General features: G+C 44.1%; 2 protein-coding genes across 7 annotated transcripts; one reads left to right on the top strand and one right to left on the bottom strand.

Moving 5' to 3' along the window:
* The first annotated feature begins 4,917 nt into the window (after nt 1-4,917).
* On the top strand, nt 4,918-95,195 carry Cyth3 (cytohesin 3). Of its 5 annotated transcripts, XM_027413587.2 has the most exons (14): nt 4,918-5,114; nt 70,747-70,829; nt 72,630-72,694; nt 73,136-73,202; nt 78,089-78,207; nt 80,753-80,833; nt 83,736-83,848; nt 84,026-84,174; nt 85,223-85,334; nt 89,427-89,503; nt 89,581-89,652; nt 89,747-89,901; nt 90,115-90,187; nt 94,269-95,195. In XM_027413587.2, exons 1-13 carry the CDS (start codon nt 5,081-5,083, stop codon nt 90,185-90,187), a joined length of 1,200 nt encoding a protein of 399 aa, XP_027269388.1. In that variant the 5' UTR covers nt 4,918-5,080; the 3' UTR covers nt 94,269-95,195. The 5 variants fall into 5 exon arrangements, with proteins under 5 accessions (XP_027269388.1, XP_035299039.1, XP_027269387.1 ...); XM_027413586.2 differs by lacking the exon at nt 94,269-95,195 and having other exon boundaries at nt 4,919-5,114; nt 90,115-92,580; XM_035443149.1 differs by lacking the exon at nt 94,269-95,195 and having other exon boundaries at nt 4,993-5,127; nt 90,115-92,580.
* Nucleotides 92,654-114,459, bottom strand: Usp42 (ubiquitin specific peptidase 42). Of its 2 annotated transcripts, XM_027413585.2 has the most exons (18): nt 114,405-114,459; nt 110,083-110,329; nt 108,787-108,987; nt 107,467-107,577; nt 106,401-106,503; nt 105,707-105,774; nt 105,116-105,186; nt 104,072-104,154; nt 103,161-103,272; nt 102,623-102,763; nt 102,343-102,443; nt 100,675-100,828; nt 99,298-100,029; nt 99,124-99,218; nt 96,931-98,394; nt 95,681-95,982; nt 94,242-94,285; nt 92,654-93,662 (listed from the first exon to the last, which is right to left on the bottom strand). In XM_027413585.2, the coding sequence occupies exons 2-17, from the start codon at nt 110,318-110,320 to the stop codon at nt 94,278-94,280; spliced, it is 3,984 nt and encodes a 1,327-aa protein (XP_027269386.1). In that variant the 5' UTR covers nt 110,321-110,329; nt 114,405-114,459; the 3' UTR covers nt 92,654-93,662; nt 94,242-94,277. The 2 variants fall into 2 exon arrangements, with proteins under 2 accessions (XP_027269386.1, XP_035299038.1); XM_035443147.1 differs by lacking the exons at nt 92,654-93,662; nt 94,242-94,285 and having other exon boundaries at nt 95,307-95,982.
* Nucleotides 114,460-116,124: the final 1,665 nt, after the last annotated feature.

Genomic DNA, 116,124 nt, shown 5'->3' on the forward strand with positions numbered 1-116,124 from the left:
GGTTGTACCCTTAGTTCCAGGACAAGAGATTTCTGTCTGTTTCTACAGACTTCCTTGGGCCAGAGAAAGATGAACATATAAAAATAATGTCCCAACCTCAATGGAATGCACACATTCTTGATTTCATCAACTATTTCCTCCATGGCCAAGAGACTGATAAATGTGTTTCAACATGTTTGCAGAATGTCTTCCACTTTTCACACTGCCTGTCACTCCAGCAATTACTGTTGTTTTCTCCCCTTTTTACATGGCCACACCCTAAAGGAGATAGTATAGACAGATGGCAATCTCTGTAAGGCTGCAAAGCCAGTAAGACATGCAACAGCAAACACAAGAATGACTATAAATAGGAGGGAGCATCAAAATTATAAGGGGTAGAATGGGTATACCTGCCCTGGGTTCCATTCCCAGAACTGGGCTGTGTGTGTTTGTGTGTGTGTGTGTGGGTGCAGCTAGGGTTGGTAACTATTTTTATAATTACTTTCTTCTAGACTCTATTCCTTCTAGTCCATCAGTCCAAGGAAGACTAGAGGTGAATCTCTTCCTTCCTTCCTTCCTTCCTTCCTTCCTTCCTTCCTTCCTTCCTTCCTTCCTCCCCTCCTCTCCCTCCAGTTTTTCAAGACAGGGTTTCTCTGTGTAGCCCTTACCGTCCTGGAACTCACTCTGTAGACCAGTCCAGCCTCTAACTCAGAGATCCACCTGCCTCTGCCTCCCTAGTGCTGGGATTAAAGATATGTGCCATCACTGCCTGGTTGAGCTGAAACATTTTCATCTTTGTATTCTGAGCACCTAGACCAGAGACTGGAATGTAAGAGGTGCCTAAGGGGCCTGTAAGGTAACTCAGTGGGTAAAAGTGCCTGCTGTTAAGGCTGAGGACCCGTGTTCTATCCCCAGGATGAGCCTAAGGGCTTGAGATTGATTCCCTAGGATCCACAGGATGGAAATTGAAAAAAAAATCAATTCTTGAAAGTTATCGTCTGACCTTCATACATGTGCCACACAAGTGCCCCACAATTACACAATTGTAATTTAAACAACAAGCGGCACCTATTTCTGTTTTCTGACCCAGTAATTGCAAAAATGTAATAATTTTGTTTGATACAAATATCTCTGAGCATGCCTTTTTTAAATAAGAGCCCCTTTCCTTACAAATGTATTTAGAACAATTTCAGTAGCTCAGCTGGCTCAGTATTGAAGGCACCTGCCACCAAGCCTGACAGCTTGAGTTTAATGCCAGGTCTCACGTGGTAGAAGCAGAGAGCTGGCTCCTGTAAGCTGTCCTTTGATCTCCACACCTGTGCCATGGCATGCACTCGCTGTCCCCTACAAACAAATAAATGTAATAAAAACATTTTTTAAAATCTGAGAAAAGCACTCAAAACTAGCCATAACTGAGTGTCTTAGTGGCTAATGACAGCTCTAAACATCCCTATGTCAAGGCACAACAGATATCTTTGTGGGATTTATGAAATACCAGAAAACACCACTTTTCAAAAAAAAAAAAAAAACCTGATTTTTTTCCCCTGATATGAACCCCTATGAATTTTGCAGGACCTAAAGTCTTGGATTTCTTCAATAAAGGGCAGAAATGACACCCTTAAGCCTTTTTTCCTCCTATTGTTCTTTAAATTTTTTTTTTTTTTTTGGTTTTTCAAGACAGGGTTTCTCTCTGTAGATTTGGATAAAAGTTTTTATTTTTAAGATTTATTTTATTTTATGTGAATTAGTGTTTTGTCTGCATGTATGTATGTATGTATGTATGTATGCACACCTATGTGTGTTTGCCTTTTGCCTGAGGAGATCAGAAGATGTTGGCTCTCCTAAAACTGGAGTTAGGGATGGTTAAGAGTTACTTCGTGGTGCTGAACTGGCCCTTTACAATAACAAGTGCTCTTAACAGCAGAGCAATCTCTCCAGCCCATCTCCCAACATCCTTGTGTAGTGCTCATAAGGAGGCCGGAAAGAATGTTAGATGCTTTTTTTAAATCCGAGACAGGGTTTCTCTGGGTAGTCCTGGAACTTGCTCTGTAGATCAGGCTGGCTTTTAACTCAGAGATTTGCCTGCCTCTGCCTCCTGAGTGTGGGTATTAAAAGAGTGTGCCACCACTGCCTGGCTAGGTGCCTTTCTTTTATCACTCTTCTCCTTAATCCCTTGAGAAGGGGTCTCTCACTGAACTGGAAGCTTGTCAGTTTGGCTAGGCTTGAGGCCAATGAGTTCTTGGGATCAACCTGTCTTTACTACACAGTGCTGAGGTTACAAGTTTTCATAAGGCATGCCTGGCTTTTCACATGGGTGCTGGGTTTGAGTTCACGTCTTCCTGCTTGCAGAACAAACACTTTTACCTATCAAGATATCTTTTCTCCTAACCTTCTTTCAGGCTTTGTCAAAATGGGGGTTTAGGTCAGGTCAGGCTAATTCCCGGGGATAATACACATAGCTTACAAATACCTTCTGTGTGCTTTATGCTAATAGAATTGGACTTGATGGATATCAGAAACAGTTTTTTTAGATTCAGACTCTGAGAGGAGTGCCTAAGACCATGCTCTAAGAAAATGGAAGCATTATTATTCCATGTGCATATGTATTTGTGAGAGTGGGTGTGTTATGGAGCATGTGTATAGGTCAGAGGTCAGCTTGCTGGAGTCAGTGCTCTTCTTTTACCATGTGGGTCCTGGGGATTAACTCAGGTGGCCAGGTTTGGCAGCAAGTGCCTTTACTCACTGAGCCATTCCACCAACCCAGGGATTAATATTGAAAAGCATTTATAATTGATGATATCTGAGTTCAAAGCTCCACCCTAGCACATTATCGTGTTCAAAGAGTGCTGTTGTTTTTCCCCCCCTCAGATATGAAGCTGTTATCTTGAGATAACAAACTGACAGGAATAGGATCAGGAAGTCACACTTTCATTCATTAGAACTTAAACATACATCTCTTGACTCCCAGATCGCTTCTCTATGTATCTCTGCCACAAGCTGCTCAACATCTTATCAACTCCCAGAAGCATACCTTATGGTCTAGGAAGCACCAGGACATCCGGGGTTATAATTCTTGAGGTTATCAGGAAATTGGAGTCTTTGAAATCATCCTATAACCTTGAGCAAAAAGGTGAAGGCTGTCTGCTTTGATAGATAGATGATGGGGGACGTATCCTTTGATTCAATGGGCAATTTGTAAATATAAAACAGTTGCTGGAAAATTTTATTACAGATGAACTATCTCCTCCCCTTACAATGTTTGCTTTTCTTTAATGCAATTGTATTTAAGCAGAAAGGCTCGGGAGGGTCCACATTCAATGCTAAGGAGAGGTTACTGGAAATGAGACACACAGAATGAGAAAAGCAAGCTGTAGATTTGGAACAGGAGTGAACTGAGGCCGTCTGCTCAGCCCTGGGCTGTGCCCACGGGAAATTGAATTCAGAGCTCCACTGCATCATAAATCCAGGGCAGCTGGCAGCAATCCAAGGGAGACTAAAGCTCAACTCCAAGGGCATCTGACGCCAGACTGGCCAACCCCTATAATAATGCTTTCTGAGAGCCGGGTCCCAGCTGTGCTGGACAGGGATTAGGGTTCAACATCATGGCTACATTTATTTACAAGCCTTAGTTTGTTAATGTTAAAATGCAACCAATCCACAGGAAAAATGAGACTCCGTTGTTATTATACATCCGAGGGATAAAAGGCTGGAATTATCCTAACATTCCGAGGATGAAGAAGGGTGGAGGTGGGGGTGGGGAGAGGCTGACTTCTCAGTGGGCTCATTTTCAGATTATTATTATTGACAGGTCTCTCTAGGTAGGTCGCTGTGGCTGACCTGGAACTCACTATGTAAACTAGCCCACTTTGAATTCATAGAGATCTGCCTGCTGGAATCAAAGGTATTCACCACCACACCCAACTTTTATTATTTTTTAAAATAAGCACTTAAAATTTTTTGTTTAGCTGGGCTTCATGGCGCACCCTTTTAATCTCAGCATTTGGGAGGCAGAGGCTGGTGGCTCTCTAAGTTCGAGGCCAACCAGCGTGAGTTCCAGGATAGCCAGGGCTACACAGAGAAACCTGTCTCAAATTTTTTATTTTATTCTATGTGTATCTGTGTTTTTCTTGTATGCATACATGTGCACGGCAAGCGTGCCTGGTGCTTGTGGAGGCAAGAAAGCATGTCGGATACCCTGAAACGAGTTATAGATGTTTGTGTGCCCCCATGTAGGTGCTAGGATGGAACTGAAGTGATCCAGACAAGCAACCGGTGCTCTTAATTGCTGAGCCAAGCCATCTCTCCAGCTCCTTATTCTTTTTTAAACTTTTATTTTCTTTTTAATTAGGTGTATGTCTGTATGTGGATATGTGCATATGAGTGCAGGTGCCCTTGGAAGCCTGGGTATTGAATCCTTTTTGGAGATGGAGTTACAGGGAGTTTTGAGCTTCCCCGTGTGGGTGCTGGGAACCAAACTATGGTCCCCCTGCAAGAGCAGCAAGTACCTTTTACAGCAAAACGATGTTCCCACACAATTACTATGTGTATGTAATGTGTGGACGCCCACTCATGCCGAGGTCACAGTAAAACTTTATAGTCCGTTCTCTCCTTCTACCTTTATGTGGGGGACCAGCCTTCACTCTAGATCTTTTCCCACTCCCCTACTCCGTGCGCGCGCGGCTCGCAACCCTAGCCGCCTGGATTTGTATAGTGGGGCGTCCACGTGCCCCTGATTGACAGGGCTTCTTCTCCAGGATGCCCAAGAGTGTGAGAATGGAGGTTTGAAGGAGTGTGCTACTCGGCAGGATCCAGGTCTCTGGGTTAGCAGCTACTGCAAGACCGGGCGGGGTTTGGAGGGCGGGACCGCCCGGCGTCGAGTCTCCGCCCACACCGACAAGATGGGCGTGGCTTTTGGCGTCACGTGACCGCGCCCGAGCAGGGAGGCCCCGCCCGGCCCTCCGAGGAGGCCCGGCTGCGACCCGGGCCGCGCGCACTGAGGAGCTCCTCGGTTCTGCTCGCGGCTGCTTCTCCTAGTCCCGGCTTTCAGCTCAGTCGCTCCCGCCGGCTCCGGGCTCGCCGGCTGGCGGGGAGTGGCCTCAAGATGGACGAAGGCGGTGGCGGTGAGGGCGGCAGCGGTGAGTGATGGAGGTGTGGCCCTCTCTCTGGGCGGCCCTGAGGCCGGGGGGTCGCGCTGTGGAGAGCCCAGGCTTGAGGCGTGGGGCCGGGTGTGGGGTGGGGTGTCGGCGACCGTGGGGAGGTGCGCGGGGTGAGGCCGGGGCTTAGGCTTCGCAGCCCTGGTGAGAGGACATGTCGGAGACCGCGGGGTCGTCTCCCAGAACGGTCGCGGGTCGCGGGTTCGAGGCCGGGGTCTCCGCGGCGCAGCTCCAGGTGGCCTTTCCGAGATAGGCGCACATTTCAGGGCGACCTTTCCAGTGTCTCTTCGCCAAGGGCGTCCACGCCCTCCCGAGCACAGCTGTTTCGGACGGGCCCCGCTCCCTTTCAGCTCTCCTCAGGTGTCTGGAGCCAGGGAGCTTGTGGGAAATAATGGGGAGGGGAAAGTTTTCAATTTGGATGTCTCAGGGGTCCAGCGAGGGAGGGGTGGGGAGGTTGGAGATCACGACCGCATCTCTGGTTTTTAGATCTGAAGTGTTCGCTGCAAAAGGTTTAAACGACAAGAGGGACAGGCACCTCGAGTCCGGGTCTGAGCATACATTTTTATCAAATTGAAAAAAATATGCTACCGGGTAGTATAAAAATTTTAAGAGGGAGGATAAATAGCTCTGTAATAGGATCCATATCTGGCATGCCCAAGGCCCTGGGTTTGATCCCCAACGCTTCCAAAAGGAAAATATAATTAAGAAATTAAAGTGATCAGGTGGGATCCCTTTAAGGGTGGGACTCAGGAGCCGTGGCCAGAAGCATGACTCTGACTCCAGGACAGGTGCGTGGTGGCAGCCACCTTCCCAGAAGTGGGCTCTCAGTTCCCGGTGTTGCTCAAGCTGTTTGTGCCTTGAGTTCCATCCTGCTGCAAATGTGCTGCTGGTCGTAAACTACTCAGTGGAATACGAATTATTGTTGTGTCATCTTGTGAATTTGGTTTTCCAAAAACAGTAAGAGTCGCCGTATGTGGAGTGCATCGCTGATTGAAGGGTTAAGTACCCCTCACTTTTACCCCAACACCCCGACCCCAAGTTGAAGCTGTCTGGACTTTTTGCTGACAGAATGATCAGAATCCCGTGTAATAAGGGAGTGTTTAGGGAAAAAAAAGAGTCTTAATTACAGGCTGTTGGAGCAGCTGCCTGTAAGAATCAGCAGTATTGAAGTCTTCCCGGTGAAGTGGTTAATCAAGGTGCCTTCTAGAATTCCAGAGCTTCCCTGAAAGAGACGAGGTGGCTAGGCTGGTAGGAAGTTGGCACCCCTCGTGGCATTTGCCAAGTTCAATTCTCATAGTAAAAGCCAGGGGTAGCACAGTGGCAGTGAGTGGGTGTTTTGTTTATGAAAAGAAGAAACCCAGTTACAAACCCTCCTCCATACCGGCTGCTGGTCTGGAGACACTAGATCCCTGTGGGTGCCTTGTCTTTCGCCTATATCATCACACTTGGACATGGTATCTTAGAAAAGACAGTGGGCAATATTTAAACGTTTGACTTAGGAAACTAGCTGGTTTGGCGATTGCTTTGCAGGTGCTCCAGATTCCCTGAGTCAATAAATTCGAAAGATTTGAAGGGAAAAGCCACACAGAGGGAAAAAACTTAGAAGCCAATGTGTTTCAGCAGTTTGAGAATTACAATAATTCTAATAATTACAATAATATTATCAAAAGGGTTTAAAACTATCTCTGGGCTATTAATATCTCTTCTGGGACTATATCCCAGAGAAACAATCTTAAAATTAAAAAAAGATGTTACATTCAATGATACCTCATTCCATGGTAAAATGTGAAAAATCAAGGAACAGGTAAGATTACTTTGAAGAGACATTAAAAATAAGCAATTAAGGGGCCTGCTGTCAAGACAGCCTGACAGCCTTAATTCAGTCTCCAGGAGCCACATGGTGGAAGGAGAGAACCAACGCCCACAAGTTGTCTTCTGACCTCCATAGGCAAGCAGCAACAAGCTTGCACGAATACGGACAATTTAAAAAAGTTACCAAGAATATGTAGTTATTTTATACATTCTGGTCTAGACAGTGTAAACACTGGTAGCGGTCTGGATTTTTCTTTATATTTCCCAGGTTTCTTGAATAAAAATACATGCATTACTTTCAAATTTGAAAAAAAGAACCTCAGCTTATAAAAGATGTGGATATTTTAAATGTACAGTGTCATTTAATTCACCTTTTTGGAACATTTGACAATGAAGAGATTTAATTGATTTTTCTACTCAACTGCCAGACAGCATGCTAGGTGATAGAAAACAACTTTTAACTTTCATTGATTTTTTTTAATTACTTATCAAAATCTTTCCTCTTACAGTGTGGAAAGACACTTGCAGGTACTTTTGGCAATCCTAGAGTATTTAATTTTGAACCATTGAAAATCTTCCATAATTTTGAAATGTGAGTCATTATATACTTATTTATGAACTTGATGGATTTCTATATAACTCTTTACCTATGGAGGTTTGAAGTTAGCATATAGTTCCTTGTAGTAATCCCATTTCCATTTTCAAAAACTGCTTCACTTTAAAAAATTGTCTCTCTCTCTCTTTCTCTCTCTCTCTCTCTCTCTCTCTCTCTTTAAATCAGCCCTTTGATAAAGCTGTTTCAGTTACCAGGGAGTTACAAAGCATAGCATTATTTGGCATATCATCAGAGTATAGGAGAGACCTTTAATCTGCCCCTGGGAACTCTGTTTCAGCTTGCTTAGAAGATAAAAGTTAAATTTACTCAAATAGTTATAGCAGAGGCTGAGGATAATTTAAAAGCTCTTTTTTTTTATGGTTCATGTGTTGGTCAGGTAAAAAGGACTTCAGGAATTGATTCTTACTTGAGTTTTTATAATTGAACTTTTTGTTCAGGCTTTAATTATTTGTTCTTTGCAATGCAAGATAAGGAAAGGATGGCGTATGAATGGCTGGAAGGCGGTTACAAGGAGGAGCAAGTGGGGGTACAAGATTACAAGAACACATTGTTCCATGTAATGTGTGCAGAGTGTAGTTAAGGTATTTTTACTTCCTTTGGCACTTGGTGCCTTTCAGATTTTCTAGAACAGTTCTTGAACTCAGCCTCTACTTAGAAAGTAACAGGCTAGTTTGGCTCCTTGCCAAACTGACCCATGTTTCTGAATGTGCTATTGGACAGATGAAGTGATGGGCGAAAATTGTACCCCTTGCTTTCCCATCTGTGGATGCTGATGCAGTTTGTGCTCAAGCATTCTGAAGCTCAGGATACTCAAATAGGAAAGTAAAGCTAGATGGAGATCCCAACTTTCACCTGTTTGAAACTGTGTATTGGTAAGGCCATTTTAGCCTTTGCTGGCGGCAGTGCAAATTAGTCACTGCTCTCAAGAAGGCTTAATGTCCTGGTGGCTCAGGTCTGTTTCTTGCCCTTCCCTTGGGAAGGGTCTCCCTCCTGCAGGTGCATTTCCTAGACTCTTGGTGAGTGGTCTTACAGGGCTGGGTTTGGCTGGTGGGAGCTTTTGGGGATGATTGGGGGCAGAAAGAAAGGAGAAACCAGGTTAGGCTCTCTTGTAACCGTTCTGCCTCAGGCAGTTTCTCTGCAGCTGCTCTTCCTTTAGGCTTCTGCTCCTGCCATCAGGTATCTGCTCTTCCAGCTCCTGTCTTTCCCACCCCTAAGCTCTGGAAGTGCCTTCTGCCTTCAACTTTCCAACAGAAGGGAGAGCTTGTGGCTCCTCCTGGTCTCTGGGTTGTCTTAGTGTTTCCTGTTTTTCTGTCACATGTGTAACCAATTCCCTACACCAATTTCCCTCTGCTTTAGAGCCTTAAAGAGATGGTCAGTTCCCTGTTTAGACCCTAATGTCAACGGGAGTAATGGGCAATAACTTTTAGAATCACATCTCAAGTCCTCAGATTCAATAATGCAGTTTTAGGATTTAACATGGAGACACATTACATTTGAACTTTTTTGCTTTGGAGACAGGGTTTTTCTGTGTAGCTTTGGAGCCTGTCCTGGAACTGGCTCTGTAGACCAGACTGGCCTCAGACTCAGAGACCCACCTACCTCTGCCTCTCTAATGTTGGGACTAAAGGTGTGCACTACCAGCAGCAGCAGCTTTATTTATTTGTACATGTTTAACAATGGGGATACATTTGCACTTGTGTGGGGCAATAAAGGCAAAAGATTATTCATTGCGTTAAATGTCCATCAGCAGGAGGCTTGGGAGAATAAACCTTAGCATAGGGGATGGTGACTGAAGTTACAAAGTTGAGGAAAGAGGCAAATGGATTGATACGGAAAGACTTCCATGCGTTTTGTGAAGTTACAAAAGCAAAGTAGGAAAATATGCATTGTGTGCTAGTTTCTGTTTTTTGTTTTTTTTGTTTTGTTTTTTTTTTTTTTGGAAGTGTTTGAAAATGAACGAACATTCTGGAAGGTTAAACAAGGAACTAAGAACAATGATCACCTGTTCAGAGAGGCTGATGAATTTAAGTGGGGAGGAAATGTTTCATTCTCTGCCTTTTTATTTCTTGAAATTGGATAAAGTTGAAATAAGCCTGTCTTCATGTTTGCTAAAATTAGAAAACAAGTTTCAGGGAAAAATAATACTCTGTGCTGGTCAGAAAACACCCTTTTTTGTTTGGCACAGTGGATGCCTGTAATCCCTGAGCTTGAAGGCTGAGTTGGAAGTAGGGGTTTTGCAGTGAGTTTTATGTCCAACCTAAACTACACAGTGGGTTCTAAGGACAGCCTGGGCTACAGAATAAAGCCGTCTTAAAATAAAAACAAACTAGTACTACAAAGGCAGGTGTGATAGGGCACACCTTTAATCCCAGTACAGAAGGCAGAGGTAAGTGGATTTCTGTGAGTTTGAGGTCAGCCTCATTTATATAATGAGTTCTAAGATAACCAGGGCTATGTAGAGAGACCTTGTCTCAAAAACGGAACAAACAAAAAATCCCAAAAAGCTAAATGCCAAAAACAAAACAAAACACAAACCTACCCGTACAAGAGAAAGGAAAACACCCCCTCCCCCTTACAAGGAGATCCATATCTCAAAATCACCTTTTTGAGGAAATTTATGTAAGACAAAATATTTATTAAGCACAGTACAATATGCTTCCTATGTGCATTCATTGTATTTGTAGGAAACTAGTAACTGCTCTACTTCTGCGGGCTTAAAGCAGGGCATTGGTGGCGCATGCCTTTAATTCCAGCACTGGGGGGGGGGCAGAGGCAGGAGGATCTCTGTGAGTTCGAGACCAGCCTGGTCTAAAAGAGCTAATTCCAAGACAGCCTCCAAAGCCAGAGAAAGCCTGTCTCCAAAAACCAAAAAAAAAAAAAAAAAAAAAAAAAAAAAAAAAAAAAAAAAAAAGTGACAAGGAGGAGGCTGGAGATTGGGCGTCGAAGAAAGCCCTTGGACAGCCTTTTGGAGCAAGGACTCCTTCAGGTACAGCCTGTAGGGATGGTGATCCAGGGACAGCCTTGTATGTGGCTTGGAGCAACCAGAAGCAGATTTCACTTACAGTGCAAGGGAGCACATTTCAGACAGGGCAATGGTATTAGATTTATCTTTCAGTAATTGTAGCTAATGTCTATATAATGCTCTTTGTCAGGTCCTGTCTCCTGTGCCTTACATATCTTATTTACTCTCCCAAAAATTACCAGTTACAGATAGAAAAATGGAGGGAGAGGGGAAGCTAACTAGTTTGCTTCAAATTCCATAGCTGGTGAGTGGTGGAGCCATGACTTGTATCTATGTTCTTATTTGAGTCTATATTCTTAGTTTACTTAGTTTTCTGAGACAAGCTCTCCCCATGTAGCATTAGCTAGCTTAGCATTCCCAGTGTAGACCATGCTGATCTTGATCCTCCTGCCTCTGTCCCTCAACTGCTGGGATTAAAGACATGTGCCTTGAGTCTATGTTCTTAGCCATTTCCCACCTTGCCTTTTTAAGAAACGTATTCCTGGGTCCCTAGTGAAGAATGAGTTGGAGGAAGAGTAGAAGGTGTGGGACAACAATGAGGAAGTTGTAGTGGTCCAGGTGATTGTTGTAGGAGCTTGCTGGATTGGGAAGTAGTGGTAAAAGGGGATGAAAAGACATATGAGTTGTCTGCATAAAAACTACCAGTGTAGTGGTGCTCTGGAGGCAGAGGCAAGCAGACCTTTGTGAGTTCCAAGCCAGCCTGGTCCATACTGTGAGACTGACTCAAAACAGACAAACAAACCAGAAGCACTATGCATACTGCCCCACTGCTCAGAATTACTGAAATAGCTATTAATCGTATGTGGTGATTTTAGGTATTATTGCAAGTTAGTCCTTTCACCTTAGTATATAGCAGAGATTTGTCCCTCCATCTCAGTATACAACAGTGTCATTCTTGTAGTTGCCCCAGCCAAACATGTGGTGCTATCTTTAGGTTCTCTGCCTTGGCCATCTAACATCCTTCTCCACCCAGCTCCTCATCATCCTTGTTTACAGCGCAGCCAGAGTATGTCCCAGCATTCAGAGTCTTCCCTGCCCTCATCTTAATGGGAGTCCTGCTCTCAGACCTTGCTGTGGCCCACATCTCTCAGTGGGCTACAAAGGTCTGTCAAAGGTTCAGATTCAGGAAGAATGCTCTGTAAGGTTTTGTGGACCACATGCAGCCTGTCAGAAATCTTCCGTCTCCCCCACTTTTACTAATCCTTTAGTATATACTAAATATATATTAACTTATATACTTTAATATATGCTAAATAAAAAATCCATTTGTTCTCCTTGACCTCTTTGTAGGTTTTTTTTTTCTTTGTTTTTCAAGACAATGTTTCTTTGTGTTGCCCTGGCTGTCCTGGAACTTGCTCTGTAGATCAGGCTGACCTCAAATTCACAGAGATCCACCTGAGTGCTGGCACTAAAGGCGTGCTCTACTACTGCTTGGCCTGTTTGTTTCTGAGACAGGTTCTTACTATATATATATCCCTGGCTATCTTGGAACTCATGGGGCCCCTCCTGTCTCTGCCTCCTGGGATTAAAGGCATTTGGCACCATATCTGGCCCTTGTATAGTCCATTGCCTTAATTTTTTTAAAATCTCTCTCTCTCTCTCTCTCTCTCTCTCTCTCTCTGTGTGTGTGTGTGTGTCTGTCTGTCTGTCTGTGTGTCTGTCTGTGTGTCTGTGTCTGTGTGTGTCTATAGAGGCCAGAAGAGCGTTAGATCGCTTGGAAGTGGAGTTGTGAGCCCTCTGACATGGGTGCGGGGAGCTGAACTGGGGTCTTCTACAAGAGCAGCAAGTGCTCCTAGCTGCTGTGCCAGCTCCCTGGTCCCAGTTCTTGCTATCTCAACACCTGAACCATCTTTTCATTTCACTACAGTTACACTTATGGTTACCCCTGCCTCAGGACCTCTGCCCTAGCTGCCCCAAGGCCTTATCCCCTAGCTGCACCTGGTGCCTTCCTTCCTGATTTCATTCAGGGTTTTGTGACTGCAGTGTCTCCCTACTACTGAGGCTTCCCTTAGACAGCCTGTTCAAAACAGCACGCCAATGTTACTCTTCCCATTTTCTCAGCTTACTTTTTCTAGTTTGATTTCTCTTAGCACTTAACACCCCTTGCCCACTGTGTATCTGTTTGTTGTATACTTCTTCTCTTAGAGAATGTTAGTTCTAGCCAGGCATGGTGGCATATATGCCTTTAATCTGAGCACTTGGGAGTTTGAGGCAGGAAGATTGCTGTCAATTTGATAACAGTCAAGGCTACATAGTGACATCCTGTCTCAAAAAAAAAAAAAAAGTTGTGTGACTGCAGAAATACTATCTGCTGCTATACCTTTAAGATCTAAAATATAGCTTTCTGCATCTGTGCACAACAGGTCCTTGGTAAAATTATTTTGGAATGGTCTGTATGTCTATATGCATGTCTGTATTAGAAGCCAGAAGTTGATGTCTGTTTCTCGCACACAAACACATAGACCAACACATGTACATTAAAAAAAAAGAACTAGGGCTGGAGAAATGGCTCAGAGGTTAAGAGCATTGACTGGCTGCTCTTTCAGAGGTCCTGAGTTCAACTCCCAGCAACCACATGGTGGCTCACAACTATCTGTAATGAGATCTGGTGCCCTCTTCTGATATGGATGAAAACAAAGCACCCATATACATAAAATAAACAAATATTTAAAAAAAGATAGAACTATTCAAGAACTCTCCACTTTTTAAAAAAATTATTTTTATTTTATGTTTGTGCTTGCCTGAATGTTTATCTGTGTAACGTATACATGCAATTTCCACAGAGGCCAGAAGAGGGCACAACTTTACCTGGGATTGGAGTTACAGATGGTTGTGAGACACCATGTGAGTGCTGGGAATGGAAACCAGGTTTTCTGGAAAATCAGCTGGTGTTTTTAACTGTTGAGCCACCTCTTCAGCTCCTCACATTTTCTTTTGAGAAAGTTGCTCACTGAACCCAGGGTTGTTGAGCTCCTGTGATTTGCCTGTCTCCAACACCCCAGCCCTAGGCCTGCAGATGTGCAGGTCATGCCCAGTTTTTATGTGGGGGCCTGGGATCTGAACTGGAGGTCTTCAGTCTTCTGCAGCAGGCATTTCACTGCTGAGCCATCCCCAGGTCTCAGTAAATACTTTCAAGTCAGTTGTGTCTAGATATGTAGAAGCTTTGGCCCTATTCTCTGTCATTTTCTGTGGGTTAGAGGCAGCTGTTAAAATCTGCTGTGGGGCCCCGTGGTGCATTTTTCATGCTAGACATAGGTGTGTATTTATGTAAGTCTCCCCTTTTAAATGATAAAACTGCTGTCAACTGTGTGGATGTTTGGCAGCTTACATGTAAATGTGAGAGGACCCACATAATGGTATATGGACTCACAGATCTTGTTTCTTTTAACTTCTCTCACATTTCTGCCTTTGTCCTGGGTTGAACTCTGACGTGTTGCTTCTCTATTGATGTGGTTAAGACAATATGAGATGAGCTCTGCAGGCTTGTCTCTCCATAACTGTGTGAGGTTTTCTGGGTCTGTTGTTGGTGTGGCTGTCACAGGTGATAGGCTTGCTTTCGGTTTTCCTAGATCCAACAGATTACCTTCTCCTTAGGAGTTGGTGAGTACTACTCTAATTTCCCAGTGGCCTCAGCATTTTCTTTTTCTTTCTTTCTTTCTTTCTTTCTTTCTTTCTTTCTTTCTTTCTTTCTTTTTTTTTTTTTTCGAGACAGGGTTTCTCTGTGTAGCTTTGGAGCCTATCCTGGCACTTGCTCTGGAGACCAGGCTGGCCTCGAGCTCACAGAGATCTGTCTGCCTCTGCCTCCCGAGTGCTGGGATTAAAGGCATGAGCCACTAAAGCCGGGTTGGCCTCAGCATTTTGATTCACATTCGTGTTCAGGCTGTTAATGTCTACCTGTTTCGAGGAGTAAGATGCATCGCTGTACCTTTTAAAATTCTTTTTAAGTATGTGGGTGTTTGTCTGGATGTACATCTGTACACCAGAAGAGTGAATTGGGTCCCATTATAGATGGTTGTGAGCCTCTGTGTGGGAGCTGGGATTGAACTCAGGTCCTCTGGAAGTGCAGCTGGTGCTCCCAACCTCTGAGCCATCTCTTCAGCCCCAGTTAAATGTGTTTTTGAGGCTCACACAGACACTGACGGCTTGGAGGGGTTAGCAGTGAAGACCCTCAGAGTTGAAGATGACTTCAGGTGTTTGGCTTATTGTGAGTAGGCTTAGAGAGCAGGACAGGGTTCCTGTGTGTGTTTTGTCAGAAACGTCTTTGCCTTCTCCATCTTCAAAGGCTGCTGTGAGTGTGCAGTTGTAGGTTAACACGTTCATTCCCAAGATATTGGAAGGGACCATTTCACCCATTGCCATGGGCTGCCAGTGCCTCTGTGGAGGATCCTGCTGAGTTTTATGGCTCCTTTGAAGCTAGTATGCCTCTCTCTCCAGCTCCTTTGGTCATCTTCTTGTTCACTTTTCAGCTGTGCAGGGCCCAGAGGTGGTTTTCCTCTGATCTGTCCTGCCTGGAATAAGTTGCTGTGGTTGTTTTCCTTTTCAGTAGGACCATGCCAAGGCTTAATCTTAAATGAGATGTGCAGAATTCCTGGTCATTATCTCTTCATTGATTCCTTCCCCTGGAACTCTGATTACATGTATTTAGATGTGTCTTCTCTGTTGTCATGTGTGAATCTGAGACTAGTGTCTGTACTTTTCAATATTTAAAATCCCCCCTCTCTCTCTCTCTCTCTTTCTCTCTCTCTCTCTCTGTGTGTGTGTGTGTGTGTAGGGGGTCATTGGTAGGTAGGTCTCTTTCCATCATGTGTGTCTTGGAAATCAACTCAGGTTTTCAGGCAGACAGCTTTTGGCTGTTTAGATCTGTTGCTGAAATGGAAGCCTGGCCCGTGATGAGTAGGATGGAGAGGGAACCAGAGATGTCAGAACTCAGGGAGGGAAAGGTAGGGGTGTCTGTGTGTGTGTGTAGGAAAAAATCAGTTTGCACGGGGACCAACAGTGATTCCTTATGCTGAGAGTGTAGGTGTGTACACTTCTGTTGCTTCATCAAAACTGGTAGAAGTCACCCCTTGGCAAGGGGTGGATGAGTTTAAGAAATTAATGGGAGTTCTTATAGGAAGTGGGCTTATCAGTTTGTAATGCAGGACTATTGTAATGTAGGGCAATTTTAAAGTGCCTCCCCCACATTTTTGAGACATTTCTTACTGTGTAGTTTTGTTTTGCCTGGAGCTTGCTATGTAGACCAGGGTGGCCTCAGACTCATAGAGTCTGTCTCTGTTTCTGGAATGCTGGGATTAAAGGCATGCATCACCACATCGGATAGAGATTTTTTTAAATTAAAAAAAAATTGTGGCCAGGCAGTGGTGGCCTATACCTTTAATCTCAGCACTCAGAAGACAGTGGCAGGTAGGTCTCTAAGTTCGAGACCATCCTGGTTTATAGAGTTCCAGGACTATACAGAGAAACCCTGTCTCGAAAAACAACAACAAAATTGTGAGTGTGTATGTGTTTTGGCATAGGCCAAAAGAGGGTTTTAGCTATCTAGGAGCTAGAGTTACAAGGCAACTGTGAGCCACCCATAGATATTAGGAAATGAACTCTGGTCCTTTGCAAGAGCAGTAAGTGTACTTAACTGCTGTGCCGTCTCTTTAGCTCTTTAAAGTGATTTTTTTAAAAAGTAGTTTTAGCTACCCTAAAAACTGATGAAGATACATTAAATATTTTGACCTTTTGGGAAAACAGTAAATGATTTAAGTAAGGGTGGCAAATACCTCTTATCTCTATCTGACTTTGGAAATTACTGTGCTCATAAACTTTAAAGTTGATGTCTGGCTCTGAAATGGCTTGATAGGATAGACTCTGGGATTCAGAAATGGTGTATGCTCTGCCCAGAGACAGTCTAGTAAGCTTTTTTATTTAGGATATGTGTCTTTCAGCCCTATGTAAATATTAGGAGAGACTCACTTGAGTCAACCCAGTTGACTAAGATGATTTTGTAATTTACTTTCACAGAGAAAATTGACTTTATCTGCTGTCTCAGTTCTAGTAAGTCACCAGGAGCACTGTTCACATAGGGGATGGTAAAGTCCTGCAGGAGCTGTCAGCAGGTCTGTTGTCAGTGGCTGGGTGCCCCCTCCAACAAACTTATTTCTGTAATTGAAAAATAAAACCAGCAATTTACTATAAAACTAAGCATTTTGATGATTACTGGAAGGTAATTACTGATCACCCCCCCCCATTTTCATCCAGATGTTTGGCAACACGGGGAAAACAGACTTACTGTAGTTTCTAATTCACTTTCATGGGAACGTATAATATTCACGTTTACTTTGGACAGCGGCGTTTCCTATTTCTGTGGACAGATGCATATGAAACACATGCTCTTGGAGTGGCGCTTGTGGTCCCCGGAGGATTCTCGGAAGGAGGAAATGGGTTGACCTATTTGGTTGCTATGAAGTAAAAACAATCTTGTTTTCTTTCTTCTTCTTCTTCTTTTTTTTTTTTTTTTGTGAACATCTGGGTTGCATTTATTATTTTCACATTCCGGAGGTTCTTTAAAAACCACAATTTGATAATATGAGAGTTCATAGAAGCAGTAACTCTGTAGCTATTTCTAGAATTGTTTTAAATAATAGGCTGGCTGATGGAATTAAATAATTTATTTTCTTTTCTATAAAGCAATATTTAATGCTTTGTGGTTTGGAACCATAGTTATTTGGTGGGGAGGGGGCATGAGAGAAAAGTTGGTCTACCTGTTCATTACTCTGTTCCCTATTTCTGTGTAGTTTGTGATTATTACTGTGTTTCGTCCCCTATCACAAGTCCACCCTGTTTTCTTTCTTGTGTACAGAGCCATGTACAGAAGATATCTCCCCCGGCAGGACTGGGTCCTGGCCACTCAGTCTGAGTACTCTGAGTAATCCCACTTTCCTGTCACCAGTCTGAGGAGGGCCAGCATTGACCGATTGTAGAGGGGTTTCTTGGGGAGGGGGGTGTTTCTTGTCTTAAACATACAGAGGGTACGGTTTTTTTCCTTACATTGAACTTTATTGATCTTTGATGGCTAGTCCATTGAGTTCTAAGCCCACACACTCAAGAGATTTTTGCTGAATTAATCCCCCTTGTAGCATCATTGTCTCTATACTTCCTGTCACATAGGGCAATAAAACCCTTCTTATTAGAATGACCAGGAAGAGGTGTTGTCACTTAGAACCAGAGGCGACTGGCCTGAAGCTATGAGGCAGCAGGTACATTTCCTTTTCCCTCACTCAGCAAGGATCACATTGCTGTAGAAGACAAGGGGGGAAAGCATTTTCTTTTTCTGTATTAATATATATATATTTTTTTAAGAACTGAGGTAGGTTATATTTTCTTTTTGAAATTAACACTTTGTTCTTCTGCATAAGATGTATAAACAAAATGATATTTTCTTATGCCTATGATATTTTTATAGCTGCATTTGGCAGACTTTTATGATTATAATTATTTCAGCATCAATATTTTTTTAAGCACAGTAAGGAAGAGTGGTGCAGGCATTGGCAACTTAACATTCTATTAGAAGACAGGACTCCCTTTTAGTTCTCAGCAGAGAGGAAATAAAAGAAAATGCTCACGAATGCCCTTTGCCAAGTTTCACTAATTATATTAAAATTTTTTTGAGTTGAGAAAAGATCAGACAAATGAATTCATTTTTGTTTGTGTTAGAGTATGGGAAAATAGAGGATTTTAGAGTCTTTTAAATGTTTGGTCTGTTCACATGACAAGGCTGTATATCCCAAGTGTGGGAGGTTGAGTGATTGCAGATTTTAATTCAGTACATGACTGCATTTCTGAGAGCATGAATGATTTGAGAAGAAAATGATGCCTTTCATTGCCACATGGCAAGAGAATCTTCATATGGGACAAACCCATATGAAGCACTGCATTTTCTCAGGAACCATAGGCTGTCTGTGATTCCCAAAGTAGCACGATTCTGAAGCTTTGCTTTCTTCTTTTTTAAAGACTGGCTATTGACATATTGCCTTGGCTGAACCTTAGCTTTTTCTTATCTAAAACAGAGGCTAAGCTCTCTGCTGGGCAAGTGGGTATTAGTGTCTGTGCTTTCACCTTTGCTTCAGACCGGTGTTTGCATGCTCTGCCTCTTGTTCCCCAGACCTTGTCCCATGACCTTCACTCCTGATGACAGCAGTTAGAGGAGCAGAGTTCTAAGTAGGACATCTGTGTCCCACCCTCATTTGGCTTCTGGGGTGGTAGTTGTGTTTCATAAATGCCTATAATGTGGCTGGACATGCCGAACATGACTAATTTTTCTTTTTCAATCTGGAAAGAACATAAGCTCTTTCCCCTGGGACTCTGCCTCTGTTAATGCTTTGACATTTAGTTTTTAGATCTTAAATCTCTGTTAACCTTCACATGGCCTCTACCTTTCTTCTTCACAGTAAAGGACAATTGGGCTTGCTTGTCTTCTGTCAGTTATTATGGGTTATTTTGGTCTTGGGTTTGATGAGAGGTGGACACCATCTATTTTAGAAGTGTTTCATCAAAACTTTTATTTATTTGACTTTCCTCAGTTACTTATAAAGGTTTTTTGTTATTTTGGTTTTTTGTTTTGTTTTGTTTTTCAAGACAGGGTTTCTTTATGTAGCTCCTGGCTGTCCTTGAACTCATTCTGTAGACCAGGCTGGCTTCAAATTCAGAGATCTGCTTGCTTCTGCCTCCTGAGTGATGGGATTAAAGACATGCGCCACCATGACCATGCAGCCAAGGTTTCTGGTAGGGTTACAAGAATTTAGTCTGGCTAGGAGTGTAGATCAGTGGTGTGAGACTCTGGGTTCTATCCTCAGTGCTGCCCCAGTGAGGGTTGGTACAGGCTGCCCGGGAGTTGAGAATTCAAGAGTTTGCTCTTGGTGTTGCTGCTTTAGCAGAACATTTCCCACAGGAGCTCCTCAGTTTCAGGTATGGTGCGGCTGGTTTTTAGGTCAAGAAACATAGCTGGTTAGATTAGTGACTGGAGATTTCAAGAACAGATTTTTACAGTTGTACCTTTTCCTTAAAGAAAGAGTTGTAAAGTTGTTAGTGGCAGGGCTATTCCACCTAGCACTGATTAAAAGGGAAGAAAGGAGGCTGACTGGCTTGGGCTGCAACACTAACCTGAGCATTATCCCACATGGAAGCTAGAGAGGGTGGTCTTTAGCTTAGGAGAATTGAACTTGATGTTCTTAGTTCCTGATGTTCCAAACATGCCTCTCTCTTATCTCCATGTAGAGTTAGTTACTTCCATACAACAATTGGATTTTGGAATTGTAGGATTGCCACAGCACTTGGTAGGCAGCCTGTTCCATCACCAGCCCTCATTTTGGCTAACATGATTGGAATCATGTTGCTGGAGATAGCCTTGCAGCCATTTCTTCCTAACTAGGGTCTGGAGAGGCACCTATCACTTCTTGTTGTTTGTGACTTCACAGTTTTTGCCTGTTTCAGAAATTTTGTTCTGAGTCTTTGTACTCTTCTGTGTGCTTAGATACATAGAGACATTTTGAACCTAGTTGTTAAACTTGGCATTGGCATATATATTGTTTCTAGCTTCCTGACTTGTGTAAGTTATGCTCCCTGAGCTTCAAGTTTCTTATATGTGAAACGAATGTTTAAAAATCTAAGTGAAATTGTTCAATAGCAGACACTCATGTCTTCTAGCCCTTGGCTGCCCCAGTTCACAGGTCCAGTAGAGTGAGTTGTAATAGCTTCTGTTTTGGGCCTGCAGGAACAGCTTGTAATTGGCAGTATAATTAGCATGATTTTTCTCTCCAAACTTTTTATTTTGAAAATATTCAAATATACACTTTGTGAAGGAATGATAAAACAAATAGTCCTATACATTTACCATTGAGCTGTTAAGTGCGTAATTAGCAGTTCAAATTTCATCCTAATAACTGTAAACCCATTGTCTTTTTACATTCATGAATTGCTAAAATTTTGTTTGTTTTCAACCTCTTAATACAATTTAAGTGGGGGAAGTGAGAGAGAGAGAGAGAGAGAGAGAAAGAGAGAGAGAGAGAGAGAGAGAGAGAGAGAGGTATTTGAAAATAAGTTGCAAGTATTGTATTTTCTTCTTAAATAATTTAGTGTCTGGTTTGCTGTGGACAGTCTTCTGTAGAACCACAACTATGGTTCCACTTAAAGAGTAACAGCAGTTCCTATCCAATGTGGGGGCTCACATTTGTGGTCTCAGCACTTGGGAGGCTGAAGTGGGATGCTGCTCATGTTACTCCAGTGAGTTTTCAGGCCAGCCCAGGCAGGGAGACAGAATTGGACCTTGTCTTAAACAGACAGACAGACAGATATGGGGGGGTGGGGACGACACGGAGGGAATTCCACAGTATTTCACATAGAGTCTGAAGTCTTTTCAAACTATTTTTCTTTTGAAACATTAATTTATTTTATGTATGGGTGTTGTGCCTGAATGTTCATCTGGATACTACATGTGTATCTGGGATCCTTGGAGGCCAGAAAAGGATGTCAGATCCCCTGTGACTGGTGCTACAAAAGTTGTGAGTTGCCATGTGGGTGCTGGGACTCTAACCTTGGTCCTCTGGAAGAGAGAGTCAATGCTCTTAACTGCAGAGCCATCTCTCCAGCCTCACTATTTTCTTACATATTTAACCTCTAAGATACAGATCATATAGCTAGTATCTTTCACTTTTCTACTTTTTTTTTGATGAGTATAGTCTTGGTTTCCAATATTCTTTGCAAACTATAGACTAGATTATGCCCATGAGCAAGAGAGATGTGTTTTAGTTTCCTTCTTTAATGCTACTTTCATTATAAATACTTAAAATCATCTTCATAATTCAAGGTCAAAGCTGTGTTCATTTCCTGTGTTTTTTTTGGTAAATGTGGCCTAAGTTGGTAGCCAAAAGAAGTAACTAAATGGCTCAGATGTCAATGGACTGTGTGTGTGGGTGAATTAGGAGCCAGCGTGCACAATGCTTTGTTAGACTCATACCATATGGAGGTGATCAGTTGTCTGGCTTAACATAGTAAAGATTTTATTGGAATATTTGGCCGGGGTTTTATAATAAAATGAACTTTAAGATTGGAGAATTTGGAAAAACTGTAGTTACATAACACAAAAAAGATGCTTTGCTGCCACATCCTTGGATATAGAGCAAACTTGAACTCTTGGGAATGAGTCTGTCTGTCTTCCCTCCCTCAGTGCTTTCCTGCAGGCTTTTAAAAAGAAATTAACTGTAGCTGCAGCTGAAGCCAATACAGGATCCAGCTGTAACTTTTTGTTGTTGTTCTTATATCCGGTGATGGTCATAGCAAACTCATTGTATGAAAATTCAATAAAGGAAAAGGGCAGGGTGGGAAAAAAATGACACCCTATAAAAGCATTCAAGAAATAGCAACAGGATCTAGGAGTCTCCTGTTCAGATGACTGATTTAAATTCCATTCTGAAGTATTAATGCTGTTTGTGACTAGTCTTGTAGGCGTTTTGGGTTTTTTCCCTTTTAATATTATGCACACACCATGTAACCAGAGAGTGTACGTGAGGCTGACACATTTTCAGTGGGAGGCAGAAAATAGTAACGTGTGAGAACCCAGAGGACCCAACCCGCTCCTCATCTAAAATAGAGTGAGAATTCTTCAAAATAATGTATTTGCTCAGGGTGGGATAGAGACAGCATCACTCCATTGAAGAAAGCCAGGTTCTGTAATTTTTTCTGGAATGCTACTATGTATGCATTTGAACCATTAAGTTTCCGAGTCTATTTTAGTTTACTTATTAGAAAGCTGCTGCATTTTGGCATCTTTTAAGGACCATCTATATATAATCACCCTGTAATTGAAGGTGAGTTTCATCTTTTAAAATAGTTTTCGTGATTAGTGGACTGACTGTAAGGCTAGTGGTTTTCACACACTTGTTTTCACACACATCTCAGATATTTTGTTTTTTTTTTTTTTTTGTGTGTGTGTGTGGGCGTCACATTTCTCATGTTTCTTCTAATTGTAGCCAGACATCCTGTTTGGGGGCTATTTGAGACCAGTTCTGCCTGTGAAGAAATCATGCAGTCTGTGGAAGCCTTCTTGGTTATTCTTCTTAGATTTGATTTTATAGGCAGGTTTCCTTGAAAACCCTCGAGCACTATTTTTAAATCTACATTTCTGTGGTTGGGGCATTAGTAATATATACATATTAACCCAGAAATGTTCACTTTCTAAAGGTTATTTAGACCTTACAGAAAAACAAGCTATCGGTGCTTTCATGGAAGTAAAGGACTAGCTAGCAATGCTATACAAATTTAAGGGAAGAGTATCTACTTCATAGAGTGTTGATGGGGCCTGTGCCAGCTTGGACGAAATTTTGAAGTACCCTATTTTAGAGTAAGAAAGATGCTGTCTCCTTGGTCCTCATTAGTTCATTTTCTGCCTCCCACCGAAAAACATTTCCTGCATGACTTCCCCACGTCTTTCCCAATTAATGCTGCCTACCTTTTTGTTGTTGTTTTGTTTTAAATTAGAATGGTCTGGTAGCCTACTTTTCATATTTATAAATGATTGATTTACTGTTTTTTCTTAATTTTATAATTTATTCTTATTTTAATGTGTATTGGTGTTTTGCCTGCATGTGGGTCTGTGTGAGTGTCAGATCCTCTGGAACTGGAGTTACAGACAGTTGTGAGCTGCCATGGGGGGGCTGGGATTTGAACTCGGGTCCTCTGGAAGAGCAGTCCTCTGAGCCATCTCTCCAGCCCTGCTGTTTTTTAATAGCATCAAAGATCTGTTAGACGTTTTAGATCTTAAAAACTAACAGGAATTGGGATTGTAACCCTTCAGTATCTTTGGCAATAAAATGCCTTTTTTTTTAAAGCACTAAAATTCATGTCATAGCAGTCACATTTGGTGGGGGACACAGTGTTAGAATTGACCCAGGGCCTAGCCTTGCACTTATTAGGCACACCACCACTGAACTAGATCCACAAACCATAAATGTCCCTTCCTCCCTTTTTGTTTTTGTAGTTTTGAGACAGTTTCTCTGTGTAGCCCTGGCTGTCCTGAAACTCTTTTTGTAGACTGGCCTTGAACACAAAGATCAGCCTGCCTCAGCCCCCTAAATCCTGGGATTAAAGATATGCACCACCACCGATAGGCAAATGTTACCCTTTTAAAGTGTGCAGATGAGGGCAGGGCTGTAGCTCAATTGGTGCAGAATGCTTGTATAGCATGAGTGAATTCCTGTATTCCACCCCTAGTACTACATAAATGGGTGTGGTGGTGCAGGCCTATAATCCCAGTATGGGGCAGGAGTGGGGAGGTGCCAAGGTAGAGGTCAGAAGATTGGAAGTTTAAGGTCATTCTCATTTATACAGAGAGGCCAAAGCTAGTCTGGGTTATATGAGACAGGTGTCTTAATTTTTGAAAAAGTTGAACAGATTTTAGTATATTCACTAAACTGTGTAACTATCACCACTGTCCCATTTTTGAATATTTTTATTACCTCACAAATCCTGTCCTTGTTTCCAGTCTCCCCACCTGTTAACCACTTAGCTATGTTTTGTCTGAACATTTCATATTAGTGTGATTATAGACCACAGGACCTTTTGCTCCTGGCTCCTTTCACCTAGTTTGTTGATTCATGTTGTGGCATGTTCAGTGTTCCAGGCTCATGTATGTTGTAGACTTAACATCCATACATTTCCTGTGAGTGGAACTGATTGGTTCAAATGTTGGGAGTGGTAGGAGATTTTGCTCCCTTGTGTCCTCATGCGTGTTAAGTGGTTGAATTTGTGGCTGGTATATTATCCGAAGGTTTTTAGATTTGCTTGAATTTTTGTCACATTGAGAAATGTCGAAGTATAGGGCTGGGGGGATGGCTCAACTTTTAAAGTGTTTTCTGCACAACATGAGGTCCTGAATTTGATCCCCAGAACCCAAATAAAAGCTGGACATGAATCTGCAATTTCAGGACTCAGGAATGGAGACAGGGGGGATCCCTGGGAACTTGATGTCTATCCAGTCTAGTGAAAAGGCAAGCTCTAGGTTCAGTCAGAACTCGTGTTGAAAAATAAGGAAGGGGACTGGTGAGAGGGCTGACATTATGGCTTAGCGAGTAGAAGTGCTTGCTGCTGAAACCTGAGAACCTGAGTTTGGTTTCTGGAACCTGTATAAGAAAGCTGATGTGGTATGAAGAAGCATCTTTAATTCCAGCACTGTGATGGTGAGATGGGAAGTAGAAATGAGTATTGCCTAGAAATTCTCTAGCCAGCTAACATGAAGAAACAAGAGAGAGCCTACCTCGACAAGAGATAGCAATTCTCAAAAGTTATCCTCTGACCTCCACAGACAGGTCATGGTGCCCACTTTCCTTCCCCCCCCAATAATATAAAAAACAAGGCAGAGAGTGATAGAGGAAGACGGACTGGACCCCAGAACACATGTGGACAAATGAGAGAGCACGTTCACATCCCCACCCCCACCACACACAAAAGGAAAAGATGGAGTTGCGTTTTAAGCACCTCTCCATGGAACAGGAATCTTGTATGGTCTCTTAGTGTATATGAACAGTTGCATGTGAGACAGAAGTGTATTGTCTGGAAGATGTTTACTCTGAAGACTACTGCATTGGTAAAGGAGCTGTGATAAATTCTTAACTTCTGAGAGACTCTAGCATGATCACAGTAGAGGACATAGGACGCCAAACTTTCATTCCCCATTCACTCTGAAATCCCGATGGACAGGAAAGTTAGAAACTGCTCACAGCAAAAAAGAGTAGGAAAAGGGAGTGGGGCTGGTAGGGAGATGGTGGCACTACAAGTTCTAGATGCCTAATGTGTAGCATGGTGACTGTAGTTAATGCTATATTATATATCTGAAATTTGCCAGTTTTAGCTTTTATCACATTTGGTAACTGTTTGAGGTGGCTATGTTAATCAGCTTGAATGACAATCAACTCAATATATATCAGTTTTTTTTGAAACGGTATTTTGTAGACTAGGATGCACTTACAATGTTATTTAAATGGAGATAGACAAATACAAGGAAAGACCCTTTTGTAGAGGGGAGAGAGGTAAGTTGTTTGAAGGAACAAGAAATTACGTGCAAATAGAATGAGAGTTGTTTTTTGAAATAGTTCTTTTGTAGCCAAGATGGGCTTTGAATTGATCCTCCTGCCTCCACCTCCAGAGTGGACAAGGTGACAAGCTTGTGCCACCATCATGGGTGTGAGAATAGGGGTTCAGAAGAAGCAGGAAAGGCTCTTGGCGGCCCCTTGCAAGGCTATGCTTGGGCAAGGGTGGTAAGTGTGGGAATTGTGTCACATACAAACTGCATTCAAAAGGCCATCTGGAAGCCATTATGCCAGAATAAACCCCACACTCTCCCGTCTGTTCCTTTTCCTCCTTAGTAAGGGCATAGTTGGTAGATATTTATTTTTAAGCAAACATTTCTCTATAAAAATCAAATTCCCTGTCTGGAGGGAAACTGGGACTTTCTGGGCATATACCAACAACCCAAATAAAGTTGTTTGTTTTTATTTTTGCCTTCTGAGCCTATCAGCCCTTTATTTGACCTTTTACCTTGATGGAAGGTAGTGGCTTCCTTATGAACCCCAAAGGTAATATACTTCCTCACTTAAAATTCAAAATCAAGAGGGAGACCTACTGAGAGAATACACTTGACTACAACACTGAAGGATGCCACACATTTTCATCTCACTTTTAAATGTGTGCAGGCAGCAAGGATATCCAGATGGGTGGAAGACTCAACAGCATGAAAGAGAATTTAATCCAAAATATTTTTAGAAAGAATAGCTGACTCCAAAAGAAAGAATTGAGAAGATGGAAGAACACTTTGAAAGAATGATCATTGGCAGCTTGCAGGGAGCATGTGAATAGGTACTAGAATTCCCCTAACTTCCTATCTTCCTTCCTCTTGAATCAGCAGCTTCTGATAGAAGTGACTGAGGGGGGAAAAAAAAGTGAAAAGCTGAATCATGGGATCAGGGTGAAGAAATATCAGGGCCTGACTCATTCACTGTTTCCTAAGAATTCAGTTCAGGGCTGCAAGAATCAATGTAAACTTTGATATGGGTTCTGCTCATTGGGGAAGTAGGGGGAAAAGGCTGGATGATGGATCCCAAGTGACTCCAGGCAGCCAGGGGTGGATTTGTTCCTGCTCAGCAATTAGATTCAGGAGTTGCTGGGACGGGAGGCCATAGAACACATGTGGGCTCCATATGCTCAGGACTATCAAGGCTGCTGCCTTCATGCTGCAGACTTTCCCTGGAGCAATGGGCAGCATTCCAGCCACCTGGAGTGGAAACCAGGTCAGTTATATACAAATGCCAGGATCCAGAGAGACAAAGCGTCTGAGGGATGAAGCTGGACTATACAGCAGTGCTTGTGTGGCTTAGGTGTGCACAGCCCTCCTGATTACATGTAAGAGGTAGAAAAGCAAAACAAATCAAACCTCTTCATTCTGTTTGGGAATAAACTTGGGCATGAACACCATTGTTCAATAATGATAGAATCAGCATGCTGCCAAAATAATATGAAGGGGGGTAGAGATTTTGTGATGTGATTCTGAAAAAAAAGAATTATAGAAACTTGAAGTAAATTTTAGGTAAAATATACTCTCTGTTGATTTTAATAAAATAGAGAGTGAAATAAGTGGTTTAAAAGATACGAATTGGAGGGCTGGGGAGATGGTTTGGTAGTTGAGAGTGCTTGCTGCTCTTGCAGGGTTCCTAGCACCCACTTCTGGTGACTCACAACTGCCTGTAACTCCAGCTCTAGGGGATCCAGTGCCCTCTTCTGGCCTCTGTGGACATCTACACACATGCCACACAGTTATGCTTGTGTGCACTCACATACACACACTTTGAAATATTTTTTTTAAAGATGAAAAAGGCCATAGGCCAAGTTGCAGACTAGTTAATTGAGAGGCAGCACTATAAAGTGAAATGAGTAAGCCAAGCGAAAGAAAATAATACTACTAAATGCACTTGCAGAATTTTAAACTCTTAGGATCCGAGAGAAAGAAATTTGGCCATGTGGGAAGTTAAATGAGTGCTGTGATCCAAATAAGTATTGTTCCCAAGAAGATACCAAAACAAAGCAGAAACTATAACCAGAGGTACAATGGAAAAAGTATCTTTGAGTTTAAAGAGAAACACCAGATGCTTTTGTATATTCAATGGGCTTATTCTTCACTAGTTGAAATTAGTGGAGAGAAAGATATATCCTGATGAAAAATTTAAGTTTTAAGGCTAAAGTACTCTAAAGTAGCCTTAATGAAACAAGTGTGTGGGTAGTTACTTAGGAAGGGGACATCAGGATGCTTTTAGATTTGCTACAACATTGTTGAATGGAGTAAGGCTGAGAGTTGTGAGTAGAAAAGGTTGTATTTAACAATCACCCTAATTGTTAATGTGGAGGCAGCAGAAAAGGACTCTCTGAAAATGCAGAGGAGATTGAGCCAGTGCAGTGGGGATATGGCTCAGCCCATAAAGCACGTGCTTTGTAAACATGAGGACATGGATTGGATCCCCAGCACTGATGCAGAAAGCCAGGTGTGGAGTTGTGCATCAGTGGTCCAGGGCTGGGGTAGAGATAAGCCCAGAGCTCATTGGTTAACCAGTCTAGTCTGTGAGAGCCTGTCTCAAAAGCAAGATGGAAAAGTGAGAAGAAAGCCCCTACATTGCCCTCTGGCTTCCCAGTGCATGCACACCTGCACACGTGTACATGCAAAGGGTAGAGCTAGCATGTGGGCTCCAGTGGTAGCTCACCTATCCTTGGACTGAAGAGTTATGGGCACCAGCATGTCCTTTATGTTCAAGGACAGGAGGAAGGGGATCTTCCCTGCAATCTTTCTGATGCCATCTGTGAGTTTTCCTGTAAAAAGAAACAACTTTTTCCATAGATACAGACACTTAACTAAAGACTTAATTGGTGTGCCTGAAATTGGCTCCCAAAAAGCCTGAGACAGGAGGAGTACTTGTATCCAGCATTCAAGGTCAACCCAGGAACATAGTAAGAGACTGCTTATTAAGGGCAGAAAAGCCATTAATAACTTAAAAATGAGAAATAAGTTAAAAATGAGAAAGTTGTGATGTTAAAAATATAAAACCCAAACACTGTCATTGAAATTTAAATATAAATTTGTGTAATTATAAACTTAGCCATTAGAATGGATTTAATGAGAAGGTAAAACAATTTAAGGGGGAGCTGGTGATCTAATAGCAATTCTATAAAGAGAATCTGGGAACCAGAGAAGGTGATAGAAGCTGGCCAGTTGGTGGTCTGGTGGGTCAGGAAATATTGGAAGAAGGAAAGGACCCAGACTTTTTTTTTTTTTTACTTTTGACATTGATAATTACAAAAATGTAGGTGGCTCATACCTTTAATTCCAGCACTCGGGAGTCAGAGGCAGGTGGATCTCTATATGTCCAGGCTGATCTACAGAGTGAGTTCCAGGACAGCCAGGGCTATACAGAAAAACCCTGTCTCGAAAAAGCAATATAAAGGTAACTACTAGAAGACTGAAAGTAAGATGAAGGCATTTTACACCAGAGGAGGAAAAAACAATTTTGGCTATGGAATCAGGTCATACCAGGCAAAAGTGCTGTGGTCTTGCTGCTTCCCCCGCCACATTGGTTTGGAGTATAGTTAGATACTTTGGCTATGTTTTAGAAATTTTGTGTGTGTACATATATTTTGTGTGTTCATATCTTTGCTTATGAAGACCAATGGTTAGCATCAGACGTCTTCCTCTTTTGCTTTCCACTTTTTGTTTGTTTGTTTGTTTTTTGAGACAGGGTTTCTCTGTGTAACCCCCTTATACTGCACCAGGAAAATGGAGTTGTGTGGCTGCTCCTTAAAAAAACAAAAAACAAAATGGGTGCTGGGGATCTGAACTTGGTCATGCTTGTGACTCAAGTGCCTTTCCCAGTGAAGTTATCTCCCCAGCCCTGCTTTAGGATGTCTCTGAGCAGGTGTCTTTGTGTGCGGGTTATTAATGGGAGACATGGAATGTATTTGTTTAGAATTTTGATGTAAGATCCATCCCAAAGTTCTTGAGAATTTTTATTAGATCTTTATGAATTTCTTAGAGGTTGGAGATGAATTAGGGTATAAACACATACTTTCAAAGGCATACTTTTTCCTTGAATTCTTTTTTGGTTTTTCGAGACAGGGTTTCTCTTTGTAGCTTTGGAGCCTATCCTGGCACTCGCTCTGGAGACCAGGCTGGCCTCGAACTCACAGAGATCTTCCTGCCTCTGCCTCCCGAGTGCTGGGATTAAAGGCGTGCACCACCAATGCCCGGCTGGGGCTTGAATTCTTGATAAAAAGAAATGAAGGGAGAATGGTGTGAGAGGCCCTGTTGCGGTGTCTGAGGTCAGCAGGTGGGGAGTGAGGATTTGTGGGGCTTGAAACTTAATCGGAAGCCCCACTTGAAAAGAGAATCCCCCCAGCATGATGGCACACACCTTTAATCCCAGCACTCTGGAGGCAGAAGCAGGGTATCTCTGAGTCTGAGGCCAGTCTGATCTAAATATCTAGTTCCAGGCCTCCCAGGTCTATGCAGAGAGACTGTCTTGGGGGAAAAGAGTACAAATGTAGGTTTCAGGTATTGAGTTGTAATGGAAAAGAAGTCATAGTTATTTAACATGTTTTAAGAATTATGTAAAATAATAATTCAAAACTTGGAAAAATAGCAGTCATTTTATTTTCTCGCTACTTTCTCATATTTTCTATGGCTTTTGTTGCCCACTCTACCCAATTGGCAATCTCCAAACATGAAAGTCTTGTGACATTTTACTACAAAGAGATGAGAAAATAACCCCGTGTTTTCTGTAAGGTGTTGATCTGAGAGGCCACTGGGTACTCTAGTTCAGAAGCAATAGGTTAGAACCAGTGGTCTTTCCTCCTTGCAGTGATAAAGTACCCTACAAAGGCAACCTAGGGAAAATGAATTTGAGCATACAGTCTATCACTTCAGGGAAGGCATGGCAGGAGGAGTGTGAGGTAGCTGTTTTTCTTGTATCCACAGTCAGGAAGCAGAGAAAGGGGGGAGGGGGAGGAGAAGAGAGAGGGAGAGGGAAAGGGAGGAAGAGAGATATGAAGGCTGGTGCTTAGGTTCACAGGATAATGTCATCCATTTTGAGGGTGAGTCTTTCTGGTTCAGTTAACCTAATCAAGAAAGTTCCTCACAGATAAGAGGTTTGTTTCCATGGTGATTTTAGATACTGTCAAGTTGACAGTGTTAGATATCACATCAACTGTGGAGGTTGTTAACTTGTAGGGAGTGATTAAGACACTGGGAACTTGTGTTTGGTAAAGGGAAAGAGTCTAGAGCTGAGGGCCCAATGACACTGGGCATTGTGGGTGGTGATGTGTAGAGACCAGAGAGGATGGGAAAGAAGCCCCCTCCCTTTTTTTTCAGACAAGGTCTTGAGTAGCCTATGCTACGTCTTGCCTTAGCCTTCTGATTACAGAGACTTAGCCCTTTTAGGAGACTTGATTTTAGAGCAATTGTAGGTAACAACAAAACTGAGCAGACTATAGAGAATTCCATACTCGGTAGTCATCTTCATCATCTGTCTGTGGTTTTATTTTCGGCAGTTTTATTTTCTCATGGTTCACCTTGGTCTCAAAGTACTGAATAGACAGTTCTAGAAATATTTATTAATTTTTTGTTTATTTGTTTTTGGTTTTTTTGAGACAGAGTTTCTCTGTGTAGCCCTGGCTGTCCTGTATCTCACTCTGTAGACCAGACTGGGCTGAAACTCAAGAGATCCTCCTGCCTCTGCCTCTCAAGTGTTGGGATTACAGGCGTGCACCACTACTGCCTAGCATTGCTTGCTTGCTTGTTTGCTTTGGTAAAATATTTATTAGTTTTAAGTAACTTTCACTATAATATGTTGTAGTAGTCAGCTGTTTTAAATCTCCCAAAGTTTTTAAATAATGAGTTAAACCTTATTTAGATATCAGTGTAGGAAAATAAATATATATACACATTGGTACTATGTGCAGTTTTTAGGTGGCTCCTAGAGGTCTTGGAACATGTTCTCGAAGATAAGCAGGCACTTGTACTCTCTGCGTCACCTACTCTTTCCTCCACTGTTAACATCCCATGCCATAGCAATACATGTGTTAAAGTCCATGTGTTAGTCACCTGCTAGTTGCTTTGACAAAAGTAAGGGAGAAAGGATTTGTTTTGTCTTTCAGTTTGAGAATTTTCAGTCTGTGGCCACTTGACCTGATGTTTCTGGGACCATGGTGAGGCAGGGAACATCATGGTGGAAGAGCATTGGTGGAGGAAGGCTGCCCACCTTACAAGAGCCATACCTTTCAGCCACCAGCTTCTTCCAACCAGGCCCTAGCATGAACTGTTAGTCTGTTGATAAAGTTAGAACCCCCATGATTCATTCACCAGTCGAAACCCTGTCAGCTGACAACCAAGCCCTTAGCCATGTGGAAATCTACACTGGTCCATCACTGTTGCCTAAGTCCATGGTATGTGTTGGATTTCACCTTAATGGTGTGCATTCTACAAATCTGGAAGTGTACAGTGTGCACTTCTTCATTGTGTCACAGAGCAGTTGCACTGAAGGTCTCCCTTCCATTTCCTAATTCTCCCTTCTTCCCCACTCCCACCTGTGGTACAGGAAGTGGAACCCAAATTCTATGCTATTTTGAGGGACATCCTCAGCTTTACAGGGCTTTAAAACATGTTTTATTTTTGCACATTAAGTACACTTCTCTGTATGTATACGTAATTTACATTCCACTGCACGTTGCATTTCTTTACAAGGCATGCTCCCTAGTGTGCTTTATTAAACATACTGCTTTCTTAGTCTTGACTGAACTTAATCTTGGGTATTAGCAGTCACTTCTTTAATTTGCCCCTTTTTTTTCTCCACCCTTTTCTTTTTAAAAGTAGGGAATTTCTTTTAATGGGAGCTGTTAAGCAGTTACCTGTAGGGGGAGGGTTGTGCTTAATTGTGAGCCTTAGGGTTATTTCTTTTGACTACAAATGAAGCAGTCACATAGATACCAGTGCTAAAATTTTTAATGGACATATTTTTAAGAAGCAATTAATTTAAAAGAGAACATATCTGACTCTTAAAATATTGATAGTTAATTCACGTCCTGGTTGCTTTAGTCCTTTTTTTTTTTTTCAGTTGAATGATGACCATTTACAAATGGTTGTGCTTAATAAAACATAACAGTTGCCTAGATAGTTGCAATGTTTTCTTTTGTAAATTAGAATGTTTGCACAGAGCCAACTCTACTAATTGTACATCTCAGATAAATTGGTGTGCAGGCTATGTTCTAGAACAGAGGGCAAATGCTTTCTCGAGTGTCACGAAATTCTTTTTTTCTTCTTTGTTTGCCTCTCTTGTCTTTTCTGGGAATTAGATGAATTTGAGACCTTTTGGAGAAAATGAAGACACATTAGTAACCAATTCCCACAAATTATGTGGATGTATACATAGACCCATGTAATTAGCAATGACTATCATGGGAATAAGCACTTCATGCTTGTGTGTGTCAGTGTATGCGCATGTATGTGTGTGAAGGCTAGAGGGCTTGTTTTCCCCTGTCTCCACCTTTTTATTTTTTTGAGATAGGGTCTCTCACTAGACCTGAAGTTTTCCAATTGGCTAGGTTGGTTGGCCAGTGAGTTCCAGGGATCCTCCTGCCTCTAGCTTCTCAGTGCTGGGATTACATATATGTAGCTTTTAGAACACCTGGCTTTTTATGCAGGTTCTGGGGATCCAAACTCAGGTCCTCCCTCTGACTACTGTGCCATCTCTGTAGTCCCTACACAAGTTTTAACGTAGAAATTGGAACAGAATAGATGAAGAGATAGAGCTTTGTCTCTGTTAGTGATGGCACACACACACACACATACACACACACACACATTCCCAAGATTCATTATCAGTGGACCCAAGCTGTCCTATGAAAACCAATGGAGTACAGGTTGCCCTCGGCTACTGTGCCTTGTGCTTTCTTCATTCCCCATGTGCTTTGAGTGCCTGACCCCAGCCATTCTACTCTATACTACTTGACTGTTAAGGTGGGTTATGTATATATAGAGTTCTGAGAGGACTGAAGCAAGGTCCTGAGGTGCTGGAGTCAGATAAATTTCTGTACCTCATGCAGTGTCTTTTTTAAACAAACAAAAAACCTATTGTTTTATTACATGTTTGGGCATTTTGCTTGCATGTGTTTATGTCTACCATATGCCTGCCTGGTGCCCACCAAAACAAGAAGGTGGCATTGGATCCTCTGGAACTAAGATTGTGGATGGCTGTGAAGCACTACATGAGTTCTGGGAATTGAACCTGGTCTTCTGCTAGAGCAACAAGTACTCTTAACCACTGAGCCATTTCTCTACACCCTCCACCTACTTTTAAAACATCTTTGTTTTAAATTGAATTTTTATTTTCTATTTTATTTGTTGGGGTGTTTTGCCTGTATGTATGTGCGTTTACTGTATGCATGTCTAGTACCCATTAGGCCAGAAGAGAGCACAGGATCCCCTGAGACTGGAGTTAAGGACAGTTGTAAGCTGCCATGTGGATGCTAGAAGCAGATTCCAGATCCTCTAAAAGAGCAACAAGTTCTCTTAGCCACTGAGCCATCTCTCTAGCCCCTAAATGTTATGTGTGTTTCTGTGTATATGTATACATGTGCCTGGATGCCGAAGGAGACCAGAAGAGGAGAGACAATTAGATCCCCTGAAGCCAGAGTCATAGGTCCTTGTGAGCAGCTTGATATGGATGCTGGGAACTGACCTCAGGTCCTCTGTAAGCACAGCTACTCTTGACCACAGAGCCAGCTTTTTAGCTTGATTTTTGAAACAGAATCTCTCACTAAACCTGCAGCTCATTGATTGAGCTATGCTAGTTAGCAAGATTCAGAGAGCCTCCCATCTCAATCTCCCCAGCACTATGTTACAGATATGTTTCCATGCTTGCCTGTCTATGGATGTAGGGTTCTGAACTCAAGTTCTCATGCTTGTATGGCAGCATTGTGTAGATGGAGCTATCTCCATGGGCTCCAGCACCTAGAGCTCTTAAGAACAGCACTCCCTAGCAGGTAGATACACACATTGTAGATTGTTGAGAGAATAGGAGACTTTGCTTATGTTGGAATTGGATTTCTGTCTTTGAGGGCTTTATAATGTGCTTGACTTCCAGATTTCCAGAAACTGTAAATGAGAGGTGCAAGGTGCTGTCAGCTGTTGTATTCCTTGACTTGTCATTTAGTTTATCATTTTAAGGTAATGTGTATTAAGTGGCTTCCCTGTATAAGAAAGAGCCTGTGGCAGGTTTCTGAAAAGTAGAGTTAAACATTAGGCTGTGGTTATTCTCAAGGTGCTTCGTGATAGAAAATTAGCCCTAACTAGCTGAAATGTGGTTCTGGATTTAGCAGTCAGTGTAAAGCACAGTCACTCATGCTGTTTTTGAACTCCTAGCTCAAGTGATCTCTCACCTCAGCCTTCTGAATATCTGGATCTTCTGGTATGTACCATCTTGTCCAGCTCCAAAATTCATCTGTTGAAATCCTAGCACCCTCCCTCCACTCCCAGCTAGATAAATGCCTTGGTAGTTAAGAGCACTTCCTGTTTTAACAGAAGGTCCAGGTTTGATTCCCAGCACCTGCATGGCATCTCACAACTATCTGTAACTTCAGTTCCAGGGGATTAGATGTCCTCTTCTGGCCTCCATGGGCAGTAGACATGAACATACATACATGCAGGCTAAACACTCACACATATAAAATAAATCTTTTTAAAAAATCCTAGCCCCCAAAGTGATGGTGTTAGGAGTTGGGGGTCTTTGATGGTGATTAGGTCATGAATGGGGACTAGTGTCCTCATAAAAGAGACCTAGAGAGTTGCTTTGCATCTTCCACCCCGTGAGGCCACAGCGAAAAGATGGCCCCCTTGAGAGCAGCCCTCACCAGACACTGATGTTCCTTCTGGACACCAATTGTGGACTCTAACCTCCAGAACCGTGAGATATAGATATCTGTAGTTTCTAAGCTCGATCTCTTAGATCATCTTGTTAGAGCAGCCCAGACTTGACAGAAGGCGTACAGGCTGGGGAAAGGGTAAGGGCATGAAATGGGTAGAAACTGCAACTGCAGAGACTACACTTGAAGGTGCAATCGACAGGATTTGGTGATCTTCACTCTGGGTGAAAGCTAGGGCTTGTCCAGCGTGGTAAATAGTAGAGACTTGAGTTGAGTACAAGGTAGAAACAGACTGTACAAAACAAGGCAACAGATGACTGCCAGCACTTGGTATATGTACTGTTTTTTCTTGTGAAGATATATATTTTGTAGTTGCCTGTTGTTAGTACTCAGATGACAGGTGAAGTTGTGACAGCATTGGGGATAATCAGGAGAAAGTTTAGGATGAAGAATGGATGACTGAAGAATGAGGTTTTGCCAGGAGTAATATTTCAGGTGTTTGGGGAAAAAGAACTCTGTGTTACCTGAGCTAGAAAGAATTTGAGAAGTCAGTAGAAGGATAGGATAGTGTCTGTGAGTGACCAGAGTAGTTGAGGACTGCAGGGAAGTAGGATGTTGAGAGTGCCATGTACCATTTCTGGCACTTGAAAATTGGTGTCTGTGCCCGCCAGAGTTCTTGGTTACAAATCACAGATGATGTTTGTTAATTTAAATATGGAAGGGAGTCACTGGAAGGATGTGGGGGAACCTACAGGAAGTCTAGAAAGCAATACCCAGAAAATTGACCAGAGGTAATGGAAGTGGCAGTTAGCTAGAACCAGAACTACAGCCATAGCCAGGCCACATGAACAGTCTGGCTTAGCTGGCCCTGTGCCTGCTGCTGCAGCTCCCAACACAGGGTCCTAGTTGTTGCTGGTGCTGGGAAAGGTTTTTTTGTTTGTTTCTTTGTTGATGGATTCTTTTTTTATCCAAGCCGTGGGCACAAGTTTATGATTGGTCAGCCTCACAATAGGAGGGCTCAGAAGCCATGACACAGGTCTTTTCCTTCTGTGGTGGTAGCTTGTCCATCATGACAGACCTTGTGATCCATCTGTCATTGTGCCCTTGATAGTTTTCACAGGAGCAGAGGAATAGCAGATGGGGAGAAGAATAGTTGGAGGGTGAGATGTGGGAACACTGGTAAGAGATCCTTAGGAGCTCATGTTGGCAGACCTAACCAAAACTAGTAGAAGATTCTGAGTTGGTCATTCTCCAGGTACAAAGTTCTTGTGCATGTGTATGTGGCCGGGGTAGGGAGTACTCATTTATGTTAGAGGACAAGGAGATCAGATGTCAACCTCAGTGTTACTTCTCATTGTCTTTCTTATTTTTTTTTTTAAATAAGAGTCCTTTAACAAGACTTGCACTGCCAATTAGGCTAGACCTCGTTATCAGCAAGCCTAGGATCAGCCTGTCTCTACTTCCCCAGAGCTGGCTTTACAAGCACATGCCACCAGCTCCCCCACCCCCTTTTTTACATGGATGCTTGATGTCAAGCTCATTTCCTCATGCTTGTGGTGCAAGCTCTTTGCTGACTGAGCCAACTGTACAGTCCTAGTAGGTACTTCTTGTAGGCATATCAAAGGCTAGAGGCCCATTTGTCTCCTGGTTTGTTGTGATAATAACCAGATTGTGAGTTTGCCTGGAATGGCGTTCAGGGTAGTGTTTCTCAGAAAATCCATAGATTTCTCCAGGGTAATGAACTGGTGCCTGGGAGGTGTTTGGGAAGTGTCTTAGTGAGATGAGTGCCCCAGGCCAGCATTAAATCCCTCCCTACTTTGATCAGTTTTCTAGTTCTTAGTGGATCCCACTCTTGGAAGCTAACTTCCTGATCATGTTAATATCTAGTGTTCTCTTGCCCGTGGCAGGCTTATCTTTATGAATTGATTAGTTAGCATTGAGGGAATGCTGGTGTGTGCCCCACCCTTTTTTGTCCATCGATTGCCACTTTAAAAAATGTGTATGAATGCATTGCCTGCATGAGTTTACATGCACCATGTACACGAAGGGGACTTCAGAGGTCAAAAGATCTCTGGAACTGAAGTTCAGATGGTTGTGAGCCACATGCGGACCTGCAGATCTTTTTTTTTTATTTGATATCCTTTCAGTTGTCATGTCAGTCCCTAAAGGCACAGACTTTTCTCTAAGTTTGGTTGTACATTGGAATTCCGTTTTTTTTGTTTTTGTTTTTTTTTTAATTGAGTCAGAGTCTCACACAGACTAGGCTGGCCTTGAACTCCTTATCCCTCTGCTTCCAGCCTCTGAGTGCTGGTATTACAGGAATTCACTGTCATACTTGCCTTCATTTTTATTTTTGACTAGTTCTGTCTGTCATTTTCACTTGTCATCTGGCATTCTTCATTCACTTCAAGCTCACCTTTCCTCCTTCTAGAACAGTGATAGGTACTTTAGGGGATCCATGGCTCCTTGTCAATTTATAGTTTATAGATGATATAGTTCAATAGTTCACAACATTCCTGATGCTGTGACCCTTTAATACAGTTCCTCATGTGGTAATCCTCAACATAAAATTATTTTTGTTGCTACTTCATAACTGTAATTTTGCTGCAGTTATGAATCATAATGTAAATATTTGCACTTTCTGATAGTCTAGGTGACCCCTGTGAAAGGGTCATTTGACTCCCACAGGACCCACAGGTTGAGAATACAAGAGTGTTTAATGTGGTTTTAAGTAATAGCAATAAAAATGGCAGAGGTATTGATTTCCATTTGTACTGTGAACTGACTTGTAATCCTTACTATGGCTTTTGAGATGGTTGCTCCAATTATGATTTTTTTTTGGGGGGGGGAGATGTTTTTCTTCCACATATGACTCAACTCTAATGAAGTAAGATTATTGGGATTACTAGAGGAGTTTGAATGATACATAGGCAGCTGCATCACCTAAAAGTCCACCCTAATATGAGTGAGCATTCAGGCTGCTTGGCAGGCCATAGAATCTTTCTCTAGCAGTCATTACAGCTTGTATAATTTTGGGGAGGACCCTGAGAATCTTGTAGGATTCAGAAGCTTCCTGAGAGTTGTGAGTTTTATTTCCTAAGCCTTGTAAATTTCCTGAGTCTTAATGAGCCCCCCTCCAGTAGGGAGTGGTTTGATTAGGAGGAAGAGCTATAAGACTATAAACCCCAGTCACTAGACCAGAACACTGGTACTTAACCAGATTAAATAACCTGTATAAATTACCTTCATGACACTCCTAAGGTGGAGTCGAGCTATGGGTCCATGATTGCTGGTTCCAGGCCCTGCCTTGACTAGCAAGCCTGCTCTCTGAGCTAAAGTACAGCTGGTAGTAGTGAGATACCTCATCTTCAGAAGGCACCATATTTTTAAAACTAGAAGCAGATTTTTACCACCTTTGGGCACTTAGAAGCAGCAGGGCTGCTTTCCTTTCTCTAGCTGTAGCTGAATAGCCAATGGAAGAAACAAGTCAGTAGGGCATGGGGCTCCCCAGCAAACTTGAATATAACTGTTTCCTCCTTGGATTTCCCTCTGCGCTTCATTTGGCTAGCTCAAGTTTTACCTTCTGTTCTGCTGTTTCAGACTGTCACTGGACAGCTGTTAAACATCTGTTACTCTGCTCAGAGAGCTAGCAATTGTATCTCTACAGTGGCTCAGTGTATCCTGTTTGCATGCACTCAGTGCTTTCAGGATGAAGCAGTTGCAGAAGGCTTTATGTCCTCCTTGTCACTGCAACCTCTAACTCATGAGCCACCGATAAAAGTGTCTAACAAAATTAGACACCCTGTCCCATTAGATAAATGGAGGGAAGGGAAGATAAGACCAATGGGAAGAGGAAGTCCCCTATAAAAGGGGCACTTTTTACATTCTTTTAAATGAGGCAGAGTGCCCGAGTAGAGGGAATCCTTTTGTGGAGGGAACTGTGGGAGGCAGCCCGATCTCCAGAAGCTAAATGTTAAAGTTGAGCATTGGTTTGGCTGTAGAGAAGTTCCTTTGCTTCCACTTTTCAGTTTAAAATGGTTCTTTTTTTTTTTTTTTAAATAAGGTCATTTGGGGGGAGTGCCTTTGCTCCCAGCCTAACTCTCTCAATGTGGCCTGACCCCTGAATCCTACCCTCCCACACAAATTGAGGACTTGATCCTTAGCTCACAAAGACTTTTCTTTTCCAGCCCCTCTCCTCCCCTCAAATCTCCACATTTGGAGCTTAGTATTTAGAACAGAGGCCTGGCCAGAGGGCATGCTGAGTATGTTCTTCTGTCCCATAGACATGGGACAGCATGCACTTTGGATGTAGGAAACTGTAATGTCTCTGATGGTGTACTGTGCACATGTGATCTGACACTGGAAATGTCAGCGATGGTTTGAGACAGTTTGATAGAATAAAGAATCAAGAAGGTAACTTATAGACTGGGATGTATTTCAGTGCTAGAATGCTTGTCTAGCGTGTACATGCCTCTGGTTCAATTCCACCACTGAAAAAAAGCTTCTTAGACCATTTTTATATGATTCTTGAGTTAGCAGTAAAAAGTAAGCACTTTAGAATGTAAAAGAAGGGGAAAGTTCATGTTTTCACAGTCATGGCTAATTGTGTGTGTGTGTGTGTGTGTGTGTGTGTGTGTGTGTGTGTGTGTGTGTGTGTATGTGTGTGAGAGAGAGAGACAGACAGACAGACAAAGGGAGGATCTCACTGTGTAGTGCTGGCTGACCTGGAACTCCCTATGTAGACCAAGGTGGCTTCAAAACTCAGATCTCCCTCTGTCTTTGCCTCCCAGGTGTTGGGGTTAAAGACATACATCACCACAGAGGGCACTGCTACTTAAAAACTATTTATTTTTGTGTAGGTGTGTGTGTACATGTTTATGGGAGCATTTCCACATGCCACAGTGCACATGTGGGGGTCAGAGGACATCTTTGGGTTGTTGAGGCAGGGTTCTGTTGTTGCTGTACCAGTTGGCCCCTGATCTGCCCGGCATTTCTGATCTCTACCTCCAGCTCAGTTTAGGGCTGTTGGGATTACAGATAAGCATCTCTAGGTTTTCTTGTGGGTTCAGGGGATCCAAACTCAGGTTGTTAGGGTTGTGTGGCAAGCCCTTTTAATCTGCTAAGCCACCTCTCAGGTACTAATTATTGAAGTCTTAATTGGTGGGAATGTTTCTCTTTGGGTTGCTAACCAAAGGTTTCTCATCTTTGAAAAACTTGTTGCAAATTTTCTTCATGGAATAGCAGGACATAGAGCCTTCTCTTTTTTTGGTTCTGACTTGTGTGGGAATGAAACATTTCCACTGACTCCAGGCTTCAAGCTCTAAGATACTAACTTCACCAGTCTGCTGTGTGTATTTCCTGGAATCTTTTCTTCAGTATGTCTCTCTCTCTCTCTCTCTCTCTCTCTCTCTCTCTCTCTCTCTCTCTCTCTCTCTCTCCCTCCCTCCCTCCCTCCCTCCCTCCCTCCCTCCCTCCCTTCCTAAGTAGCATTTCTGAGCTATGAGTGATTTTTCTGTAAAAAGCCTCTTCTGCTGCCTTGGGTTTAGAGAAGAGGGAGAGCCCTGCCTCTCCAGCAGGTCCCTGCCATTCAGACTGCCAATCTTTCTCTCTCTTCTGCTAGGAAGCTTTGTGTTCTGACCACCTTTGAGATGGTGCATTAGTAACTTTCCTTCAAAGCCCTGGTGGAGATCAAGGGTGTGGAATGGAAGTGTTGAGAGGTGACCACAGGCTTCTTGAGGACATTGTCCTGTTGTGGATGGAAAATCCTTGTGGTGTCTTCAGCCTAGGCTGCTCACTTCACCTTCTTTCCTGGGTTGTGAGATGAGAACCAGATGGGCTACACCCCTCTTTGCCTACTGTGTCCTAAAATAGCACTCTCCTATCCCCACCCCAACATTAAATTCCTCAAGTGTTCTACCTTCTAGATGTTTGTGAATTGTAAATGGAATGTCAGATGTTCTGCAGCTGTGTCCAGTCTGCTTCAGAGGGAGTTTTGGTACAGGCTTTCCCATCAAGAAGGGAGGAAGCATTTCTGAGGCTCTTTAAGCCAACTTTCTGAGAAATATGGTTTGTGCTTGTGTGTGGATGTGTGATGGGTGCGGGGAGACACCTCCATCTATGTGGAAACTGCTCAGATTATTAGTTTCAGAAAGAAGCTGGTGGGCTCAGTGGTTAAGAGCACTTAGCAGTTCATCTGGAGGATTGGGGCTTGAACCAGCGTCTGTAACTCCCACTCTAGAGGATCCAACACTTTTTACTTCCTCAGGTAAAGCACCCATGCACATAAAATCATTAAAAATAAAAATAAAATGGTATTTACTGCCAGGCCTTAAGACCTGAGTTCAAAACCCACATGCTGGAGGGAGAGCACTGATTCCCACAAGTTGACCTCTGACCTCCACATGCATGCATACATGCACTCAATAGATAGGGTGGGGAGCCAGTCATAGGGACATTACGAGTTCGTGTATGTCCTTACACTTGTTAGACAAAGTGAGAGTGGCCACACATGTCATTCTCCCTCCCCCTCCTCTCATACACTCTCCCGCCTGAGGTATAGTTTGTTAGACTTAATGATTAGACTTAATGATTCTACCACTTGTAATTGCTTATGTGGTAGAGAATGTGCAAACAGCTTACTGGATATGACAGATTGTACTTCTTGATTTGTTTTATTTATAGGCTTTATTAATATTAGAAATTTTATTCAGTAATGATGGACTAGTTGTTGGTCTAGACTTCTAGGGGTGCCTTTGGTATTTCTTTGTGTTCTAGGTAGTGTGTGTAAGCCTGGATCTGGTAGAGTTCCTCAGGCTGGTTTTTTGAACTCTTAAACTTTAGTGATTGTTGTGCTTCAGATTCCTGCATAGTCAGCATTATGGGTGTTCAGTTCCCTGTGTCCAGCACTGCCCTGTCTAGTTTTTCTGATGTTTGAATGCACAGTGTGAAAATGAGTAGGAAACTAGGGATTTTGGATTCTAGGAATCCAAAGCAAAAAGACCAAACCATAACCCTATGTTTATTTACTTATTTTGTCTTATGCAGATGAGTGTTATGCCTGCATGTATGACTCTTCATGTGTTTGTTGGCATGTGTATCATGTGTTGTATGACTGCACCATGTGCATACCTGATGCCTGCAGAAGCCCAGAAGAGAGTGTTGGAGCCTCTGGAACTGGAGTTAGAGATGGTTATGAGCCTCCATGTGGGTGCTGGGAATTGAACTTGAGCTCTCTGGAAGAGCAACCGGTGATCTTAAATGTTGAACCATGCCTCTGCCTCTACCCCCCCACAACCTGTATTTTAAAATAGCTCTATTTAGGTTCTCTCTCTCTCTCTCTCTCTCTCTCTCTATATATATATATATATATATATATATATATATATATATATATATAAAATCATTTACCATTTTGAGTGCACAGCTCAGTGACAGTTGCCACCTGTTTAGCTTTAGAATAATTTTATATCCTCAAATGATCCCTTATTTCTGTTTGTGGTAAGTTCCCAGCCAGTCCTCATTAATGTAGCATAATCTTTTCCTGATTTATTTATGCTGTAGCCTGTATTGGTGGTTCCTCTTTTTGCTTGAATAGCATTCCAGTATAAGTAAGGATATGCAAAAACTTTTCAAAAAAGATTTATTTTTATTTTTAAAATTGTGTGTGTGTGTGTGTGTGTGTGTGTGTGTGTGTGTGTGTGTGTGTGTGTGTGTGTGTTGGGCAACTGCAAATATGTGAGTGTAAGTGCCTGGGGAGATCAGAGGAGGGCATGAGATCCCCTGGAGCTAGAGTTACTTGGGAGAAGGGAGTGGTGAGATGCCTGATATGGGTGCTGGGAACCAAATTTGGGTCCTCTGGGAGAGCAGCACACATTCTTAACTGTTGAGCTATCCTTCCGTCCCCCTACCCAAGCTGTTTCTGTCCACTCATGGATTGGTGGGTGTTTCGGTTGTTTCTACCTTTGGTTAGGTGAATGGTGCTTCTGTGAACATTGGTTAAAGTATTTGTTCTCAGGTATATATAAGGAAAAGCAATATTGCTGGGTGTTTACCACCCTGGAGAAGCCAACAAACTTTCCACAATGACTAATCCATTTTATATTGCCACTAGAAATGTAGGACAGTTAATTTCTTTACATGCTTGCCAGCACTTGTTCTTATGTTTTAAAAACATTACAGCTATTCTCATGCCTATGAAGTGGAATGTCATTGTGGTTTTGATTTGCATTTCTCTATGACTAACAGTATTTGTTGGCATTTGTACAAATTAATTTTGTCTTATATGTATGAATGTTTTGTCTGCCTGTATGTGTGGGTATCATGTGCATGTCTGGTGCTTTTGGAAGTTAGAAGAGGATGTCAGATCCCCTGGAACTTGGGTTCCAAATGATTGTGAGCCACCATGTGGATGCTGAGAACTGAACCCAGGTCTTCTGCAGTGGCAGTTAGTGCTCTTAACCACTGAGCTGTTAATTTCAGACACCACCTGTTACAATAATTCTTTCCGCCAAAAGCCACCGAGCCCTCCCACCATGTGGGAGCTTTACGCCAGCCGCCCACCCGAGTTAGACCCAAATGAATACACAGAAACTTGTATTAGGTACAATGCTGCTTGGCCAATGACTAGGATTCTCATCTGCTAGCTCAGTCTTAATTATCACAAATCTATATATTTTATAAGACTTATCTTATTGGACGCCTTATTGGCGTCCCTCCTTGTCGGTGGATCACATTGTGCCACTGGAATAGGAGCAGAGGGGAAAAAAGCGACCCTTCCTGTTTCTCCTTTGCTTTAATATGAGTCTCCTTGCTATGTCATTTCCTGTTTGGATCATTACTTCTCTACTACATTTCCCAGAATCCTCTTTGACTCCTAGTCCTGCCTAACTTGCCGTTTCATTGGCCAAACAGTATTTTATTTAATAGTCAATAAGATAAACATACACAGTACATTCCCCATCAACTACCTGCCCTTCTGCCAATTGTTTTCATAAGTCTTACTGTGTATGTAGCTCAGGTTATTCTGGAACTTGTCATTGTCCCACCTTAATTTCTCAAGAGCTAGAGTTCTAGGAATGTGCCACCAGGTTCATCTATATTTCTTTCATTGTTCCTGCTTTTACTGTCATGTAGTAATGCACTGGTGGATTCAAGGTCATGTAGATGTACCCCTACCTTTCTTCCAGGAATTTTTTCTGTTACACTGATTTCTTAAATGACCCATTTTGAGTGAAATTGAATATTATATGACTGTAAAAGTGTAACCTCTGACCTTTTTCATGTTGATCCTCCATTATCCCAGCATGATTTCTTTTCTAAAAAATGTTTATATGCATTGGTGTTGTGCCTTCATGTATGTCTGGGTGAGGGTGTTGAGTCCCCTGGAACTGGAGTTAGAGACAGCTGTGAGCCACCATGTGGCCTCTGGTAATCGAACCAGGGTCCTTTGGTAGAGCAGTCGGTGCTCTTAACCACTGAGCCATCTCTCCAGCCCTGCCCCCCAGCACGATTTATTGAAGAGACTATTGAAAATAGAATTTTTTCCCCTCACATATGCTGATTACAGTTTCTCCTCCCTCTACTCTTCCAGTCCCTATCCACTTCCCCTCCCATCCATATCCACTTTCTCTCTCATTAGAAAACAGGCCTCTAAGGGATAATAATAAAATAAAGGTAAAACAAAAACCAAAACATGGGAATTGGACAAGACAAACAAGCAGAAAGAAAAGAGAAAATTATCATAGTTAGGAATTCCACTGGTTCTTTCTAATACTCAGTTCCTTCTTGCTTCATGTCCTTTTCTACTGGCCTTGGGGAGTTCTGCCCCTGGCCATGCCTCTTACTTTTCCTTCATTTTAGAATGTTTCCATTTCCCCTTGGCTCCCAAAGGATGATTTTGTCAGGTCTGCAGTTGAGGGTTGACAGCTCTTTTCTTTCTTCCCTTGAAGAATGTTGTGCTACTTCCTTGGGCCAGGGAGGCTTCCGTGAGAACACTGTTGAGTGATGACTGTCTCCTCTAGGTAAGGTATTCTCTCTGGCTGGAGATGTTCATTTCCCCTCCCTCTTTTAGAGATGTATTTATGATGTGTCTTGGCATAGATCTCTGGGTTTATCCTGTTTGGAGTTTTTCAGCTTTTTGAATTTGTAGGTTTGTGGGGGGAATTTTGCCAAATTTGGGAAGTTTTTAGTCATGAAAAAATGTTTTTCCAGCTTGCTGTCTTTGTTTGCACTTGTGTTGAGGAGATTCTCCATAGCACTGTGGGCTGCCAGTGTCCCTTTGCTGTGGAACATCTCCTTTTGGCTCCTTGAAGCTGAAGGGACCATCAGGAACCTTCAGACCATGCTCACTGGGCCTGTCTTTATTGACTTGTGCTCCCACTGGAAATTGGCATCCTGTCTGGCAGCACCCCACAGCATGTATGGAGAGAGAGGCACAGATAATGAGCTCAAAGTTACTGACTGAGGATAGCTCAGCGGATAAAGTGCTTGCTGCTCCATTCTCTGCATCCATTTAAAAGTATGTGTGTGACATTACATATTTATGTTTATGATGATGTGATTGGAGTTGGAGACAGACTGATCCCTGGGGGCTTGCTAGTCAGCCAGTCTAGCCTAACAGGTGAGATCTAGGTTCCACAGAACAATTCATACAAAAAAAATTGGGTGAGAAGAGATTGAAGAAGATAGCTGATGTTGATCTTTGGTCGTACTGTCGACAGACAGTCTCTCTCTCTCTCTCTCTCTCTCTCTCTCTCTCTCTCTCTCTCTCTCTCTCTCTCTCTCTTCTCTCTGAGATCTTCCTCCAGATCTTGTTTTCTTCACATGTAAAGTAACTATGTGTTGGGTACATTTGCTTGAAATTTTCTGTTTCTTAACAAAAGATCATTGAAATCAGAGCACTGTTGTCTCTGCCTGACTGTGTGACTGCAGTGGGAAAGAAGGCTGGGCCTCTTTAGGTGATGCTCTCACTGGCAGCAACCCACGTCTTAAGTCTGCTTTATCACAGGTGGGGGAGTCCTGGCATTTCTGTGTTTCCTTGAGGGTAGAAGAGAAGAACATAGTGAATCTCAGGGATCCTTGATTCTTCTTCCTCCTCTTCCTCTCCCCCCCTTTCATTTTTCTTTTTTTGAGACAAAGTCTCTATGTAGCCCTGGCTAGCCTGGAGCTCAGTAGGTACACCAGGCTAGGCACAAGCTTAAAGAGATCTATCCTGTCTTGCCTCCAGAGTGCTGGGATTAAATGTGTGTGACACCATACATGGCCTACTATGCCTGATTCCTGAGCAAGCAGGTTATCCATGCTTGATGCTTTCTAACTTCTTGATTTTTTTTCATACAGCTTGGTGAAGGTGTACTCAATTTATTTCATTTATGAGGTCATTTGATACCTTTAGCATGTCAGGGAGCTGTGATCCTAGTATGTACTAGAGGGCTAAAAATGAATACTTTTCTTTGGAAACAACACTAGTCTGGATGTCTTGAGGAGTTAAAGATAGGCTATTAAAGAATACTTGGTGATATTTCAGGGTAAATACAACTAATCTTTTTGCAAAGGATTCCTTATATAGAATGTTAAGGGAGAATGTCATTGAAACAATTTAAAAAGTTAATGGTTCCTTTATTGTCCAGAAGCCTTAAAAAAAAAAAACCTTAAGTGTGTTGTATGTGTGTGTGTGTGTGTGTTTGTATGTATGTTGTTTGTGTGTGTTTGTGTGTGTGCGCGTGTGCGCATGCGTGCACGGGCCTGTGTACCTGAGTGCCTGCCTGCCTGCCTGCCTGCCTGCCTGCCTGCCTGCCTGTCTAGGTGCCTAGGGAAGCCAGAGGTGGGAGTATCAGATCACTTGGAGCTAGTTATAGGTGGTTGTGAGCTGTGGGTGTTGGGAACTGAACTTGGGTCCTTTGCTGAGCAGTAAGCATTCTTAACTGTTGAGTCCTGAATCTCTCCATCCCTGAAAACTTATCTAAATGATTTTCAGTGTTAATATGAAAAACTTCAAATATACCCAAAAGTTGAAAAAATTTCACAAACTAGGCTTAGGCTTGGGTTGTGGTCCAGCCAGTAGGAGTGGCTTGCCTAGTATGCATGAGGACCTGGGTTTAGTTCACAGCACTGTATAAACCAGGCATGGTGGTGTGTGCCTTCAGTCTCCATACTCAGAAGATTGGAACAGGAAGACCAGAAGTTTAAGGTCATCATCTTTGGATATATGAGTTCAAGGTCAGTCTGGGCTGCCTGAGTCCCTGTTATAAACAAATGCAACTACTGTCTAGAATCTATTATTAGCCTTTTGCCAAGTGTGCGTTATCATGTATCTATCCATCCCCTTTCTTCCTATTAGTTTGTTACTGAGGCCATTTCATGGTTGCAATTATCAATGTAATTTATCATTTTGGCCTGTTTCTATCTTATGCAGTGCATGGTGGATCCATCAAAGCCATGTTCTCTCTAAGAAGTTGCAGTGACTATTAGAGGTGCAGGGAGTATTTTGCTTCCTCTCCTTCCCTGCTGCATCCACAAGCCTTGCTACAAGACCATCAAGAAGAGTTCCCTGGCTCAGATAAGCACTTAGCTGTGGAGCTTAGATCCATGTGGAGTGGAGTTCTGTCAGGTGACCCGGACATCCCTGGAGAGATAGGCTCATGCTTTGCCAGATCCTAGGGAAAGTACTCATCCAGTTTCGGTGTATACCCTTGCATTAGATGAGGAATCTAGAAGAACAGTGGGATTTTGTTCTTAGAGACTAGGAGAACACACAAAGGGAGTTACACTAGGAGCTGCACCTGTCTAGATCATTGGTTCTCAAGGACCCTGGGGGGTTGAGGGCCAAGAGGATTAAAATTTACTTTCACTGGTTATTTATTTAAAGACTAGGAGGAAAAGGAAGAGGGATGCTTTGCCAAGATTGAGATTGTATTTCACAAACCAGGATCACATTGTCTCATTGTGTTGTAGATCTTAAGATGCTGGACCCTGGTGTCATGAAAGGCATCCAAACTTTATTTGACAAAAACTAGTTTAAATATTTCTGATACATCATTATAGGTATTTTTCTCCTCCCCAAATTTTGTTTGGTAGATCATCTGACACAAGAGTCAGTGCTGGGACTGATTTCAGGAATTCACTAGAACCGTGAAATAATATTGAGACAACTATTTTTTAAAGAAAATATTGTTTTAATTATGTATATGTATGTATGGGTATGTTCATACATGCAGGTACCCAAAGAGGCCAGAAGGTGGCATCAGATCATTGGAGCTGGAGATAATAGGCAGTTGTGAGTGGACCAGCATGGATGCTGAGATGATCTTAGAGCCTCTGTGAGAGCAGTATAGGCTCTTAACCCCTGTGCTACCTCTCCAGGCCCATGAAACAGCTCTTTATATTGCAAGACATCAACAGCAAATGCCTCCAATCCCTGGAGCAAGTTTTTGGAAAGAAAAAAAAAACCTGTATATCATTTATTCTAAAAATTGTCTGTCTGTCTGTCTGTCTCTTTCAGCAGTTTACATATTCTACAAGAGAGTACTGCCTGCAACCAATTCAGTAAAAAACTTCTGAGCATGAACTGTGTGCTATTATAGGCCTAACTAAACAATAATTTAGCACAATGCTACTAATGACACTAATACATAGTATTCCATTGTTGTGGCAAAGAAGTTATCCCTATTATTGCTATTAAATATGATAGAATGTAGAAATAGGGGCTTGTGATTTGAATAAAAATAGCCCCCATAGGGAGTGGCACTATTAGGAGGTGTGGTCTTATTAGAGTAGGTGTGGCTTTGTTGCAGGAGGTGTGTCATTAGGGGGTGGGCTTTGAGGTCTCAGATGTTCAAACTAGGCCAATGGCTCAGTCTCTTCCTGCTGCCTGTTGATCTGGATGTAGATCTTTCAGCTACCTCTCCAGTATCATGTCTGCCTGCATGCCATCTTGCTTGCTGCCATGACGATTAGATTATGTACTAAACCTCTGAAACTGTAAACTAGCCCCAATTAAATGCTTTCTTTTATAAGAATTACTGTGGTCATGTCTCTTCACAGTAATAGAAACCCTAAGACAGGACTCTTGTGCATAGTAAAAAGACATAACTGTTACGGAGATTCCTTGAAAATCTAAAAGTAGAATACCACATGACCATTGATCATAGATAAGAGGTGAAAACTGGGGCTGAGGAGATGGCTTAGTCATTTGCAGAGGACCCAGGTTTGATTCCCAGCACCTACACGGTGGCTCACAGCCATCTGTATCTCCAGTCCCAGGGAACTCAGTACCCTTTTGATCTCTGCAACTACCACACACACATGTGGTGTACATACATACATGCCAGCAAAACACACATAAAATAAATGAATCTAATAAAATTTTCTTTTGACAGATGAATAAAGGAGATGTGTTAAGTCCATAAATGGAATATCACTTAGCCTTTAGAAGGAAGAACTTGCTTTTTTATAGACTTGGTACATGTTATAAACCCAGTACTATGGGTAAGATGAGGCAGGAGGATCACCTTGAATTCCTGACTAGCCTGGGCTTATGAAATGAGACTCTGTCTTAAAAAAAAAGTGGGGGTGGGGAGGAAAGAAATCTTGTCACATGCTAGAATCTAGATAAACCCTGAGAACACCACTGTGCTTAGTGAGTAAGTCCCTAATGGAAAAACCCCCTGCATGAAGGTCTACAAGTAGTCTACATTCTTAATGACAGAAGGCTGATGGTGATTGTGATTCTCAAGGGTGAAGAAGAACAATGGAGGTTAGGTTGGTATTATTATATAGGTTAGGCTCTGTAATTATTTGCAAGATGAGATCGTCCTGAGGATGAATAGATGTGGTGATTACGCACAGTGAATGTAGTCAACACTACTGAACTGTACTCTTTTTTCATTTATTTATTGTGTGTACATATATGTGCTGTGTACTCACACATGTCATAGCATGCCAGAGAACAGTTTTTGGGAATCACTTCTCTCCTTCCACAGTGTGGGCTCCAGGGTTGGAACTAGCTTGGTAATCGTCTTTACTATGTGCCCTAATCTGCTGAGCCATCTTGCCAGCCCCCTGAACTGTACCTTTTTTTTTTTTTTAGATTTATTTATTTATTATGTTCATGTTCTGTCTGCATGTATGTCTGCAGGCAGAAGAGGGCACCAGATTTCACTACAAATGGTTGTGAGCCACCATGTGGTTGCTGGGAATTGAACTCAGGACCTTTGGAAGAGCAGGCAGCGCTCTTAACCACTGAGCCATCTCTCCATCCCTGAACTGTACTCCTAACAATGGTTATGAAAGGGACTGGAGAGATGCTCATTAGTTGAGAGCACTGGCTTCTGTTCCAGAGGACCCTGGTTCAGTTCCTAGCACCCATATGGCAGCTTGCCACTGTCTGTAACTCCAGTTCCAGAGGATCTGACTCCTTACACAGACATGCATGCAGACAAAATACCAGTGCACATAAAATAAAAATAAATCATTAAAAATGGTTACAAAGTAGCTGGAAATGTAACTCAATTGGAAAAATGCTTCTTTTGTATGAATTAGATCCTGGGTTCAGTCACCAGGTACACACATGTGCAGCTATGCACCCCCCCCCCAATGAGTTTAATAGTTTATTTTGGTGTCTCAAAAGGCTGGATTCTTCCTGCCTCTTTCCTCCGAGTGATGGAATTACAGGCATACAACAGCTGGCCTTGAAACTGAATTGCATTTTGTGTAATAACAACTTAAAAATTTCAGTTTTCTTAAATGAGAAAAAAGGAAACACAAGTCCTAGTCCCACAGCTTAGCCAAGGGGCAAAACCAGGAGTGAGACCCAGAGTGCCACCCTGGGGCACTGAATCTTCAGTCAGGTTCTTGCTGCCAGATCACTTGCTAACAATGTGTGCTCCAAAATGGTGTCTCCTAGGAAGTGGTCAGAGCCCTTTAAATAGTGTGGGGCAGGCCAGGCTGGAGCTCAGGTCTGAAGGGGAGGGAGGCTGAGGGGAGCTGCTGCTCAGGGAATTGCCATCGAGGAGGGGACAGTGCTCAGGGGGGTAATATCTGAGACTGACCTGGAGGCTAAGGGGAGGAGTTTGAATCATTCCAGCTTTTCTGCAAAGCTATTATGACATGATTTGATGTTAATCAGTACCAAATTCTACTGGCAAGGAAGTTGAGAACTCATTCTGGAATATTTGTCCATTTTGTAATCAGATGTTGTATTACTCAGGGTTTTCTACATCAGTGGTTCTCAATCTTACTAATGCTGAGATTTTTTAATACAGTTCCTCATGTTGTGGTGACCCTTTACCATAAAATTGTTTTCATTGCTACTTCATCACTGTAACTTTGCTACTGTCATGACTTGTAAATATCTGTGTTATCGGGTGGTCCTAGGCAACACCTGTCAAAGGGTCATTCAGCCCTCCCACCCAAAGGGGTCATGACCTACAGGTGAGAACCACTGCTCTAACATAACAGAATTTAAAGAATCTAGAAAGGGTACTTATTAGAATGGCTTATAGTCCGTGATGGTTTGATTAGAATGGCCCCTATAGACTCATGTGTTTGAATGCTTGGCACATAGGGAGTAGCACTGTTAGGTATGGCCTTGTTTGAGGAAGTGTGTCACTGTGCAGGGGTGAGCTTTGAGGTCTCCTATGCTCAAGTTGTGTCCAGTGTGTCACACAGTCCCTTCTGTTGCCTGTGTATCAAGATGTAGAACTCTTAGCTCCTTCTCCAGCACCATGTCTGCCTACATGCTGCCATGCTTATACAATGATGATAATGGACTAAATCTCTGAAACTGTAAGCCATCCCCAATCAAATGTTTTACTTTATAAGAGTTGCAATGGTCATGGTGTCTCTTCACAGCAATAGAAACACAAACTAAGATACAGCCTATGGTCCAACTAGTCCAACAATGGTTGTCTACCAACAGAAGATCCAAGAGTCCAGAAGTAGTTCGGTTCACAAGACTGAAAGTCTCAGCTTGTCTTCTATATATGCTGGAACCCAAAAGTAGGCTCTAATGCCAGTGAAGGAATGGACTTGCCAGGGAGAGTGAGAGCATGCAGGCAGAACAAAAACTTCTTTCTCTCATTTCCTTATATAGGCTGTCTCCAGAAGTTATGACCCAAATTAAAGGTGGGTCTTCCTTCTTCAAAAGATCTGGATTAAAGATGGGTCTTCTCACTTCAAATGATTTAATTAAGGGAAATACCCACTGGATGTGGTGACACATGCCTTTAATCCCACCCAGCACTTGGGAGGCAGAGGCAGATGATCTGTGAGTTCTAAGCCAGTGTGGTCTTATAGATTGAGTTTCAGGACAGCCAGGGCTACACAGAGAAGGTCCTTTCTAAAACAAAACAAAAGAATCCCTTACAGGTTTATCCAGCTGCTTGGGTTTTAGTTAATTCCAATGTAGTTGGGTTGACAACCAAGAATAGTTATCACAGATGTCTCATTTAACACAGATGTCTCATTCAAGATTTTGAGTTTTACCAAAGATTAAATTATTATTTCCCTCAACTCATATTTGGTGTTTTAGTGCTATTAGCAAAGCTTGGTGTCATGTACTGTTCATGACAGCAGTTATGCCTAGCCTTTTGTTTTATTTTTAAAGATATACCCATAAAGAAATTCTGTTTTCTGCTGCCAAAGGTGATTTGTGAAGTTATTTCAGAATGCACCACCAGGATGCTGGGAGAATGGGGTGGACTTACACAAACAAAACGGCTTTTTTTTGTGGGGTGGAGCACAGTAGGATAATTATATTAATTCAGATTTCAAGTGTTGTTTTGATGTGGATTTTGTTTTGCTAAAAATTTACCTACAGGTAACATTTAAAAAAAATATAACCAGTTTTATCTTCCTGACTGAATGAAGTTCTCAGAGGAGGAAGTTCCCCCACTCCCCTCCTTTGCACTAGCTTCAGTGAAACTAATAAAATCTAATCTCAAGCTGTAGGTGACATTTTCCTGATAACACACTTGAGAAGCTCATCTGCATTGGGTTGGGGGCCTCCTTTCATTTTCCTTCAGATCTTCAAAGGGCTTGGTAGAAGTTTTGTTGATTAAGTTGTCAGTGGTGGCTCTCAAAGTTGTTGGAGAGGGAGAATTACTTGGCAGTTTTGGGTGTCGTTGTCCCTGTTTTTCAGATAGACTGACTGACTTAATTTAGTTTACATAAAAATTGAGCTGGCAGTGCAGAGGTCCTTGCTATTCCCTTCCGCATCACAGCTTCTTTCCTATGCTCAGAATCCTCCTTCCTCAGCTTCTGCAGTAGCCAGGACTGCAGGCATGTGCCATTTTAAAATAATAACAATAAAAGAACTTGCTTACTGTCTGCCCCTTATCTCTGCTCTAGGAGCAGCTTTCCTACCTAGCCCCCTCACACCTACAAATGTATACCTGCTCCAAGTTGTTCTGTCCCTGCTTCGTGGTCAGGAGCACCTCCAGCTTCTGAGTTGTCTGCTGTCTTCAAGTGTGAGCCACCCAGACACTGACCGATGAGAGTCCCAGAAGCTAGGCAGTTCCATGTCCCCCGACCACACTCACTCCTAGCTTCAGCTTCTAAACTGGCATCATTTCAGCCAAACTCACTGGGGCTGGGGCTGCCACAGTTAGGGTGGCTGGCTCTGGGCTAGGGTTGGGACTGTTTGGGCAGTCTCATCGCTGGCTAAGTCAGGAGCCATGTCTGGCTTGTATGTTACTTTTCCTGTATTTCCCCAGGAAGTCTGGGGAAAGTTGGTTGGTTTAGGATTTGATGGGAGAAAAGACAATACTGTATTAATTAAAAAATTGAGGTATGTGTGTGTGTGAGAGAGGGATAGGCAGAGACAGAGAGACAGACTGAGACTTCATTCTTTTTTTCCCCAGCATGTGAGTCCTGGGAATTTAACTTAGGTTATAAGGCTTGGTAAGTGCTTTTTCCTGCTGTCACCAGTCCCTCAATTTCTCTGCTAACATGTTAACTTTGGCGTGACATATTTACCATTGATGAGCCAATGTTGAAACATTAGTATTAACCAGGTATATGGTTGACACTAGGGTTCTCTCTTTGGGAAAGTGTTCTCTGGTTTTGACAAATATGTCCCCTATCACAGTGTCAGAGACAGTTTCACTGTCCTGAAGAATTCTCTGTACTCTGCCTGTTTATCCTTCCCTGTGTCTCCCTTAACCCCCAGTCCTTGACTGTTGCTGTAATTTCGTCCTTTTGAAATTGTCATTGGTTGAAATCATGCAGTATTGTAGCCTTTTCATATTGGCTGACATGACATGACATGACATGCACAGGCTTCTGTTAGGCTTTGGATGTGACATATTCCAAAAGGCTCATTGTTGAAGCTTGGACTTTGGCCCATGGATCTAAACATTGAGAGGTGATTGGATCTTGAGAACTCTGATCTAGCCAGTGGATTAATGTTTGTGTGGATTCATATTGGTGTTATTGTGAGGTGGGGCCTGGCTGGAGGAATTGGGGTCACTGTGGGCATGCACTGGAAAAATAAGACCTTGTCTCCCTTCCCCTTGTCATTGCTCATTCCTTTTGCTTCCTGGCCTTCTGCCATGGTGTTCTTCCTCACCTTAGGTCCAAAGCAGAGGATTCATCCAGGTGTGCCTTAAACCTCTAAAACCGTAAAAACTCACTGACACGACATGTTCATAGTTTATCTCTTGATAATATTCCATAGTAGGAGTGTATCAGTTTATCTAGTCACCTATTAAAGTATATCTTAGTGCTTCTAGATTTGGGTAGAAATGAAATAGCTGCTATAAATATTCATGGGCAAGTCTTCATGTGGACATAGTTTTCAGCTCAGTTGGACAAGTCTCTAGGGATGAGTGTTGGCTTGTGTTTAGCTTTGTGAGAGGCTACCACACTGTCCTCTAAAGTGTCACTGCATGGTTCCTATTCATGTATTTGTGAAACTTTCTCTTTCCTTCACAACCTCAACTTCTAGATGTGGAAAAATCAGTCTATATAAAACATCATTTATTCTGCTATTATATAGGGTAGAAAGTCTCACTGCCCACTGTTAATTTTTCAAGTATTTTTCAAAATCTTAAATTATTCTGTTAAAACAGTACTTATTTTAAAATTGCAAAATCAAGAGATTTGATTAACTTTTAAAAATAGTAATATTGCTCATTTACAGGTGAGAAGATTGAGTCACATAAGGTTAAATAAGGAGCTTGGGTCACACAGCGCTAATATGTGGTAGATGTAAGATTTGAGACAGCATTTCTGTGAGATTTCAGGCTTACTTAATTTCATTTTTTGAGCCAAGATCTGTAATGGCTTGAATAAGAAGGGCTGCTCATAAGCTCATGCATTTGATTGCTTAGTCATCAGGGGTGGCACTACTTGAGAAGGATTAGGTGTGGTCTTGTTGGAGTCTGTGTGACCTTGTTGTAGGAAGTTATGTCGGAGTAGTGGGCTTTGAGGTTTCAAAAGCCCAAGTCAGACCCAGTGTCTTTGTCTTCCTGCTGCTTGTAGATCTGGATGTAGAACTCTTAAGCTTCTGCTCCAGCACTATGTTTGCCTGTGTGCCACCATGCTTCCCACCAAGATGATAATGAGCTAAAACCTTTGAAACCAAAGTAAGCCTTGGTTGTGGTATCTCTTCACAGCGTTAGAACAGCGACTAAGACAATCTCATGTATATAGCTCAGAATGGCCTTGAATTCAATATCCTCTTGTCTCTGCCTCTCTGTAGACCAGGCTAACCTCGAACTCACAGAGATCTGCCTGCCTCTGCCTCCCAAATGCTGGGATTAAAGGTGTGCACCACCAATTCCCATGACTCTGCCTCTTAAGTGACTATGTGTGCACTGTCACATCTGGCGCTCAGTTTCCTGATTATTGCCTGCTTTATATTGCTGTAACAAAATATGTGAGACAATGTAAAAGAAGAACCGTTTGTTCTGGCCTCCAGTTTCAGTCCATGTTATAGACCTGTGGTGAGGCAGAAACAGTGGCAGAAGGATGTAGTGGAGGAAAGCTATGCATCTCAAGGCTGCAAGGAAGCAGAGAGAGTGAGAAAGAGGCTGGGGCCCTTTCTGGAGTACACTCCCAGTGGCCTACTTTCTCCAGTCAGGCCTCACCCCTAAAAGGATTCACCACTTCTCAGTAAGGCCCTCAGATTACGAAGTGTGAGTGGAATAATCCATGGATGAAGTCAGAATCACACACACACACACCCACCCACCCACCCACCCACCCACCCCGCCGTGATCCTGTCAGCTTTCAAAAGCTCCAGCTCTGAATAGTGCTGCATTGGGAATCAAGTCCGCAACACAGAAGCCCAGGAGAGAACCACAACACTGCTTCCAAAGTGTGCTCTGGTGTCCATGTGTTTGAATTTCCATGTTCCCCAGTACTTCTTAGCACCAATTCTCAATTTTCTGTGCTTAATAGACCATTCCACAAGCTGTTTAAAATTCCGAATCCTTGGAATCATGTCTAGAGGTTCTGATCTGAAAGGTCTGGGAACTGTATTTCAGACGCATACTTCTGTGTGTGCATGTGAATGTGTTTGTGTGTGTGTGTGTGTGTGTGTGTGTGTGTGTGTGTGTGGCAACCAAGGTCTGTGTCAAATGTCTTTCTTTACCTTACATTGGGGATAGGGCTTCTCACTGCACCGGGAACTTTCCTAGTTGGCCAGGCTAGATAGCTGGCGTTACTCAGGGGTCCTCCTGTCTCTGCCTCCCCAGCCATGGGATTGATTATAAGTGTGCACAGCTGTACCTGGCTTTTTATGTAGGTGTTGGGGAACCCAGACTACAGGCATCATACTTGTGCAGTAAGCAAGCACTTATTTACTGAGTTTCTTCCAGCCCCAGATATGTGCTTCTGAGTGGTTCTGGAGGGGGTTACAGACCATATGGTAAAAAACTGCCACCAAAAAAAATTGGCCAGAATCAGAGACTCTAAGGGACATTCTTGTTGCAGATTTCAGAGATTTGGATGAGTTCTTGTTTCTTGTGTTTAGTTTTGCTGGATGGAGCCAGGGAGTAAACTGCCTTCTACCACTGCCTTCACTAACACATGACTACAGTGCTTCTTCTGTTCCTTGGTGGTGGTTGACTGCATCACCAAACAGGAAGAGCAACAATTGCGGGTTGGCATGCCAGTTGTCAAGAGGATGTTTATATGGAGTCCAAAAGGCTAATTTGGGGATATTGCAATGCCAAGTTTTTTTTTTTTCCCCAATATGCAATACTGTGCCTAAAGACAAAGGCATATATATATATATATATATATATATATATATATATATATATATATATGCTGTTATTCTCATTTTTTACTGTTTATCTATCTACACAATGTGCTAATTTATTTTTTAGAAATTAAAAAAAAATTTCGTGACAGGCTTTCTCTGTGTAGTCCTGGCTCTTTTGGAACTCGATTTGTAGACCAGGCTGGCCTCAAACTCACAGAGATTTGCCTACCTCTGTCTTCCAAGTGTTGGGATTAAAGGTGTGTACCACATGCCCAGCACCAATGAGCTAAATTTTAAACCATTTTGTGTACTGTGAGATAAAAGTAATAATTTTGCATGGAAAGAAATAGGCTATTCCATACAAAGTCGGCATCCTTGATAGCTGCAAGTCATTGATTAACACTGGTTCTTACTGTCTGGTTCTCAGATGCTATTTTTCAGGAAACTTTTTTTTTTTTTCTGTCAAGGGTTGGAAGGAGTCTAGTTGACTTTAGGTGTAGACTTAATTTTTTTTTTTCCCCAAGGCAGGGTGTCTCTGTAGCTTTGGAGGCTGTCCTGGAGCTTGCTCAGTAGACCAGGCTGGTCTCGAACTCAGAGATCTGCCTGTTTCTGCCTCCTGAGTGCTGGGATTAAAGGCGTGCACCACCACCACCTGGCTAGACTTTAAAATTTTTAAGAGGTGCATGTGAGTGTGCGCGCACGCACATGCCAGAGCAGATTCTTCACCTTACTGCATTGAGACAGAACTGTTCTTTGAACCAGAAACTTAATGGTCGGGCTAGGCTGGCTCTGGGATCACCCCTCTCTACTCCTCTGATGGCCAGGGTTACAGGCTTGCATAGCCATGCCTGGGTCCTAAGTGCTAGGGATTTGAACTCAAGTCCTCATGCCTGTAGAGCAAGCACTCTAGCCCACTAAATCATCCCCTAGTCCCTAGATGGAGACTCTTAAGGGTAATAAGGTGTGTGCTATAGTTTGGGTTGCAAAAACTTGCCAAAGTCACCTATGGTAAAAGCTTAGTTCCCAGTATGACACTTTTGAGAGATGGTAGACCTTGAAGAAGATGAGGCCTAGAGGGAGGCTACAGTTCATCAGAGGTGTGCTCCTGAGGGGAGTTTTAGATTCTTGTTTTTTCCTTTCTGTTGTCCATTCCTGACCATGAAGTAGTTTCTTCTTGACCATTTGCCCCTTGCCCCAACCTCAGAAGCAACAGGGCCAAACAACTATGGACTAAAAACTCCAAGCAGAACAAACCTTTTCTCTTGTAGCTGATTATCTTGGGTGTTTGTCCTGGTGACAAGAGTCTGACTACACAGTACCCAAATGCTAAGTGTACCCTAGAACTCAAGATGTTTTATGTCTGTATATGCTGGATACATACAGTGTGGTGACCACACACATCAAAATAGAGTGAAGCTCTGCCATGCCCTTTTCACCCCCGGATTAACCACTGCTCACATTTCTATCACCATGAATTACTTTTAGTCTGTTCTTGGCCTATTCTCAGTGTTCCCTATAAAAATGTGGTCTTGGGGGCTGGAGAGATGGCTCAGTGGTTAAGAGCACGTTCTTCTCTTACAGAGGACCTGAGTTTAGTTTCCAGCACCCACATGGAGGCTTGTAACTACATGTAGATCCAGTTCCAGGGGATCTGATGGCCTCTTCTTACCTCTCTAGGCTCCTGCACATATATGGTGCACGTGCACACACGTATTTCCCTGCCTCCTGCCATGTGTCATCCCTCCTTCCTTCTTTCTGTGCTTTTATTTTCAAATGTTACATACTGTGTTTGTTGTAAATGTGCCTCTTCTGCATTAACTTAGCTTTGTTTTTTGTTCAGTTTTTAAACTTTAGGGTGTTAAACTTAACCTTTTCCCCTCTTACATTTATTGTATGAGTACCAGCTACACATTACTGTGTATCATATTCTCCTGAGCAGTTGTTATAAACCTCAGTAGCATGTTGTCTCCTGATTTGCTGGGTTCACTCATCTTGCTGCATTCAGCTGGCTAATCATGTGGGGGTTGAGCTCATCCCACACAATGGCACTGTGGTGTTTGGGGACTTAGCTGAGGTGACTGTAACAGCTGGGGTGTTTGCAGCTCTGTCTCTGTGGTTTCTTCCTTCATGGCTGTGGGCTTTGTCTTCTCCAGATTGAGGTGAGGTGTGAGGCTTTGTGCAGGCCTCCACCCTGCACATTGTCACATCTGTCCTTTTCCCTGTGACCGGGGGAAGTTTCTAAGATAGTCTGGAGTCACTGGGGAGAAACAGATTCCCTTTCATGACCGAGAAACTGTAAGTCACTATGGACTTGTTTTTCTCTCTCCAACAGCAGAAAACAGTATACTGCTTTTTTTTTTCCTGCATTGATATTTTATATTTTGTGTTTCTTGTCTTGGGTTGTTTGTTTTGTGGTGCTGGGGAAGGAACCAAGGGCCACCATCTTGTCCCTCTTTGTCTTTTTTATGTTGATGTTTTCCCCTCATTCTGATCTTTATCCACCCTCCCACTGTTGGGATTTGAAACTTAATTCCTTTCCTGCTTAGCCTGGACATTTTAGTGTAAAATCTAGTCACATTTACACTTTATGATTTGCATTCCTGTCCACTGGCTGCTGTTTTGGGTTCCTAGTTCTGTATCTGTGAGATACTGTCTGTGTTCCTGGCTTTCCTTCCAAGTGGATGGTGGAAGTCTGTGATTATTCTCTGTGGCATCTCTCACCCCTGCCTCAGGTCTTTTCTCTCAATAGTTAATCTTTCAGGGCATCCTTTAACAGTGGTGCACAGGTGGCCAATTACTCAATTTTTGTTAGTCTTTAATTGTTGTTTTACTTAAATCAAAGAAGACTAAGCAAATGTCCTGGAACACTAAAGAGGAACAGTGGAGGCTGAAGGGACCCAAGAGGGTGACCAATGTCAGGAGCTGACCGTGTTCCTGCATCCAGTAGGGATTCACCTGTGACCTTGAGGCTCTCAGTTCCTACCTGGCCCCGTGGCTCAGCCCAGTACCCTGGCACTTGGAACACTCCCCACAGTACCTTCCTGCTGTAGTCATCATGTGACTGGCCAAGTGACCCACTTGGATGTGAGTGTTTGGACTGGCTTTATCACCTGCTGGAGGTCAAGTGGCCCTTGGTGATGAGATCTGAAGCTCAGTGCTTGCTCCTGCTGCCCCCAGCTGCCCTTTTGTTCTTGCTGTCAAATCTTTCTGGTGGTTGTTGTGAACCCAAGCTTAGTGATGTCTGAATCACCAGCATTTGGAATTCAGGAAAGATATTGTTTCTGTGAGTTCCTATTTAGTGAATCAGCAGAGATCAGTGCCCCGGCTCACGCCTTGTCAGTATCCTGTAGGACTGTCATGCCCCTAAACTGACCAAGGAAATAGAAAAAAAACAAACAAACAAATAAAAAAAAAAACCTATCAAATGGCAACAGGAAAGTTAGCCTTGATGCATTAGTGTTGATTACTTGAAATGAGAGAAAATTTAAAAATTGCAAACAATGTTTTCAGTCTACAGCTGAGAGCCAAAAACATATGGTTAAGTAATCAAGTTAAGTGATCAAATTTCTGTCCATTGAACAATTTGTTAACATATTTGACTTTTAGTCCCTAAAACATAATGTTCCTGGTCACAGTTCATAACTCTGGGATCTTGTCTTTTCTCAGGAGAGTTGTAGAGCAGAATGTTAATTTTATGGAAGGTGTGTGTAAGAAGACATGCAGGGAGAATGTGTGTATGGGGGATGAGAAAGTGAGTTATAAGGGTAGTAACAACCCAGGACCCAGGAAATCACAGCTTCTTGGTACCTATAATTTGTCACATAATGAGACTATTACTATAATTTCATGGTTAGAAAGTCCTTTCTCATCATTAAGAAATTTATTTTTTAATATCAGTATACATTTTAAATAGCAATACATTTTCTAAACTATGGTACAAAAATCCCCTATTTTTCATTGATTCTGAGATGTAAATATTTCTACATTTCAGTGTCTGTAAGAGACAGGATATGATTGATAGATTCTTAAATTTTATTAAATGTGGTAAATTAAGCAGTAATTCCACTTTCTCAATACAGTATTGTTATTGCAAAATTTGTTAGTTGCAGCTGGGAGGTGCTAGTGTACACCTTTAATTCCAGCACTTGGTAGGCAGAATCAGGGGGATCTCTGAGTTCAAGGCCAGCCAGGGCTACATACATGTTTTGAAAAACAAAAATTGTTAGTTGCTTCAGGATTTGTATATGGGGGGGGGCTGTATTTTTTTGTGGAGGACAAAGGAGGATGTTCAGTGTCCTGTTCTGCCACTCTGTCTTACTCACTTGAGCCATGCAGGTGGCTAGTAAGTCCCAGTAATGTTCCTGCCTCTGTCTTCCACAACGCTGGAGTTACAGCTGTGCACAGCCACACCAGCTTCTTCTGTGGGGACTAGGGATTTGCACTCAGGTCCGCATGCTTGTGTAGCAAGTACTCTTACCCACTCAGCCATCTTCCTAACCACTGCACTATGCTCTGTTTTTGAAGACAGTGGTGTTTATCTGTTTAGTGTATGGGCTTTTTGCCTTATATATGTCTGTCCACTGTGTACATGTTTGGTGCCTGCAAAGACAGAAGAAGGTGTCAGATCCTCTGGAATTACAGATGGGTGTGAGCTGCCAAGTGGACTCTGGGAATTGAACCCAGGTCCTCTGCCAGTGGTCTTAACCTCTGAGTCATCTTCCAGCCTTATAATAAGTACTTTCCACTTACCACAGTCTCCACCAAACATACCATTTCTCACACAGGAAAATAACATTTTTTTTTTCTCCTGTTTTTGTTGCCATTGTGTTTTTGTTTTGTTTTTGAGGCAAGGTCTCTGTAGTTCTATCTGGTCTTGAACTTAGGCTGGTTCTCTTGACTCAGCTTTCTGAATGCTGAGTTTACAGGTGGGCACCATCACTATGTCTAACTTGGTAAGAATTTTATAACGATATGCTTTCATTTCTTCTTCCCAGTCCTGTGTTCTTTTACTTTTATGTAACTGCTAAACCAGAAATCCTTTTGCTTTTGTTTGCAACAAAAGCAGTAAATCTTTTCAAGAGATTTGCATCAGGGCTGGAAAACCGTTGCTCACACAGCTGCCCTTTGAGCACTTGACATTGTTTTGTGTAGATTTTCATTTGATACCCTCACCCATCCACCTGCAGATCTGCTAAAGATGAATTATTTTAAAGTCCTGTTTGTCTGAAAAATGTTGTGTTTCACCCTCTTTTCTGAAAGATACTTTACAAGGTTTGAAATTTTGCCTATTTTTCCCCTCATTTTGGACAAAAATTTAAGTCCAATTTTAGTTACCCATCATGGTTGACAGCAGACTTCATAAGGTGCTTTGATTTTTGCAAATCTTCATTTGAGGGAGGCAGGTACCTGAGAAAGGCAAGGACTGGCCCAGAACATGAATTTGTCCTGAATTTTCTCTGAAGCTGTGCCAGCAACAGAAACACAGGATTTCCTTCCTTCTTTCCTTCCTTCCTTCCTTCCTTCCTTCCTTCCTTCCTTCCTTCCTTCCTTCCTTCCTTCCTTCCTGTTTTCCCTTGTGAAAATATTTAGGTTTTTTGTCCAGAAGTTGGACCAACTATTGCAACTGTACCTGCTGTCATCACTATCATAGACTCATGCTGCCAAGTGCTGTCACGTTCTCAGAAGTCACCAATTTCGTACAGCACACCATTCTGCAGGCCAAGAACTCAGGCCTGTCTCCATGTGTCAGAGCCAACCTGCTTCAGGAATTTTACTGCCAGACCAGTCACTGTAGTTATTAATTGCCTTTGTTATTTATTTATTTATTTTGGTTTTTCGAGACAGCTTTTCTCTGTGTAGCTTTGGAGCCTATCCTGGCACTCCCTCTGGAGACCAGGCTGGCCTCGAAAATAGTATTTTCGAGGCAGAGATCCATCTGCCTCTGCCTCCCAAGTGCTGGGATTAAAGGCGTGTGCCACCAACACCCGGCCTTGCCTTTGTTATTACTTTTAACAAAAGCACAAATATTTTAATGATTCATGCTAAGAGAGAAGTTTAAATCCATTTGAGAAAAATGAAAATTATAAGAATTTCTACACAAAATACAACATCAACATCGGTAGGTTAAAAGTTTAACCAACTGCATAAAAATCAGCATTTACAACACTCAGAAATAGTAATATTAGTAGAGAAGAGGGAAAAATGAGAGAGGGGGGCTGAGGCAAGACAGTGAAAAAACTGGAGTCTTCAGAGGCATATTTAGGAACAGGAATTCAGAGCAAGGAATAGAGACAAACCTGACCAGAAATGAGACCCTGGTTATAGCAGATTCAGAGCTGGAATAAAATGAAGAACAAAAAACTACAGCCGAAATCCACACATCTTAAATAGCTTAATCCAAATGTTACCATCACCCACCCCATTCAAAATGAAATGTGAGAAACACATGTCAGAGTTGTAGACTCTCAGAACTGTTCACCCTGGAAAGCCAGTGTCAGGAAAATACTATTTTGTTCACGTAACATACCTGTTGACATGAAAAAGTTGTGTGTCACAGTATTTATGTGAGGTGTTCTTTGACATGATCAGCAGATCTCAAACTTTCTGTGAGTGGATCTTAGGGTAATTGGCTTGGCAGCCTTCTGGTGTTCCAAGATGGGGCAGTGGTACCCAGGGATTGTCAGGCTTCCCTATTCTGCTCCTGACAGCAAAACCAGTGGTTTTCACAGCACCTCTTTCTTCAAGAATGGCCATTGTGTATAAACACAGTGATTTTGTGGAAGATTCATCAAAGAATCCTCTTGTTTTAAATCACATCTAGATTAAGCTACCAGTATAGACATGCTCGGGTAGTGTTCTCCTACTCCTCTGCCTTGAATGCCCTGGTGGCATAAGGAAGTGCTTCTCACCTATACCTCCATATTTACTGCTCTGGCCTAGGTGTAGGATATGGTGAAATGTAATAAATTGAGCAATCTCCAATGTTTGCCTACCCACCAACCTAAAAACTGGGTGAGTTCAAGGCCTACCTGGCTAACTTAGAAATCTGTCTCAAAATAAAGTAAGGATTGGGTGTGTAGCTCAGTTGCCTGGCATGTACAAGGTATGCCAACCCTCCACAAAAAAAACAAAAACAAAAACAAAAAACAAACAGGGTCAAAACTGAGCTGGGATATAGTTCTGTGGTAGATAACTGCCTAGTGTGCACAAGACTGTAACTTCCATACCCAGCATCACAAATAAAAGGGAGGAAAGGAGGGAAAGTAGAAAGAGAGAAAGGGATGGGGAGGGGATTAATCCTCACAGGGATTTATATTAGTAATGCCCAGAAAGATTTACCACAAATAGGTTACTTCTAATCTAATGAACTGAAGTTTGACAGCTTTCTAAACTGGTAAAGAAATAGTGACACTAAAATAAGTTACAGAAAATAGAAGTATGCACAAATACACAGTAGATAGCAAAGGTGCACATGTACCATGAGCATATAGTATCTCCACACTGAGCAAGAGAGCTGAAACTCCCGGGAAAAGGTCTGTGAAGAAGATCTTCATTCAGTAGGGTATAAGGGACATTGTGAAATTGCAGCAGGCCCCCCAGTCCTCCTTCTGAGAGATGTGGGAGCAGCATTCTGAGCAGCTGCAGAGATTCCATTGAGCCAGCAGTGCTTTCAGGAAATGCACTGTTGGTCAACTGTTCTTCACTGCCTTGAGGCTGACTTCAAGTTGATATCACTCTCAGGAGAAGCAGTAACATGACAGATGACTCCCTTAGCCTTACACCAGGCACACCCCACCTCTGCTGGAAATTCAGCTCACAGACAAATGATGTCAAGATCCTCCACAGTGAAGCTGTCTTGGAGTATTACAGCCAGGAAAGAAAGCATGGAGGAGAGACTGCTTTGCATTGCTTCTGTTAGGGTGACACCTTCTGTTGAATACCTCTCACAACCGTTAAAGACCATGATGGATGGACGATGCCACTGCCTTTTTCTTTTCTTTTCTTCTTTTCAGTTTTTTGGACAAGGTTTCTCTGTGTAGCCCTGGCTGTCCTCGAATTCCCTCTGTGACTAGTCTGACATTGAACTCACAGAGATCAGCCTGCCTCTGTTTCTATGGTGCTGGGAATAAAGGCATGAACCACCACTGCCAGGATATGCCATTTTTCTTATTTGAAGCTGGAGGAAATATTTTTTGTTATGACACCTTTGCCAAGAGTGTCACCTAGGCTAAGAGAGTCAAAGTGACGGTGTACAAGATGTCAGGAAGTGAGTCCAAGCCTTGTATCCAAGATTGACTTGTCACTGGGGAAGGTCTGGGTAGTTAGGGAGTCTTCTCTGAGCATTGCCTACCATTTCACTCTACACATGGTTCCTGAGCATGTGAAATGGCCTGTGTGTCAGCAGATCCTGTGACTGCAGGAGATACTGCAACATGACATCATGGCAAGGTGGAGAAGTGACAGAGGCAGTGCAGAGATTGGTCCCAGGAATATTTTATCATGTTCTTTTATCCTCTGTATTAACCACTCCAGCCTTGTTAGTCTTTTTAATGTGCTGTGCTCAAGAGTGTTCCACTCTTTCCCATGCCTGTTCCTGCCAAATCCCTCAGGAAAAAGACGTTACTAGAAGAGATGACACTAGCCATTTAAGGTCAAGTGGTTTTTTGGGGGGGGATCAATTTTTATTAGGGGAAATTTTAAGTTTTTCCTTTCCTTTCTTCTCCCCTCCCCCCCCCCCCCATAGACAGGGTCTCACCATGTGATCGTGGCTAGCATGGAACTTGATATGGAAACCAGGCTAGTATTGAACTTACAGAGATTTACCTGCTGTTGCCTCCTAAATGCTAGGATTAAAGGCTTGCCCTCCCTCACCTGGCCTATAAATTTTAAACTTTGAATGTAGAACTGATAACCAACCAAATAGATTCAATAACTTAGTTTGCTCAGTTCTCCTTTCTGAAGTCTTTCTGAGTAAAATTTAGATATAATGTCTTATACCCTAAAATACTTGAGTATGATTCTTTAGAAAACAAGGGTATTTCCTGTGCAACTGCAACACTGTTATCTTACCTGATAGAAGTTACCTTTTTAAAATCATAGTTCGTGTGTGTGTGTGTGTGTGTGTGTGTGTTGTGTGTGTGTGTGTCTCTCTCTCTCTCTCTCTCTCTCTCTCTCTCTCTCTCTCTCTCTCTCTCTCTCTCTTTTTAAGAAAAGCAGGTTTTGGTTGGAATTCCTGGTAACACGAATGAACAGCCCTTCATTGTTTAGTTCCTCATTGCCTTTAAAGGATAAGACAGGCATTGTAGGAAGAGGAAAAACTCAAGGCAGTCCATGGAACGTTCCTGATTGGAGGAGCATTGGCATCTTTAGAATGAAATCACCCCGGTGTTTCTATTCATCTTTATTCACTCTTAAGTCTTTATTCACTCTTGGTGGCCCTTTGACCCCCAGGATAGGAGGGAGGGCAGGAGGAGGAAGACTGTTAGTAGAATTTCTTAGAAAAACTGTCTTGCAGAAGATTGACGTCTACAGCGCTCCTTTCAGACTCTTGTTTGTACATGCATGTTGGAGAAACTGGCAGAAGAAAAGGTTTACTTATGAGTTGCTTTAGGAGATTGATATGTGTGGTTGATAGACTGGAGGACCTTCACTGTCTGATGTCAGGCTGATAGCACTCTGGAGGCTGGCTGCTTCGAGAAATGAGTAGATGTTTGTGGTAAGAGTAATAGCTTTGGCGGCTCACGCCTTTAATCCCAGCACTCGGGAGGCAGAGGCAGGTGGATCTCTGTGAGTTCGAGGCCAGCCTGGTCTACAGAGCCAGTGCCAGGATAGGCTCCAAAGCTACACAGAGAAACCCTGTCTCAAAAACCAAAAAAAAAAAAAAAAAAAAAAAAAGAAAAAAAAAAAGAAAAAGAAAAAAAGAGTAATAGCTTTGAAGAGATAAACAGTGTGTGCTTGCTTATGCCTCATCTTTCTGGGTGTTGGGCATTGCTGGTTTTCTCCAGTATAAATTCTTTTTTTTTTTTTTTTCCCCAAGACAGGGTTTCTCTGTGGCTTTGGAGGCTGTTCTAGAACTAGCTCTTGTAGACCAGGCTGGTCTCAAACTCACAGATATCCTCTGCCTCTGCCTCCCGAGTGCTGGGATTAAAGGCATGCGCCACCAACGCCCAACCAGTATAAATTCTTGACTCCTTTTGTGTCTTGTCTTTGAATGCTGTGTGTGTTGGATATGTCTTCTACTTTTGTTGATTAATGTGAACTGAGACTGGAAATAGGTTGGGCCAGTGGGAATTAAGGAGTTGTTCTATAAGACATGTGAGGAAGCTTGAGGAGCCTTAGCTCTAGCAGGGTAGAAGCCAGTTTCATGATGAAGCTGGCACTTTGCAAGGAAGAAGGAAAACACTGGTTCCCAGGGACCTTGTGTGTCTTGCCCAGTGCATGCTGCACAACTTGTAAATCTGAGTTTGTCATGCTTGATGTTTGGCATGTGTTGAGCATCTTGGATGTGTGTGTTCATGTTGTTTACCAGATATATGGTATTGCAGAATATTATTTCTTTTAAAAAGATGTATGTGTGTGTGTGTGTGTGTGTGTGTGTGTGTGTGTGTGTGTGTGTGTGTGTGTGTGTGTCTGAATCCAGAAGGGGCATCTGGCCCCTTGGATTCAGAGTCATGGACATTCGTGAACTGCCTAATGTTGGCACTGGTATCAAACTCTGAGCCTCTTGAACTGCTGAGCCATCTCTCCAACCCCATTATGTCTTCAGTGTTTCTTCTCTAGGGAAAACCATTTAATCCCTCTTGGCCTCAGTTATAACATAGAGTTAATAATGACTGTCTTCATGGTGTTTTGAGGGGCTTAGCTGTTTTATAGCCCTGTCTAGTAACTCTTTCTTTCGTAATATCTTGGCATAGAGGATTGCCTAAGAACATTGATAAGGTTGAAGGAACCGGCTTCCCTTTTGGCAGCCATTACAGCCGAACACGTGCTTGCCATAAACCTGCCTTGGTCACGTAGAGGTCAGATGCCTGTCTCGTGACAAGGAACCTTAGTCACTTAGAGGTCAGATGCCTGTCTTGTGACAAGGAACCAATCGGAAGTTAGCTGGTGGCGCTATGCTTTACGACCCTGGGTGTGCTTTACGGACAAGCGCACAGCAATGACGTAGAGAGCATAGCAACCGCCCTGGGAGGGCCTATGAGCCATAACAACCAGTTGACCAATCAACACAGGGCAAGCCCTCCAAGCCTGGAAGCACACCAATCCTGATCCTGTGCGTACCCCTAGACACTCCCCTTACGCTGCCCTATAAGATCTTTTGGGAGCCCGTTGGAGCCGTCTTTTTCTAGCTGTCTGCCATGGCGGGTGGGTGAAAGACCCGAGCTAACATGGGGTTAGTTCGTTAAATTACAATAAAGCCTCGTGCAGTTTGCAGCAAGCTCTCGAATCCGCCTGGTGATTGGGGTGACCGCGAACCTGGCCTGAGACCCCGGATACTTGAGTTTTCGGGGGTCTAACAAGGTGTCATTCAGTTTCAGTTTAGAGCTAGTAGAAGGAAATTAGTAATGACATATTCTGCTTTCCACCTTTACTCCATGCTCTTGCTTCCCTCCCTAGAGGGCATGCCTATTACGAGCTCTGTATTTATTGTTCTAATGAATGACATATATTTATATGCCTGTGATGGGTTTTTCTTTTTAAAGTTATTTTTATTTTATGTGAATTGGTGTTTTCTTTGCATATGCATCTATGTGAGGGAGTTGGATTCCCTGGAGCTGGAGTTACAGACAGGTGTGAGCTGCCATGTGGGTGCTGGGAATTGAACCAGTTCTCTGGAAGAGCAGCCAGTGCTCTTAACTGCTGAGCCATCTCTCCAGCTCCATGTTGATTTGTTTCATTGTTGACTTGACATAATCTAGAATCACCTGGAAAAGAATTCTCAATGACGAATTATCTAGATTAGGCTGGCTTAAGGATTTTCTTTATTAGGTCGAGGAATTGTGAGCCAAATGTGCTTTTGTCAGGGTGTTTTATCACACCAACAGGGAACACAACTAAGACAATACCTTAACAATATATTTTTTAACTGTTGGCTCTTGTGGTCCGTAAGAGAATATATCTAACGTCTATACAAATGTCCTGAAATACCTGTTCATTGCTTGTAGTTTTCTCACTCTCACGTCTGTGTGAGATTCTAACACATTTATCCATCTTACTGTGGATAGGCATCAAACTTGTTTTTAATCTATAAAATCTGCTTCTTCAACATTATTGTACTTTTTGCGGAACTGCTGTAGAGTTTCCTGCTGTATATACTTAAAGCTGCTGGGCATGCCATGTGCATCCTTGATGCTGTCTGATGTACCCAAGTGCTTCCCAAAGTGTCTGTGCCCATTTGTGCTCCTTAAGTCCTGTCCCCACCTCCACCCCACCACCAGCCAATCTAGTGTGATTGATACACATTTTTTACACTATCAGTTAGATATGCATAATGAAGTCCATAGTTGTATAAGGTTTGTGGTGGGGCTTGAGTGGGAGGCCAGCATCACACTGCTTTCCCACCGCATTTCTCATTCCCCAAAGTGTAACCACTTTGACCTTTCTTAGCTTGGTGTGTCTGGTTCGGTGTGGGTTTTATGTGATATAGATGTAGTACTTTGAGAGTGATAGGCTAAGAAACAATTGAGAGCTGAGTACAGCAGGAAGGCCTCAAGCAGGGGTGCTGGTTGGCCAGTTTTTGTAGCACTGCAAGGGGTACCATATCAACCTCTCATCAGAGCTCTGTGGGTGGGGAAGGTCAGTGGTAAGACTCTGGGCAGGCTAATCAGCGTTTTGGTGGGGTCAGGTGTGCCCAGATGTGGTCGATAACCCTTAGCTTCTGTTTTCCTCTAGGGAAGCTTCCAACCTCAGCAGCCTCAACAGTTTTCCCAAAAGTTGTTGACCTTCCTTCCTTTCTTCTTCTTCTTTTCAGTGCCTGAAGACCTGTCATTAGAAGAGCGAGAAGAACTTTTGGACATTCGTCGAAGAAAAAAGGAACTTATTGATGACATTGAGGTAAAAAAAAAAAAACAAAAAACAGCAAAGCGTCTTAACTTGAATTTGTGTGGAATATTGAATTAAGGTAGCTTCAAGAAAATGTGAAAAATTTGAGGACTATGAAGACAGGAGGTAGGAGTTTTCCAGGCTGAGGAGGCAAAGGCTCCATCTCAGACATCACAAACCCTGAAGCAGAGACCACAATGGTGGGACCAGCATTCCTAGCAGTTGACTTGTGGCCCCAGAGTTACAAGTGTTGGAGTAGATGATGGCAACAGCCTGATATACTCTGCCCTTTTCTGTGTACATTATCTCAAGCACTTAGATAGGTACCTGCTACATTTATGGCAGTCCAGTAGCCTTTGAGTGAACACACAGGCAGATACTGGATTCTAGCTATATACTAAGGTGCCTACTTAGTAGTAGGAGCAGAATGACAAATTTAGATAAAGATAGATAAAACATATGGATACACACTGCCTCCCCACATTTGTGCAGTTGACTCAGGCCAGGGCTGAGCGAGGGGTGTCCCACAGGAGAATAAATGAGTGAAGAAGCCACAGTTTCAGAGCTGGGTGTCTGATCTTCACAGACAGTTTAGAGGCCTCCCAGGTCCTCAGGAAAGTCAGTCGTGTGTCCCTTTTTTGAGAAGCTTCCTAGTCATTGTCATTGCCAAAGTAAATGTCACCTCATAGGCCACTCACTGTAGAGCAGGCCTTGTCCTAGACAATGATTCCTTTCTAGGAACTTGTTTTAAGTCTGAACTTGTTGGCATACACATAATAGGGTTCTGAATAAAATGTCTTTGTACTTGAGAGGTAATTGGTGGTAGCTTTGGCTCAAGGTTAGCCTGTATTCTTGGAAAATTCTGCAACCCAGAGAAGTCCTTTGTCTGATTAATTAAGAATGGATATCATATGGACAGTGGTGACCATACTACTCAATAATATGGGCATGTCCCTGAACTCTGGCCACTTCATCCTGTCACCAAGGATGCTGTCTGAGGCTCAGGGAGGCTGGGAAGCTACTAAGGGGAAGCCAACTAGTGGGGGTCTTCTGCTTCTGATGTCTCTGAGTTGGGTCTTGTCCTTGGGGCTTCATCTTTCTTTTTAAAAAATCATAATTGTCACTTTAAATTTTTATCATTACTTTAAATTATGTGTATGGGTATATGCACATGAGTGCCGGTGCCCACAGATCACCAGAGAGGTGGGATCCCCTGGAGGGTTGTAAGCCATCTGACGTGTATGCTGGGAATTGAATATAGTATCTTTGGAAGAGAGTAGTGCATGTTCCTCCGAGCCATTTCTCTAGCCCCAGTGGGTTTCATCTCTTATGAAGTGACACTCAGGCCATTGATCGGAAAACCCAATGTCAACCTAGACACATCTGGGTTCTAGCTTCCCCTGAGAATGCAGGCTACCTATGCCTCCAGTTGTGTGTAGTGACTACAGTGGAGTGAGCTAAGGATCCAATACTTGCCTTTACATGATTCTATGTTTTTTTACTTCCTTCTTGATTTTTCACACTAGTACTTCAGAGTCTTCCTAGTGGACTCCTGCGATGTGTCTAATGAGAAGTGGACTGTGTGAGAGGGAGTGTATGTGTGCCTGTGTATATGTGTGTGCATTTTCTCTGCTGTGCTGCCTCTGACATTGAGTCTATTTACTGATGCTGGCATTGGGTTATGGCCTCGTAATGCTCATATGAGTCCTTAGGAAAGCTGTGTCTGGAAGACAAGCTGTCTCTGAACCTCTGAGTACAGGCTAGTTAAGATACCCTATGACACAGTTCCTTTTTTTTTTTTTTTTTTGACAGAGGCTGAAATATGAAATTGCAGAAGTGATGACAGAGATTGATAACTTAACTTCAGTGGAAGAAAGGTAAAGTGTTCATGACCGTTCTTTTCAGATTACTTACCCTTTTTATTCTTAGCCCCTTCTAGCTGAGCTTATCAGCAGCAGATGCAAGGGCTGGGCTGGGAAGTGGGAGACTTTGGAATTGTCTGTCCCTGCCTCCTGTGTCCTCAACAACTTTGCAGGCTTGGGACTCTGAATTAACCTTTCTGTATTGTGAGGAGGTATATTTTAATTTTTTAGGAAGGTACTGCTTTTCACCATTCTTCTTTCTGAAGAAGTGTCACTGTATGTTAAAAGAAGTCACAGCAGCAGCCTTGACTGTGGAGGTGGGGGGCTCTGCTAGACACTGTTGTTTATGTGTCTCAGGCTGACCTGAGATGGAAAAGGAGCAGGGGGGGGGATGATTCTGCTGCACTCTGTGGAAGGTCTCACTAATGATTTTTTTTAATTGTTTAAAACCAATAGTAAAACTACTCAGAGGAACAAGCAAATAGCCATGGGAAGAAAGAAATTCAACATGGACCCCAAAAAGGTGAGAGAATGGTTCCAGCCTTCCAGTGTGCAAATGATTGACTGGTTTTAGTGGTTGACTGCCTTGGAGCAGAGGTGATCATAATCACCTCCTGAAAAGATGGGGCTGATTTTTTTTTTTTTTTTTTTTTGTCACAAGCAGAGTGAAGCAGGAGATTCTGGGTGAACTGTTACTTGTACCTACAGGCCTTTCTCACAGTGTGGGGCTCTGAGTGCAGGTGTAATCAATGGGACCCTTGGGCTCAGTTTGTGGGGTGTCCAGGCCCAGATACTCCAGTCAGCCCATGGCATCTGCCCACCACATTCAAGGGAGCCAGGGTTTAGTCAGGCTAAGATGAATTGCTCAATAGTTTGACTTTGTGTCCCTTTTGACCTAAACTGTGTTTTTATGCTAATTGCTAATTCTGTTCAATTATTTATAATTAAGTTGCTCAATAAAACAAAAAAGCTCATTTAGTCTGAATATGGCTTTTTGCTGAGAAAAAATACTGAAATCGTTTGGTTGTAGACATAGTTGTGATACTGGCTTAGTTAGCTGAGCTGTTGTAACAAAATGCCACAGACTGAAAACCAGGCTGGGTGGTACATGGCTGTGAATCCCAGCACTGGAGGGTAGAAACAGAAGGACAAGAGGATTGACGATCAGCATTGTCTTGACCTATAAAGCCAGTGCAGGCCAGCCTGGGATGCATAAGAACTGGCATGCATAAGTAAATGGATAAAGCCTCCAGTCTGAGGTCTTAAACAACAGATACTTCTCACAGTTGTAGAAGCTGTGGGTCTGAGATCATGGTAGCTTGCATGGTTGCATTCTAGTAAGGTCTCCTTTTTCAGTGCAGAGAGCCACCTTCTTTGAGTCTTCCTTGTGACGAGGGTGTGGAGCAAGCTGACTTTGGAGATTCTCTTTTCAGGAGGCCATAATCCCCACCCTAGGGGCCCCAGATGAGTTTGTCTCACCCTAATTACCCCCACAGTTTCTACCTCCACCTACAACAATGTATGAGTTTTGAGGGACACACACTGAGTCTGAGGACACACCAGACAATCTCACTTTGCATTTCAGAATCATATTTACTTGTGTTTTGCTGCATCGTCAGTGTGACCTCTTCTGGACTACTCCAGCCTAATCACACCTGGAAGCTCTCACAGACATACCCAGAGATGGCTTTCACTGTCCTGTGTGTCTCAGAGCAGTCAGGTTGACAGGATTAACTGTCACAGGTTTTGGCCTGAACTCACCAGTGGCTTCCCTGTTTCCCATGACATAACTTGTGTCTCTTGCAGAGGGAACCACCCTTCCTTGCTAGGGACCTCCTTGTGTCCCGTTTGTGACTTGTAAGCCAGAAATGACCTTGTTCTATTTGACTTTCTCGAATCCTCAGTGGTTTATACTCTGTAAAATCAGTTGTATTGATTAGTTGTCTCACTGCTGTGACCAAATCCCTGACAACGGTGACCTTAGGAAGGGAGGGTTTGTATCTGCTCACAGGTCACAGTCCATTATGGCAGGAAGGCATGGTGGCAGCAGTGGGAGGCAGCTGCTTACACTGCATTGACAATCAGGAGACATGGATGCTGGTACTCAGACAGCTTCTCCTTTTTATTCACTTCAGGCACCCAGCCCATGGAAGGGGTGCCACCCACATTCAGGGTGGGTCTTCTGCTCTCAGTTAAAACTCTCCTGAAACCTCTTCACAGATATGGCTTTTCTCCTAGGTCAGGTTGACAGATGTTACAATGACCTAGTTCTTTGGGAGGGTGGAAGCTCAGGGCAGGTCCTGAACATCTAAGATAGTGTGTTCCACATGCTTTCTGTGACCTGGCAGAGGCCTGAGGTTCCAGGGAATGGAACTCAGCCTTGAGACCACAGACCCTGAAGCCCCAGGTCAGGATGGGGCAGGGGAAGCCAGGTGACAAAGGTGCAAGAACTTCTTAAGAGCCCTGGGAATATCCATATATGCCTATGGGTCATTGAGCTCTTTGATGGGGAATGGCCACAGACTAAACCTCTGAGGTAGCATAGTCACAGTCAAGGTAGTCTCCAGGGGCCAGACCAGGGCCAGACCCGCTTCAGTCTCTGATTCCACAAGCCTTTGTTCCAGAATCCTGGGTTTTTTCAGATGTCCCCCCCCAGCAGATAGCAAAACTTATCAATTTACACTCAGTTACTCATAAATTCTAATAACCCTAGCAAGGGTTCTGTAAGGCTGGAGTAGTGATCTTTGACCCTGAGGTATTAGACAGTAAATTTCTGCCTAACCTCTTGTGATTGCCCTTCCTTTCCAGACCCCAAGAGTATCCCTGTACTGCTGGCTGCTGGCTCACTGTCTCTACTTACGCCTAATTCTACTCACCTGAATGGTTGGTGAACAAGTCATACAATGTGAGCACAGAGCAGCAGTGCTGTTGGCTTTTATCCCATGTTCCAGGACAGGGGTGTGTGTGTGTGTGTGTGTGTGTGTGTGTGTGTGTGTGTGTGTATCTGTCTGTCTGTCTTTCACAGTAGCACCCAGGTAGACATGCTTTTTCCCATTTCCACCAGAAACACAAGAGTTAACTTTAGGGCTGTCAGACTTAAATGACATGCTACATGGCCCACAAATTTTAAATGTAAGACTTGAAGTATCTTGACAAATTAAGAAACAAACCCTCAACCCAGAACACAGTGTACTTGCAGAACATTGGAGGCCACCTTTCTGGGGCCATTGCTTCTCAAATCCATTTCCCCAGGTATCCCACACTATTACCAAAATTAGGTTTGCTTTTTTTAAACTGTACGTAAGTAGAATGAAAATAAACCTGCCTGGGGCTGGGGAGATGGTTCAGTGGCTATAGCACTTGCTTTGCAAGCTTCAGGACCAGAGATTGGATCCCCCAAACCCATATAAAACCTGAGTAGGTGTAGTGGCTATCTGTATGTAGTCCCTGCACTTGGGAGGCAGAGACAAGAAAGCCCTGGTTCGAGGCAGCTAAATTGATGAGCTAGAATTGGTAGCTCTAGGTTTAGTGGGAGGCCCTGCCTCCATCAGTTAAAAATAGAGCACATTCAAGAAGACATGATATCAACTTAGGGCCTCCATGCATGAGCACCCACATGTGTACATCACATTTATGCACCATGCTCCCACTAACTGCACCATTTACACACATGTACCTTTGTGCTATCTTTTGCTTTGTACCCAGTCTATGAAAGCCTCTTGTTCATTTTGTTCTTCCCTTCCAGTCTCAATCTTTCATCTTCTATCTTTACCTTTTCTCTTACTGGCTGTCTATTGCTGCCTGAAGTTTTTGGAAATGCTAAATGAGGCTGCCAGATGGACTGTGGGTGTATGAGGAAGCCAAAGCAGGCTTAGGCCTGGGAGTTTCAGGTGGAAAAGCTTCTCTGAATTTGTAGAAATGCCTCTTGGCACACAGCAGAATTCCCTGTGTTCTTCCTAGCCTGGTGTAAGGTAGCTTGAAAACAGCTTTCAAGTTGTGCAAAATAAAACGTTTTGATGTTGTGGCGGGTCCTGGAAGTTCCCATGATGGTGCAGTACAGCTGATTTGGGCCTGGGACAACCTTGTTCCTGACACTGCCAGATACGATTTGCAGGTCCTTAAAGTGGGCATGTATGTGTTCAGCTGGTGTAAGTTCAGCGCTAGTGCGCCAGTTAATATGCTTTTGGCCTTGTTGGGTAACAGAAAATCCAGTGTCCCCTGCCCCCCCCCAAAAAAAAACTGGTTACACAATGGAGTTTTATTATGTAATTGCTATGGCAATAAGTGGTTCCCAAATGGCAGTACAAGGTACTTACCTCAGTCTTACCCTCACATGAGAGATGCTGTGTTTCTGACCATCACATGGAGTTCAACGCAGGAAGAAAGAGGAAGGGTTGTGAATGGCATCCCTACAGGTTTCCATTTATGGCTGCTTGCCCAGAACTGTGTGACAGGTCATTTATATGTAAGGGGAGCCTGTAAAGAAGTTATCTGAGGTAAGGTGGTAGAATTAAAAGGGTTGGTTGGGGCAGGGTGACAAGATCAGATAAAAGCACTTGCCACCCAAGCCTGATACCCCGAGTTCAATCCCTGTTTTCCAGGTGGAAGGAGAAAACAGATTCCTGATGGTTATCCTCTGACCTCCACACATGCACTGTAGCACATGGGTGTTTCTCACACATGACACATACCCTCATAATGATTAGGAGAACTGACTCATCAGGTAAACATACCACCACACCTGAAGACCTGAGCTCCATCCTTAGGACCCCATGGTGGAAGAAGAGAACCACCTGATGGTAGGTTGCCCTCTGTGGCTAGTGCATGGGTTCACACACATAAATAATCTAAATTTTTAATGAGTTAAAATATTTTTTTAAAAGGTGGAGCAGGGAAGCTGGAGAGATGATCCAGCTGCTCCTCCAGAGCACTAGGTTTAATTCCCAGCACCCATATGGTGGCTCCTAACCTTCTGTAACTCCAGTCCCAAGGGATCTGATGCCCTCTTCTGGCCTCTGCAGGTGCTAGGCATGCATGTAGTACACAGACACACATGCAGGCAAACAATAGAAATAAACAATTGTAAAGGGGTTGGTTGTTGGTTATTGCATTGACCCATGGCAGCATCTCTCACCCACAGTGACTAGTGAAGTCCTGTGAGGCAGGAAAGACATGGTTTCCCTAAGCTTTACAAATCTGGTATTTAAACTGCTGTGTAACATGTGACGAACACAGTGGCTTGCTCTTGAGCGGATGAAACACAGTATGACGTTCCGGAAGTCAGGTCATGCAGACTCCCTGGTCTCTGGCATTTTTACTGTGTCCAGACCTGCCACATTCTGGCACAAAGCATGTCCCCAACTTTGAAATGGATCATGACCAGCGTGTTCTGCCTCACTTGTTCCTCAGGGCATTCAGTTCCTAATTGAGAATGACCTGCTGCAGAGCTCCCCAGAGGATGTCGCCCAGTTTCTATACAAAGGAGAGGGCTTGAACAAGACCGTCATTGGAGACTACCTGGGTGAGAGGTAAGCTCAGGATGCTCTCACAACTCTTGAGCTGCAGACCATAGGGACAGAGGTGCTGCCCCAGCACTGCCTCATGAGGACAGGGTTTTAGGACACTGGGACATTTGGGATCTTATCATACCAAAGGTGAACATGGACCAAAGACCTAAATAGAAGAATTAAAACTATTACATACTTAAGAGAAAACATAGGGGTGAACTGAACCTTCATGGTCTGGAATTATACAGGGTTTCTTATATTTCCTATCAAATGATTAATGTATATTGCAAGACACTTGAGTGGGGAAAGAATGATCCCAGTAGTTGATATCAGATGACATCTATGAGAGGCAGCATTGGGCACCTCACTATACAAAGAGGTTAATATGGGTCCAAGACACAAATGTGAAGCCATCAAAAGCTTACAATCATGCAAATCGTCAAGATTCTGTTATTGCAAGAGTGTCTTAGGTTTGGTGCTCAAAGCCCAAGCAGTTAAAGAAAATGAGGTAAACTGAACATCACAAAACTTAAAACATTTTATACATTTATTTGTATGTGTGTACACGTATGGGTGACAGCATGCTAATGTGTGGGAGTTGGTTCTCTGTTTCCACTACATGAATTCTGGAATCAAGCTCAGGTTGTTAAGCTTTGCATCAACTGCCTTTACTTCCTGAGTCAATTCACCAGCCCCAAATTATTATTTCAGACAATACTCTCAAGAAAGAGGCGTGGGGAAAGTAGAAGAAAAAAGCTGGGTGGTGGTGGCACACGCCTTTAATCTCAGCACTTGGGAGGCAGAGTCAGGCGGATCTCTGTGAGTTTGAGGCCAGCCTGGTCTACAGCGGGAGTTCCAGGACAGCCAGAGCTACACAGAGAAACTGTCCTGGAAAACCAAAAATGAATAAACGAACAAATATTTAAAAAGGAAAGAGAAGCAGCCCTGTCTTCGAAGAGGAGCATTTGAAAATCTTACTTGACATCTGATAAGGACACAACGAACATAAATAAAGAAGCCTTGCAGGTTGAGCAGCCCTAATCTCAAACCCTAAATGCTGCAGAGATAGGAGTCTACCTTTCAGACTGCCCCTGGGCCCACCAATCCCTAGGTTCTGGCAGCTGATGTAGTCCCAGGCCTTGTCCTTAGCTGTGGTCCTAACCTGGCTGTCAAGGCTGCTCCTTCCCCCCTGAGCAGCAGAGGAGTGTGCATGTGTGGGTGCACAGCTGGCCCAAGTGTGCCTGATGCTGAGCCGCTTTCCCAGTTTAGTGGATCATCTGACAAGTGTGGTGTTGCACAGTCAGGGACTCAAGCCAGCCTCTCCTGTCTTCCAGGGCAGGCCTTTCATTGCCGCCTGGGAAGAGGCCTCATCATGCCCCTTCTGGGGATACATGCTCAGGGACTGATGGTTTCTTAAGGCCCCGGGGACAGTAATACCTCATCTTTTAACTTGAAACTTCCACGTGAGATGAGGTGTCCTGTGGGCAGACAGCACTAAGCTGTAGCCACTGATCATAGCATGTCTAGTGCTTGTGTGGTACAGATTGTGGTCTTCAGACCAGGCCTAGTCTGTTCTCCAAGGATGGCAAATCCCAGGTGTGTTCTGTGAGGTTGTAGGTATATTATTCTCATGCAGCCCACAGTGGGTGCCAGCCCTTTGATAGGACAGATGGAGCCTGGTATTGTGCTTGCATTATGTCCTTAGAGCACATGGTGAGCAGGTCTGTTGCAGAATTTGAGCTAAAATCCAGTGAAACACTGATACATCATTATTCTTTTTACTGTATTTAGATAAAAACTTGCCTTTTATTGTATTGTCTAGTTTTACATTTAAAACCAATATGATTGGGCTTATGGTTCATGCCAGTAATCCCATACTCATGAGGCAGGCTGAGGCAGGAATGCTTTAATGAGTTCCCTGGGTTATATAGTGAGTTCCATGCCAGTCTGGGACCTCATCCCACCCCCCTCCAAAAACAAAGCAAAACAAAAAATCTTTAATATGATGTATTGTTGTCCCCCCACAAAAAAAATTTCCTTGGCTAGTGCACTCTATGGCTTGTGGCCTGAGAATGTTGTTCCTCTCTTTCTCACACTCAAAACCCCTCTGTGAAGCAGAGACCATAGTAAGATCTTGCTCAGAGCCATATTGGAGGTTCCAGAATGTGTACAGGGCCCAGGCCTTATTTGTTGTGCAATGCTTAGAGCTGGCCTGAAGATGAGTTGAGGGTTTATGGTGGGTTCCTTCCTAGCTCCTATCCATTAGGATATACTCTCCAGAGAGCCTCTCGGCTCTCCTTTGCGTTGAGTCTGAAAACTGCTGGGCATGGGCACATGTCTGAAGCCTAGCACTTGGGAGGTAGAGGCAGGAGGATGAGTTCTAGGCTTTCTATAACCTAGTTCTACCTCAAAAGAACAAATAAAAATTGTAAACCACATTTACAATGCAGAGCATAGTTGCTTGTAGTCAGCTACCATTACTTGCAAAGGCCTGCCGTGGATATAGATGCCTTCTCTCCAGGTAACTCAGATGGAACGTGCTTGCTTTGTTTCTGTTCTTTCTTAGGGATGATTTTAATATCAAAGTTCTTCAGGCTTTTGTTGAGCTTCATGAGTTTGCTGATCTCAACCTTGTCCAGGCCTTAAGGTGAGTGGTTGCCTCGCAGGGTGTATAGATAGATGGGAAGGCTGGAGTGGCAGTAGCCATTGAGTCACTCCAGGTGACTCTGATGGACCCCCACCCCCGGTAGCACTGCAGTTCTGGCAGGTCAGCCCTTGCATTCTGTCCTGTGTGACAGTCAGCAGCCCTAGGTGGAAACCATATGTGCTCAGGAATGGACTGCATGCTTGCCTGGCTGTGGCCACTGCTTCTGCACTGTCTCAGTTTCTTTGTTGTCCTTCATTCTGGGGTCCCTGCACTTGCTGCTACCTTACTTGTTCGTGTGACACAGTGCCCTGATGAAAAGTGACTTAAGGAAGGTTCTGTCTTGATTCACAGTTTGAGGGTGCAGTCTGTCATGAGGCATAGCCGATGCCTAATGTGTAAGTGTAGATAATAAGAGATTTTGACAGCTTTGTAGAAAAAAAGCTGAGGCGATAGATAGATAGATAGATAGATAGATAGATAGATAGATAGATAGATAGATAGATAGATAGATTACTCTCTCCATTGAGCTTTATTGGGAGAGTTCCAGGCTCCCATCCATTTTGAGGCTTTGAAGCAACAGAGCCACCATGCAGAACACTGTAGGGTCCTAGAAAGGAAGAGACACAGCCTTCCATTCTAAGAATGGAGGGATTTCTTGTTCTTACAGGTTTCATAGAGACAGGAGGTAGGAAGGAAAGCTCTGGTCCATGGGATGATGCCATCTACATCCTCATTTAAGCCTTTTCTGGAAACACCCTCAGAGGTAGACCCACAGGTTTGTGCCTGTGGTCACTAGACTTAGCCTCAGGGCCCAAGCATATGAGTGTGCCAAGAGGATAGATTGAACCATCAGATGTCATTCTGTGGTCCCTGATGTGTGTGAGGAAAGCCCCTGTCACTGTAGAGTATATGTGAGTGAAGGGGGATGGCCCTCAGTGTTCTGGTTCCCATAGTGTGCTCTGTGGATTCCCACTCAAGTTGCTGGGTCTGCAGTCTTGAGCAGATGGTGTCTTGTCTTCTGTGATAGCATGGCGTTTGGACTGGATTTTTACCTGGTGTATAGGAAGAGGTAACAAGGACTGTCCTGGAGGAGTCACCCCAGAGTGTTCCAAGCTAAACATACATAGCCAGCCTTGTCTGGTCGTGTCTTCATACCTTCTCCTCCTGCCTCTGAGGTTGTTCACATGGCCTTACTTCAGCTGCAGACTGGAATGTTGGCAGCCTTTGGTTGTGGTCCTTGGGACACTGCCTACCAGTTCAGCCTGGACTGAAAGGCTTGCTGTCAAGAAAGCCATACAGGAGTCTTACAGACCTGGTTAGCTGATTTTAGGTTCAGTTTTGGAGGACTATATGGCCAGAGAAAGGCTCAGACCTGATGAGCCTGGAAGACTGGTCCATGGCATAGCCCTTACCACCGTGGTTCTGTTTTTCTGTTACTCTGTGTCTGCCTTAGAGTCAGAGGGCAAAGTCTGAGGTGACCTCTCCACTAGACTAAGGAGAATGAGTAGCTGCTGCCTACCTTGGGTTTGCTGCACTGGATTCTGTTGTGGCTGTGCCTGGCCTGTAGCACTGTCTCCTCTCTGCCCTTGGGCCAACAAGTGATGCAAGTGGGACATGCTCAAAATGGTACCAAGTCTGCTATGGGTATGGGGAAGATGGCAGGCTTGCTAATGCTTGTTTGATTGCTTCTGCATAGAAGCAGGCTGCTGTGGGAATAAATTGTGAGGCTAGATAAGAGGTCCTCAGACTAGTGGGCGGAGGGTGGTCATGGTGGGATCAGAACTGAGGAAGATGCTCTGGTGGAGGGGGGGAGCAAGGAGAGCATGTCTGTGGTGCTTTGCTGACCGTGTGGGGCAGCGTGGGAAAGTGTCAGAGATGGGCCTTGCTCTAGTGGCTCCTGCAAGTGGGAATAGGAACATCAGTGTGTGATGCTATTGAGCCAGGATCTGACAGAGTGAGTGCCTGATTGTGACTGGAATGCCTCTGGCAGTGGGAACAGTGGCAAGGAGGAGGGAGTGGTGAACAGTCCTAGAGGAAACAGTCCTGTTCACCAGTCTGCAGAGGAGGAAGAGCCCAGGGAAAGAACAGGTCCTCTCCTGTATCACTGAACTAGTCATGTCTTAATACCCCAACAGTCCAGATGTTTTCCTGCAGCCTGTAGATCCAACCTGAACTTTTGTCTTCATACTGAGCCATTGTTGCATGGCTGTCCCTGAGCAGCTGGATATGAGCTTCACTGGCCAGGGTGACTCTTGAAGCTGCACAGCCATAACCTTTCACTTGGTACTTAAGGGAAGCAGGTGGAGAATGCTGGTGGGTACCTTGTAGCCAGAGAAAGCGAAGCAAGGAGTTGGAGATGCGGGGGAGGAGCTACAGTGTCACATAGGGCACCTTAGTGGGAGAGGAACTTCTGAAGACAGGAACAGCTATGTGCTTGGGCCTGGTCCTTGGTGGCAGGAGTGACACAGCAGCAGACTGTGACAGTGGCCTGGAAGGTGTGGGTGAGCCCTGGCTTCTGACTCTGACCTTGCCTTGTGGTGAGTTGTTCTGAGAGGAGACGATCCTTCATCCTGTCAGAACTGGAGCTGCCATGGGGATAGAGGGCCCTGGTATCACCTGGTCTGTGTAGGAGGTGGTAACATGGGGGGCAAAGCATGCTGGGATCCTGTTCAGGCTTGAGGCATCTGCAGCAGGCTTGAGGAATGGCTTGAAGTTACACAAAAGGAGCAGACAACAGTCTTCACTTGTTGAATAGGAGGAAACAAGCTGGCTCCGTGGCAGCTCTGGGCACTCAGACTGAGGAGGCTATGCTCTTGCTGTGGCATGGGGCAAGAGCTGCTGGGGAGCCTGGCCAGATCTCTCCTCTCAGGGTCACTCAAGGAAGCATCCTCTGTCTTTACAGGCAGTTTCTATGGAGCTTCAGGCTTCCCGGAGAGGCGCAGAAGATCGACCGCATGATGGAGGCCTTCGCATCACGATACTGCCTGTGCAACCCTGGGGTCTTCCAGTCCACAGGTCAGCAGCTGCCACATCCCAGAGTTGAGATGCTCCCACCCATAGCTCCCATCACCCCCACTGCCCCTGTAGGGAACCACCCCTCAAAGTGGGCAGGCCATTCTACCAGCAAGGTTCACTCTCCATGTGGAAATGCAAGCTGAGCTTGAAGCCTCCCCATCTTGTGTCTTGTTGCAGACACATGCTATGTGCTGTCCTTTGCCATCATCATGCTCAACACAAGCTTGCACAACCACAATGTGCGAGACAAGCCTACTGCCGAGCGCTTCATCACCATGAACCGTGGAATCAACGAGGGTGGGGACCTTCCCGAGGAGCTGCTGAGGGTGAGTCCACAGGCAGCTTCTCAGCTGGGTGTTTGTCCTAGCTTCATTTCTGGTGCTATGATAAAATACCGTGACAAATGTAATTTTAAGGGAGTAAGAGTTTATTCAACTTACAAAGTCTAGCTTACAGCCCGTCATTGTGGGGAAGTCAAGGCAGGAACTTGAAGCACCTTATCCAGTCCTGTCAAGAGCCAAGAGAGTGCACATGAATGCATGCATGCTCAGCAGTGCTCAGCTCGGACCCTGTTTTTATGCCCTTTAAGGCAGCACCCACTGTTAGGCTAGACCGCCTTCCTCACAGGTCAACCTGATCTAGACAGTCCCTCATTGAGACTTCTTCCTCATGTGATTCTAGATTGTGCCATGCTGACAATTAAAACTAAACATCACCATCTCCTTCCTTGTTGTCATTTATGGGGTTTTCCTACTCGTGGGGGCAGGGGGTGGTATAGGGATCAGTGTTGAGTTTCTCTGCTTTAGTTTTTACTTACTATTTTTAGTGTGTGTATGTGCATTATGTATGTGGCATGTGAAGGTCGGAGAACAACTTTGTAGAGTTGCTTCTCTCCTTCATATGTGTGTAAGTTCTGTGGATGGGACGTATGTTGCCAGGTTTGTGTGCCTAAGTACCTTCACCTGCTGAACCATCTCACCATCGCTGGGTGCTTGTTGTTGTTTGGTAGCAGGGTCTCTCACTGGCCAGTAAGTCCCAAGGATCCTCCTGTCTCTGCCTCTAAGATGATAGACATAAACTACCAAACCTAGGTTCTTGTTTACACAGGTGCTAGGCATCTAAAATGGGGTCTTCATTCTTTGCAGGCAAGCATTTCACCAACTGAGCCATATCCCATCCTCTCAAGTTATTTTTAAGTCTCCAAATACTTGTAATCCAATGAAAATCAGTAGCACTGGTTTGTTGATTTCAAAGGTGCCTTCTAAGTGTCTCCCTAACCTTCTGGTCTCAGCTGTGTGGCATTTCTGTGCAGGAGGGAGAGAGGGTGGTTACTTCTCATTCCAGTCCCTGATTGGCTTTGCTCCTTTCTTACAGAACTTATATGAAAGTATCAAGAATGAGCCGTTTAAGATCCCAGAAGACGACGGGAATGATTTGACACACACGTTCTTCAACCCTGACCGAGAAGGCTGGCTGCTGAAGCTGGGTGAGCCTGGCAGGGTGGGACCTGCGCCCACACCCCTCCACCCACAGCAGCAGCTCCCAAGGGCTTCTTGCCCTGCTCCTTCCTTGGAGCCACAGCCCCCACTACAAGGCAGAAAGATTATAAAAAGAAAAATTCAATCAAGCCAGAGCCCCCTCTGGGCAGCCACACATCCCAGCACTGGTGGCTGTGTCACTGAGTTGTGGCCTTCCAGAGTGGGCCATGCTTGCAGCACCCACTGCACAAGCCATCCCAGAAAGCTACTGAGTTAGCGTCCATGTGAACCCCGGTAGCTCTCTGCCTGAGAAGCAAGTGCCTTTATCTCAGAACCTGTGTGCTTTCTCGTGCTTTGGCATGGCTGTGATTCTGACGAGTGGTTTAAATGTGCCTTCTTGTTGTTTTCCTTCTGCCTGTGGCTCCCACCTTTCTGTTCTGTGCCGGGCTGTCCCTGCTTGTCCTGCGTTAGGAGGTAGGTACCCAGTGGCTTCCTCTCCTCCCCAGCGGCTCATTCTCTCCCCACGTTGGTCTGTGTGAGGCTCCAGTCTGTGGTTGCCATTCATCTGATCCATTTGGCTTTGGACTTGGCTGGGGCAGCGTCATGCAGGTGTAGTGTGTGTGATACCCACCCATCAAGGGCAGGGCCCAGAGCACCTGGGACCAGAAGCGCATGGGGAGACTGTGTGGGAACAAGCTTGCCCCCAATCTTCAGAGTTCTGCAGCAGTGAGGAAGCTCATAACCAGCCTGTCCTTACAGTGCCACCTCCAACCTCCCACTAACCAACAGTGTTCACACCTGTGCAAAAACTTCCTTATTGGAAACAATAATTTTCCTGCATTTGGGACATTTGAGATTTTTAGGCTTCATTTTGACTCTGGGGGTGATGAAAGTACCGTAGATTGACAGTAAAGCCTGTGACATGTGACAGCACCCTGTCCAGGTAATATTAATGCTGTGTAATAAGAAAGACATGTGGAATAAAATTCTGATGTTTTAAAAAAGATGGATAAAGGGAGGATGGGCTGTAACATGGAGACTCGTGGCAGGTACAGTTGATGGCGTTCTCCTGAGGGTCTGCTGTTTCCCTGTGGAATTTTAGCCTTGGCTGTTGCTTTTTGGCTTTGCTCTCATTGTATCAAAGTTAGAAATGTTCTCAATGTTGGCCTTAAAATCTAGTACAGTAACTTTGAACTTGGGCACCTGAGTGACTTAGACACACACTGAAGTCCTCAAGTCACACTGCTTATGGACTTGGACTTGAGAAAAGAGGAAGAGTCCTGAGCCAGCACCAGGAGCCCCTCGAGGGACGATAGCAATATCAGCTTCCTGGCAGTTCATGTGGCTTCTGCCACTAGGAAGATTAAAGTCCCTAGGATTAAAATGAATGAATGAAATCAAGACCTAGGCCAGCTTGTGTTTTCTCACCCGTATCCTGGTTAGGCATCTCAGCAGGCCATGAGACCAGTGTGCAGAGCACTTGCACTTTGCTGCTGGTCCGAGCCTTGACCCAGTGCAGCTAAACGCAGGGCCCTGAGGTCCAGTCAGTGCTGGCACTGTGGGCTGCCTCACACCAGCAGCCATTGGCTCCACTCTGCTCCAGGGGTAAAGTCTAAGGCCAAAGCCGGGATTACATAAGGCACTATCCATAGATAGCACCCCAGCAAGCTGGTGGGCAGAATTAGCTTGCACTGGCCTTTTCCAGGTGCCTGATGCCCATAGGCACTTCTGCCCAGTGGTTTCCCTCAGTTGTGTGAAGAAGCCCAGACCTAGCATATGCCACAGCCAGCTATTACTTGTTCAGACATGTCCAGAGGGTAGAAAACACTCTAGAAGTGTTTTGCAGTCTTGGTGGGGCTGTATACAATGGTGGATTTTGAGCCATTCACTTAAAAAACATAGGATGTAGTTAGAGTTATCATGGAAGAACAAGTGTATGTAGGCATGCACGTGTTAGTGTGTTTGTGTGCAGCCATGTGTCTCTACCTACACATGCTTGGTAACAGCAATGAAAGTGAAAATATAAAAACATAAAAGTGGGAGCACAGCTCCTGTGCACGGGGCTGAATGCAGGATTGGTGAACTGAGGACATCCCACCACCTTGTAGAGAATTTGCTGTGGCTTCAAGTTTTGGCCATTGCCGCTGCTAGGCTTGCATCTGAGCCAAATGGGATCCCTGCTGGGTAGCCTAGAGCCCAGCTGACCCTGCTCAGTGTAGGCACCTACTGACTGGGTCCCCCAATCACCCTAACCGTGGGAGCAGTTGGGATGTCCTGGGTACAGAGCCAAGGCCCTCCATCATCACAGATACCTCTTCGGGCAGCTGTGCCCCAACACCTGGCAGGCCCGGGAGCATGCAGCTGAGCAGAGCACATGAGGTCCCATAGCCATGTAGGAGCACAGAGGAAGGGTGGGCACTTGGCAGGGGCCACTGCCACACAGAGACCTGGAGCAGCTCTGCCAAAGGGGAGCCCAGGGCTGGGGAGGGAGAGAAGAGGGCATTTGGTTGGTTAGTTTCCAAGAACCTTTCTGGCTATTGTTGGGAAGGTGCTGTAGGCCGGAAGCCCCAATGTAGCTGGGATGACTGCAGTTTGAGTCGCTGAGGGGAGGAGAGGCAATACACTGGTGGTTTGCACCTGCATGGCAAGCTGGCTCTAACCTGATGCAGTTATCGCCTTGGCCTGGGAGAGTGCCTGAGAGAAGCTAGTGTGGCTAGAGCTTGGCATTCCTTTCTCTGTTCCTCCTCACTGGAGGTGTTTGGGAAAAGAGGGTCTAAACTGAGGTTCTTCTGGGCCCCTGCATGGGATTTCCTGTGAGTAATGGTGGGGCAGGCCCCAAGTGAGGGCAGTGAGGAAGCTGTGATTTGAGGAGCAGGGGTTTAGGCCAGCCATCCGGAAAGATGGTGGGAAAAAGAGGTCTGACTGCAAGCTGGAGACTTCTAAGGAGGTCCTTACAACAAGAGGTATGGTGTGGAGGCGGGCTTTGGCTTGGGCTGGCCTGATATCCCACTGTGCTTTGGGGATTCCCCACTGCCCTGCAGACTCTCCACTCTGTCAGGAAAAAATTCTCTCCCCTGTTCCTACTGTCACCTGTATTTGGCTCTCTGTAACTGGAAGGCCCACTCGGAGCCTGGGAAGTTCCTCCTTCACTGTGGGCACCTCTGTGCCTCTTGCAGCACTTCCCAGTACCTTTCATTGGCCTGCAGAGTGTAGGAGGCTGCAGCTGCAGCCCCAGCCACACTCCCCACATCCTGGCATGTTGTAGAGGAAGCCAAGCCAGTTCCTCTGTATTGCCACTGTTAGTTCCAGAAGCCATGGGGCAGGGAGGGCCATCTCACCTGGAGCTCCTGGTAGCCCCTGAATTGGTTACCACAAGCAGCTTTTCCTCTTGTTTTTTCCCCTAACTCCTTGTCAAAAGCAAAAGCTGTCAGAAATAATTTTGACTGACAGTAAGTTGGGGTAGAAGGGTTTTTTCCATAGTAAAGAGCAGGTACAGATAGCCTGTGTGTGCCTGCATACTTGTGTGTGTGTGTGTGTGTGTGTGTGTACACGTACGTAAATGTATACATGTGCTCCAGATCTTGTTAAGAGATTAATTCAATCTAATAATTCCCTGGGCCAAGAGTAATTGACTTTGATGGATCCCAGGACTGCTCAAAGTCCCAGTAATGCGATAACTGCCCTGATGTAACGGGATTAAGCCTGGACAGAACTGGGTGAGCCGGCACTGACTTCATCGTGTTCATTTCATGGGGGAAATTACGCCCATCCATTACAACTAACTTTTCCAGGAAGCAGATTTAAAAGCAGTATGTGACCTAGGGTGACCCTGGGTGGCCGTGGAGAGAGGGCACCTGAGTGGGCCCTGGGGGGGGGTGCATGGGGGCCCCAGCCCTGCACCCAACCATCCTGGATGGTCAGGCCTCATGGCTTGCCCTGGACTTTCTAATGGGATGGTTTGAAGAGAAAGGAAGCCGAGTCCTGAGCTTGGCTCCTTTGACAGGGCAGTGATGTGGTGGTAGGGGAATTCTGGGCCCCTCTCTGGGCCCTTGGGCTCCAGCTGCCTGGGCACCTGCCTCACAGGGCTCTTCTGCTCTTAGGGGGGCGTGTGAAGACCTGGAAACGGCGCTGGTTCATCCTCACAGATAACTGCCTCTACTACTTTGAGTACACTACGGTAAGTGAGGCTGCATATTCTCTACAGTCCTGGGGACCTCAGCCTGTTAGGCCTTGCCTCACGCATCTCTCTTCCAGGACAAGGAGCCCAGGGGGATCATCCCACTGGAGAACCTCAGCATCAGAGAGGTAGAGGACCCTCGGAAACCGGTACGAGGTTTTCCTTGCCTGTGCCTCTTCACTCTGGGTCTTTGCAGCCTCCCCTCCCTCCCTGCCTGTGTGACGGCTCTCTTCTCTCTACCAGAATTGCTTTGAGCTGTACAACCCCAGTCACAAAGGGCAGGTCATCAAAGCCTGCAAGACAGAGGCAGATGGTCGTGTGGTGGAGGGGAACCATGTTGTGTACCGGATCTCCGCCCCCAGCCCCGAGGAGAAGGAGGAATGGATGAAGTCCATCAAGTGAGTGAGGACAGCCAGGCTGATGAGTCCCGTGGGGAGCAGGCGTGTGTGTACACACGTGTGCATGTTGGAACCCTGTACTCAGTATGTCAGGAAGGCCAGCCTGGCCACCCCAGACCTATACCTGCTGCTTGCTTGGCACCTGTGGTGTGGTGGGGCTGGGCAGCCAGGCTTTGCGGCAGCTACAACACACTATCTCCCTTTTTCCCCCAGAGCAAGCATCAGCAGGGACCCATTCTATGACATGTTGGCCACGAGGAAAAGGAGGATTGCCAATAAGAAATAGGTAAATGCCAAGCCCCAGACTCCATAGCAGATGTGCTGGCTACTCACAAGCAGCAGGACGAGGGGGCAGTGTGGTGCCCATGTCCTCCAGAACAGCTAGCCAAGACCCAAGCCCTGAAATCCTCGTGCTGTGCTGTCCTCGGGGATGTTGGTCAGCTGTGAGTGTTTACTTCTGCACTATCCTGCCATTGACCTTTGGGGACCCTTGTCTACAGAGCACTTGGTGACACAGCCTCAGGACCTGCACAGCCCACATGGGACTCCTTTTCTGGAGCCAGAGCCTCATCTACACCATGCCACACCTGCTCTTTTGGGCAGCATTAGCTGTTCTAGAAGTCACTGTTTTATATCAAAATGGGAAAGGAAACCTACCACTTTTTTATTCAGAATTTTTCTCAGATATATAGGATTATAGCTTTTATATGCCTTTTTATATTCTGAAAATTACAATGAAAGATACTTAATTTCTAACGGTAGTATTTTTAGAATGGCAGCTATAAACTTAACTCCTGGACACAAGTATATACTGTGCACTGAACACAGTCTATATATGCAGTCTCCAAGCACTTGAGTTGGAGGAGCTGGGGGCCTGATGTGTCAGGTGGGGCACAGGCAGCCACTCTGGGTGTCGAGGCACTGGGGTAACCCTGAGGACCAGTATGCGTGGGAGAATGCAGGTGTGGCTAACTGCCACTTCTACTCATGTGCTTCTCTAAATCACTAAAATATGGTATGGCTCGGGATGTTTATTCTGTCAGTGTTGAGGCCTGGGAAACTGTTTGACCTTTACACATGAAAGTTTCATGTGGTCCATCTGCATCTGGCTCATGTTGGCTTTGGTACTTTTGTTGCTTGCTTTTCAAACTTTTGGTTAAGTGCTCACTGACATATTAATTAGGTCCAGTATTTGATGCAGTGCCTAGGCATGAGCAGCCAGAAGTAACCCACCTATCCTCTGGTAGTGCCAGGTTCTCCAACATTTGGCATCCCTTTGGAGGAGGGGAAGAGCTGACGATGGCACTTAGAGAAACCAGTGGCACACAGAACCCCATATATACCAGGGTGTGATTTCAGGGTACCGTGTGCTTGGGCTGAGAGTGGGCAGGGTGATCTGACCTTTTCTGTCGCACTTCTGGGGAGGCCTGTTCATAATTTGGAGGACTCTCTTGGGGGCTACATGTGGCTTGTTTCGAAAATGGCCTTTCCTGCCTAACTGCTTCCCCGCTTTCTACGTACACACACCTGGGGCTTGCATCCCAAGGGTCCTTGAATGCACTTAGATGTGACTTTCTGTGAGCTGTCTTGAGGCTCGGCCTCAGAGGTAGCTGTCACATAAGACTTTTTTTTTTGGACATGGGGGATGTCAAGGTTCATGTACCAGACTGATCACTTTTTAGTTTATTCCCAAGCTTCTAGGCTTTTACTTTTACTAATACCTCAGATCTGAAACCTTTGTTTGAGCTGCCTGGCTGGTGTGTATGCAGCTTGGCTTCCAGTCTTCCATGATCCCTACCCCGAGCCTTCATCACCTCAGACCACAACTCGCTGCTGGTTGGGCACCTGTGTGTGTGAGGTCAGGGGGACTGGCATGCCTCCATCAGGACTCTGGTTAGTCTGCTTCTCATGTCCAACCCAGGTATGGTCCTGGGGATACAGAGCTCTCTGTTGGATGTTGATGTTAAGCATGAGGCCACATGATGGTGGCTTTGAGGGGACTTTGCCTGATGGCTGTTGGTGCTAAGAATCCTAAGTTACTGGCTCTCAGAGTATCCATATGGAGTCACCTAACTCAGGTTTTGTTGTGACAGTATTAACCCCAAGGGCATCTGGCCACTTCCAGGGCTTGCAAAAGGTCGGTCATACTCATGCCCTTTGTCTGACATCATGAAAGCATTAAGTCCTACTCTGGCCAAAGACAGTTTCCTGTCCTGCTGGGCCCTGACCGTCATTTTCAGGTGTAGGTAGCCTGGCCCTGGAGGTGTCAGAACACTTGAGGGATGTGGTCCCATAGTCTACCTAGGAACTGTTGGAGATGCTCCAGCCTTCTATGCTTCATGTCATACCGATTTTCAGAGCTACAGCTGTGTTTTGCTGACAAGTGAGGTCTGTTACAGACCGAAACCACAAGTGATTTCTTTTTATCTTAGAAAACATTTCTATTTACAATAAATAGTTGCTATGTAAATAATGTACATATGTATTAATTTCTGCAGTGTTTGTTATATACAATGTACATATTCCTACAACCTGCATGAAGAAATATCCTATTAATGTTATCAGAATTTCTGGCTATTTTATTGCAAAGCAAACAGCTAGTAAAATGGAGGGCTTACAGCTGGTCAGAACTATTGCAAATACTGTGTTCCCTAAATAAAAACATACTGCTAAAACAAACTGCTTCAGACTCAATTCTTTAAAAAAGATGTGGCTGTGAGCTTATGGAGAACAGAGAAAAACTGAGCCAGGGTTGTTTAATTTGCTGCCATTTATATACTATATAAATCTTACATGCCGTATATACAGTGGGGCAAGTGCTTTTTTAATCTTAAAAAAACAAAGATCAACTTTAGACATCTCTGAACAACACAAACTGTATAAACCATACAGATTATTCAGATACACACTGTATTAAATACAGTCTTTTCCCCACTCCCGTCTCCTGATGCAGGACCAGTGAATTATAAGTGTATCACAGTTTGATAGCATATCCATATTAAAAATAAAATCACAGTATGATTTTTGTCTGTAACTAGAAACTTGAAGGGATCAAGCTGACGACTCAGACTCCAATATCATATTGTCAAGACGAGACACAGTATAAAAAGTGTTAGGTAATAAAAACATACTGTAGGCTTTACAAATAATGTCTGGATTATACATTCATAATGCAAATACTCATCATAACTGGTAAATTGATTGGAATAGTTCCACAAAGTTCAAAAACAGAACTTGTCTATAAAATACATCTTCAAATCTTGAATACAACTAAAATGTGAAGCAAATTAGTTTCTAGTATCAGACATTGCAGAGGAAGCCCTCGAAGGTCTAGTTGAGAGCTTGGGTCTTTAAATAAGTCTTTAAATTAAATAGACGCACTGTTGGTTTGTCCTTTTAGAAGTCCATGGTTCCCAGTTGGCCGTGCACCAGATGTCTAGCTTGGAGGAACATTACATGAAATACAAGTAGTCAACCTGAGTCTGTAGTTAAGCAGCATCTGAGATGGTCTATTCCAGGGCATTATTTTCAGTGTGGTTTTTATGTACACAGTAATTTACAATGTTCAGCAGTGTACAAAGTATCCGTTTGGAATAAGGGCAATTAAGAAAAGGTAAAAACTTAAAAAAAAAAAAAAAAGTTGTCCATGGTAAAGTCTGTACAGTATTTACTAAAGAAGCACCACGCAGTTTGGACAAAGTTATTTTCTATGTTTATAATTTAATCTGGGTTTGGGATGGCTTCTGTTGAAAATGTTGAATCTGAAAGAAAAGAGGTGCGGGCATTAGCTTGAATGGAAGCTAGTTTCCTCACATGCTCTGGATGTGAAAAGTTGTTGAAATGAGTTCTGTACCTTCCTGAACTGTAATAAAGGAACCCTGTGAAAGCCAGGAAGCGCCATCTGCTGGGCTCCACAGCTGCTAACTGCCTCAGGTTTCACTTTCATTGGGCAGAGAGGCTTAGTCTTTGTTTTGATGACACTGACAAAGCCCGTTAATTAGCAAACTGAGCTGCTGTAGCAGATCATTTTAAAGCCCTCCTTGCTGACTGGATTTGACAGTGTCCTTTCTGCTTCAAGTGTAGGCTATGAGTTCCTGTCTCTCAGGGCCGTACAATAAAACACCAGCAATTAGGACCCAGGATATGGCACTGACCCCTGTGTGGTTCCTCTCTGCTCTCAGGTACCCCATTTCTCAGCACAACTTCCATGTCTGGACACTAGCTAGTGGCTGATAGTATGCTGGAGACACAGACCCCCCAGAACCCCAATCTTTTCTTCAGAAGGAAACCCACCTATATCTTTTACAAATGACCAAAACACAGACAGGAAAATTGCTTACCGTAATTTTTTTTTTTTTTGTTATGAGGCCAAGGCTTTAATCACCTGGAAGGCAAAGTGAGGAAACAATTTAATGTGTGTGTACCTGAAGACTGACTATCATCAGTTTCTGCAGTTTGATGTCAGCTACTAAAAGGATCACTTCTACAGGATGGGCAAGCAGACCCTGGCTGGCAGTGCTACAAAGAACATCAATGGAGGATGCTCAAGAGCCACGCCCAGGGACCAGGTCTCTACTCCAGCCTACACATTCTAATGTGAGGATGAACAGGTTTCAGCCCAAAGAAGTGAGCTGAGAGTCCTACAGAGAGCTGGAGGTTGCAAGAAAGGGTCAGTGGTCACAGCCCAGAGCAGAGGTGTAGGTAGAGGCATTAGCTGCAAACCAGCCACTAGTTTGGAACAACCTGATGCAGTCAGTGTATGGATGGACTGCCAACAAGCAAAGGTTCCACTCAGGGCTACCATCACATTTCTGTAGCAACACACATGCTTTTATTTGTGACCATGATCTTTGGGTGTCTAGGGAAGACATGCTTTTTATATCATGGGCCAAATGAAGAAAACCATTTCAATGGGACAGGACATGTTCTTACCTCTGAGTGACACCAAAACAGTACAAAAGAAAACACATGGGCTTCACACAAAGTCTACTGAGCCAAAACCTCTCATTTCACATAGTGCTCCACTTGGAACAAATACCCCAACTCATACTTTTAAGTGTCAGAGCCATTCTGAATTGCAGGTTAGGCTGTAGCCCCAGGGCTAGTTTGCCAGCCTCTGCTCTGCTCCACTGACATTCATATCTCCTGTGCATTTTTTACAAGCCAAATGCTCCTATCTAGGGGAAAAGCTCATTAGAAACAAGGTAGGAAGAGGAAGGGGCAGCCAAGCACACTGGCACTGGCCTGTATTCCCAGCACTCAGGAGGGTGAGGTAGGATTTTGAGTTCCGGGTTAGCCTGGAACCACTCATTTAGGGAGAAAAAGATCCAGCAAAAAGAACCTCAGAAACCAGCAGCCTAGACAGTATGAGCCCCACACTACAGATACATCTTTAGAGATCACACTACTGAGTTATGACTTAGGAATTGGAGTACACTTGGGCCTTTAGGGGTTCATAAGTTAACACAATACACACACAGATGTACACATGGGTGCACACAAACATACACAGGAACAGAATCCTTTAAAAGCCAAAGTTCTGTGTAACACACATAGGTGCTCTTAGGTTCCAGCGTTCTGAGCACACAGGTTATACTGGGCCCAGCTCGGCGCAATTCCAGCCAGAGGTCACACCACACTTCTGCTCACTGCAACGGTCTTGTTCTGGTGCATCTTGAGTCCACTCTCATACCCTTCTGTACCCCTTACATTTCTGTGTTCATCACCTTTCCCAACACGTTACTCAGAGAGCTGTATCCTTAACTTCCCGTTTTCTTACCCTGGCCATACTCTGACAGATAGCATCTGTCAGGCCGGCTTTCCACCCTTAAGTGCTTGGTTTTCTCCCGGAAAGAGCTGCTGTCTTCCAGAGCCAGGCCATCAGCCAGCAGAAAGGTGCCCTCCGTTCTCCGGAAATGGCCGACAGCCTCGTAGTTCGAGGGCTTCGGTAAATGCATCTCAACATCTTTCATCAAGGCCTCTGACTTCCTTGAATGTCTTTTCTTTTTCTTCTTTTTCTTCCGATGTCTGTGGAGGTCAGCATCAGAGTATGCTCCTGAAAAGTCGGATTCTTGCTGATGCCTGCAGAAGAAGCAGCCAGAGTTCAGCACCAAGGGAACTGCAATCCTGCTCCCCATCCCCCAGGACACTGGCTATGCATCTGTGAACAAATTTCTCCTGCCAACATGCTATTTCCTTTCATGGAAACAAATTTTAAACCCAACGTCTTCAACTACAACACCACTGTCCCCAGCACTTCTTTGCTTTGGCCAGAACTGGCACATTCTGCCATGTGTCCAGGCACAGGACAGACGGCAGCTGTGATCACGACTAAGGCAATCTTGCCCCAGTTTTAGTGTTAAGTGATGTCAGCTAAGACACAGGAATTGCATTCATGCTCACAAATCAGAAATCAATTAAGACAGCTGCCAACAGTTAAGCTTCTAAGTGATGCAAAACCAATCGGGTGTAAATCCCAGCACTGGGGCCATTGAGGTAGGTGGATGTTAGTTTGAAACTGGCCTCAAAGACACAAAAACATTTAGACGTTAAAATGACAAATGGTGGCCTAAAAAGAGACAAAAGCCAAAGAAATAGATTGTGTGTCCTAAGCTTGCTCTAAGCAGGCAAACAGGAAGAGAGGAAAAGCCAAAAGACACAAGAATATGACGACTTATGTTAGGCCTGGGAGTCGGGGCCTCGGTCCGGCCCCAAATGATGAGGCAGACTTTGATGATCCCCCATGGGAGGCCTCACCCTCTCTGAGGACTGGATGGGGGTGGGATGGGAAGACTGATGGGGGAGTGGGAGGGAGAGGGAACTGGGATTGGTGTGTAAAATAAGATTGTTTTAATCTAAAGTTAAAAAAAAACAAAACAAAAAACCTCAAAACTCCAGAGATGATTAAAAAAAAAAAGTCAAACTGGTGGAATATCAGCCCTCTGGCTTGGTGGTGTCAGGACAGAGCCAGCCACACAAGCACTGTGGCCACTCCAAACTCGAACACTGGATCCCCTCTCCAGGGCTCACCTGCCATCTCGATCCCGGTGTTTATCTTTGGACTTCTTTTTCTTTTTAGATTTTTTGTGCTTCTTTGTCCTTGGCTCTTCTACAGTGTCCTTCTCCAGACTTTTGTGGGCTTTTTTCTCTAAGCGGCTATCATTTTCTAGCGTCTCATACCTCCGTTTCCTCGGCTTGACACTTTGGTGTTCATGAAAGCGCTCAGGGAGACTGTGGGTGCTCTCCTGCACATCCAGCACGGCCTTCTCTTGGGGATGCCTCTCGAGGGTCAGAGCAAGGCCAGGGGCCTCTCTGGGGTTGTGGAAGTGGGGTCGTTCCTTCCCCCGGGGTTGCAGCTCCCAGCTTTTACGGCCCCAGTAGCTGTCTTTGTGTGGACGCCCAAGCTGGGCAGAGCGTTCATGCTCACGAGCACGGAGAGGCCGCCACTCTCGGGCCGTGTACGGGACGTACCTGTCGTGGTAATACCTGCATTTGTCCCACCGCATCTTGTCCGGGTAGAATCTCTCCCTGACCCAGGCATGCTCATTTTCCAAATGGTGGTATCGGCTCCAGTCCTGTTCTGGGCCATTCCTAACCCGTGAGTGATGGTGGCTGTATCTGCTCGCGGAGTGGCGCTCAGGGCTGGCTCTGTCGCCATGGCCCAGGTGCTGGCCTCCATTGCAGTATGTATTAGCAGGGTGGCGTTCCTGCTTGCCACGCTCTCGACTGTAACAGCGTCGCTTCTTACGGTGGCGGTCCTCCGTCCGGGCCCTGCCATCCCTCGCAGGCTCCCCACTGGAGGAACGCTCTCTCCGGCTTCGATAGTGTCCTCTATCCACTTTCCGGAGGCTGCTCACCTTTTCCTTGGCTGGGGAAGGCTCCTGAACTTTGGGTACCACCTTGCTTCCGTCACCTCTCTCCCCTGTCACCTGCTCAGCAGCCCCTTCACAAGAGCTAGTGGTCCTGTCAGGCTGAGGAGGCATTGGGTCTGCAGAGATGCCCGAGCTTCTGGAAGAGTCCTCTGCCTCCTCGGACCCCTCTGTGCTGAGGTAAAGGAAGAGTTTTTGCTCACACCCATCACCTGTAAGCACTGAGGGAGCTGGGCTCAGCCTCTCCACTGCTTCAGCCAAGGTGGAGTCCTGCTGTGGGTTCTCAGCTATTTCCTCTTTCACTACTTGGGTTGGCTGGCTCTGGTTAGTAATCAAGTCATCAGGGTCACACAATTCAGGCAGTGGGGCATCTCCCAAGGTAGTACCGGTGGTGTCACAAAGAGCAGTGACAGAGGGCAGAGCCTCCACAGGGTTAGCTGGAACAACAATGGAGGAGTCTTCTTTGGTACAGTTGATGGTGGGCTCCAGGGGTGACATGGTTGTAGGGGTCTTCATGTTCCCATTGGTGACTGCCTCCGGTGTCTCAAGGGGACCAGTCTCATCACTGATGGGTTCCAGCTGTGAAACAGGGTCCTTTGGGGGGCTTTCCCCTGTTGTAGTCCAACTACAGCCGCAGCAAAACAAACAAAGTGATGGTTAGCCTGACCACCACACAGGACTGACTGCTAGACAGTTCTACTCAACAGCCTACACTTTAAGCATATTTGATGAAATGTAGTATCAAGCTTATCATTACTGAAAACCAAGTTTTTCTTTTCCCTAATTAAATAAAAATAAAATGTGTATCAGGACAACCTCCTATTTTCACAATGCTGCAGTTCTGGACACATCACACTGTCAGGTAAATGTCTAACATGTCTCAAGAGCTAAGTGTAGACGGGAATGGTGGCTACACATACTTGTAACCCCAGCAATGGGAAACTGGGCAAGAATTTGAAACCAGCCTGATGTACACAGTAAGTTCCAGGCCAGCTTGAACTACATAGTGAGAACCTATCTAAAAAAGTCTAGGGGGTAAAGGCTGTGGCAGTCGGCAATGTCGCCAGCATGCACTAACCCTGGGCTGTTCTCAGCACTGCAGACAGCAGGTGTGCAATTGCACACCTGACATCCAGCACTCAGGAGGACCGAGAATTCAAGGCTATTTTCAGCTACATAGGGAATTGGAGGTCAGTCTCAACGTGAAAACTATGTTTTCAGGAATACCACTGCACCTGCAAGAGGGTGTGCAGGAGGGAATGTCAGCTGAGCCCATCAAGGGCTCGAACCAGACTGGTATTTTATTCTCCTCATGTGCTCACTCACACTGGCACACTCACTGACATGCTCCTACCTCTCTTCACCCGATGGGCCCTTGGCCTGGTTGGTAAGCTTGAAGGTCTCTAGGATTCTATCTTCTGGAACAGTCTGTAAAGGAGCAGGTGTCACCTACAATGAAACAAAGATACTTCAGCTCCATGCCTAATAAAATTCATCTAAGTGAGCTATGAGATTTGCTGCTGCTCACCTTTCCAGGAAGACCATTAAGTTTGGAAAAGAGGTTTTCTGTGTGTAGATCGGGCTGGACCTGGCAGCTGGCACTATCAAATGCCACGCCATTCTCTCTCAAGTCACTGTCTGCGCTATTAGCACCATTTAGCGTGACGGATTCTTGAAGCTCTTGTGGGGAAGCCTCACCATCCGCATCTTCAGCTTCTGGCCTGGCACAGGGAGTGCTGGCCATCATGTCTACACCATTCTCCTTGGCCAGGCCCTTTGACTCCTCATCAGACTCTTCTGAGGACTCAGCCCCATAGGGAACCAGCACACTGGAGCTCACCTTAGCCTTGCCATTCACCATGGGCTTGGAACAGGATTCACTGGGGGAAACTGATTTTGCTACTTTATTAGAAACTGATGTCATGGGTGCATTCGAGGTAGACTGTATTGCAGAAGGGTTAGTGATGGTAGAAGAGGGTGCTGCCTTGCTAGGGGCCTCCAAAGAAGGGCCATGGAGGTTGTTATTCAGCTGTGCCTGACCCTGGCGAACAGGCAACTTGTTGTGAATACTGATGGTAATTTTCTGTTTCTTGGGGTGCTCTGGAATAACTGAGGGCCTGTTGACAGACCAGTTTTGCACAGAAGTTGAAGCATTAACAACAGGACTGGCCCTATTGACGCTGGTGTTTCCATTAGGACTTGACATGGAACTACTTGGCGTGTCTTTCACTGGCGTGGTGCCATTCAAGTGTGGTGTATTCTACAAGGAGGAACAGAACAGCTGGATTACTATTCTAGACACAGAGTACACAGTGGTTAGGGCCCTTCTCATTTTAGTCTTGGTAACTGACAAGCCTGAGCTCTGCAGAAATACACACAATTCTGTTATCTGTGTACAAGCAAACCCCTTTCACACTGCCACACTACGATGGACCATGAACACGAACAACGTGTTCCTGAAAGAGTTTCACTTCCCTGAATCCAACTTTAATTAAGAACACAAACATCAGACTGGGGAGATGGCTCAGAGGTTAAGAGCACTGGCTGTTCTTCCAGAGGTCCTGAGTTCAAATCCCAGCAACCACATGGTGGCTCACAACCATCTGGAATGAGATCTGGTGCCCTCTTCTGGCCTGCAGGCATATAGGCAGACAGACTACTGTATACATAAATAATTAAAAAGCAGACAAACAAATAAACAAAAATAAACACAAACATCTACCCACAAGGAGTATGGGAATGGAAGAGGGGTATTCTACACACTCCCTAAGCAGCCACTGGATCACCCACACATGCACACATATCCTGAGGCCTTTTGTAATGAAAGGCTGCAGTGACCCAGGCAGGAAGTTCAGTAGATGAGGCAACTGCTACAGTGATGCCAGGTTTGGGACTGAAGCTTTACCTTCATGACATGGGAAGGCAGTTGGGGTCCAATAAACCCTGGTGCTGCCTGCTTGTTGTTGACAACACGTTGACTGATTCCTGGGCGGGGAGAGGACTGGCCTGGGCTATGGGTAGGATGAGCAGGTTCCCCTCCATTTTTCACATCATGTGACCTGGGGACAAAGAATGAAATGCCTTTTATGAGGAAGGACATCTCCTTAGATGTATTTACAAACCCAACAGGAATGGGAAATGGAGCTTCCATGTCTCATGGACAGAGTTATACATATCACCTCCATTAGGCTGTCAGTGCTGAGTGCTGAGGCAGTATACAAGGAACTGACTCCATGAGCCCTACCCCTACCCCACTTCCCCCTAAAACACATTACATGGCCCTGGTTATCTTGAAACTGGGTATGTAGACTAGGCTGGCCTCAAACATACTGAGATCCACCTGCTTCTGCCTTTGCCTGCTGGGATTAAAGGTATGCACCACCATACCCAGCACCAACTGTGTCAATGAAATACTGGTTTTAGTTTGGGTTTTTTGTTATTATTGCTAGTTTTTGTCTTTTTGCTATTGTTTTGGAGACATGGTCTCATTCTAACACTCTGGATGGCTTGGAAATCACTTGCGTAGTTTTGGCTGGCCTCAAACTTAGGGCAATCCTCCTGCCTGAGCCTGAGTACTGGGATTACAAGCATGAGCCTCTATGCCTGACGCTCAATGTTTTAAAGTGTATATTCTGATAGTTTTGCTATCTGAAAAACTATTTTTCTGTTTATGTTTTCCATTCTAAATATATACCATTATAGAAACTATATTACAACAGTTTCTTAGAGAACTGTCATGGACTCCACATACAGGTTCTGATTTAGATTATTTCCCAGGCTTTTTGCCCATACTGCTCTTTTCACTACCTGCATTTGCTATTTCAAACTGTTCCTCCCCCCCATATACATCCAGTGCTTTCCCAGAGCATTTAAAAACAAAAAAGGCTTTATGAAAATCACTCTCAGCAGAAAGATAAAAAAAAAAAAAAAAATCAAGGTCTGCTTGCATAATACAGTGAAATCCTGATCTCCCCCAACTCCCAAAACAAACCAATTACTCTTAACATTGAGTTGAGGTAATAAGTACCTCAACAAGTGGATATGACCATTCTGTCATGGTTGAATATCTGGGGATACTTTCTGGGGTGAGAAATGTGGCTGACAGAAGGCCTGGCTAGCATGTTTGAGACCCAGGGTTATACCCCAAGTACCTTACAAAGAGAGGAGACAACGTGGAGCCAAGTATCAGATTTCTCCAAAACTAGAACTGGTGAGTTACGAGCCTGCAGCTATAACAGAGTGGCCACGAATGCTGGCAGGGTCTGACTGGAGGCCTGTGTTCAAGCTGGGGAGGTACTGGCTGAGAGCACAGAGTCCCCTTCCCGTGGCCTCCACAGTCCCCAGGCCACTCAGTTGTCTCCTTAGGGCTACTGTTCCCTCTTTCTACACTTGTCAGTGAGCGAGAAGCAACAGCAAACTCAATTCTTATACTCAGAAAAACCTCATGCTCGGGCACATGGCAATTCATCTTTAACTTGCTGTTTTTAAAAAGCAGCTCAAAATTAACTATGCTCATGAGGGGAAGAGAAGTTGGCACACTAGCAAAACCAACAGCTTGTTTTCAAGTCAATACCTGATATAAAAGAGCACATAAGCTTGCTGGTTAAGCACCGATCTGATATCACTGGTGGACACGATGGAGTCATTCATCTGATACCAGAGGCCATTGCTAGCCTGCCAAAGAAACCACAAAGAGAGGCTGAATTTAGTCAGATGTCAAGGAGCACAGCAAAACCAACAAAAACAAACAAACAAACAAACAAACCATCACAGCTAATTGTAAAAGTCCCACTGTTGGCCCCATGAATCCAGTGCTGTCCCACAGGAGACTTAGTAGCCACCCTGCAGCTTACCTTTATGTAGCAAAAGTAGTGGCCAGCATGACAGTTAAAACCAGTGTGCACCAGCACAGCATACAAAACATAAATAATTGGTTCCCCATTGGGCTGAGACATATAGGGCCGAATATCAAGGTACTCAGGATATTTCACATCCTAAAAATAAATGGAAACAGTTAGGGCTGTCACTTCTAAATACACAAGTGGTCCATATTTTTAGCTAATGGTATACATCTAAGGAGAGCGTTTGAGGAAAGGACTTGTAGTACCTACAACCCTTAACCCCAGAAATCCAATGCATGGAATAAAAGAGAGCTGAGGGTAATCCCGTTGTTTTTATTTGCCATAAATAAGGGAAGGATACATGCTATGAATCTTCAACAAATAACAGTGACAACTCCAGATGTCATTCATGACTTATTTTAAGTGACTCAAGACATGTGTTGTATCTCTTGCACATTGCTGTATCTTGGTCACTTTCACCATTAATTGGGAAGAAAAGGGGGAAATTCAATGTACAGTGATGAAAAAAAATCACAAATTATGTATATACCTTAGCAATTTTTCCGCCAGTGAAGTTGGCAAAGCGCTTGAGTGAAATGGTGAGGACATTAGAAGACCTATGGATGGTGAATCTCTTTGAAGCTGGAACCATTTTTTTGCACCTTGAAACATAAAGGGAGGAAGCGTTGGGGAGTTTAGTGCAGATACTTCAGTGTTTTGTTGTTTTTCTAAAACACCCTAAGTTAGTATTTTAAAACAAAGAAACCAAAAACAACAACAAACCATTTCTTTAAACCAACAGTCAAAACAGTAAAATTAGAAATTCCAGGAGGGCTGGGGGGTGTGGATGAGTGGTTGAGCACTTGCCTAGTATGCAGAAAGCCCCAGGTTCAATCCTCCGTAACACCACATACACACAGTAGTAATAATAATGGAGGGAACTGCCTAACAATGTGGAAGATAAATAAACTGATTGTTCAGGAACATTAACATTCAAAAGCCAGACTGGGCCACATAAAACATCCCACCTTTAAAAAAGACAAGTTGCCAGGCAGTGGTGGCACATGCCTTTAATCCCAGCACTTGGACACAGAGGTAGGAGGATCTCTGTGAGTTCGAGGCCAACCTCCTCTACAGAGTGAGTTCCAGGACAGGCTCCAAAAAAGAGCTACACAGAGAAACCCTGTCTTAAAAAAAAAAAAAAAAATTTAAAAGCAAAAAAGATAATTCAAAACACTCAATAACTGATAACATTAAATGGCTAACTTGGGTTAGAATATAGCTCCACAGTAGGGCACTTGCTTAGCACATGTGAAACTCTGGACTCCACACCCAATACCCCAAACAAAAGGACAAGGAAAAAGAAAATCATGTAAAAAGCATTTAAAACTGAGTCAATTCTAAACTGGAATAATCTCAGGAAAGCAAAGCCCTCTCCCAAAACACACCACCCAGTCATACTTGCTGCATTTGTAGGAGTTTTCTCCATCCAGTTGTTCTGGCTTCACAAACTGCTCTAATGCCTTGGTAACACTTTGAGCAGCCTAGGAAAAGGGCATAAACACCATGTCATCATGCACACTGCCAGGAGCTGAGATGGATAGACATACCACTAGACAGAGAAAATGTGTGTGTGCTCTCGGGAACACACACACACACACACACACACACACAACACACACACACACACACCACACACCACCCACCCACCACCCACCCCACCCCTACCCTACAGGTAGAAAAGCAATAGGATATGTTTATATAATTTTCTGTGACTGTTTATGATGTATCTACTTTTATATATCTACTCAAAAAATTATGCCCCCCGCCCCATTTTAAAAACAAGACGATTAAACAGAACAAAAGTAGACTGCAGTTTGACTTATACTAACATAAAAATGAAAACAACAAGAACCAGGCATGTAAACTGAGGAGTTACTAGACCTACCATACATACAACTGCCTGGAGAGCAAGGCTTCCAAGCAGAATAAAATGAAAACAGCAGACAGGCTAAGGTATAATCATAAACCCATCTTCATAAACAGAAAGCAAGTTAGGGCTTGAGAGATGGTTCAGAGGTTAAGAGTGCCTGCTGCTCTTCCAGAAGACCCAGAGTTCAGTTCCCAGCATCCGCACAGGCTCCAGGGGATACAATGCCCCATTCTGGCCTCTGCAGGCACTCCCACATACACACAACATACACTCACACAGATACACACACATTTAGCAAGGAATCTATTGTGGAACAATGTACATGACGCCACTAAAGAATGAATTCTGAGAGGCAGGCTTTGCATTTCTATGCAATATTTTTCCTTTGTTTAATAAGCACAGAACTGCATCTTTAATCAGAAAAAAGCTCCAAACAACAAACAGGAGTGTGAAGAAGTCAATAGTTAAAGTTTCTCAGAGTAATAACCATCTATGTTTGTCTGATATGAGCATAAAAAGTCCAAGGCTATGAAAGGATGTTTAACTTCACTACCATTAACTGTTGAGCTCACCTTAATCTCCAATGTTATGTCCAGATATGGATCAAAGGTATCTGAAACACCCTTGCAATTTAAACATTTGACTGAAACAAAAGAAAATATGAACAGTAAGTTCTTGCCTTACTAACTACAACTTTTATTACAATGAGTGAAAAGCCTGTAAGGGAATCCTACACACTGTGGTAGAAGTGCCATAAACCTATCCCCTGTAAGCCACTGGCTGAAATATAAATTGCTAGAACCTCTAAATACCATATGATCCAGAAATTAGAAGACTTTACCCTGCACAAGCATTTGCACAATCATTTGCACAAATGAAGGTATCTGATTATGAATGCTCTATAGTGTACTGATACTAATACCATCAAAACAGAAACTCACTTATCCCTCAACAGGAAATGAATGGAACTCTGACTTCAGTTAAGAGAAATACAAAGATCTTATGCACAGTATGCTCCCAGTGTGTTTGTACATAATCAAGTACCAAAAGGATATACTGTAAGTACAAGTGTGGGCAGACCTGAGATCTACTTTTTATTATTATTGTTCACATTTTAAAACCATAAGCATGTATGTTACGATGAGTCTTCAAGCAAAGTTTACCTCGAGATCTTAGGTATCCTCCAAATATCTGGCAGACCAGGGTGGTAGCTTGGGTGTGTCTATCTAATCTGAAAAACATCCAAATAGAGACATGAGAGGAGAGCTTGGCAAATACTGTGCTCAGACTTTAAAAGCATCTATGTTTATAAAGGAACAAGAACTCAGAGGAGAGTCAAAAAGAACCATTCCAGCAGAATGAGTGGCATCGGGAAACTAGCCCACTGTGAGAAGTTGGTGAAGAGGATGCAAGGACCTGCTAGGACCTGAAGGCTGACTACCGCCCTCAGCTCAGCACTAATGGTCACCCAGACCAATCCTGAAGACTTGAGATAATGAGAGCAAAGAGGGACATGTGCAGGTGTCCACAACACAGTGGGTGGGTTAGGACCTTTCATCCTAGTCTTCCTGAGTCTGCATTTGGGTTTTAAGAAGCTACAAAATTGATAACTCGAGGGGGGGGGGGCAGAGTTCTGTGTCTGAAGATGAACAAGGAAAGCATTAGGCACGGCTAAACAGGAAAAGTGACTAGATGCTGATGTAGAAACTGATCAGCAGCAAGTCTGTTGCCCAACATGGAAGATCAACAAACTCAAATGGCTACAAAAGTCCATTTCCTTACATTCAGATCTGTGTCTTCCAGGAGACAGGCTGACAGCATGACCTGATGAAACAACATTGACTCTGCTGTACTTACTTATTGCTGCCATTTAAACATGCTTTCTGCATGGCATCAACTGTGTACTGAAGAAATTCGTGGGCATCTTCTTGGTTTCCAAAACGGAAGTGTCTGGCTATACCTATAAGATTTGAAGACAAGGCCTTATTATTACATCCCCTGTGCCATGGTGACACCCCTAAAGCTACACCCTGTGCTATGTGCCTGGAAAAAATCCCTGAATGACTTGTATTTTGAGGCTGAGTCATATGTATATCAGGTGGGCCTCAAACTCTCCACATAACTGAAGCTGACCTTGAACTCCCGATCCTCCTGACTTCAGTTCCCAAGTGCTGGGATCACAAATACACATCACCACATCCAGATCATCTCTTAACATCTCTTAACAGCTTATGAGGCAAAAGGATTATAGCTTGTCACTCATAACCATATACTTCCTTAATTACCCAGCCAGAAGCCTGAATGAGTTTTGTATTCATTTTTATTACAACTTGGCTAAGTAAAATGATAAAAAGGGCCAGGCGGTGGTGGCGCACGCCTTTAGTCCCAGTACTCGGGAGGCAGAGGCAGGCGGATTTCTGTGAGTTCGAGGCCAGCCTGGTCTACAGAATGAGTGCCAGGACAGGCTCCAAAGCAATACACAGAAACCCTGTCTCAAAAACAAAAAAAAAAAAAAAAAGAAAGAAAAAAATGAAAAAGATAAAAATGTATAGTTCAAAAAGGGCACTGATAAGCTGGGTGTGATGGCACATGCATACGCTCTAGTACTTGGGATGTGGAAATCAGGAGTTCAGCGACATCCCTGGCCACATATCAAGTTCAAGGCCAGGCTGGGACACAGGAGACCCTACCTCAAAAAGCATGATATGTGTAAGAAAACTGCATACAAGCCCTGAATGGTGTTGCACACCTGCAATCTCAGCTCTTGGGAAGATGATGCAAGAAGAATGCCCTGAGTCTGGGGCTAGCCTGGACTACAGTGTGAGCCCCTATCTCAAAATGCAAAAACAAAAAGAGGAGATATGGATGATAACAAATAACCAGACATGGAATACGGACATGAGCTACTGCAGCTGAAACTTACGCCGCATTTCGTTGATGACGAACATCGGCTTGATAACGTCTCCAGGGTTGCTGAGTGCCTGGGTAATGTGTGTTTGCATTATGCACATCATACAAAATCCTTCTGCATGGCCTGCAAGATAATTAGAACCCAAATGAGAAATATGTGACAATATGCAACAGGAAGATAGACCGGAAACGGGAGGCAGATGCCCAGGACGCAGCAACAGTGCCAGCTACCATGTGCGTGCACTGAGCTTGCTACTATCATGAATTTTCATTAATGAATCTAGAAAGCCTGGGTGATAAGTATATATTAACTACTTTAAGGATAAGAGAAGGAATGTGCCCAAAGTCAGATGTCTATCAAGCAGCAGAAACGCAAGCTGAAGGTGCCAGATGTTTCAGTGGATAAGGCTACACTATGAACAACGACAATAGCAGGGGCCTGTGAAGCACAGTGGCAAGCACTTGCTTAGCATGTGTGAGGCCCTGAGATCAATCGCCAGCACTGAAAGAAGAAAAAAAAAATCTTCATATCACAAACAGAAATTAACTAAGGAATCACTGGCCCAAATAAAAAGTAGACAATGTCCACAAGAAAACAAAAATACCTCTGACCTCAGACTAGGTATTTTTTTTTTTTTTTACATTTTATTTATAGTGTATGTCTGTATTTGGATGCACATGCCAGTGTGTGGAGGGCAGAAGACAACTTGTGGTGAAAAGCTGTGGAGAGGGATGGGGACAGCAGTCAAAACCTCCAAACTAAAAGACTTAATTCCAAATTTTACTTGTCAACCATGAGCTGGGCTTCTACTGAGTTAAAAGAAATCTTAAAAAAAAAAAAAAAAACACCCAGGAATGCCAGCCCACACCTCTAACCTCAGCACTTCGGAGGATGAGGAAGATGTTTGTCTTGATTTTAAGGCTGGCAGAGCTAATAGTAGGACATCCCACCCCCCAAAAAACTAGGAGGTTTTGAAATGTCAAATGCTGACAAAATAAGCTTCTTTTTAAATACTTAACAGATGAAACTAGGTGTGAAAAGCTCCTTATGCAACCCAAACACCAACCCTGAGTACCCCCCACCCCACCCTGGTTTCTGAACCAGCAAACCAATTTCCCAGTGATCATATAACTTGGTTTCTTATTTTTTTTTTATTACAAATTGAGGATTAAACCAAGGGCCTGTGCATGCTAAGTGAGCACACTACCACTGAGCTAAATACCATGCCCCTGATCATGTAATTTCACTAAATACTTTGTTTCAGAGGAAGACAGCAGTAGGGAAGCAAACCAAAGCACTGAAAACACACAAACAAGAGCACACAGCACTCACATGTCTTGGAGTGTTCATGGGACAACATATAATTGGCGAGGGGTGGTGTGTAGGTCAAACACTGCAATGCGGCATTGGCAAAACAGGTATTGCCCAAATTCTGGAGCCCAGCGCCAACTCGATGACTTTGTTGCCACTTAAGACAAATCTTTTCAGATGGAAATAGAACCTTTTGAGGAGGAGCAATGCCATCACCTAGGACTTAAAAAAAAAAAAAAAAGCAAAAAATTAAAAAAAAAATAAACAAAGCTTTGTATAGGTCACAAGCAAAACACACAGCAATGCCTAGTTCTGATCAAGATCCTACACTTTATTACCTGCCTGCTACAAACACCAAGGAAAAAGTCACAAAGAAGTCCAGAGCCTGTGGTGAGATTAACTCCCCTCTTAAGAGATATAAATTCACTTAATGTGTAGACTTCATTTCAACTAATTTAAACAAATACCGACTGGATTTATTTATATTTGTATGTGTGTTCCCATGTGTGCACACACAAGTACTGGTAGCCATGAAGGCCACAAGAGGGTGTAAGACCCCCTGGACTTGAAGTCACAAGTAGTGATTCACTTGATAGGGAGTGACAGAAGGTGAACTCAGGTCCTGCTCTAGAAGTGTTGGCACATTTAACTGCTGAACCATCTCTCCAGTCCCAGACATGCTTTATTTTTATGAAAGAATTCCTAAGATGTACATACTAAAATGCTTATAGACAATAAGCAATGTGAAGTATTAGACTTGTCTAAAATACCAGGAAAAGACAAGAGGCTGTGTGTGCCTATTACATACAACACCCTAGGCAAATGTGCTTATATACAAACACCCAGAGAGGGGTCAGTGGTGGCTCTATGGGAGTTCATTAGAATTCTACCTTTATATTTTCCCATACTTTTTCATAAAAAGGGTCTGGGAATGTAGCTCAGTTAATAGAATGCTTCTCTACAAAGTACAAAAGGTCCTGCATTTGCTCCCTAGCACTGCCTGTCATTCCAGCACTCAAGAGGTAGAGACAAGAGAATCAGGAAGACAAAATAATAAAGCCAGCTTTGGCTACATAATGAGTTTGAGGCCAAGATAAAGTTTTTCCTTCAATAAATTGGGAATTTTAAAAAAATCATTCATATTCTAATAACTTCAATCTACCCTCCTATTTGTGATACTTGCTAATAGTGGGGGGTGGGGGGGTGGAAGGAAGAATGAATGCTTACTAGAGGAAATGCAATAGTGCTAGTCTTGAAAACCACTGCCCTTCTGAAGCATTTGCACAGGAGTTCCTGGCAGTAATTCTGCAATCGTACCTTGATCCTTCGGTGGTGATGGTTTTGATTTATCAGGTACAGATGAATTAGAATAAACTACAGCACCAGGCACTGGCCCTAATGAAAGTGTATGATTTGAAACATCACTTATTGAAGACACGGCACCCCAGCTGGCAGAGCCTGTGTCCATGTCTTCAGGTGAGACCGCCTCAGAACTGCCAGGCTGGTTCTGACAGGTTGACGGGTCTGAAGGTTCAGTTTTGTCAACTATGGTCATTTTTCAACCCTGCAAAAGACAAAAAGTATGTTTGTTTCAATGGGTCAGAAGAGCAGTCTACTTAGTCAGCCACTCTATTTTGGAAATTTGTGTCTAGCCATTTAAAACTGTCTTCAAACAAATCACCCAAATATAAAACATTAGTGGGCAGAGGTGGTTCAGCAGGTAGGGATTTTGCCTTGTATCTATTAAGCCCAGGTTCCATCTCCCATATCTTATAAACTAAGCCAGCATAGGGGTGCATGCTTGTAATCCCAGCACTGGAGAGGTAGAAACAGGAAGGTCAAGAGTTTAATACGCCAGGTATTGGTGATGCACGCCTTTAATCCCAGCACTCGGGAGGCAGAAGCAGGTGGATCTCTGTGAGTTTGAGACCAGCCTGATCTACAAGAGCTAGTTCCAGGTCAGCCTCCAAAGCCACAGAGAAACCCTGTCTTGAAAAACGGGGGAAAAAAAAAAAAAAAAAAAAAAAGTTTAATACAAGACATACAAGACCCTATACTATATCCCCCCAAATCATCTTTCAATTTATAATTAGGCACCTCAATTTAAAATCATATAATTAACTAAGAACATTTTTTCTTCTCGACTGCTTAAAGCTAGGAACATTCTACACTTTACTATATATGACTACATTTTCAATTCATATACTATTCTTGGGGGAAAAAAATCTCAATTAAATTAAGAGAATAGTTAACTTTGATTTTTAACGTAGTCTAAAATACCACTGTATGAAATTTGAAGTTTTGAAAAATTATAGCTACAGAAAAGTCTTATCAGTGAAATGCATTTTCCTGAAGAAACCCATATAAATGGATTATAACTAAAAATTAAACCTATAATTTTACTAACATCAAACTTTGAACATAAATGTGTATTTAATTCTCTCTGAATCTCATTTTCAAATATACGAATTGAGCTTTTTGTGATGTGCTGGGCATCATATTAATTGATGAATATACATTAACTTGCTACAACTTCATGATGAACCAGTCAAAATCTGCAAGGTTTACAGAACAGAGCAATAGTAGCAACTCAAAGTAGTCAGTTACTAGGACAGAGAGCCAGGGCCAAACACCCCAGCTGGGCAGTTGTCTAGCCACTATACAACCTAGTCTGTGCTTTTAGGAAAGGTGCAGGCAGCCAAATCTACATGTCACACCCTGAAGAAAACCTCTGAGGAGTGCTCCACTGACCTCCCTATGGTTCTTCCCAGTATCTGAACTTGGCACACTTTGTCTCTGGAATACTCCCTGCATTACGATCCCACTATAGGGTCCATTTTTAGTTCCTGCTCTCTCTGAGCTCCTGCAAGCTATTATTTTCCATCTTTCTACCTCTGGCCAGTTAACACTTTCAATTCTCAGGTTTAGAATTCACTTCTCTGGGATGCTTTCCCCGGCAATCCCTTTCATTCTAAGACTGGATTAGAAACCCATCCTAAAGGGCTTCCTTGACAACACTTTTCACCCCAAGATTGGGTCAGAAACCCATCAAAAAAACTCCTTGTGCTGATCTGTATGGCAGCATACAGTAAAAACTTACTCCACCCTACCTGGCACAAGGAAAGCTTTCCAAACATGTGTTCAACAAATGAATGAAATCATGCAAACAGGAAGTAACTAGTGTTTGCTTTTAGCACCAGCTTGTGCTGAGTGATTTACAAGGTATCTCATTTAATCTGTTAAAAACTCTGAACTGAGGAAGTACGTCTAAAATTTGGCCTTTAAATATGCACTACTGCAAAGTACAAAGGGTAATACTCATGTACTTGCCACCTCAGTGAACACTGTCAACATGTGCTTGCAGTTCACAATAAGGATGTTTCTTAAAAGCTTCAATCTTCTTATTTACAATTCTTAATTAAAGTGAAGTACAACCATAACAATGTGGGGACAGTTACATAAAAACAAAAAGTCAATTATATGTGAATATTTAATCAGTTAAAGATAAATGATCTTCATTCACAAGAAAGACTGAGCCTATTATCCAAATAAAGTTTACACTTTTTTCATCCTACAGGCAAAAGACATAGAAAGTGTATTGATGAAAGAAAAGAAGGAAGAGACAGTTAAAGGAAGAGAGCCAAAATTGGGTAATAAGGAGAGGTTAATGGACCCTTAGTGAAATAACATTAATAACAGCAAAACCCTTGGTTTTCCTGGGATAAGCGACCTTCACAGACAATGATTAACAAACAACTAAATAAACTATCATTCTTCTAGGAAAGGTGGGACAGTAGGCTTAAAAGAAAAATATTAAGGAAAACAATTCTAGTCATCAGTAAGTAAGTTATTGTTTGATTCTGGCAAGACTAACCAAATCCATCATCTTCATTTAGATATTCAGCCAATGAAATCATACCCTAAACTAAACTCTGTGTATTACAGAGATAGCCTTTCTTAAAACCCAATTAGGACTCATGTGGCTCCTGGTCTTTATTCTAAGTAAAGCTTCTGAAAGTTAGTGTTCAAAATAGGACTGTGAAAGTAACTACTTCAATGAAAGTTAAGCCTTTCCCCTAACACCTTCTCATGATAATACAAAGTTACAAGAGACCAATTTAAAAAGACTCTAGCAACCTGAACAGGGACCAAAGTTGGGTAAATGGTGCAGGACTAAGAACCTTTACTTGATTATGTCTCTTTTATGGAGAGCAGATGCAGGCTATGTTAATCTCTTTCAAAGAGTATCACTAAACATTGTGTCACTCCACCCTCCACATACACTGAAGGAATAAAGTCAACACACACACAAAAACTTATACACGACTTCTTCACAAACATATAATACAAGTTGTAACATTTCCATTTTAAGAAATTTTAAAAAGATACCACTTGAATTTTAATTATAGTTAGGTAAACGGAATGATTAGCCTTAAACCTTTGCAAACCAAATACTTAATGTAGTCTTGATTCAATGATTACAGAAAAGAAAGTGAAACTATCCCTAAGTAAAAACAAGTGTAACTGATTATTCACAGACCTAATGCACCTGAATAAGTGACATGGTAAAAGCAAATGTTTAAAATGCACACTTTGAAGAAACGTTATCCTCCATAAACAGCTATGAGAACCTAAATCGGGTTGTTACTTTGTAAAAGGGGCGTTAACTAGTTTCCCAACACTTTTTGTTACTTGAGTGTATTTACTTGAAAGAAGCACAAACAAGCAAGTCCTAAGGCCTTCAAACATAAAAGAGCTATTCAACAAAAGTAATCTCAACTGTATTCATTCTAGGGAGGTTAAAGTCCTAGATTGTAAAACTTTGGTCCCGTCAAATTTTCATTTCAAACATCTGAATCCGATCCCTCCCACCCGCCTTTTCCCCCAGGTAAGTTAGTTCTTCCTGCCCCAAAGATAAAGAACATGAGGGAGGAAGGCACACTTGCTTTTTTCGGAGGGGAATGAGCTACGGGGCTCCTCCCCCCAACACCCCCGGCCGCCCGCCTCTCCTTCGGGTGCCCGCTCCGGCGTGGGCAACTCCGGCGTTCTGCGGAGAAGCTCAGTGGACCGCGCCCGGGTGGGAAAGTTTGTCTGGGGTGGGGCGGGGTGGGGGCGAGGCCAGCCCCGAGCTCCCAGGGCCGCCCTGGGGCCGGAGGTGGCAGTCACGCGGCGGGGCGGCGGCGGGCCCCGGACGCCGGCTACACTGTCCGGCGTGCACACGCGCCACGGCAGCTCCAAACCCGCCGGCGGCCGGGAGCAGCCGGCTGCAGCCGGGCCAGCGGGCCGGGGGGCGGCTGGGGCCGGTGGGGGTGGGAGCGCGGTGGCCATGGCAACCAGGGGGGTCCGGCCCTCCCCGTGCAGCCCAGCGCTGCCTTCGCTGCGAGCCCTCCCGCCCGCCGTGGCCGCCGCCTCCTGCTCTGCGGGCCTGGCTCGGCCGGGCGGCAGCAACGCGGGTCCCGCAGCCGTGGGGTCCCCGGGCGGCCCGGCGGCTGTAGAGGGGGCGGCGGGGCGAGGGCCGCGCCAGTCCCGGCGGGCCGCGGCCGGCTGAGGGGGCGGGGCGGCTGAGGCCGCGAAGCCAGGACACGCGGCCGGGCCCCACGCCAGCCTGCAGGGGCGGGCGGAAGGAGGCGGGAGCTTACCTGACCCGGCTCGCACTCGCTCCATCCCCTCGGCGCCGCCGCCGCGCCGCCGCACACCCAGCCGCCCGGCGGGGGAAATGACGTGCCTCCATCCGGCACCGCCGCCGCCGCCTCCGGGTCAGCGCCGCACCCCGCAGCTCGCCGGCGGGCCGCCAGGGGCGCGCCAGGGCCGCGCCCGCACGCGCCGCCGCCACGGCCTCCGCCGCCCAGGGGCCGTCGCGCAAGAGGCGCGGCGCGCAGCTAACGGGCCCGGCAAGCGCGGGAGGGGCCGTCGCCCAAGGACGGCGGGGCGCGGGTTGGCCTCGCGCGTCAGCTAAGCGCCGGGCGCCGCCGGAGAAAGCACCCCGATTGGCCCGACGCGCTGATTGGCGGGGCGCGCTGATTGGCTGGGCGTCCGGCAGCGGGGGCGGGGAGGGGCCGCTTCCGTCCGGAGTTCCCGGAGCTGCCCCAGCTGGAGCCCTAAAGCAAGAATACACCTGAGCTTCCTATCTCGGGAGGCTGATTCCCCTTCTTCGCTTAGCGCTACGGACGCCAGCAGGGACCCTGAGCTCCGCGATCTCTGGCTTTTAGGCCCACGGGCCATCACCGCGACGAAGGCTCCGCTGTTCACCCTACGGAGCCTGGTTGAGCAAAGGGATAGCTCTTGCACCCCATTGACATTTCACTTCAAACCTTAGCGCTGCAGTGTTTGGGGCAACTGGGTGGGCTCTTGCGCCCCAGTGCTACTCCTGAATCTCGAGGCTGGACAAGAGTAGTAGTACATCCTTGCATCCCCTCCTCTACAGCTCCTGTCTGTGGCGTCCATTTCGGACCCGAGTTTTTCATCCCTGACAGCAATTCATTCCATTCTACTGACCCAGGGATCTGTGGTCCTGACTAACCACCCCCTTGCGTCCTTTCTCCCTAAGCCTGGTCTAATTGGCCCCTCCGACACTCCACTCTGGTTTCACTTTACTATTGTGGACAGTTTTGTTGTTTTGTTTTGTTTTTAAAATACAGACCAAAGCTTATCGTTTCGCCTCTTCAGAGCCTTCCTCGGGCCAGAGAAGAGGCTAAACTTCTCAGCTTGGTCTTTAGAAGTCCCATGATTCCCAGGACATGTAAGTCTGAGGCAAGAAGCTCACAAGTTTGAAGGCAGCCTGAGTGCTACATAGTGATATACAGTCTCAAAACAACAAAACTCAAAACTCCACATTTCCTTTCTGTTATGTGTTCCAGCCACAGCCAGCTCTGCGAACCCCACCCTAACACTAACCCTCCTGATTACTATATTTGTAGATAGGAAGCCTATACCTAACCATTCTACCAATTTTATTACTGTCCCTGTAGGTTGGCTATAAAATTTCTGTTGTGTTTTTGGAACAAAAAGCTGAAGCACTTTGAGGAAATAAAAAGGAAGAAAGGAAATCCCAATTGCTCAGATTTCAGCATCTACCGTCAAGATTAGCACAACTTTCTTCTTTACAAAGAATGTTACTAGAATTTCACCGTCATAGCCTCCTCCCCCTACCCCCCCCCCCGCCCCCAGACAGGGTTTCCTTTGGAGCCTGCCCTGGAACTAGCTCTTGTAGACCAGGCTTGTCTCGAACTCACAGAGATCACCTGCCTCTGCCTCCCAAGTGCTCGGATTAAAGGTGAGTGCCACCACCACCAGGCATCATAGACCTTTTTAACATTAAGAGATTTGCAAAAGGTGCAGTAGCTCATGTCTGTAATCCTG

Source organism: Cricetulus griseus, chromosome 4 (assembly GCF_003668045.3).
Source record: "Cricetulus griseus strain 17A/GY chromosome 4, alternate assembly CriGri-PICRH-1.0, whole genome shotgun sequence".
NCBI classification, from domain to species: domain Eukaryota; kingdom Metazoa; phylum Chordata; class Mammalia; order Rodentia; family Cricetidae; genus Cricetulus; species Cricetulus griseus.

Bases quoted from the DNA above. Each gene is read 5' to 3' on its own strand.
- Usp42 (XM_035443147.1), bottom strand. From the start codon at position 110,320: ATGACCATAGTTGACAAAACTGAACCTTCAGACCCGTCAACCTGTCAG. The intron at 107,578-108,786 runs GTGAGTGCTGTG...ATTATCTTGCAG, and splicing joins CCATGAACACTCCAAGACAT to GCCATGCAGAAGGATTTTGT. The intron at 98,395-99,123 runs GTAGGAGCATGT...CTGCGGCTGTAG, and splicing joins GGCCCATCGGGTGAAGAGAG to TTGGACTACAACAGGGGAAA.
- Cyth3 (XM_027413587.2), top strand. From the start codon at position 5,081: ATGGACGAAGGCGGTGGCGGTGAGGGCGGCAGCG. The intron at 5,115-70,746 runs GTGAGTGATGGA...TCTTCTTTTCAG, and splicing joins TGGCGGTGAGGGCGGCAGCG to TGCCTGAAGACCTGTCATTA. The intron at 78,208-80,752 runs GTAAGCTCAGGA...GTTCTTTCTTAG, and splicing joins GGAGACTACCTGGGTGAGAG to GGATGATTTTAATATCAAAG.